Genomic DNA, 111,286 nt, shown 5'->3' with positions numbered 1-111,286 from the left:
TGTGAGGTGTGCACACTTGGAAAACGATAAAGGAACTCCTCGAGTGGAGTATCCCAAAGAGTAAGAGAACCGTTGCAGTTGGTTCTCACTGACATCTGTGGACCATTGGAGCCAATCTCTCTTGGAGGTAATAAATACTTTATTACCTTCATTGATGATTTCAGTAGAAAATTATGGGTGTATGTAATCAAAGAGAAGTCTTTTACTTTTATTATTTTTAAAAATTTTGAGGCCCTTGTTGAAAAAGAAAATGATCTTAAAATCAAAACCCTCTGATCCGACAAAGGTGGAAAGTACACCTCAAATGTTTTTCGAGAATATTGCAGAGAACATGACATTAAGCAATAACACACTGCAGCGTATATGCCACAACAAATTGGAATGCGGAACAGAAGAACCGCACCATCCTCGACATGACGAGGACCATGCTGAAGGAGAAAAGTCTGACAAAGAATTTCTGGGCAGAGGCAGTTGCATGTACTTCCTATCTACTCAATAGGTGTCCAACCAAGAATGTCAGATTCAAGACACCGTAGGAAGCATGGAGTGGATATAAGCCGAGCATAGCGCACCTTAAGATCTTTGGGTGTGTCGCCTATGCTTAAGTTCCAAAAGCGAGAAGGAAAAAAGCTTGATGATCATGGCGAGAAGTGCATCTTTATCGGCTACAGTGAAGAATCGAAGGCGTACAAGCTCTATAACCCACTAACCAATAAGGTGGTGGTAAGTAGAGATGTAGTGTTCTGCGAGGAGGAATCCTGGAAGTGGAACCAGGAAGATCTGGCCCAAGAAAATCAGGTCAAGGCCGAAGAATATGAAGAAGAAAGGCACGTGAATCAGAAGCAGACACCCACATCATCCCTTCGGATCACAGAAGTCTAGGAGTACATTCCATCTCCCGTGGAAGTACTTCACCAAATCAGAATTTAGCCAGCACATCTTCATCCAATTCTCCTTCACACTTAGCTCCCATCAAAATGAGAAACCTCGACGAGATCTACGTAGAAATTGAGGAAGTGAATTTGCTTTGCCTATATGCGGACCTTGAGCCTCTCACATTTGAGGAGGCCATGAATGAAGAATGTTGGAGAAAGGCTATGAAAGAAGAGATCCATGCTATTAAGAAGAATCACACATGGGAGCTGATCTCAGTCGATGAAGGGACCATTGGTCTCAAATTGGTGTATAAAATCAAGTAGAATGCCAATGGTAAGATTGAACGATATAAAGTAAGGCTCATAGCAAAGGTTACAAATAGAAATATGGGGTAGACTATGAAGAAGTTTTTGCCTAGTTGCTCGCCTTGACACTGTGAGGATGATTATCTCACTTGTAGCTCATCGCAATTGGATGATCTATCAATTGGATGTGAAATCTGCATTCTTAAATGGAGTACTCGAAGAATAAGTCTACGTTGACCAGCCTGAAGGCTTTGTTATGCAAGGGGAGGAACACAATGTGTATCGGTTGAAGAAAGCCCTGAATGGGTTAAAGCAAGCTCCTTGTGCTTGGAATGCACGGATTGATGAATATCTTCAAGAGAATGGTTTCGTCAAATGTCCGTATGAGCATGCTGTCTACATAAAGAAGGATGCCTATGGCGATATGTTTATAGCTTGTTTATATGTTGATGATTTGCACAGGAAATAGTTAGGCGATGTTTGAAGAATTTAAGCAAGATACGTTCAATGAGTTCCAGATGACTGATGATGGATTGATGTCCTTTTTCTTGGGCATCGAAGTGAAACGACAAGTCGGCAGCATTTATATATCCCAGAAGAAGTACACAAAGGAACTCCTTGAAAGGTTTCAGATGGTCGACTGTAAAGCGGTAAATACACCTATTACAACAGGCCTGAAGCTCACGAAAGATGGAGAAGGAAAAAACGTCGACTCAACCCTATTCAAGAGCCTAATCGGAAGTTTAAGGTACCTCACAATCACTAGGCCAGATATAGTCTACAGTGTTGGGCTTCTAAACCCGTATATGGAAGCCCCAAAAGAATCACACTGGCTAGCTGCAAAACGAGTACTGAGGTATATCAAAGGGACTATTGAGTTTGGTCTTTTTTATCCGTACAATGATGATGCGATGTTGTATGGATACTCTGATAGTGATTGGGGTGGTGATCAAGAAAAAAGAAAAAGCACCACAGCTATGTTTTCTATCTTGGGTCGAAAGCATTCACATGGAATTCGAAGAAGAAGAGTGTGGTCGCCCTGTCCACAAGTACATGGCGGCATGTCCACTGTCTGTGAAGGAATTTGGTTGAGAAACTGCTAAAGGAGTTCAAGCATCCGCAGGAAGAATCCGATCATATATGTGGATAACAAGTCGGCAATCGAGCTAGCTAAAAATCCGGTGCGGCATGGAAGAAGCAAACACATTGATACCCAATACCATTTTCCGAGAGATCATGTGAAGCAAAAAACGATGAAATTAGAGTATTGTCATACTACGGAACAGTGGCGGATATTTTCACAAAGGCATTGCCGATGATGCATTCAAACGACTAAGAACGATGCTCGAATGAAGCCGGTTTTGGTTTGAAGGGGAGTGTTGGAAGCGGTGATGGATTTGTGCAAATCCAAAAACCGTGTGAGCATCGTCTAAGCTAGCTTTGCTAGCTGTGAGATTGGATTTCCTTTCTAAAATTAGATTCCTAGCTGTGTGATCTTTCTAGCTGTTGAGATTTTTGGTTCTAAGTTTACTCTGCTAGCTAAGAGAAGATATACAGTAGATTTTTTCTAGATTTTTTTCTTTCTCTAGCTGCCCCTGGGATGTATCTGGACAGGGATAGATTAGTCTTTTCACGTAACAAGAAAAGCCTATAACAGCACCGTGTATTCATCTCCGCTGAACCTGACTGGTTCTTGAAATATTTGATATTTGAATTCAATTTTTTCATTATTTTTAATATTTGCAATAGCGAGGAAAGAAGACCCGGCTCTAAGTTGTCGAAGACCAGATAAGTCAAAAATTAAAAATGAAAGAATGAATTTGCTTTTAGGTATATTTTAAGAATAAGTTAGATTCAACCGGTTGCACTTTTTTTTTTTTTAATTAATTTATTTATAAATAGGGAAGAAAGGCTTATGACCTGAATTACAAGGACAGAGAACATTCCATATTTCGGGCTGGCGCAACCCTAGCACACGCTACTACTAATAACCTTTATTACGGACGGCTCTACTGTTATTGGGATGACTTACTTCCAATGTATAGTACCAGTGGGGATGGTTGGATGTTGCATGTAGGCTAATATTGTTTGATTTTTTTTTCTTTGACTAATTTATCAAATCACTAGAAAGACTTATTTTTTGTATATTATACGCATTCTAGAGGCTACGACGTGTCAACTAATTGTAAATTAAAAGGCTATAGATTTATTAGACATGAGTGACTGATGTGCCAATGTGCCCTGATGCTTGTCTATTCTCTTCCTCTTCATTAGTAGCGTGTTGTCACAGCCCACGTGCTTCCTCTAGTGTAGACTGTGTGACACTTGTCTGACATTCCTGTCATGAACAAACCATCTTTCCCCAAGTGAGAAGAACTAAAAACTAATAAGGAAGTGAGACCAAGTGTGCAGAAGGACACTTTGTATTTCACTAGAATGTAAGGGTTTTATAAGGCGAGCCTAATTGATCAATAATGTGGATGTACCTAAGGGTTGGATATTGTGATTGGGCATACCAGTGGCCCCTATTAGAGTTGTGATCAATGTTAAATTTGTGTTTACACGCGCCACTGCATCCTACCGAGAGTGCCAAAAAAGAGGTGTTGCTCTCAATTCAGCTACTTAGGGTCGCTCATGTGACCAAGGACCTAGATTGGAAGTACGTGTGCGTGTACGATTGCACAGACGTGCCAAAGTCTATTCGACTCAAGGATATCTACTAAATTGGTCGATACCCCTACACCGAGATGGTGACATTGGAGATTGGATCTGGACTTGAGAGTTTTCTCGACCATCGATTGATTGATTTAACGTGCGTCGTAATAAGGTGATTTGAGCAAGGGAGGGGATTATCCCTCACGAATGATCAATTCATTTTTCCTTGCACCAGTGATTACAGAATCGGTCGATTTAAGGACTTTCTATTTCACCAATGATTTAACGTGGTATTCCTCAATTAGAATAGAAGATTTGCACATAACGGAATAAAGATTAGCATAAACACAATCGATCTTTATTAATGTATTGGTCATTTTATAACCGTCATGCTTTACACTCTTATTAAAACAAGAAGTAAGATAAATATTTGATGTGCCTATCAAAACAAACGACCAAGGCAAATTGTCAGCAGGATATGACTGGGGTATGAACAACAGAATCGGAATTTAGATGGACATGGAGATTTGACAACTTAAGTTTAATGATATTTAATTTACTCCTAAGATAAACGTACTACAGTGGGAGCCGCTGGGCAGTAGTAAACTATGAGAGGAAAGGTAAAATATGTATGTGTAGATAGATGTGTTTGGTGTGGAGCCTCGAGCTCTTATTCGGGTGTTCCTTTTATAACTTTCTCGATACAATGAAAGCCTAGTTGGGCTTTTGGGTGATTCGGGATTCTTTATGCTGGTTTTCTGGATATGTCATCTCTTTCGTAGGAAATCAAGACTTGCCTTGGAAAAAAAGGACTCCAGACTCGCTAGCTTTTCAGGTCTTCTTTTTGTAGCTAATCCTTTGCGGAGATTTTCATGACTCACCGAAGATTGGGCTTAAGAACCCCTAGGGCTAGTCTGGACCAATCATGGCCGGTCAACATCTCTATTGATGGCCCACCTTGTTAATTTTGAGATGTTAGACAATCTGAATCAAACCCCATCTTATTGTTAACCACCCCTAAGGTGATGGTCTACAGTGAGATGAGATTTGACACTCAATACTGATCTGTTAGTATACTAAGTTGGATCTAGATCCCCCATTCTCTTAATCCCGAATGGGTCATGGTTGTAGACCTAACCCAGATAATATTTCCATTCATCCCGGTCGTTGCCTAATACTATGATGGATTCGTTAAGAGATTGATCTAATATGTGGATCTTCGGAATATTTTAGATTGTTGTTGATTCTCCAAAGGTCTTTGGGGAGATCTCTCATTTTGAAAGGACCGCAAGAGATGACCTCGTGGATGAGATCATATATAGTTGTGAGATAAAATATGCTCACCCGGTTAGTACCTAATCCACGTCATACCTCATCCCGACATGCGTCTCTTCCTCAGGAATGGATTAGGTGAGACTCGGACCCACCCAAGACGGTGAGGTGATTGCCGTGGGCCCACCTAGATGTATTTTATTATCCCAAAAAGAAGCAGATCCAATTAATGGGCCATACCATTGGAAACAGTGGTGATTACTTATTAATGGGCCAAAAGAGTTTTGGATCAAGCTGATATTTGTTTTTTCACTTCATCTCTAAGTTTATATGAACTTATCAATGGATTGGATGGCAAATAAACGATACGGAAACATTAAGGTGCGCTCTGAGAAGCTTTTAATGGCCAGGCCTTCAACCATCACTGTTTCCTAGAGTATGGTCCACCTAAGATTTAGATCTTCTTCACTTTTGGAATCATGCCCGTAAATAATATTTGGTAAAACGTATGGACAGCGTGGATACAAAATAGATAAATCAAGGTGGGCCCCACGGTAAGGGCCGTACCGTTTCGGGTGAGGCCAGTGTCTCACCTAATCCGCTCCCGTCCACCGTTGCTCCTTATTGCGCCACGTGTGACCCTTATCCTTCTAATCTAGGAAGCGAATTTCGTACAGAGTAACACTGTGGGGGCAGACCTTTAATGTATGTCTTATCCACACCGTTCATCCGTTTTCCCGGATCATTTTAGTACACGATCCCAAAATTGACGCATTTCCCAATATCAAGTGGACCACACACCAGGAAACATTGATAATAATGACATCCACCGTTGAAACCTTCCTATGCCCCACAGTGATGTTTATTTATCATCCAACCTCTTCATCAGGTCACAAAAACAAGTACGAAGGGAAAACACAAATATCAGCTTCATCCAAAACTTCTGTGAACCATAAGAGGTTTTCAACGATAGGCATTCAATTCACATTTTTTCCAGTAGTGTAGTCAGCTTAATTTTTAAATATATTTCAATTTTCCTATAATATCCCTAAATGATATGAAAAAACGGATGAACGGCGTGGATAAACACATACATCACGGTGGGCCCCACAGAGTTTACTCATTACGCAATCCGCTTCCCCTAGTCCCCTTCCCGCCTCGCAACTGCCCCTCCAATGAATTCCCATCCTCTTAAACCCAGCCCTATCCGTGTGTTTGAAGAAAACCGAAAACCCGAGCTCTCTCTCTCTCTCTCTCTCTCTCTCTCTTCAAATTTTTTTTTTTTTTTTCCTTTTCAAACTCAAATCTCACCCTTTCCTTCCTTCCCTCTCAACCCAAAACCCCAATTCAAATATCTTCTACCCACACCCAAAAAACCCAAGTCACATCTCTCCTTCCCACATCCAAACACCTCTTTAAAAAAAAAAAAATTTAAATGTCTGGCAACATGGGCCCCACTCGCAGCAACATCGTTCTTCCTTCGGAAGAAAAACACCACGACCCGAATCCAATCAATCCGCTCTCCTCACAAGACTACCACCGCCTCCGCCTCATCAGATTCCGCCAGCTCAACACCCTCGCCGTTCTCGCTCTCTTCTCCGCCACTGGAATGATTGCCATCGAAGAATACGCCTTCATAATATTCTCCGTCTTCTACATATACTTCCTATCAAAAGTCGCATTCCCCACTCTAACCCTACGACTCGAACCACCCGTCTTCAGCAAGAACCGCTTTCTAGCCATCTATGTCTGGATCTCAACCCTCATCAGCCTCTTCCTCCCAATCATATACATCTTCCAAGGAATCTACGAAGGAGATAAGGAAGGAATCAAAGCAGCCGCCCCACCTGTCGTTCTCCTCGCTGCCCAGATTTTCTTGGAAGGCATGACGTTCTCCCGCCGCTTCGCGTTGCCGGTTCGGGCATTAGTACCAGTCTTCTACAACACGAAGCGGCTCTTCATGATCGTGGAATGGTTGAAGATAGAGATTGGGAAGGTGGAAAAGGAGAATAGATGGGAGATTAGACTGCAGTTCGGACGGGGACTGGCAGTGGCAAATCTGATTTACTGGTCTTTCAATCTGTTCGGGCTCTTGTTGCCTTTCTACCTTCCAAGAGTTTTTAAGAGGTATTATTCTATGGTAAAACATTGAAATTTTGACTGGTCTGCGCTCTGTGGGGCCACCATGATGTATGTATTATATCCACGCTGTCCATCCACTTTTCCAGATCATTTTAGGGATTGGTTTCAAAAATTACGTAAATCCAAATTTCAGGTGGACCACACCACAGGAAAACAGTAGTGATTGAATTTCCACCATTAAAAACTTCCTAGGCCCACTGTAATTCTTATTTTAACATCCAACCCGTTGATTATGGGCATGTGCATGTGCATGGATGTGTGTGGGGGTGCATGGACAAAAAAGAAAATCCATATTACATGTGGCATGCATGGACACCTTGATGTATGTGTTGTACTATCTATCCATTTTGCCAACTTATTTTAGGGTATGAGCCAAAAAAATGAAGTAGGTATAAATTTTAAGTGCACTACTGCTTACCATTAAAAAGTTCTTAGGGTCCATCATCATCTTTATTTATCATTGATAAGATAAAATAAGATAAGATAGGCCTAGATGAAAGAAAAATAAAAATATAAGCTTAGATCTAAAACTTTTGTGGCTGTATAAGTTTTTAATTGTGGGTTTCCAATCACCACATCTTCTTATAATGTGGCTTACCTGAGATTTGGATTGGGATTGACTTAATTTTTGGGCGGCTTACCTGAGACTTGGATTTGGATCGACAGAGAGTTCCACAGCCATGGATTGCGATCCACAGAAGCTGGATTGCCAAAACTATAGTTAGATTCCAAACTCAAAGTGGGTCACACCCTTTTTGGGCTCGCATGATGTTTATATGCGATCGAGACCGTTGATAATCTGAGTTCCAGATGAAGGGAAAATCCAATATATCGGCATGATCCAAAACTTTAGTGTTTTAGTGGTGAGCTTCCCAAACCCAGTACTTCCTATGGTGTGGTCCACTTTCGAGTTTCAATCTGATAATTTTTGAGAAGCCATCTTAATATAAACAACCCATGGAACTAGGAAGAGATGCCACACAGAAATTGCAGTGGGTCCCATAGCTTTTTTCGCATGGCCTCTATCTCAGTAGTAGGAATTTACGAGAGCTGACTAGGTGTCACCTTAGCCTCAACCAAGATGGTGCAGCCCTTATTGTGGGTCTCACTTTGATGCATGTACTCTATACATAGGCTGTCCATTCATTTTGTCAGATCAGCCCAACAACAAAGGAGGTCCAATTCTCATGTGGTCCATGAAATAGTGATGATTTTAGGGCATGAGCCCAACAATGAAGGAGGTCAAATGCTCAAGTGGTCTATCCCATATCATGTTGGAATGTTTGGTCGAATCAAATAGACTATTAAAAATCGAGAACAAAAAAGAAAATAAAATTTGAGAAAGAAGACTTATTAAATTGAGCTGAGGCGTGACGTGAGTCACTCGGCTTGAAATCAAATTTGTTCCCCTTAGACAACATCCCAAATGCAATAGATTTTCAGATCAATTGACCTCCATGATACAACGACTATGATCTGGTCCCAATGGTGCACTCACTATACGCGGGCTCGAACCACTGGCAGTTTAACTCGAAAGTGCTAAGTTGATTTAACGACAAACTCAGCAACCAAAACTTGTAAATCAGAGACAGAGAGAGTTTTCACAATAAAAGAAAATATTTTTGGTATATTTGAAACTAGAATGAAAAAGGCGTAAGTGCGAGTACACTCTCGCAAATAAAGTCCCGCGAATACCTATACACACACGCTCGAGTACACTTGCCCGTCGCGGCACGTGCTCATGTGGTCAATGGCATAAATTAGAGCTATTGGCATAGCTCTCCTACATGACCAAATTTACATGCTCCCTGAATGGGGCTCAAGCCCTAAAGTAAAAAGCCTATCTTATATACAAGATGTTTTTCTTTATTAAATTCAATGTGTGACAAAACCCACAACTTAAAAGTACCGTAAATTTCAAATGCAGAGGAAAACCGCAATATTTAAAATTTCATTTTTAATATAAATTTTGAAACAAAATACAACATGCTAAATAATGGTGATTAAATATTAATGGGCCACAAAAGGTTTTAGGTTTTGGATCTAGCTGACTTAACTTTTTTATATTTTCCTTTTACCTAGTTCCATATGAACTTATGAACAGATTGGATGGCAAATAAATATTACATTGTCCCCAAGGAAGGTAATTCAATAGTGGGCTTCATTAATCCAGCTGCTTCCTGTTGTGTGGTCCACTTGATCCTTGGATCTGCCTCAGTTTCTGGGCTCAGAATCTGAAATGACATTGCAAAATGAATGGACGGTGTGGATAAAAGCCATACATCAAGGTGGCTTAAGAAGCCCAGCCAGTACCCAGCTCGGAACAGGCGAGGGGTAAGTATCCAATCCGCACTGAAGTGACGTCACCAAGTTCTGAAGGGACGTTACCAAGTTACGTGGGACCCACAATGATGTATGTGTTGTATCCACACCATCCATCCATTTGGAGAGATCATTTTAGGGAATGAGAAAAGAATGAATTAAATCTAAATCTTGAGTGGACCCCACCACAGAAAACAATGGGAAGAGTGACACCCACCATTGAAACCTTCCTAAGTTGCACTACGATGTTTATCTATGATCCAACGTGTTAATAAGTTAAGACAGACATTGAAGAAGGGAAAGCACAAATTTCAGGTTGATCGAAAACTTTCGTGGCCCTTATAAATTTTTAATGGTGGCTGTCACTCTCTCCACTGTTTTCTGTGGTGGGGTCCATTCGAGCTTTGGATCTGACTCATTCTTTGGCTCACATACTAAATTGGTATCTCCAAATGGATGGACGGTGTGGATACAACAAATACATCATGATGGGTCCTACAGAACTTGGTGACGTCACTTCAGTGGGAGTCTCGCTACTCAACGGTAATCCGCGTCCAAGTTAGACACGACTACCTCATCGGACACGGGTTCTACCCCATCTGATATCGGAACAGGTTGGGCCTCTCAAGGGCCCACCTTGACGTAGAGGTTTATCCACACCGTCCATCCAATTTTCCAATATCATTTTAGCATATGGGGCTAAAATTGAGTCAGATTCAAGGCTCAAATGGACCACACCATTAGAAGCTTGGATGCTAATAACACACCATTGAAACCTTCCAAGCACCTATCATGATTTTTATTTTCCATCATGTTCATAAGGACAGGTAAACCTAGATGAATGCAAAACAAAAATATCAGCATGATCCATCATTGTGTGGTCCACTTGAGCCCTGGATTGTCTCATTTCTTGAATTTTACTTTAAAATTATTAGAAAAACAAATGGACGGTATGGATGAACCCGTACATCATGATAGGTCCCCAGAGGTCCTAGCCTGTTCGAGCTCCAACCGGTTTGGGTGGTCGATGGATTCTACCTTTGGAGCCCACCATAATGTATGTTTTTTAATTCCGCACTGTGCATCCATTTTGAAAAGCTCATTTTAGGGCATGATCCCAAAAATAAAGTAGATCCAAATCATAATTGGACCACATTAAAGGAAACAGTCATGATTGAATCCCACCATTAAAAGCTCCACGGGTCCACTGGAATGTTTTTTTTTTTTGCCATCCAACCTGTTGATAAGGTCACAAAGACCTGGATGAAGAGACCATACAAATATCAGCTTGATCCAAAACTTTGGTATCCCACGAGAAGTGTTTAATGGTCGATTATCAATGTTTCCTGTATTATGGGCCCTTTTGGACTTGCTTCTTCTCAAAACAGATGAAGGGCACGGATATAAGGTACATACATGATAGTGGGCCCCATGGTATCCCTCTCATAAGCCACCCTCCTGTCTTCTTGATGTATGTATGTCTTTTATCCATACCGTTCATCCACGTTTCCCTATCATTGTAGATTATGAACCCAAAAATGAGTTAGATCAAGTGACCACAGCATAGCAACCAGAGGTATTAATGACATCCAACATGTTTATAAAATAACATAGGCATACATGAAGTGCAAACACACAAATATTAGCTTGATCCAAAACTTATATGGCTCGAAGAAGTTTTCAACAATAAGAGTTCAATTCCCTATTTTGTAGTTCATTTGAGCCCTGGATTATTGGGGGAAAAAAAATAACAAGTCCTTAAGTCAGCTTGAGGGTCAGAGGAGTCAGTGATGCAATGGCACGGACTCGTTGGACGTCAAATCCAGATAAAGCCCAAAGTCCACAAGAACGCTGGATGGAGAGACGTAGCTTGGATCATGAGGCATATGGCCCGGCCGTAGCCTGAGCGTCTTGAGCCATGAAGCGAAGCCTCTAAGGGAGGAAGTGCACCTCAAGGCTCAATTAAAAGACTCATAGAGGAAAGCCCTAGTCAATCTAAGATCAGTTGGCCCTAGAGCCGCCCGAGCTTTAGTCCGACTCAAAGATTGAGTCGACCAATAAAGTGTGTGGAGATTAGCTGTAAAACTTATCTCGGTGCGACCGTATATGAGTCGGCCGAGCTATATTGTTCTATATCTGGAAGTTACCTAGTAAAACTCTGGGTTTCTACTCGAGATTTTCGGGAGATAAGGCTATAAAATCTCCAAAAATCCAGGAATATCAGGGATTACGGATCCCAAGAGATTGAGATCAACTCTAATTACGGGAACCCAATGGGGCACGACACCATTATAACTACGGAGACCTTCATAGTAAAAGGTATGCAAAAACTCTCGCCCTAAAACCTTTACTCAAAAACCCAGGTTTTGACTTAAACATCGGAGGGTCCCCTGCTAAAGCTAGGGTCACCTTTTTCTTTCTACTGATGTAGGTCCTAGGGCCACAAAGGGGGTGAGCCGAAAACAGCATCACCAGTTTGGCGCCGTCTGTGGGAAACGATACGAAAAGTCGTTTTCTCTAAGCACTGAGCAGTCTCCGATGGCGAGAACTAGAAGAACCGTCCAAAATGAACCTAGTGAGGTCCCTGTCACCGGACCACCGGCGACAGAGGGCCCTCCTGATACGAATGGAGCCCAAGGGGCGCAGAATTAATCTGATAATTGACAAGGTTCAGTAGCCCATCAGACAACCTCCGTTTCGACCAGGTACACACAACGGAATCGAGGGAATGGACGTTTGGATAAGAAGGTTTAGAAACTCAGGACCGACATGAACTACATGAAGCAGATGCTGGAACAAATTCATTGTCAGCAGGTCCAGCTACCCCAGTAAGATGATGGTCATGCAAATGCCCCACGACAATTTATTGATCCTCAGCCCGTCGCTCCGTGAACTATTCCTCAGCAAAGCTAACACCAGGGTCCGGCTTATGAGCCTGCACCCTCCCATATCTTCGTGACCGCTCTACTGCCTGCCACTGATTTACGACACAAAATAGATCGGAGAAGGTGCAGCAGGCCCCCGGCTAAGGGTATAGCTAACAGCGACGAACCTTAGAAGGCTGAGCTCCAAGACATATGGAAGGAAATGCGGGAGGAGATCACAGATATGAAGAAAAATCGTCATGCCAGTCAGGCAAGGCCTGAGGCGAAGGCATCCCTGTTCACAGACGAGATCATACAAGCTTGGCTCTTGGAACGATTCTGCCTTCTTTAGATCACACCTTTCACTGGCAAAACCGATCCAACCGAGCACATTGAATCATTTCGGACTTACATGAAATTGCACGATGCCTTGGATATCGTGATGTGCCGGGTCTTCTCTCTCACTTTGGCCGATGTAGCTCAGCCCTTATTCAAATAATTGAAACCAAAATCCATCAGCTCGTTCACCGAGCTCAGCGATGCTTTCCTTGCCAATTTCATCAAAAGAAAGAAAAAGTTGAAGTCATCCACGCACCTGAACAATATAATCCAAAAATAGGGAGTGCTACTTAAGGATTATATCAAACGCTTCAATTTTGAATCGCTCAAAGTCCGGAAGCATTCGGACGAGATAGCTCTCAATTCTATTATGCAAGGCGTCAAAGACAGGTTGTATCTTGCATCCCTGGACAAGAACTCGCCCACTACTCTTACTGAATTCATGACCCGGTTGTAGAAATACGTAGATGCCGAGGAAACCTGAATCCTGCGCGAGGCCGCTCAAAACGCAAAAACCCTAGCCAAAGAGCTATCCACAAAAGAAGTTGACTCGGCCAGTGGTAAGAAGCAGAAGGATGACTGGTCCCACAACAAACGTAGGTCGGGTAAGCGGCTTGATCACAAGTTTTCGACATACACTCCTCTCAACAAGCTGCAAGAGCAGGTTCTGGAAATCAAGAGCAAAGGATTCGTCAACTAGTCAAACAAACTTCGGAGTAATCCGAACCGACGGAGTAAGAGTAAGTACTATCATTTCCATCGTGATCATGGACATAACACGAGTGACTGATATAATCTAAAGAAGGAGATTGAGAGGCTCATTCGAGAGGGTCTCCTCAGCGAACACATCAACCTAGGAGTCAGAACCATGGAAGAACACCCAAATGATAACCGACCCACTAAGGATATCCGAACTATTATCGGTGGTCATTTGGGTGGAGGCGACTCAAATAACGCTTGAAAAAATTATGCGAGGAATGTTGTTTAACCTGAGTCCGAGATTATGGTTCTAGCTCGACCCCCAAAGGAGTGAAAACTCGAAAAATACAGTATAGTATTTACCGAGGCAGACGCGAGGGGCATTCATCACCCTCACGACGACGCTCTGGTCATTACTTTCACTATCGCCAACCACCGAGTCTTCAAAGTCCTCGTCGACACACAGGCTCATCCGCGGACGTACTGTTTACACAAGCATTCGACAAGATGGGTGTCGAACGTTCGGATCTGAGGCCCGTGAGGACTCCATTGATCGGATTCTCGAACGGGCAGATTCTTCCCGAAGGACCAATTCAGCCCGCTCACTGTTAAGGATGCGCCAAATCAAGCTACTGTTATGGTCGACTTTCTAATAGTCAACCTCTGTCTTCGGTCTACAATGTAATCCTCGGTCGACCTTCCTTTTGTCTCCTCTCAGCCATCATCTCAGCCTATCACCTGTCTATGAAGTTTCCAACTGAGAGTATCATCGGGGTCGTAAAAGGAGATCAGCACAACGCTCGGCGATGCTACGCTACTGCACTGCGAGCACCTGCGGAAGTTACGATGATCGAGACCCTGGATCCGCACGACGAGGCACCCAGACGCGGCCAGCCCGTGGAGGACCTCGTCCAGGTGCCATTGAATGAGTCGGATGTCTCGAGGACCGTCAAGATTGGCTCGTCCCTAGCAACGCCATTAAAGGAGAAGCTGGTAGCCTTGCTCCGCCGATACGCCGACGTTTTTGCATGGACTCACGAAGACATGCCAGGCATTGACCCTTCAGTCATGACTCACCACCTTAATATTGACCCAGCTTACAAGCCAATCCGTTAGAAACGGTGTGCACTCGGCCCCGAGAGGTAGTCGTAATCGAGGAAGATGTTAGAAAACTCCTCAAAGCCAATTTCATTGAAGAAATATACTATTCTGAGTGGGTGGCCAACGTTGTGTTGGTTAAGAAGGCTAATAGGAAGTGGCAAGTCTATATAGATTATACTGACTTGAACAAAGCCTGCCCTAAAGATAGTTTTTCCCTTCCTTGGATCAATCAGCTGGTTGATAGTACCGCGAGGCATGAGTTACTTAACTTTATGGACACTTACTCTGCTTATAATGAAATTGTAATGCATCAGTCTGATAAATCAAAAACCACCTTTGTCACCGATAAAGGCCTTTATTGTTACCGAGTGATGTTATTCGGATTGAAAAATGTTGGAGCGACCTATCAAAGATTGGTTAACAAAATGTTCGCCAGACTGATAGGACGGACAATGGAGGTCTATATCGACGATATACTCGTCAATAGCATTAAAGTGACCGACCATAAAGCTGCCCTAGAGGAAATGTTCCTCATCCTATGAAAATATTAGATGAAGCTCAACCCAAGTAAGTGCGCGTTTGGCGTAGGCTCGGGCAAATTTCTCTGGTTCTTGGTCAGCCAACGGGGAATCGACGCTAATCCAGAGAAAATTAAGGCTTTGCTCGACATGAAATCTCCAAAGACGATCAAACATATTCAACGGTTGACTGAACAGGTAGCGACCCTAAATCGCTTCGTGTCCCAAGCTACCAACAGATGTCTCCCCTTCTTCAAACAGTTGAAGGGTCAACAGCTTGTTGATTGGACAAAGGAATGCGAAAACGCCCTCCATCAACTCAAAGAATATTTAGAATCGCCACCACTGCTTTCTAAGCCCGAGCCAGGTGAGCCTCTACTGATCTACCTGGCAGTATCCGACGCAGCCATAAGCTTGGCCCTGATCTGCGAGCAGAAGGCAAACAATTCTCCGTTTATTAGATTAGCAAGGTCCTCATCTCAGTAGAGACGACGTATCTGACCCTAGAAAAAGTAGCCTTAGTATTGGTTATATCATCCTGACGCCTACGGCCATACTTTTAGGCTCACTTGATCATTGTCATGACCGACCAGCCTCTACACCAGATACTACAAAGACCAGAAGCTTCAGGACGACTCACAAAATGGGCGATCGAACTCAGCGAATTCAACATTCATTATAAGCCCAGGGTAACAATTAAGGGACAAGCCGTAGCGGACTTCATTGTCGAAGTCACAGTGCAAACACAAATCTCTTCTACTGACCCAGAGGCATCGTCCAATTACACCCCTCCCCCTAACCCGTTTGATCTCTCTACGTAGATGGCTCATCCAACTCTAAGGCAAGCGGGGTAAGGGGTAGTCCCGGAGACTCCTGATCACACGGTTATTCAATATGCCTTGATACTTGGAATTCAAGCCTCCAATAATACAGCAGCATATGAAGCTCTGCGCCTAGGACTCCGACTAGCAGCTAGCTTAGGAGTCACTCATCTAAACGTGTACAACGACTCCTAACTAGTTGTCAACCAGATAACCGATATATATCAGGCTAGAAATGAGAGGTTAAAAGCCTATCTTACAAAACCCAGAGAGATGATTGCCGGATTCTACCAATATTCTGTTACCTAGATCCCAAGGGCCGAGAACGCCAAAGTCGATCTCCTAGCGAAGATGGCTTTAGTCGACGAAGACGACATCCCCAGATCTGTTCCTATTGAAGTCGTGGTCGAGCTAAGCGTCAGGGGAGCTGAACCCTAGGCCTTGCTCCCCATCGATCCTGAGCCATCTTGGGTCAATCCCATCATCAGATATCTTGAGATCGGTAGACTTCCCGAAGATCACGTCGAGGCTCGACGACTAAAGAACCGCGCTGTTCGTTACACCACGCTCAACGGAGTACTGTACAAGAAAGGATACTACGCACCCCTCCTGTAATGCCTAAGACCGAGTGAGGCTGACTATGCTCTACGTGAAATTCATAAAGGCATCTGCGATAATCACTCAGGCGGCCGATCCTTGCCTCACAAGGTTATTCGGCAAGGATACTATTGGCCAACCATTCAACAAAACGCTCGAAAACTCATTCAGGGTTGTGATAAATGTCAAAGGTTTGCCACCATCCTTCGACAGCCACCTAAAGAGGTGACGCCGATTGTCAGACCTTGGCCTTTTGCCCAATGGAGAATAGACATCATCGGACCATTCCCTTTAGGGAAGGGTCAGATTAAGTTCGACGTCGTCGCCGTCGATTATTTCACCGAGTGGGTCGAAGCTGAGCCCCTAGCCAAGATAACAGAGTAGAAGATCACAGACTTTGTTTGGAAAAATATCGTCTGTTGGTTTGGGATACATCGGACTATTATCTCCGACAATGAAAAACAGTTCGACAACAAGCAATACCGGGAAATGTGTCAAAACCACGGGATTATGAACGTTTACTTGTCCCCGCGTCATCTACAGTCGAACGGGCAAGTCGAAGCCGTTAACAAGGTTATAAAGTAGTACCTTCGGACTAAGCTAGACCGAGTCAAAGGAGCATGGGCTGAAGAACTTCCTAAAGTTCTCTGGGCATACCGAACTACGGTTCAAACCACGACAGGAGAAACTCCATTCTCACTAGTGTATGGCTCAGAAGCGATTATCTTGTGAAGATCGGCCTACCTACCACCCGAGTAAGTTTGTTCAGCGAGCAAGACAATGAGGAGCTGCTAACCCTCAACCTCGACCTCCTGGATGGAATCAGAGAGTTGGCTCAACTTCGGACAACCACCTATTAACGATTGGTATCTTAATCCTATAACGCCCGAGTCAAAGTCAGGTGATTCCAAGTGGGGGACTTAGTCCTCCGAAGAACTTTTTAGAATACCAAGGAAAGTAGTGCAGGGACGCTAGTGCCCAATTGGGAGGGCCCTTACATAATCGCAAATACTATCCGGCTAGGTACTTACCGATTAGAACACCTAACAGGGCAGCTCCTGCCTCATCCTTGGAATGCCAAGCATCTCAAGATATACTATCCTTAGCTCAGTCAAAGAGCAATCCACTCGACTACTTTAAACACTTAGAATCATGAAAAAATATAGAATGCACAATAAGTAGCAAAAAGCATATATTCATAAGTGTTACATTATCGGTTCATTGTTTACAATCGTATTGACAAAACAATAAATGCTCAACACTCGGATATCAGTAAAAGATGACGTTTGACGTTGTTCACTTGCTCGGCTCCGAAGCTTAGTGTGCTTGAAGTGCTTGAAGCAAATGTGGGGAGCAGAAAGGAATTTTGCTCCACCTCACTAACTTCAGGGCTCGACCTCCCCCGCCGCACCAGGAGCTAACCTAGAAGATGCTGATGGAGCTACATCAGGGGCCGATGTAGCCGCATCGGAGCAGTAGCAGAGGCATCATAAGTGTATGCCTCGAGGTCTACTGTCACCTCGCCACCAGACCTGGACTGGCCCTCATTGAAGCCGGACAGATCTAGATGGGGGAAAGCATCTTTCATTACCTTGATGCACTCTGCGTAGCCCTCTCGATAGACAAGGGTTTGCTCCTCCTCATAAGTCAAAGATGAAAGATACTGTTCCACCGCCTCAACCTTCGGAGCCGTGAGAGTGGCCTTAGTCCCCATCGCGAGCTCCTGAAGCTTCTTCAGAGCCGAGGCACGTTCTGTGGTAGCCTGCTCGAAGGCCAACTGGCCTCTTCCAATCACGAGGCCATGCGGTCTCTTTCCATCATGACCGACTCTAGAGCAGCCTTTGTCTTCTCGAGCTGGCCCTCCACAAAGACAACCCGAGACTCAGTGAACGATAGCCGAGCCTCTGCTTCCAATAGCCAAGCCTCAGCATCTGAAAGCCTAGCTTCTGCGTCCCTGACTCGCCTATCTAAGGTAGTTACCTCGGCACGGGCCTTCAACATGCAAGGGGCGAACTGCACAACGAAAGCCTTTTTTCAAAAAAAAAAAGGGAATTTTGAAACAAAAACAACTGAGAAAAGTGATGATGTTACCTCAAGCAACAGCTTCCCGATCCTATCGAGCGTGTTGTCCACGGAAGACGACTCTAGAAGGCCAAAGAATTCTCCTGCGAACATCTGCCGACTCGCTCACGAAAGGATCTCTTCAACCTTCTGGCGGAAGGTCATTTTCTCTTCTTCAACTGCTCTCACCTTGCGCGGCACCCTCTCCTCTGCCCCCTAAGCAACAGCTGCCTTAGCCGGCTCTAGATCGAGAGCCTCCCGAGGCTGCTCAGAGGTCGTCGCCACTGCCTCCGTCGCCTTCATACCTTCCTCGACTTCGATAATAACTAAGGGAATAGGAAGGGTGGTCCTCGACGGGCCTTTCGAAACCGTTTTATTCCTTTTTTAAGCTCGGGAGCCTGAGCGAGGTGGGGGTTGGACCTTAGATGGGGGACGAAGAGTGGGCCGAACCTCAGACATGTTTGCATTCGAAGAACAAGCGTTAGTACAGTCAGATGTAAAAAAAAAAAAATTAGGTTTCTCACTGGTCACAGCAGAGTCGAAGCCCCACTTGAAAAGAAGCTCCGGTTGGAGAAGCCTCTTACAAGATCTCCTTTCCAGACTCAAGGCTCGAAAATTCTGAATACGAGTCAATGAGCCCGAATCAAGCTTAGGAGGATGCTTCGGTATTACTGAAAGAAAGAAGTCGCATCAATGATTCAGCAAAGATGCGACTAAGTAAAAAGCAATAAATCACATCAACTCTACATGCCGCGAAAACAGCTCGAGGGATGAAAGGGCGGATAGGCCCTGTCTCAGCTGACTCCCATCTACCGAGGGCCCAAAACCACATATCCCTCTAATGTTTGTTCGATAAAGGAGAGTCGGTAATTAAAGGCCCGTTAGTATTCTGCCAAGAGCAGAAAAAGAGCCAGTCCGGATGCTGAGTGTGCGCCCGCACTTGGTTCAAGTGAAGAAACTCATTTACACTTAGCTCGGGCTGCTGCATCTTGGCCCAAAGCACCACACAACCGAACAAGTCTCTCCACCTGTTCGCCACAACTTGTCCCAGAGCTATGCCCAGACTGCCCAGTAGGTCCCAAGCAATCTTCTAAAGCGGTAACCGGAGACCGCATTGCAGCGCAACATGGAAAATCGCAACTGCCCCGGGGGAGGTTGGTCGGGTAACTCTCTTGGCCGAGGGAGAGTCAAAATGACCGAGTCCGGAATATGATATCCTGACCAGATTTTAAAAAGCTCCTCTTCTGTCATCACCGAAGGCACGGGCCCTTTAACCCGTTCTTCGATCTCAACTTCCTCCTCACCGCCCTCCTCAGGATCAAAATGACCAGAGGAGCCTCCAATGGCCATATGCTCAGAAGGTGAGTCCAATGCCTCCACTAACGCCACTGGCCTCTCTGCCTGAGGGTCCATTACCCTCTGCGAATGGCGGAATAGGATGTCTGCCTCTCCAGCAATCTCTGCCAATTGTGAGGGTGATTCTGAAGCCGCCCAAAAGCCGCTCGCTTCACCCTCACCACCGTATTCTCCCTACCTAGGGCTTGCGGGGCCTGACATTGCTAAAAGAAAAGAAAGGGAGGAAGAAGGAGCTCACCGGGAGAAGTCCGAGAGTGCCGAAAATAGGCGAAGCAAAGGATTACTACGCTGGGGTCCGCAAGAGGGAGCGAGGAGATGAACAAGAATTGCAAAGAGGCGCGAAATGGTGAAAGCGTGCTTAGGGCGACCCTTTTTATAAAACCGCCATGTGGCTCCAACATTAAATGAGGAGCCGAAGCGACATCTCCTCGGGCGCCCCAGCTTTACAAGTGGCAGCACCCCACGCGTTGCCACCAAATACTCTGCCACGTGTTCGATCTTCATACACCCTGGCGTCGAAGCAACAGTCACTCCACTCGTGCGGCCTCGAAAAATGAACCGATGCATGGTTAAGCGAGACGATATGTCTCGAAAGCCGTGCAAACCGTCCTGCAATCAATAAATGCTTCATCATGAACTCGGCTCAAATACAACCCGACTCAATTCAAAATTACTCCCTCGACCGCCTTGAGGCGATGCACGGAGTAGGGGGCTCACTGTTAGGGAAAAAAATATAACAAGTCCTTGAGTCAGCTTGAGGGTCAGAAGAGTTAGTGAAGTAATGGCTCGGACTCGTCAGACGTCGAATCCGGATAAAGCCCAAAGTCCACAAGAACGCTGGATGGAGAGACGTAGCTCGGATGGTGAGGCACCTGGCCCCGCCGTAGCCTAAGCGTCGTGAGTTATAAAGCGAAGCCTCTAAGGGAGGAAGTGCACCTCAAGGTTCAATTAAATGCCTCACAAAGGAAAGCCCTAGCCGATCTAAGATCAGTTGGCCCTAGAGCCGCCCGAGCTTTAGTCTGACTCAAAGATTGAGTCAGCCAATAAAGTGGGTGGAGATTAACTGTAAAACTTGTCTCGGCGCAACCGTATATGAGTCGGCTAAGCTATATTGTTCTATATTTGGAAGTTACCTAGTAAAACTCTAAGTTTCTACTCGATATTTTTGGGAGATAAGGCTATAAAATCTCTGAAAATCCAGGAATATCAGGGATTACAGATCCTAAGAGATTGAGATCAACTCTAATTACGGGAACCCTACGGGGCACGACACCATTATAAATACGGAGACCTTCATGGTAAAAGGTATGTAAAAACTCTCACCCCAAAACCTTTACTCAAAGACCCAGGTTCTGACTTAAGCATCGGAGGGTCCCCTGCTAAAGCTAGGGTCACCTTTTTCCTTTTACTTGTGCAGGTCACAGGGCCACAAAGGGGGCGAGCCGAAAACAGCATCAACATGGATATACCTAATTTTCAGGCTTATAACATAAAATGACATAAAACAATGGATGTACACTATGGATAAAGCCCATACATATCCCCAGCCTCTCCAGATATCGGAATAGGCTAGGATAGTACCCAAACGGCATCCCAACATACCTCATCCCAACATGTGTCTCCTCCGTTCCTTATTGCGGCACGTATGAGCTTTCTCCTTCTAATTGGATTAGCGTTATCGGGTAACGGTGTTACCCTTACCGTGTGGGGCCCTCCTTAATGAATGTGTTGTATATCTATGCCATCCATCCATTTTTCAGTTGATTTTAAGACATGCTCTCAAAACTTACGCATATCCAAATCTTAGGTGCACCATGCCACTGGAAATAGTGGTGAATGACAATTAAAAACTTTGTGTGGGTGAATCGATCCTAATCGAGTTGACTTCATCCAATCTGAGATCATTCGAGTATCATTTGAGTCACCCAGTAACTCGACCTAACTCAACTCAAAATTTGACTCGGATTTGACTTGACTCGATTTGAAAAACCGACGTTTTATACACACACACACACACATAGCATGCTCACCTACGCACATGCGCACCTTTGCACACGTGTCATGGGTGTCGAATCTGAACCGTCCATAAGATGTAAAATCCCATGAAACCTTAAGGGGTGAATTTTCACCCTGATCTAAGATTCTGGTGGGCCATAGCAAAGAGAAATTCAAATCAAGGGAAGAAACTGTTTGCATTTTTCATGGCCCACCAAAGTTTTGGATCAAAGTAAAATTTCGTACTAGGGGGTTTCATGAGATTTTGCTTCATGTGGACCGTTCAGATTTTCGAGACTCATCAGATATGATGAGTTCCCAAAAAAGTTCGTATGTAGTATGTACGAACTGGTTCGCAGGTGAGCGCTTCCGTGTGTGTGTGTGTGTATATAAACTCACCTTAGAGTCAATGAGAGCTTGCAATGGAGAGGTTGAAATTTGGGCAAGTGAAACTAGGTTTTGAGTTGTGATTTTAGCCCGTGGATACCCACTACACTCGACCTAATTTGGTGCATACTTGACCTGACTCAGTAATTGTGACTGAGTCGGACTCAGTCCGGATTAATCCAAGCTAGGCTCGGATTTGGACTGGGTCAGGCATGCTGGACTCAGGGTTGAGTTTGAGTCAAGCCTATTTCAAAACCGGATCAAGTGGGGTCAGCCCTAACTCGATCTAACGCAACTCGATGCCCGTCTCTACATCCAAGTTTTATTGACCTTATCAGCGGAATGGATGGAAAATAAACATTACCGTCGCGTAGAAAGCTTGTAATGGCAGGCGTTCAATTACCACTTTTTCCTTTGGTATGACCCACCTAAGATTTGGATTTGCTTGAATTTTCGTACCATATCCTGTAATGGTCTGGAAAGACGGATGGACGGAGTGGATAATCAAAGTAGGCCGACGGTAAGGTTGACAGCCACTAAGGTATTACCCGGGTAATTCCTGCCTCGCAACTACCCCTCCAACGAATTCCCCCCTCTTAAACCCAGCCTTCTCCTTCTCCGTTTTAAGAAAACCCACGTTCTCTCTCCGTCTCTCTCTCTCCCCTTCCAAGCATTCTCTCTAATCCAATCTTCCATTCTTCTAACTTCTCTTTTCTTTCCTTCTATAGCTATCCATTAAAAAGAAAAAGGAAGATAACCAAAAAAAAAAAAAAACCAACTCAAATCTCACCTCTCTTCCTTCCCTCCCAAACCCAAAACCCCAATTCAAATCTCTTCTACCCACACCCAAAAAACCCAATTCAAATCTCTCCTTCCCACATCCAAACACCTCTTTTTTTTAAAAAAAATGTCTGGCGGCATGGCCCCCACCTGCAGCGACATCCTTCCTCCAAAGGAAGAACAACACCACGAGCCCAATCCAATCGATCAAGACCGCCACCGCCTTCGTCTCATCACGTTCCGCCAGCTCAAAGCCCTCGCTCTTGTCACTGTCTTCTCCGCCACTGGAATGGTTGCCATCGAAGACTACGCCTTCGTAATCTTCTCCATCTTCTACATATACTTCCTCTCAAAAGTCGCATTCCCCACCCTCACTCCACAACTCGAACTGCCCGTCTTCAACAAGAGCCGTCTCCTAGGCCTCTACATCCCGATCTCAGCCCTGATCAGCCTCTTCTTCCCGATCGTCTACATCTTCCAAGGTATCTACAAAGGAGATAAGGAAGGAATCAAAGCGGCCGTCCCGTTCGTCTTCCTCCTCGCTGCCCAAATCTTCATGGAAGGCATGACGTTCTCCCGTCGCTTCTCGTTGCCAGTCCAGGCATTCGTTCCTGTCATATACAACACGAAGAGGCTCTTCACGATCATCGAATGGTTGAAGATAGAGATTAGGAAGGTAGAAGAACACGGATCGGAGATGAGATTGCACGTGGGGTGGGGACTGGCAGTCGCAAATCTGCTCTTCTGGTCTTTCAATCTGTTCGGGCTCTTGCTGCCTTTCTATCTCCCAAGAGTTTTTAAGAGGTATTATTCTTAAGGTAAAAGTTTGAAATCTTTTGTATTTTTGTTGTTCTGTATTATGATTTGGGTACTTAAATGTATTCATTGTTAGATCATAAGAACTGTACTTTTTCCTATTTTTACTAAATATATACTACAAGATTTATGATATATAGAAGATGAATCTGATAAATGGATTGGATGCCATACAACCACATCTATAAGTCTATCTGACACGCAAATGGTTCCTTTTCATTTCCAACCAGTGGTACAAAAGACATTCTCCAGTGTACATCAGTCGAACCAAGTCGAGCTTCACACAGCTCAGCTTGGCTCGACCAATAGCTAACCCTAGTTCGAACTCGGCTCAGCTCGCTCCTCGAGCTTGACTAGCCAGTTCAACTCAGTTTGATCAACAGCTTGGGCCAGTTGGAGCCGAGTTTGAGCCTGCACGACATTTTCTAAAAAACAGAGTATATCTTCAATTTCTCACATAATGCAAAACATTAATAGTACTTTATATATATATTTCATCAAACACCCAGCAAGCGGTATCAAAATCAAGAATGAGGGCAATCTTATAATGTAAATATTTTTTTTGTAGAGATTTGTTTCATATCCGTTCCTTACTCGCCACCGGCCGATCCCACGGATAATGTACGCACTCGAAACAACACTTCATTGACTCATTTCATCGAACGCTCGGCAAGCAGCATCAACATCAAAATAACCAAGTCACCGAGCGGATTTGACAGAGGTTTGATCGGACCGAGTCGAGCTCAGGCAAGCTCGAACTTAGCTCGAAATTTTTTTTGAGCTCAAAAAAATCAGCTCAACTCGGTCTGAATCCAATTTTGAGCCAAGTCGAATAAGCTGACCGAGCTAACTCGACTCCTGTACAGCTCTTCTCCATGATTGCTGCTCTTCTAATAAATGGTAAAAAAAAAAAAAAAAAACCCCTCAAATGGTCAGAGTGTTGGCGTGGCCTGCAAAGTAGAACTTGAGCCCAAGCTCAGCCCAATAGTCAAAACAAGCAGCCCAAGAACCAGCCCATGATGGTGTTATGCAAGAACCAAGCCCTAGCTCAGTGACTCACTTGTCTACAAGATGTAGGCTGTTCATTAAGCGTGCTCCATCATATATGATAAAAATGCCTTTTTGGTCATGGGTTCGGCGAACCTGATTGGTTCTTGAAATATTTGATATTTGAATTCAACTTTTTTTCATCATTTTGATATTTGTAATAACCAGGAAAGAAGACCCGGCTCCAGTTGTCGAAGACCAGATAAGTTAAAAATAAAAAATGAAAGAATGAATCTGCTTTGAGGTATATTTTAAGAATAGGTTAGATTCAACCGGCTGCACTTTCTTTTTATTAACTTATTTATAAATTGGGAAGAAAGGTTCATGACCTGAATTACAAAGACTAAGACCATTCCATATTTCGGGCTGGCCCAACCCTAGCACAAGCTACTACTAATAACCTTCATTACCGACGGCTCTACTGTCATTGGGATGACTTACTTCCAATGTATAGTACTAGTGGGGATGGTTGGATGTTGCATGTAGGCTAATATTATTTGAATTTTTTTTATATGACTAATTTATCAAATCACTAGAAAGACTTATTTTATATATATATGTCATCTAATTGTAAATGAAAAGGCTAGAGATTTATTAGACGAGTGATTGATGTGCGAATGTGCCCTCATGCTTGTCTATTCTCTTCCTCTTCATTAGTAGCGTGTTGTCACATCCCACGTGCTTCCTCAAGTGTAGAATGTGTGGCACTTGTCTCACATTCCTGTCATGAACAAACCATCTTTCCCCAAGTGAGAAGAACTAAAAACTCACAAGTGAGACAAGTGTGCACAAGGACACTTTGTATTTCACTAGAATGTAAGGGTTCTATAAGGCGAGCCTAATTGATCAATAATGTGGATGTACCTGAGGGTTGGATATTGTGATCGGGCATACTAGTAGCCCCTATTAGAATTGTGATCAATGTTAAATTTGGGTATACACGTACCACTGCGTCCTACCTAGAGTGCCAAAAAGGAGGTGTTGCTCTCAATTCAACTACTTAGGGTCGCTCATGTGACCAAGGACCTAGATCAGAAGTACATGTGCGTGTACGATTGCACAGGCGTGTCAAAGTCTATTCGACTCAAGGATATCGACTAAATTGGTCGATAACCCTACACCGAGATGGTGACATTGGAGACTAGATCTGGACCCAGAGTCCTCTCGATCATCGATTGATTGATTTAACGTGTGTCGTACTAAGGTGATTTGAGCAAGGGAAGGGGGTAGCCCTCGCAAATGATCAATTCATTTTTCCTTGCACCAGTGATTACATAATCAATCGATTTAAGGACTTTCTATTTCACCAACGATTTAACGTGGTATTCCTCAATAAGAATTGAAGATTTGTGCATAACAGAATAAAGATTAGCATAAATACAATCGATCTTTATTAATGTATTGGCCGTTTTATAACTGTCATGCTTTACACTCTTATTAAAACAAGAAGTAAGATAAATATTTGATGTGCCTATCAAAATAGGCGATCAAGGCAAATTGTCAGCAGGATATGACTGGGGTATGAACAATAGAATCGGAATTTACATGGACATGGAGATCTAACAACTTAAGGTTAATGATATTTAATTTACTCATAAGATAAATGTACTGCAGTGGGAGCCGTTGGGCAGTAGTAAACTATGAGAGGAAAGGTAAAATATGTATATGTGTATATAGATGTGTTTGGCGTGAGGCCTCGAGCTCTTGTTGGAGTGTTCCTTTTATAACTTGCTCGATACAATGAAAGCCTAATTGGGCTTTTGGGTCATTCGGGATTCTTCATGCTAGCTTTCTAGATACGTCATCTCTTCCATAAGAAACTAGGACTTACCTTGGAAAAAAAGGATTTTGAACTCGCTAGCTTTTCAGGTCTTCTTTTTTTAGCTAATCCTTTGCGGAGATTTTCATGACTCACTGAAGATTGGGCCTAGGAACCCCTAGGGCTAGTCTGGACTGATTGTGGCCGGTCAACATCTCTATTGATGGCCCACCTTGTTAATTTTGAGATGTTAGAAAGTCTTAATCAAACCCTATCTTACTTTTAACCACCCCTAAGATGATGGTCTGTGGTGAGATGAGATTTGACACTCAATACTGATTTTATAGTAGACTATAAGTTGGTTCTAGTTCCCCCATTCTCTTAATCCCGAATGGGTCATGGTTGTAGGCCTAACCCAGATAATGTTTCTATTCATCCCGATCGTTGCCTAATACTATGACGGATTCGTTAAGAGATTGATCTAATATGTGGATCTTCGGAATATTTTAAATCGTTGTTGATTCTCCGAACATTTATGGGGAGATCTCTCATTCTGAAAGGATTGCAAGAGATGATCTCGGGGATGAGATCAATATATATAGTTGTGAGATAAAATATACTCACCCGGTTAGTACCCAATCCACGTCATACCTCATCCCGACATGCATCTCCTCCTTAGCTAGGAATGGATTAGGTGAGACCCGGACCTGCCCAAGATGGTGAGGCGATTACCGTGGGCCCACCTTGATGTATCTATCCACGTCTATCCATTTATTATCCCAAAAAGAAGCAGATCCAATTAATGGGCGCCATATCATTGGAAATGGTGGTGATTACTTATTAACGGGCCAAAAGAGTTTTGGATCAAGCGGATATTTGTTTTTTTACTTCATCCAAGCTTATATGAACTTTTTTCTTTTTGTTAGCATGATACTGCGCCCACGGTCAGTTCACACTTCACTGTTAGCCACCCTCACCAGGGCATCGATGCCAAGACCTCGTTGTTGAAACGAGGTATCTTTTACTCAGTCTACCACTTGTGCTACGGATCTGGGTGTAAGTTTATTATGAACTTATCAACGGATTGGATGGCAAATAAACAATACGGGAACATTAAGGTGCGCTCTGAGAAGTTTTTAATGGCCAGGCCTTCAACCGTCACTGTTTCCTAGAGCATGGTCCACCTAAGATTTAGATCTTCTTAATTTTGGAATCATGCCCGAAAATAATATTTGGAAAAACGGATGGACAGCGTGGATACAAAATAGATAAATCAAGGTGGGCCCCACGGTAAGGGCCGTACCGTTTCGGGTGAGGGCAGTGTCTCACCTAATCCGCTCCCGTCCACCGTCGCTCCTTATTGCGCCACGTGTGACCGTTATCCTTCTAATCCAGGAAGCGAATTTCGTACTGAGTAACTCTTTGGGGGCAGACCTTTAATGCATGTCTTATCCACACCGTTCATCCGTTTTCCCGGATCATTTTAGTACATGACCCCAAAATTGATGCATTTCCTAATCTCAAGTGGACCACGCCCCAGGAAATATTAATAATAATGACATCCACCGTTGAAACCTTCCTATGCCCCACAATGATGTTTATTTATCATCCAACCTCTTTATCAGGTCACAAAAGTAAGTATGAAGGGAAAACACAAATATCAGCTTCATCCAAAACTTCCGTGAACCATAAGAGGTTTTCAACGATAGGCATTTAATTCATATTTTTTCCAGTAGTGTAGTCAGCTTGATTTTTAAATATATTTCGATTTTCCTATAATGTCCTAAAATGATATGAAAAAACGGATGAACGGCGTGGATAAAACACATACATCACGGTGGGCCCCACAGAGTTTACTCATTACGCAATCCGCTTCCCCTAGTCCCCTTCCCGCCTCGCAACTGCCCCTCCGGTGAATTCCCATCCTCTTAAACCCAGCCCTATCCGTGTGTTCGAAGAAAGCCCGAGCTCGCTCGCTCTCTCTCTCTCTCTCTTTCTCTCTTCAAATTTTTTTTTTTCCTTTTCAAACTCAAATCTCACCCTTTCCTTCCTTCCCTCTCAACCCAAAACCCTAATTCAAATATCTTCTACCCACACCCAAAAAACCCAATTCACATCTCTCCTTCCCACATCCAAACACCTCTTTTCAAAAAAAAAAATAATTAAAAATGTCTGGCAACATGGGCCCCACCCGCAGCAATATCGTTCTTCCTTCGGAAGAACAACACCACGACCCGAATCCAATCAATCCACTCTCCTCACAAGACCACCACCGCCTCCGCCTCATCAGATTCCGCCAGCTCAACACCCTCGCCGTTCTCGCTCTCTTCTCCGCCACTGGAATGATTGCCATCGAAGAATACGCCTTCATAATCTTCTCCGTCTTCTACATATACTTCCTATCAAAAGTCGCATTCCCCACTCTAACCCTACGACTCGAACCACCCGTCTTCAGCAGGAACCGCTTTCTAGCCATCTATGTCTGGATCTCAACCCTCATCAGCCTCTTCCTCCCAATCATATACATCTTCCAAGGAATCTACGAAGGAGATAAGGAAGGAATCAAAGCAGCCGCCCCACCTGTCGTTCTCCTCGCTGCCCAGATTTTCTTGGAAGGCATGACGTTCTCCCGCCGCTTCGCGTTGCCGGTTCGGGCATTAGTACCAGTCTTCTACAACACGAAGCGGCTCTTCATGATCGTGGAATGGTTGAAGATAGAGATTGGGAAGGTGGAAAAGGAGAATAGATGGGAGCTTAGATTGCAGTTCGGACGGGGACTGGCAGTGGCAAATCTGATTTACTGGTCTTTCAATCTGTTCGGGCTCTTGTTGCCTTTCTACCTTCCAAGAGTTTTTAAGAGGTATTATTCTATGGTAAAAGGTTGAGATTTTCGAAGGTGGATTGTCTGACAGTAGCAAGGTGGCTACTGGTATTTCCTCTGTAGGGCCCACCATGATGTATGTACTATATCCATGCTGTCTATCCATTTTTTCAGATCATTTTAGGGCTTGGTTCCAAAAATTAGGCAGATATAAGTCTCAGTTGGACCACACCATAGGAAAACAGTAGTGATTGAATTTCCACCATTAAAAATTTCCTAAGGCCCACTGTAATTCTTATTTTGACATTCAACCTGTTGATTAGGTCATATAGACCTGGATGAAGGGAAAAAATAAATATCAGCTTGATTCAAAACTTTCGTGGCCCCATTAAAATTTTAATGACGGTGTTCAATCAACACTGTTTTATGTGAAGTGGTCTACTTGAGATTTGGATACTTCATTCTTGGGCTCATGCCATGAAATGATATGAAATGGATGGACGGCTTGGATGAAACACACGCATCTTGGTGGAGCCTACAAACCGGGTCTGTATATTTTCTTTTTATGAATTTTTGTTGATCAGTTTTATAATTTGGGAACTTAAATGTATTTATTCTTATTAATAAAAATATATTTTGTTTTCTAGTTTTACTAAATGTATCTTGGTATTATCTTGGCCAAGTGATTGTGGGACCACCGTTGATTCCATAGCTAAAATATGTGATAAGGTAATAATTCACTCTTACCAGCGATAATTTTCCCTCTTACCACTTAAGTAATGGTCAATTTGAATTAAGAATTATTAAGAAATTATATTAATAATAAAGGAACTGAAATAAAATAACATAGGAAATCAGAAGGGACTGGAGGCACGTATTATATATGCTTATTTTAAAAGTGTTATTTGCCCCTATCATTGGTAGGGGATCGTTGTTAGGTTTCTAGCAAAATGCTTTCATGATATGACAAGCCTTGGTGGATTTGCATATAGCAATCATGAGGATTCCATAGCAAGAACTCAATATTACTATTCTGACAAATGGTATATTGTGAAAACAGGAATTCACTTTGCGTAGTTGCACAGAGAGAGAGAGAGAGAGAGAGAGAGAGAGAAGAAATGTGAAAAAAAGTGATACAACTGGTATAAGCTTTGAAAAATAAAATAAAATCTCTAATAGAAGATCCATTAGCTACATAGTTTTTTTTTGCTTGTTGCAGGTAGAGTTTTAAATTCATATTTTATCATCGAGAGTGTTATATATGTAGGTTTGTTTCTTAGAACTACAAAACATTGTTGCACCTCCGAGGGCGAATGCCCATCCTATAGTAGACTTATTGTCTCCCACACTAAATGTCCAACTCGCATGTGTTCTGAATAAAATAGTCTAAATCATTTGATTCTTTCCTTTAAGATAACCCAAAACGCTATTCCCAAATAGGTATGCATTCAATTTGGTTGTTAAATCCCCTATATGCAATGCATAATTTGATCATCTTCGATTCTGCAATTTAAAATTTACAGTTGGTCTCGGAGTGGTGTATACATCAGATATGGAGGATCGATATAGTCTGGTGAATCCATTTAAGGAATTACCACATTATCCTAACCTAGCATTCATGAAAGAATCAAAACTATATCTTAATTGTCAATTAATGGATCTTCACGGATCATATATGGGCCATCATCTGCATCGTTCACAGGCCCTGTGAAGCAATCAGATCACCAAGATGGGGTTTTAATTGCATATTGTGCTTCAAGATTGCTCTCTCTCTCTCTCTCTCTCTCTCTCTCTCTCTCTCTCTCTCTCTCTCTCTCTATATATATATATATATATATATATATATATATATATATTAGGGCTGTTCACAAGTCAAGCTAGCTCGAAAAGCTCGCTCGACTCGGCTCGAGTCAGCTCGGATTGACTCGGCTTGAATGGCCGATTCGAGCCGAGCCAAGCTAATTATTTGAAGCTCGAGTTGAGTTCAAGCCAAGTTTGACCAGGGGGCATTTCAACTTGACTCGACTCGAACTCGGCTCGGCTCGATTAATAAATATATTAAATATTATATTATATATATATAGCGGAACGCTCACCTGCAAACCAGTTCGTACGGACTACATACGAACTTTTTTGAGAACTCATCATATCTGATGAGTCTCGAAAATCTGAACGGTCCACATGAAGTAGAACCTCATGAAACCCCCTGGGACGAATATTTACTTTGAACCAAAACTTCGGTGGGCCATGAAAAATGCAAACATTTTCTTCCCTTGATTTGAATTTCCCTTTGCCATAGCCCACCAGAATCTTAGATCAGGGTGAAAATTCACCTCCTAAGGTTTCATGGGATTCCGCATCTTATAGACCGTTCGGATTCGACACCCATGACACGTGCACAAAGGTGCGCACGTGCGTAGGTGAGCATGCCTCTATATATATATAAACTTAAAAATAAAAAAATAAAAAACAAACCCTAGAGTCTCCACCTGACCGCACGCACCCCCTTCCCTTTCCCTTTCTTCTTTTTCTCTGCCCACTGCTAGCCGCACACCTGCCTCGACCACTACCACCAGTTTTCATTTCAGCTCCACAATAGTATGATTTTAATCTCTTGAGATCTACTTTTTAGGCGAGAAACCTAAGAAATTCGAGATGGGTTCTTCTCAGATTTGTTAGAGCTTCAAGGAAAACCAATGATCTGATTGGCTAGAGCTCTTTACTTGGATTTCTGATCTGTGTTTTGCTCTGTTTCTTTTCTAGTACTTGGATTTCTGCTGGTGGAAAAAGATCAAGAACAAATCAATTCTTACAGGTTTCATCATTCGATTCGAAGCTTTGTTTAGTTTTTTCATCAGGTTTTGCTTTGATTCTCTTAAGATTTTTGAATTTTCAATCAATGGAGGAGGATCAAGAACAGAATCCATTACTCTCTCACCCAACAAGCTCGAACTCGACTCAAGGTAAACTCGACTCGACTCGAACCACTAGCTTGACTCGAACTCGCTCGACAACTTTGGCAAACAAGCCAAGTTTCAATGTTGAGCTCGAGGCCAAGCTCGAACTCGAGTACATCATGGACAAGCCAAGCCAAGCTTTGCCCACCTCGACTCGACTCGACTCGATGCTCACCTCTAATATATATATATATATATATATATATATATATATATATAGGTAAAAGGTATTATGCGCTCGGCCTCACGATAAGCTCCCGTGAGGTCAAGCTGTGTGGGCCCCACCGTGATGCGTGTCGACCATCAATACCGTGAATTTGATGGGTCCCCTTTAAAGTATGGGATATCTTAAAAATCAACCGTATAAGGAACTCAAGTGGGCCATACCATCTAAAATCATGTGAAGACACCGTTAAAACATATAAAAGCACTTGGTGGGGCCCACCTAAAATTTGCATGCATCTGAAACTTGGTCTGAACCCTCATCCAAGTGGGACACACATAATGGAAGGGCTGGATTTGCAAACCACATCTCCGTGGGCCCAAAAAATGGTTATGAATGTTTTAATGGTGCACGACCCCTCTCCACCTCTGTATGTGGTGTGGCCCACACAAGTCACGAATTGACTTGATTTTTGAGACCTAGGCCCATGATGGAATGGTGCATCTGACTGATGGGGTAGATGTTCGAAACGCATCACGGTGGGGCCCACACAGCTCGACCTCATGGGACGGACTAGTGAGGTCGAGGGCATAGTACCTTTTCCCATATATATATATATATATATATATATATATATATATACGAAAACGCTCACCTGCGAACCAGTTCGTACGTACTACGTACGAACTTTTTTGAGAACCCATCATACGTGGTGTGGATCCAAAATATGAACCGTTCATGTGAAGCAGCACCTCATGAAACCCCGTGGACCCATGTTTTAATTTGATCTAAAACTTTGATGGGCCATGAAAAATGAAAACAGTTTCCTCCCTTGATTTGCATTTATCTTTGCTATGGCCCACCAGAATTTTAGATCAAGGTGAAAATTTGTCACATGGCGTTTCATGGGATTCCACATCACATGGACCGTTCAGATTAGACACCCATGGCACGTGTGCAAAGGTGCGCACGTGCGTAGGTGCGCAGGGGAGCATGACTCTCTCTCTCTCTCTCTCTCTCTCTCTCTCTCTCTCTCTCTCTCTCTCTCTCTCTCGCGCTATAGATAGAGATATATATATATATATATATATATATATATATATATATTGTAGGCTCACATAGGTTTGGGCCCTTTATTAAGCCATCCTTGTGGGCTCGCATTTGTTATAAGACCTATTGTGCCTTGTTAGTGGGCCATCACCAGTTTAATGTTTATTCTTAAGCCTCTTTCTTTCAGGCCTGCTTTTGTGCATCAAGGATCAGATCTGAACCATTTATTATGTATATAATGAGAATTCAATTTGGATCATTTGTTAGTTAGATAATTAAGCATTTAGATTTATCATCATGTGGATCGACCTTAAGTATCGTATCTGCATCGTCCATTCTATGGATCCTAATGTAAGATTTGATCATCCATCTAAATCAAATTAAAGATTTTATCTAGATCGTCCATCTTGTGAACACTATGCCCTGATTTGGAATGCTCATTGTTGATGTATAGACCATGTGTGTAAAATCCTGATTAGGCTCAGTATTGGGCCCGTTACCCATACTTTAGAAGTCGAAATGGACCATTGGTTTAAAGGAAAATGGGGAAATGAAATATAATTCTGTTTCATTTTTCTAAGATCTCTTGTTTTTCGACGATCAATGTTGGCTAACTATTTGGCCTAATTGAACTAGTTAATTATAATTCATTTAGAACGGGATTATGTTAGTAATCTTGAGTTTAAACACGTGGAATTGGATCTGATTGTGTTAACCACCACAGTGACCTCAATTGGCGAAGATTTCATAAATTCTGACTTACAACATTGGAATTCAGTAAAAGGATTAAATACAATTTACATTCAATGTGGACGGTGACAAAAATACAGAAGATCAACATTTGGCATGGACGTAAGTGGTATTGAGTAAATAGTGCCGGTAGTGCAAGGCTAAGAGACTCATCTCGAATTTACATGATTGCCATTATTTAGCTTAATATTCAGGAGAGTCACCTATATGTCAAGATTTCCTTTCATATAAATAGTGATGATGATGTGTCTGATTATCGTTAGGATTGATTAATTGGGCTTATCTTAGGAAATTTAATTGAAGGCCTCAATCAATTAAATGATTATCATAAATTTTGCCTGATATTTAATTTTAATTATTTTCATAAATTGTTTAAATTAAACATCTTTACTAATATGAATATATTTGGAAGCAGTAATTAACATTCCTACTCAATCCCATCATGTTCCTCTCTTAGCTAACTCCAATTATACCAAATGAAAAGAGTCTATAGAGACCTTGCCTTAGAAAATGAGGAATCTTATAAACCATCAGACAAAAATATTGAGTCAGAAGTTAATTGCTACGAGGTATGGTCCAAATCAAACTAAATGTATCTCAAAGTCATGAAACATGTTATTTCTGAGACAAAGGGCCATGCAATACTTGATATTGATAAAGCCAAGGTTTTCCTAACCGAAATAGGAAATTGAATGATTATCATGAATTTTGCCTAATATTTAGTTATATTCATGAATTGTTTAGATCAAACATTTTAGCTAACGTCAGTATATTTGTAAACAATTAACATCTCAACTCAATCACATCATGTTTATCTCTTAACTATGCTCAATTATATCAAACGAAAAGAGTCATAGAGATATCCGTGGGGTGCATGTAGCTGGACCTTGACTTGAAAAAGGAGGAATCTCCTAAATCACCTGACAATATGAGACATGGTCCAGATTAAATAAGATGTATCTCAAGATCATAACAAATATAATTTTTAAGATAAAAAGAAATGTCATACCTAATACTAATAAGGCCAAAATTTTCCTGCCCAATTTAAAAAACCAATTCAAGAAATTGGATAAGAATGAAGTGAGTTCATTGCTAAGCAAATTGACTTGCTTATCTTATGACAGCCAAGGAAGCATTCAAAAATACATCGTAGAATGGATTGAAGTGATTTCTAAAATACACTCATTAGGCTTCCAAATATAGATGACGAATTAGTTCACTAAATCATGAACTCTTTACTTCCGTAAAATAAGTTCAAATCTAAGAAACTTTTTATAATATCAAATTCCTTTATAATGAATCTTATTGTATAAATGATTTTGACTATTGAAACATGACTTTAAATCCAAAAACAATTTAAATCACTCACAAGTAATTCTAAATTGTACATTCTGTCATATAACAATTTCCCACTTGATGATTAAATGGAATCAATCAGTCAACACAGACCATTCACCATGACCTTAGCCCAAGACCGCACCGAGCACCGACCCTTCGATTTCAAGCCTACGCCTGGCCCTGGCCCTAAGTTAAATTTAGGGTGCCAAGCCCATTTTCACCCCCACCACGATGCTGCCTCAATTTGGATATAACCTAGGTCACCCCCTGCCACAAGCCAATGGCTGGTGGTCGGTGCTCTGTGGACCCCACTATGATGTATGTGTGTCATCCATGCCGTCCATCTAGTTTTTCAGATCATTTTATGCTATTAGACCAAAAATGAGGTATATCTCAATCTCAAGTGGACCACATTACAGGAAAGAGTGTTGAATGAGCATCGACCATTAAAAACCTTTTGGGCGCATAAAAGTTTCGGATCAAGCTGATCTTTGTTTTTTCCCTTCATCTGGGCCTGTATGGCCTAATCAACAGATTGGATGTCAAATAAACAGTACAGTGGGCCTCAGGAGGATTTTAATGGTGGATATCCAATCACTCTTGTTTTCCTGTGGTGTGGCCCATCTGAGTTTTATATCCTTCTCATTTTCGGGTTTTAGCCCTAAAATGATCTGTGAAATGGATGAGCGGAATGGATGAAACAAATACATCATGGTGGGGCCCACAGGGCACTGACCATCAGCCATTGGCTGGTGGCAGGGGGATCGTTTCGGTGAGTATCACATGGGTCTACCTATAAGGGGAAAAAAAAAAAAAAATTTGTTAAGCCCATGTGCGTGTACGGAGGAGCTCATTTACACGCCAATCCATGTGCAAACCTAGCACACTTGTGCGAGATCCTTGCCATCGAATCAAATGAGTTTCGTTATGTAGGTACATTTTCCAAAAAAAAAAAAAATGGGTCTGCCCATCTACAAAGTGAGCTACATTTTACGAAACGAATGAACGGATATAAATGCATAGGCAAGTTTCTAACAATGTGGCAATTCAATGAGCTGCCTGATTTTTTTGGCAATGGATCTATATGATGCGACCTACGTAATGGACGGCTTAGATCCTATAAACGTGCCATGATCCCACTTAGGTTGGCACATAGATGTGCTTCCTTGTGTAATTCTCTAGAATCACTTTCATTTGAGCGATCCTTGCCATCCAATCAATTCGAAGGAATGGACGGCCTATATCGTTTAGACTGAAAAAAGATTTGTGATTGAAATACTACCATACATCGCACCAGTATTTCTAAAAGATTTACACGTTCAATCAAAAGATGTTAGAGAAGCTTGTTCTGTACGCACAGGTATGTAAGAAATTCGATGCACACGCTAACAAATTTTCCTGCGTGGCAAGCAAGCACGAGATCCAAACCGTCCAGCATGTGGATCCAACCCCCTGACCCAGGAATCAAGCTGGATGATCGTAAATTGCACCACAATGTTTATAAAAGGCAAATGGCTCACCTTCCCCATAGTTTTTCAACCGTCCATCTATTTTGTAGTTTGTGGCCCATCTTACGAGCAGTTTCCCCAAGAGCATCAAAATGATGGGACCCATTGGAAGGGAATGGCTTGGATCTAAAGGAACTCGTTCGTGAAATTGAATTGATTTGCACTGTCCCTTTTTCTTGACCATCAAAATAATTCTAGAGAACGCCAGCAGTAAAAGAAGGCTAAAATGACGATTTGTCCACATCAGTGATTTTAACTTTCTATTAAAATAAATCTGAACCCTTCATTTTACAGGCCATTTTTAACAAAATCTGAATCTTCCAACTAAAAGTTTCAAAGAGAATTTGAGGTTCAAGTCCGCATGGATGAAAAGTCCAGATCAATAATCAACCTTTACAGTATAAACAACCTGGATTGTCTATTTCCCCGGCCATTTGATCAAATGGTTAAGATCATCCGATCAAAGTGGGGGATCACGTAATGGATGCGGTCCAAATCAATGACAGAACACCTCCGTTGTAATGGTTTATCAAATGGTTGAGATGATGTTGGGTTAGGTCATTGAATTTGCCTCTTCTACTGTGATTATCTAAACAAATGCAACACATGTATTTGATGTTATGCAAAGAGAAATGTGGGGTTGTTTTCAAATTTTATGGGAAATGGTCAGATAAAAGCCATTATACAGCAGCTGTATGCATTCATTCACATTCACCCAATCTTTCCCACAGACATGCTGGAGATGGCCAAGCACGTAAATCAAGCTGATCCACACACGGTGTGGATGGCAACAACAGAATCTATATGGACAACCAATGCAATGATCCTATATTCACTTGTGCGGTCCACCCAATGGATGGAACAGCCCAATCTTGAAGGTTAGTCCCAGCTTTTACATGGATCGAATATTTCCACAAACATGAGACGTTAGCGGGAAATACATGGGATGCATCACACATACAGCTGCCGTCTGTCTTTCTTCTATGATTCGTTCGCTGTTTCCTTCTTCCCATTGAGAGGGACCATCGTATGTGTTATGCGTTCGCCTGCAACAGCCAACCAAACGAGATTTTTGACCACCAACCAACATTCAGTGAAGAAAAGCACCGATCAGAGAGGGAGGATTGTAGTGGGTGAGCTTTTGGTCCTGGTCCATTCACAGTAAGGGCCCTTGTGTTTTTTTTTTTTTTTCTTTCTTTCTTTCTTTCTTTTGTTGAAAACCAAAATAAATAAAAATAAAAATAAAAATAAAAGATAAGGAAAGATAAGTTATTCTCTTTCATAATCGGGTAACCCATTCCATCATAATAGTTGATATACAACAAAAATGATTCGTCACAGCTGCAAAGGGAAGAAAAAGGTCATGGGTGCGTTTGGTTGCACCAAATATCACAAAATTGCATGATATCTTGCACAAAATTAGACTCTTTTTTTCTTTTTTCTTTTTTGGGAAAGGCAACACTACCAGGAATTGAACCCCGGATATCTCACTTACACATGCTATACTCTCTACCAGCTCATCCAGCGAGCAGGAGACCAAAATTACACATTAATATCATGAAACATCATGAAATTTTGTGCAACCAAATGCAATGCACCCTAAATAACTCTAGTTGCACAAGGAAAAGAAAAATACAGCCCTTGGGAAAATGGGAGGAGGCTGGTGGAAGGGGGCCAAAGCATGGCGGAATTGGCACATTTGGGCTCCAATGACTTGCATAAACACCTACATTTTTTTCTTCTCTTTTTTTGTCGAACATACAATGTCCCCTTGAATCAAAATTGCAATGTCATTACAGCAACGCACAAGAAAAAGAAAAAGAAGAAAGAAAGAAAGAAGGAAAGAAGCTTACATACGGATCTGTGCCGACGGTGCCATTATCTCTCTTGTTGCAGTCGCAGCAGCCAAAGCTGAAAACTGCTGTCCCAAGGCTCTGATAACCGTAGGTTGATTCATCTCTGATCCAGCCCTGCCCATTTCAAACAAGTTATATGAGTGCCAATTGCACTGGAAAGCCTTTGCTCTTTGACCCAAAAGGCACACTGATTGGCTGATCCTGTCCCAGTAGTGACCACCAAAGGACTATTTAAAACTAAATGGTTGGATATCCAAATTGATTAGATGAAATTGGATGGTTCTGATCAGTGTGATTCTCACAAGGTTTAAAGTTTGGGTGTATGGCATTGTTCACCACAATAAGGGGTTGTATCGGCCCATATTGGGCTGTTTCAGGCCAATACAGCCATATGGTTTCACAAGATGCTTTAAACCTTGGATTCTCAGGCTAATATACCCCTCCACAATGGCTTCCAAATATTGAATGGTTGGTTTGGAGTGTGTATATACCGCAGATGAGTTCCCACAATTTAGTTAATTGTGGCAACACACTTTAGAGTCTATCCAATGAGGAAAATTGATACGTTCAGGTCATTTGGCAGATTTGGGAGCAAAAAAGATAAATAAATAATTTCCAAGGCGACACAACTGATTACGCTCTCAAGTGGATGGAGGCCTCCGTGGGATCCAAATTTTTTATAAAAAAAATGTGCTGACTTGATTAGCAACCTGAGGTATTTTAGCATTGTTTTCGAGTTGCACAAGCCATCCCCTCCAGGGAAGGAAGTTCATGGGCTCAAGTCCCACCGTTGCTAGTTTCAGCCCAGTAGCAGGGAAGGAAACAGAATGCATGCTTCATATTAAATTATAATCAAAAGAGAGAAACACAAGTGTACCCAAGAACAACCCATTCATTCAAACATGCCAACAATCATCATCACCGAAAATCTCTAAGGTCACGGAAAATTTCGAACTCCTACATTCAGTAGGTGAAAAGACCCTCATATCCCTCCTCACTATCTCTATCCACCGTTTAGAGTCTCAATATCATTACATGTATTGATGACAAGGGATACACAAACATGTATCCATGGTGTGCCGTAAAGGTAGTTACAGGGCCGTAAATACATAAAGGTAACAGTGGCAACCATTACACGTTACGGGGTCGTACAGGCCATTACAGCCCCTGTAACGGCCGGTTACACCCCGTTTAAAGGCCTTAACAGGCCCATTACGGTCCATGATGGGGCCGATACATGTTTTACGGTGTTTTTTTCATGTTTTACGGTTTTTTTCAATTAGAGAGAGAGAGAGAGAGAGAGAGAGAGAGAGAGAGAGAGAGACTATAACGACCATTACAGGGGCCGTAACGACCGTTACAGCCCCTATCGTAAAGGTAACAATAGTGGCCATTATGGCCACCGTTACCGTTACAAAATACCTTGCATGTATCAGCATAGCCAATATTATCGCCGATAGTCAGAAAATTACGGTTGTCTGAGAGAAACATTTGGGAAACCTTGGGAAAAAGGTGGAATTATCCACTGAAACTTCAGGAAATGTTAAAAGACATGTTTACACATGCACATGTAAGAATCAAAATATTGCAAAAATCAACTGTACATAATAAGTGTCCATTTTATGGGGTCTAACCATGTGTTATCAAAAAAAAATCAGAACAAATAAATATATAGAATTTGTAGCTAATCAATAAATCAGCCAACACTCGTTAATATATACAGTTTCCACATAAAAAAAATCAGTACAAAATAAATATATAGAATTTGTAGCTAATCAATAAATCAGCCAACATTCATTAATATATAGAATTTCCACATTAATTTATAGTGGAAAACACATTTTTCCAATTTTTTTAAAGGTAAACACTACTAGGCACTGAACCCTGGATCACACACACACGCTACACCGTCTCTACCCGCTCACCTAATAGGTCATAGACATTTTTTCCAACATAACAATGAAAAAACAAAAAATCACAATCTCGATTTTCGTTTAAATATTTTTTCACCACAAATCCATGTCAAACGCATGAGAATCACGCATAGATATAGATATCCATGGCAATCCATGCTAACATTTGAAATAAAAAAAAGAGCATACAGATTATTTGTCACCTTTGAATTCTGGCCCATCCTCATTTCAAGTAGAGATTTCTCACCCGATGAAATAAATTCCAAAAAAAAAAAAAAAGAGGATATTTTTTGGGTCTTTGGAATTTTTCCTCATTTTTAATCAATTTTCGCTTATTTACGCATGTGTCCCTGGTGTTAGGTATATTACCACTGGTATCGGGGGTATTATCGATGGTATCACGGATAGCAGGGAACTTTTATAAGAGATTCTTCTCAAAATATTGCCGATATTATTAAATATATTGACGATATTTGAAAATTTTAAATTGCTAGCAGTTTCGTTATTGTTGACTTGCAGACACCAATAATATTAGCGATATTATAAACCATATTGAAGCATGCTTCAAAATCACTCCCTCCACTTCCTGGTCGTTTATACTTGATAAAATTTTGATGCGGACACTTCCCTACACCTGCACCCAAGTTTCTGCATTCACTTCACGACACTTCCCTACACACCTGCACCCAAGTAAGTTTCTGCATTCGCTTCATGCTTCGAAACTATAATTTCATGTATGAGAGGGGATCACATAAGACTCCACAGGCATCTGACTCTACTTCATCGTGCTTGTATTGGAGATACCCTTCTCGGTTTCTTTCTTTTTCTTTTTTCCTTTTTTTTAAAGGTAGCACAGATTTAAATATAGAAACCTAGAAGGCCAATACAAAAATCAGGGTTGTATGCATCAACCACAAGCCTAGCCAAAAGAGAGACATCAAGACCAACATCATCGCTAGCAATGAGAAATGAAATATTTAGCCTAGCATCAGCCGTCCCCCCAAAGATTAGCGTCTTTGGCTGGCGGGTAGGAAATAAGAAGATTCTGACGGTGGATAACTTGAGGAAAAGAGGGATGACCCTGACTAACATATGTTTGTGCTGCATGAGGAACGAAGAATCAATTAATCACCTCCTGATCCACTGCCCGTTCACCATATCCCCATGTGGGCTGAGTTTTGTTCCCGTTTCAGCATCAGTTGGTGTTTCTGGAGTCGGTTGATCTTCTTCTTCAGGCCTGGCATGGAGTTCGACTCAACAAGCCTAGAACTATATTGTGGCGTATGGTAATCCTCGCTGTTTGGTGGTCTGTATGGGAAGAGAGGAACAACAAATGTTTTCGAGATTCCGCTTCCCTTTCCCCCATTGTAGCCTCAAAGGCCAAATGCCGCATTGTTGAATGGGCGGCCCAGTCAAAAGTGTTAAAGGCCTATGACCTTCTTTTTCTTGGTGTCTAGTCCAGGTTGCCTTCTTGGCAGCCCCTCTAGCCCTCTTTTGTATATCTCTTCTGTTTTAATATAATTTTTATCTTTCAAAAAAAAAAAAAAAACTCGAGACACTAGCTACCATCGTTCTCTGAATACTGCTTGCATCTTCTGCTGTTGAAAAAGCTTTCCCAGTGATCAGCTGATTGATTCACCTCCAATGAATTCATGCCATTTGCTGTTGATTTCATCCACCGAGAACCTTGTAAAAACCTTATGAATCTCTGCCCATAGAGCAAAATTAGCCCATGCCCTCCCCAGGACCCACTGAATCGGTGACTCTGCATCCTTAAAGATCCTCCTATTTCTTTCCTTCCATAAATAACAACATATGGCACTCAATTTCCATAGGATTTTTCCTCTTTCATTAGGGGAGCATCTGCCCCACCCATGAAGAGGTCCCCAGATTGATGACCCAGTTCACCCCAAACAAACCTAAGAAACAGCACCAGACCTTTCTTGTCTCAAAGCAATGGATTAACATGTGGACTCTGCTTTCCTGCACATGAAATGTATAGTGTTTTTCTTCTTAAGATGTCACCACCAAAATTCTCCCCTTCACAACTGTCCACAAGAATGTCGCCAACTAAGACGCCGTAGCAAAGAACCAAACCAAATGCAGAAATGGGGGTCTTTATCTGTTTCTTACACACACACACACACACATACACACACACACACACACACACACACACACACACAGAGCAGGTCATGAAATCTCCCATATTTTCTCAATTCCAGACTTTACGATCTTCATGGGCAGTACTCTCCAGGACCTGGGCCAAGACTGCTAATAGAGCTACAATATCTCCAATCTCCCACTCCGTCAAATTTCTCCTGAACTGAACACCCCAAACTTATTTACCAGCCAAAAATGACCTACACTCTCTCATAAGGAGCACTCTCCAGAACAGTCTTGGGAATTTCTCTACTAAGGAGCACTCTCAATCCACACATCAAGCCAGAACCGAACTTTATTTCCACTGTTCACCTGAAGCTGTCTCCTCACCCAGAATTCTACCCCACCACTCCTTTTGTCATTTACCTTACATATGATCCTCCATATTATTGATTTAGCACAGGGATTTGAGCACTTTGGGTCCCATCCTCCCTCTTCTAACTGATATTTTTCCACCCCAATTCTTCCCTATAGTGCATCTTTTTTCCGACTGAAATCTCCCCACCATTTATATAAAATACTACTAATGCTTTTCTTTCATACTGCCTATCCCCAACCCTCCATCCTTTTTAACCCTTTGCACCTCCTCCCAGTAAACTAGATGGTATTTCTTCCTGTTCACTATTTGCCCATAGGAAGTCCCAATGGAATCTTTCTAATCTTTCCACCAGCAAGGCAGGCGCTCTACAAAGCGACATGAAGTAAATTGCGAAGTTGGCTAGGGTTGCTTTAATTAACATTATTTGGGCCCCAAAAGAATTTTAAAAACACTCCTCCACATTGCAAGCCTCTTCTCCACCTTTTCCAGGATAAGGCCCCAAGTCGCCCTTGAAGACACTTTTGCCCCCGAGGGGAAGACCTAGTTAAGACATTGGAAAGGACCCAGAATTGCATCACAGAAATACTGCTAGCTCTGCACCCGCTCCTTTAAAAGCCCAACACCAACCATAGTGCTCTTTTGGATATAGACTTCTAAGCCAGGCACTGTCTCGAAGCATCTTAATAACCCCTGTACATTTCGGACTTGATCCCCTGTGGGTTTGCATAGCATGAGGGTATCATCCGCAACTGAAGATGGGAATATCAAGATAGAAGAGCTAACCTAGAAGTCTTGGATCAGGTTCTAATCTTCCACCTTCTAAATAATCCTGCTCAAACCTTCAGCTACATGGTGGCTCCAACTGCCTTCAACACCTAGAGCTGGAGAACCACCTTGCTAGAGAGTCATTTATCAACATAGAGAAAGAAGTTGAAGAAACACACTATGCTATCCAGCTACACCATCTTGCACCATAGGTCCATAGCCCATCCCCCTTAACAAATAGAGCACAAATTGTGAGTCCACACGTTCATAGGCTTTCTCTTTGTCAATCTTGCACACCAACCCCTGTTTCTTCTCCATTTCTATAGAGTGGGTACACTCGCCACCATAGGTCCATAGCCCATCCCCCTTAACAAATAGAGCACAAATTGCGAGTCCACGCATTCGTAGGCTTTCTCTATGTCAATCCTGCACACCAACCCCAGTTTCTTCTCCATTTTTATAGAGTGGGTACACTCGCCACAAGAATACCATCTTAAGAAATGCTTATCCGAGACGAAAGCCCCCTAAAAAGGAGAGATCGACCCAGACATCCAGTTCTTCAACCTCTCCATTAACACTTAGGCTATGATTTTATTTATGCTCCACATTAGGCTTATTGGCCTAAAGTGAGAAATTTCCACTGCACCTCCTCCTTCAGGATTAAGAATATGAATAGGGCCCTGATACCTTTGTTCATCTTAGTCCTTTCATGGAAACTCCTTGAGCACTTCAACCAGGTGTTCTCTAATTATTTCCCAACGCTGATTGATCAACCCAGACATCCACTTCTTCAACCTCCATTAACACTTAGGCTATGATTTTATTTATGCTCCCCATTAGGCCCTGATGCCTTTGTTCATCTTTAGTCCTTTCATGGAACTCCTTGAGCACTTCAACCAGGTGTTCTCTAATTATTTCCCAACGCTAACGAACAAAACCCATTTTCAAACCATCCGGCCTGGGAGACTTACCTGGATCTGTGCTTTCAACCACATTAAGAATTTATTCCTTGCTTAAGAGTACCTCTATCTCCTCTGCACCCACTTTCAGGATCAACGAAAAAACAAAGACATCGAACGTAGGTTTGTCACTCTTCTCCCTCTGATACACCTTTCCTGGTTTCTCCATCATTTTAAATGACTGACCGACATAACCTAACATATCGCTTTGAGGCATCTCCTGATCACCATCAATTTTAACCAAACATTTAACATGTATGGCTGTTCTTACTAAAGTTGCATTCTAGATACTATCTTGATTTTGCAAATTTTTAGACCACTAGATTTTAAAACAAAATTTTGTTTTCAAATCTCCAATGTAGCATTACCCTTTCTCTAGTAGCATTGACCAGATCAATGTCATTGGCAAACAACATACACCATGGGAACTCATCCTGGATGATGGTAGTTAACTCATCTATAATAACTATAAAAGGCAAGGCTAATGGTACGCGTACAATTTCCAAGTGCCTACGTATCAAACATTGTACTAAGAAAGAGTATCAAATAACTATACTTCGTTAAAAACGAAGAGGTGCATCCCTTATGGCCACACACCCGCTCGTAAGGTATGGTGGTGTATTTGTGGGCCCAGAGGTGATGTTTGTGTGCAATGCAAACCATGAACGGATGATCCAAAACTCATGTGGGCCACACCATAGGAAAAATGTTGCCCAAACTTATAAATTCAATTGGTGTGGCTCGCTTGTGTTTTGGATCTGACTGATGTGGAGCTTCCCTTCATCCTGGTCAGGCATGCATTATGAACAGATTGGAATTTTTTATACACACAACAGTGAGCGCAACAAACAATATATTTCATTTCATATGGTGAGCGTTCTTTCCCATTCTTACCTATTTTGTGACCCAACTAAGTTATGGAGTAGCCTGATTTTGGAATGAAGGCCAAAAATAGTGTGGCAAACTTGATTATTGAGGTGGATTTTAAATATAGCCAACTGTCAGCCCCACTCAACTAGATTAAATTATCAACTGGGCCAGTCATGCAGGGGTGTCTATGTCCGACTTGTCCAATTCTGACCAAGTGAGACAACTTAGCAGTGATTCAGGGCAAGCTAGCACCTGATATCATGTATAGGTGGGATGAATCTTATCATTGGGTACGATACTTAAAACCTGTCTTCGTAAGTACTCTTTATCTTATGCTTTCTCCAAGTCAATAAGAACCATGTGTAACTTCTTCTCGTCTCTATGCTTTCCCACCAACTACCCAAGTACAAAAATGGCTTCAATCATCCATCTCCCTTACATGAAGCTAGAATGATTATTTGGGTTTCCACTTTTTAGTCTCCACTTCACTACCCTCTCTGAAAGCGCTCAAAATGCAAATTATAAATTTGATCCCCCGATAGTTGGTGCAAAACCACATCACCTTTGTTCTAATATGGAAGTATCATGATGCCTCTCCTCTATTCATATTGGCCCTTTCTTTGTTTGCAAAAAAAATCTCATAAAAGACTAGTTAACAAACTAATCTGATTTCACACAATAACTCCCCCTCTTCTATAAGTATATCACGTGTCCCAAAGGCCTTCATTCAACCTTGCAGCCGCTACATTTGCTTCCCTTAAAAACTGACTGATTGTGATGCGATAGTTGAATCCCAACTAATCGAGGAAAGGAAGGAGGTTTGAGTTCAATGTATGGCGCTATAGGCTGCCTTTTTATCTTTTTCTTCCTCTTCTTCTTCTTTTTCTTCTTCTTTTTGAAGAGGAAACAATGACATAATTAAATTAAAGTGAGGGAATGGAATTCCCAGTACAAAAAGCATCACGAGATACACCAAACTTAGCCAAAGAAGATACAGCAGGAATAACACTGTTCAAAGCCAGGGCAAACGAAATGTTTAGCCCGGTAGCCATGGTGTTAATAGCTTGGAAGTATATAACAGCAATTGAGGTGCAACGTTTGCTGAAGAGACCTGGCAAACTGCATCCACTGAAGTGTTATTCTTAGAAAACAGAAATACAGGATGGATTTCAAAATCTGGGTGTCCTTGACCACCATTCCGCAAGGCTACTTGATGCAGGACAATTAACCACTTGCTCTAAAAGCTCGAACTGTTAGAGCATGGCGAATCAATCCCTTTATCTCATAGCCCAGGCCCCACATCTCATGGGTTAGGACCTCGGCCGAACCCCCCTCGTGGGCCCCAAATCACATGGGTACCACCTCACACGAGTCACTCGCCTCACACGGGTGGGGCCCGCCTCACACGGGCCGCCCAACCCGAGTGTGCCCCTGGCCCTTGCATCCCACAGGCAACCCCACTCGAGCCCGGTGTGAAAATGCCCCTGCATTACTACTGATGTGAAATAGAAAAGCATCATAAGTTCCTGAGATCGTGCACCAGATAGCCAACCTTTTTTGCAGTTGGAAACTTTGGTGTCCCAGCCATTCTCAGAGGTGCCATGCCCAGCATACAAGATAGATTTCAAAATTGGTTCTTCTCCCTCCATTATCCTCCACCACCATTTTGCATGTCCGCATTTACATGTCGGATTTGTCTTATATCCAGATGACCAGACCTCCCACCTTTTTTTCCTTTTTTTTTTTTATATATATCCAGACCTCCCATTTTCACTGGCATACACACTATTCCCGAGGAATTTTCTGTGCATTGATTCAATCTTTTCTGCAGCTTTGACTAGGCACCTGAAGAGAGAAAGGAGATATAAGGGAATGTTGGCTAGAACAGCTTTGATAAGGGTTATTCTTCCTCCTAAAGACAGGTATCTATTTTCCATGTCACTAATTTTTTGTTGCATCTTTCCAGCATTGAATCCCAGGCTTCTGGCTTCAGTTTTCCCACCCCCAGCAGCATCCCCAAAAGTCCAAGGGGAAGAGCCACCCCCTCGCAACCAACAACCCCAACTAAAGCATAAACTTCACGAGGGTCCATATTCAGCCCACATATGTTATTCCTTGATAGGTTTATCCTCAGAAAAAATATTACATCAAAGCATGTTAAGATGTCTTTTATGTTTAAGACCTCGGCTGTTGAACCATCACCAAATATCAGTGTCATCTGCATATTGGATGTGGGTTATCAGACTGAACCATTTTCACACCATTAAACAACCCAACTTGCACAGCTTCTAATAATTTGCTCAAAGCCACAGCCATTCTGATGGATAGAAACAGCAACATCAGTTCCCTTTGTCAGATTCCCCTACTACTCTTGAAGAACCCTTTAAGAGTATCAATCATGATTGAGAACCATGCAGAAGACGTGCAGGCCCTTATCTGTCGCCACTCTCTACCAAATCCCATCAACATCATCAGATATTATAAGCAGCCTCAGTTAACACAAGCATACAAATTTTACATGACCACCTTCAGGAGCCAACCTCTTAGACCTCTTTTTGTGGTCATCTACCACCTCATGGGCAATAAAAGGCGCATTTGCTATGTTTTTCTCATCTGTGAGTGCACTTTGGAATGGTGCTAGTATAGTACCCAACAGCTTTCGCATTCTTGATGCTAGAAACCTTAGCAATAATTGTATACATACTTCCAACCAGATTATGGGTCTGAAGCCCCCGACCTCCTCTCAAGCCTGCAACTTAGGAATTATAACAACAAAGGACAAGTTATTCTCTTACTAGCTCTACCATAGAACTCTTGGAACATCTCCACGAAGTCGTCCTAAATAAAATCCCAACACTTCTGATGAAAGGCAATTGAGAATCCATTGGCTCCCAGCGCATGGTCCCCTTTGAGGTCGAACATAGCAGCATTCACTTATTCTCTAGAGAAGCTAACTTCTACGAAATCAACAGTCTCCTTGAATAACATTTGGGATCTCGACCATCTAGCCTTAGTCTAGAGTGGAACTTTTTCCTCAAACATCTTTTGGAATTGGTTGACAATGTGCTTGCAGAAAGCAATCTTTTCAATAATCATGACACTTCTGGCTCAGATGTTATGTGGTTACTTCGACAACACGTGCTGGCTATCATAAGAAAATAAGCAAGGTTTAAAGCAGGGCTGGCTATCGTCCGAAACTGGTATATATCACCCGATTCATACCAGTATCATACATGAACAATGCAGCTGTATCGGTTAATATCAGCTTGAAACAACCCAATACAAGGCGATAGGGGGCAATATCGGTCGCAAGGATAAGGTACATGATAACCCAATTTTAAACCTTGATACGAAGTGTTCTTATTCCCTTAATGCACTTCAAGTAGGATTTCTGATGCCAACTAATTTCACTTTTCTTAGAATGCTTCCAAGAACAAATTTTAGATCTGCTCTCTTATCTCTAGAATCAGAGGTAAGAATGCCATCCTCCTAACTCCACGATTTCCATCAACAGCTGGTTTTTGGCAGCACATAAGTTGCCAAAGGATTCTTTGTTCCATGTTTTTAGTTTTCCCTTCAGGAGCTTCAAGTTGAATCATTTACCAGCATTTCCTTCTATCAAAATGGAAGACCACCATCGTTTTGCCAGCTGAAGAAACATAAGATGCTCAAACTACATCTCTTCAAATCTGAAAGGGTGTGGCCCATAAGAATCCATCTTAGAAGACGAACAGATGGGCTTGTTTTCTGAGACTGATTTTGGAAGAGCCTTTTGGTTCACTTCCAGGAAAGCTTCTTCCCAGAGAGAGGATCTTGGTTGTTGAAACAGGTGACTTTGGCATTGAGAGTAACCCCAAACAGACCAGCTATCAGAGATGTTTAGAGATTCCTCCATATCATCTCCTATAACATCAAAAGATCCACTTTATTGTAATGCACCAAATCCTTGGATGATAGACACTTCTCACCACTCCCCAGTCCCCATACCTTTTATATTCCATCAAATCAGAATCATTTAAGAATTATTGCAAGATTCTTCCCATGTCTGAATCTCTAATGGTCCTTCAGTTATCATGGTTAACGTTCGAGAATATATTCTGGAGATGGCCCCTTTGCTGCTGCTGGGGAACATACCAATTCCTCCTCGACATTTTTCTTGACCCATGGCAAATCCTTGCTAGACACCAACGCAGCACAACTGGAGTTTCCACAAAAGCTACTAGTACCACCTCTGCTTCTGCATCATTCACCCACATCAGGGCATTGCAGACAGTCTGCACAGGCGAAATAGATCCTAATAAACCTCACCCTGCCTCCCAACTACTTTGCTGCATCTCCTAGCTGGGGATACTCACCTTATTTCCAGTTTGTAGATTCACCTGCTCAGAGTTGTCTCTTTTTGAAAGAATAAACAATTTCATTCAAGCAAAGCAAAAGAATGGCATGGTAGCATCCCAAATGCAAAGGAGAAAAGAAACCCCAAGAATCCCACAAGAAAGCCCCAATATCGTTCCCAAAGACCTTTGCGGACGAAGCCCAATCTACAACCAAATGTTTCGCTTTGAGGAAGACTGCTTTAGGAGGGCATGGGCAATCGTGAAAGGTAAAACTATTGCATTAATACCATACCACCCAAGACACTACAAGAACGGATAACTACGAGAAAGTCAATTTTCTCTTGCCCCCTTTCTGCCTCCATACCAAGCCCATCAAAGCTCCCCCACGGATTGTGGCATTATCCAAGCCATGTTGAGAAGGGACAGAAACTTCAACCATAATTACTTGTGTGAGAGGGTGATGAATGAACACATGATCAATCATCTCAGAATCCTTCAAAAACAAAGCAAAACCATTCATAGTAAACATCCTTCACTTCCTAAGATCATCCATCATATGGATCTTCTTTTTATGCATCAACCATGTAAACACAAGGACATGGGGGATCTTATATTTCCAAGCAATAGGAACAAGAGGCATACTACACAATGGCGGAGTAAAAAGATTTGACAGAGAACCAGCCCAAGCCATCAGCCCTCCAAATCAGAGGGCATGATCCTGTGATGGTGGATTAGGCTCATCAGATGGGAGAAATCTTCAATCTCTCTCTGTCAGGTTCCTGCGAAAAGTGAGGCCCACACCACATTGGCACCCATGGTAGACACGACATGAGGCATGGGACCATCTTTCTCAACCGCAAGACCGAACAAACATGAGAAAGCCAAAGAGAGTGGGCCTTCCCCACACCACAAATCCAAACAAAAACCGAATCCTAGAACCCTCCCCAAGCCTTAAGGGTAACTCTTCTTAAGGAGTTATCAATTTTCAACACTACTTTTCCCAAAAAGTTGTATAGTTGTACGGACCAAGAACCACAGAAACCAACCACCTCAATTCGTCTACCCCATATTCGCTACAATGACCCCATTCCATAGGCAATCCTCCTCTTCTCCAAACCTCCATAGCCATTTGCCAAGAAGAACAGCGCTCAAGGATTTGAGATCCCTAATGCCGAGGCTTCCATTTTCCATAGATTTTTATGCTACTTCCAAGCTAACCATGTGAAACTTGCTCTTGTTTTCAGCAGTGTTTTCGGTGGCGCTCGTAGCATAGTGTGGAGTGTACGCGACGTAGCATAGCATACCTAAAACACTACGTAGCATATGCAGGTAGCGTAGCTCCCTTGTAGCATAAGCTATAGAGCATTTGGCGTAACATAGCATGTAGCACAGGCAGCATACGCTACCTGAAATCTCCTTTTTTTTAGTGTTCATTCTATGTTAGTTCAACACCTATTTTAAATTGGTGGTGACTCTTCTCTATCACACGTGGCACTACACTAGATCAATTCGGACCATCCAAATTGTTGTCCATATCGTAAATTAGTAATGTTTGAATAAATAAAGAGGTCATGCTTAGAGATGTCTGAAGGCAAAGAGGCATAAAGATTTTGCATGGAAATACGTGGTTGCCGATCCAGATTCGCAATCAAGAACAAATAGGAATAATGCATTTCGTAAGTTTTATCATATTTTCTATTATTTTAATTAAAAATATTAACTATCGTGTAGTGCTATGTAGCTTACGCCTATTATTTTAATTAAAAATATTAAGTATCGTGTAGTGCTATGTAGCTTACGCAACATGCTATAGAGAGCCAAACGCTACGTTATATGCTACAAACTATATTAAAACACTGTTCCGAGCCTTCCCATAGAAAGTCCCTTTGGATCTTTTTCCAATTTGTGGATAACACTAGTTGGGCATTGGAAAAGACAGATCAGTAAATAGGCATGCTGGTGTTAGCGGATTTGATCAGCGTGATTCTTTCACCCGAAAAGAGGTGTTAGCTTGGTTGACTTCATGTTGCACAAGGGTAGGACAAAGTAAGAGGACGGAGGACTCCCCGACTTGCAACCAAAGGCACTAGCAAAAGAAGACACTTCCGTATGATCCATACCCCGGTAGTTCACTTTTCTGAATAATAATTCTTCGCCCAAACATTACCTCAAAACACAACAAAATCTTCCAAAGATTGTCAATTTGGCCCATATTGGCCTCATAAACCACAAGAGTATAATGGACAAACTGCAAATGAGAAAATATACAAATCTGCCTGCTCAACCTCAAAACCGCTTATAAGGCCATGATGACCACAATAATCTAGCATTTTGCCAAGAGCCTTTGACACAATCACGAACAAAAAAGGGAGTGAAAGATCACAGGCCTCAGCCCTCAGCCCTAAAGAGGCCATAAGGTGATCCACTCACCAAGACTAGAAAGTGGGCCGAACTAATGCACTCATATCCACCTAGTACACTCGGAATCAAAACCCATGTAGAACAGCATATACCAAAGGTCCAAGGCTCCAATCCATGTGGGCATACCTTCAGTTGCCTCAATCCACCTTTGGTTGAAGCCCACCCCTGCCTATATCAACCAAAGGCATCAAAATTTGCAAACACTTGCATATGACTCATCCTGGCAGTTGATTAGCAAACATCTCAGATCTAGCAAAGACAAGCCGTGGAAAGGCTTGCATCTGGATGCATCTTGACAGTCAATTAGCACGCTTCTCTGATCGAGCTAAGACTAACCGCCTGATACTGTTAATGGAGCTCTCACCAAAATAGAGCCACCGTTTCAGCGAGCATCCCCTATGCATCTATAGAAGTAGAACTATGTGTGAACTTCCGCCAAAATAGATCACCATCTCAACCAGGCGAGCATGCCCCATGCATCTTTTGAAGTACACAGTTACACACACACACAAAGTGAGAGAGAGAGAGAGAGAGAGAGAGAGAGAGAGAGAGAGAGAGAATTCAAATGCATAGTTGCCTTAGCGGTAAGCATGCACCTTTCCTTTGAATGGTGTTGTGTTCAAACCTTGGTTTAATGATTATACTTTTATAACCCATGCCCAAGGTATTCAATAACAGTAATGGTGATCGTAACAGCCACCGCCGTTATTGTTACACCGTAGGCCACAACAGCCAATACGGCCATTTTTATTGGGAAAAAAACTGTATCGGCCCCGCAACGGCTGATACGGGCCACTTCTTCCATAATGGCCGTATGCAATCGTTTTTTAAACATTGGTCATGCTAGCCCAAGCTTGAACTTTGTAGCTCTTGATGGATTAGACCTAAAAATATGATTCTGGAACACAGATTTGGGCTAGAGCTTGAATTCTAGGCCCATTAGCAAATAGGTCAAGCTCAATTTGGCCTTGCCATGATCTGAAACCAATCCATTGCCATCCTTACATCGAACCAAGAATTCATTGCCCAATGTGCACTAACCAAGAAATAATTTAAACCCAGACATCATCCATTGTGTCAAGGGATGGGTACACTATAGCAAGGAATAGAAAGGACTGAGAGGTTATTTATGTCAAAACCACCAAATAGGAATTTTGAAAGCTTTTTCCTTCTTTTTATTTTTATTTTTTTTGAAGTTAAATTTTGATGGAAGCTCTTTGGGAAATCCAAGTCCATCTAAATTTGATGATGCAAATAGAGAGGATGCATAGGCCCATGTATTCGTGGATCTTTAGTTGCATAGCAGCATGTGTGTATTTCAGGACCCCTAGTAGCATTGAAGATCACATGTTCTCGTCCGCATAAGGGCCATGGTTACATTTAATATTAGTAAAATAAGGAATTTAATTATCAAATGCTCCTTTTATCGTATTTTAAGCGGCAATGGCTGTGTCCATTGCCTACCTTAGGGTGTCGAAACCACCTATTTGTATTGGGGGTCCACCATGACTCCTGATGCAAGGACTTGGAAGCATTTTGTGCACGTTTATAGAATTGAATTTTTAAAAAAATAATAATAATAATTTTTTTATAAAAAAAAGGAAGGAAGGAAAGAAAGAATGAATGAATGAATGAAAAAGATATGTATGCATCCATTAATGTTTACTATATGCCTATAAAATTAGCACAATACATCAAGCAAGAAGATGTTTTCAATCTCGGGACTCGAACATATTTCAGAAATCCAGAAATGAAGCTCAAAATTGAGAGAAGTAGAAGCAGACATACTTGAATATCTCTGCAAGGAACCGTTGCCATTCATGGAAATTGGAACAGGCCTTCTTTCTTGACCTGAAAAAAGAAGTTCTTGCATTCTTTCTGGCCAGTCTGAATTCAAACGCCTCGCAAAATCCTCCACCTCCCTGCATTCCCCAATATCACAATAAACATGAACCAAGCTGGATGATGATATAGCAACCAAGGAACAGCAAGTTACCATTATTCAAACCAATGTTTTAAATATCAACAATATTGGCCAATATATCTTGTATCCCACCCGTGCGATACGAAACGCACTAGTACTACCAATATATCCCACATGTTTGATCAAGTGAGCATTTTCAATTTTTGATCCTTTTTTTTTTTTTTTGAAATTTTGTTAAATCAGTGTCAAATGGTCATAAATCCATTGGTTCTTCATGTTTTGCATGAAAAATCATAGAGTTTGAGCTATAATTTCGATGTCCATTGGTTCTTCATGTTCTCCATGTTTTTTTTCTAAGTTTTCCTTTAACCAACTGTCAATTGAGACTAATTTTGAAGCATTTAGGAGTATTTGATGAAATGATCATCACATACACTCTAATTTCGAAATTTGAGTGTAGGTGGTCTGATTTGGAGAACTTGTGAAAAAATCGAAATTTCCCCAATTTCTCCCAAATTGCTTGCAGTGTTGCACTCCAAACATGAAATCAAGCACGTATGAGGGTTGATCTACTGATTTGTTAAGTCCTTATCAATTTTCAGAAAATAAAAATCATTTTTTAATTAAAATTTAATAAAATATTAAACATTTTTTTTTTTAATTTCTTTTCAACCAGCTGTCAATTGAGACTAATATCTAAGTATTTATTAGTGTTTGGTGAAATGATTATCACATACACTCAAAATGTCATGCATTCAATTTGAATATAGCCGCATTAGTTTAGTCAGGCAGCGCATAGCTCAGGACCCTATACAAGGGACACCTATTACGTGCACTTCTTTTTTGAGATGTTATGATTTAAAAGTGTGTATTGAGGTCTTTTTTAACAATCCCTAAAGTTTCATTGAAAACTTCAACCATTTTCCCCATATTTCCCAAAAAGTGTGATAAATTACCCAATACAAACGATATATCCCGTGCGATAACCGATACGTATCTGTATCCTAAGGATGAGAATCATGCAATACGTAACATGATACCGATATTTGGAACGATGGTCCCACCCACTGTCAAGCCGGTAAGATCAATGGTTAAGTTCAACCAACCATGCCGTGCTTGTATGAACTAACTGAGAATACTAACATACCCCAGGATTATATAATTCCCCGAACATTGTACGAGGACTGTAGAAAAGATACATGGAACTGAAAGATCGAATCCAAAAATAAACACATCCAGCTCACCTGTCGAGTTCTTCCTTCATCGCAGGGTCTAGCTCATCATCAATATCGACATCCTCAAAGTCAGCCTTGGGTGCAAAAGCATCATCAGAAGACTCTTGTAGTTTTGATGTCCTACAAGAACCAGGAACAAAAGTACTGCCAACTTCTAGAGAACCTGACTCCTACAAGGTGAAACATAAGAAACAGGTCCCCAAGGCAACGATTTCAGCTAAAAGATGCATTTAACTAAATTGCTCTTTCAGAGAAACTGAAAAATGATATGAAGAACCTTCTTATGGTTTTCATTGTTTGAAGAAGGATCTTTTGGTTGATCTTTTCTTCTTCGATTCTTTTTTTTATGCTTAGCAGCTCTAGCCCCCTTTGAACCTGTGGAAAGACATGACAGAAACATAAGAAATGGATTTTCTCATCCTCAAATGAGGTCAGCAGATGAAAAGAACTCTCATAAGTTGGAAGTGTAGTATGCAGCCTGATGCAGCCAAATTTCTGCCCGCATGTAGGCATGATTGCACGTGCTCCAAGCAGTGTGCTAAAAAAACAGCATGTGTACAGCTATGCATGCAGCCACATACCACATGTAATATGCCTGGTATCTTGTAGCAATTAATCAAAGGGGTAGCAAGTTTTTCCTTACTTTAGTAGAGTTAAGATTCCTTAGTAGCAGTTCCCATGTGTGTATGTGTGTACAGCTATGCATGCAGCCACATACCACAAGCAGTAAACCTGGTATCGTATGGCAATTAATCAAAGGGGTAGCAAGTGTTTCCCTACTTTAGCAGAGTTAAGACTCCTTAGTAGCAGTTCCCCTCTGTGTTTTTGAAGTTTTTCGATCTTAGGCGTCTTTTATTAGCTGTTCTTTCCTAATTTATCTTTCTTTTGTGAATGTTCCTGTGGTAAATGTCTTCGATGATTTTTGGCTCTAAATCGGGTATCTGAATGTTAATATCTGCAACTGGTTTCTTCTTCATAGGATTATAGCTTGCATTACAGTCCCTCCAGATGCCAATGCATGTGCCAAAGTGGCAAACTTGAGAGACGCCGAGAGTCCATCAGGTAGGCTCCAACACGTAAGATGCTCTAGGCGAAAACTCACATGTAGTCCTCACTAACTGGGCCACAGTGCACGAAATAAATGGATGGTTAAAAAAAAATAACCTAGTTTTTTAAGCCATCCATTGATCTCAAAATACATGGCCCAACTGACAAGTGAATCAGACTGATTTTTGGGCTAGGCCATCTACGTAGATGAGTCAATTGGACTGATTTTTGGGCAAGGTCACTATGTGGATGAGTTGGATGTCTCAAGTGTGCCACATTGGGGCTGTGTTATATGTGTGAGGTACCATTAGCAAATCCCTGGCATAACTTTTGCAAATTCAAAACTAGACCAATTTTGAATTGAATAGAAGAAACGAGATCTGAACTGCACAAATTCTACATATTGGTCCGGCAGCAAGCATAGTTACTGAGAAATACTAGCAGTCATCATTGTTGTCATTGTCATCGCTGTAGCCTTCTCCTGGCAATTTAGAGCCAGAATTAGGAATCTTCATTCCCAAGAATATCCCAAGACCTTAGTGTTCAGTGAGTAAAAGAGCCTTCACATTCCTTCCCACCACCTCCCCAATGCCTTTCAATCTTCCTCTCATCCTCCTCCCAGGCCCTTCAACCCTAATCAACATTACCCTCATCACATGCACCCTCATGGGTTCTCCTAGCACATGGTTGAACTGTCCTAATCAGTCAATCTTTCACGACCTCAGCCACAGTATCCAAAGACACCAATGCCAATGGGTTTGGGGAATCATACAAAACTTTCCTATACTAGGGAAATAGGTAAACAAGTGGGATGGGATGGATGATCTATTAACTGCCTTCCACATTCCACCTCCTAACGGACCATGCACAGGTTTGCTAATCGATGCCCCCAATTCCTTGTATGAATGCATGTTGGAATCTTGTTCGTAGTCCAACTTCAAGCTCCCAATCAAAGTAGAAACATGGTTTGGTTCCCCTTATCATTTAAATGGAGCACCAAAATCGGATCCCAAGCCCACACAAGTTCTAGGAAGATCATCAACATCAGAGCCTTGCCCAGTTATTTGGCTCAGCTTCATAAATCCTATTTCGCTAATTTTGAAACAAGAATTCTCAAAATTGTTAGGCTAAAGTTTGGTGACCTGCTGAACACCTGATATCAACTCCGTATTCTCACAATTCACCGTTAAACAAAACTCTCTCCCAGGTTTTTAGAGGCAAATGTTTCTCATTGCTGACGTGATTTCTTCTCTATTTTTCTTTTCTTTTCTTTTCTTTTCTTTTTTTCCTTTTCTTGATGAATCATTGCTGAGGTGATCTCTATAGCAACACTATGCACCGGCATCAGCTTCCCCTTGACATAAACTGTTGGTTTCTCTTCTATCAGTAAATTGTTCATCACTAATTGTTTAAAACCTACTTAACAACGTTATCACTCTACCATCAAGTGCAAACTGAAAAGGTACCATATTTTATATTTGAAATGACAAATTAGACAAAATAATATATTACCGCTTCACATACATACTTCGCTCTAAGGTCTAAGCTTATGATTTAGCATAATATACAACACAGCTCCAAATCATGTTACCAACATATAGTTACAATTTTAAACACATTACCAGGATGCATATAGGAGTCAACAGTTTCTTTGATCCAGCATCTTTCTAGTTTCTACTACGCAGTGTGCACGGTTAACCCAATTGTCACTTCTACCCAGTGTTTTAAATATCGACGATATCAGTCGATATATCTTGTATCCCACCTGTGCGATACGAAACGCACAGGTAGTGCCGATATATCCCACCTATTCGATCAAATGAGCATTTCCATCAATGTTTTTGTTGTAAATCGTGTTAAACCAAATGTCAAATTGTTACAAATCTATGATTCTTCATGTTTTCCATGAAAAATCATGGATTTGGAACTTCGATTCCGAGATTTGGGGGAGATGGGTCAAGTTGTGGAAAATTAAGAAAAATCAAAATTCCTCAATTTCTCGCAAATCAGTTGCAATCTTTGTATCCAAACACAAAATTAAACATGTAACCTGATCTAGTGATTCTTCTTTTGCTTTTGAATGTATTGCTTGTGTTTCCATACATGTCTTCTTACGTTTATAAATTATCTGAATAGACTTTGAATATACTCGCATCAGTTCAGTTGGAAAGTGCATATATTAGGACCCCATACAAAGGAAACCCCTATTATGTGCACTTTTTTTGTAATGTTTTGATTTCTAAGTGTGTATTGATGTCTTTTTCAACAATCCTTGAAGTTTCATTTAAAAATTTGACCAATTTCCCAATGTTCCCACGTTTCCCAACAACATCGATACATTACGCGATACAACCTATATATCCCATGCGATAACTGATATGTATCAGTATCCCAAGGGTACGATACATTAAGCGATAATGATATTTAAAACATTGCTTCTACCTCTTTTTTTTTGGATTAGCAAATACTTACTTGGTTAACCCTACAAGAATCGTGTTGGGTTGGCTAACATAAAGAGATAAATCAAACCAGAAGTAGATCAGGACTGAATTGAAAAGAAATCAACAAGCCTCTTGGATTAATGAGGGTGTCGATAAATAATCCATGTTTGGGAAGCTTAGATAACTATAAAACCAGCTAGAAGCACAAACAAGGAAGAAATCCGAGTGTTAGAATTCAGAAGATTACTCAAATTAAAGGTACTGCAAGCTTCTAAACTCAGTTTCAGAGTTCAACTTGCTAAGGACCAAAATAGTTATGGTTCATCCAGTTTCAGGGACAACCAACAAGCTTTCTCCCCAACTTGTATGGATCATACATGTTTCAGGTTCGGTGAAATGGTTCTTTCTCCATCACAAGCGTGTTTGGAATTGGGCAAAATAAATTAAACAAAGGGAAAGAAAAGTATAGTGATTATTTATTTAAAATGTTAAGTATAATGATTATGTAATGATGGATTCCTTAGGATTCCATGGCATCATTGAAACATGGGTTCCGTTTTTGGGTATCTTGTTTGGATAGCAAGTGAAAATCACATTTTTATGAGACAATGCTTGTCTCATTTCTTGTGCTTGGAAAATTAACCATAGAGAAGTGTAATGATGGCTATGCAGAATCCACTACTATTTCTTATCCAAATATAGTGAAATGTTCCATCATGGGAAAATGTTTCCTTTTCCTTTATTCCGTTTTATTTGTCCCTCAACCCAAACAGGCTCTAATAAAACATAGGTCAACTAGACTTGGTGAGTTTTAAAACCTTGATGATATGATAGGAAAAGTTAATCAAAAATACCTCCATCCCCATTAATAAAAGATAGAAGGTCGTCAACTGAGCGATCGTCCACTCGCTCCTCTTCAACTTCAATATTCTGAACAGAAGGAACAGTCATTTCGGTAAGTCTCCAATACAGGCAACACACATAAATCGGTGCGTGTGCATGACAAGTAAAAGATGACCACAAATCTGAATCCCATATACATGCTTTAGATGCACACAATTAAATTCAATTGCAATAATTAGTTTGATAGAGTGGAAATGATCAAATTGTAGTTTCCCACCCTAATAGTCACAATGTGGACGTAGCTAAACGGTAGACAATGTGAGTTTTAACGTTGAGGTCTTCGGACATCTTTGCCTCGCAATTAGTCTTCACAACATTGGTCAAGAGAGTGTAAATTCATCATACAAATCTAGGTGCTTGGCAGGGAACGGTTGAGATTTTACTGGAAAATGAGTAGTATCTATGTATTGTGAAAATGATGTCAAGTCTGTAGACAGCGATAATCACCTTCAGTTTCTCTTTTTCTTTTAATTCCTTCCTCTTCCTCGCATAGAGTCGATTCAATAGCCGGATCCGGGGATCATCTGCTGTGTTTCTCAAAGGTTCCAATTTCTCCTCCTGAAACCAACCCAATCTTCACAATAAATAACAGAAGACACAATATAACAAGAAAGTGCAGAACATACACTCCCGAGCAACAAGCACCTCTGTGAGATCATCGGGTAAATGAAATGTCTCACGTATCTCCTCAGGAGTTTTCCCTTCTATCATTCGAGCAAGTGCACGACTAGTGAGATCAACCAGAGGCTTTAGTTGGAGGCTGTCAGCTGCAGAGGTCAATTCGCATAACCGTTTTGTATCTATGCGAATGAACTTCTCGTCAAAAGATTTCCGTTCCTGGGCAAATTTGGTAAAGACTTCACAAAATCCATATAAAAATGTTTATCATAGAGGCCAAAAAGAAAAGAAATATGCTGTATGCAACTAAATGTACTGTACTTTTTTAACACATATCAACATTTCCGCAACTACTTGTTAGGAGGTCATTGCCCTCTCAGCTGTTGATTATTTTGCAGACTACAATGGTTGGAAGTTGGAACGTCCTTCAAATACGGACGGACCACTCGGAATGAGAATGGACGATAACAGGTCCAATCTGAAGGGGAGTGCTTAGAGCATCTGCCATTTGCATTTTGCAGGATAGGCCATATCGCTATGCCTACGCACCAGGGTTGGGAGTCATTCCACAAATTATCATTCTGGGTTACATCTAAACATGCTGTGAAAAACAAAACCGATGGGTCATGAATAGCGTATTACATTCTTTTATGAGAGTTTTGCCAAGCCCAATGCACCTCCCACATCCACCTCAAACATGCACCAATCTAACGCTTGTGTTGGACATCCTAGCCATTATATAAGACCAGTCATCTTGCCAGGTGGATTCGTGTGCATACACGATCAATTCAGGCCGAGTTGTGTATATATACATACTGCCCACCTTATATATATATATATATATATATATATGTACGACAGTTCGAAAATATGCCAACGGTTCACATTGAACATCCCATACTGCCCACCTTATGGGTGAGCACTGAGCAGACATTTTTAAGCCACCTGATACAGATGGTAGGCCCACCAAATGCATGGCTCAGATCTCCCACACAAGTAGCTGTTTGTACAGGTGCATGCCGACCTGGCAAAACTCCTTTTCTAATTCACTGAATCTCTCAGATAATGCCAATGGAAGCTACAGTAGAATACAACAAAAAATCATAGAAACTGTAACAAAGTGTGTGGAGAGGGTTGGAATTTCAAACCTTGTTAGAGCGACCAGGTACTTGATGAAACCGGCAATAGTCAAGTATCAAACTTAAGATTGCTGGATTAACTCGTTGTGGGAGAGGAATCGCAAAGTTCTTAGAGGACCCCATGCCTGTTTGAAGTATGTCCCGACATATCATTGGACAAAACATAGCAACCTCTTCTTCAACTTGCTGGATAGACCCATCAGCCGTTTGAAGCCAGATATAAGATTTCATAACCTACAGAAGTACATCAAGACATTTATCTTTGGAAGCATTACTCAAACACGAACAAGAGCACACACATCTGGCAGAAAAGTCCCTTTCTAACAATTTCCACCTTCAAAGCAAAATTCAAAAGACATGTAAAAGACTTGTAAATATGCATTCCCAAAGTACAACACAGAAGAAAATGGAAGGGAGTTGTTCTAGTACTGTAAAATAAAAGTGGGAAGAGTGGGTGTATTTGTTAGACAGAGTGGGGTAAATAGTGGCTTTCTAATGGAAAACCTCAAAGACAAATGTGCAACGCACCTCTGGTTTGATGATCGCCATGTCGCTTTCTGACATTTAGCAATAGCCTCCGAGTGGATTAAAATACAAATTACACTAATACAAAATCCCAATTGCACCGCCAAATTCAAAAAGCGAAAAGTGGTAAAGATACAGGAAGCTTTTTCGTCATCAAAAAATCATGACTACAAAGCAGGTACATGCCCTTCACCAACACTGCCCGAAGTAATAGATTTCTCAATCCCATGGACATGAAAAACATCACCTTCTCTTCTCAGCTTTCTTTAATCCCCACCCATCAGGGTCTTCTCTTCTCGGCTTCTTCAATCCCCACCCAGTGCACTAGTAGGTTCAAGTGATGAGCACAATTTGATGTGACAAGGTATCAGTTTCAAGTAACAAAGCAAACAACATATAAGACTTCAGAATTGTTAACTATACATTGCCTGCAGAAGAAAAGGTAAAACAAATAGATGTGAGATGGTTAAAAAAAAAAAAACTGATATTCCTCATGTGCAAATCAATAACAAGCTCCAAACTCCAAAAAGCTGGGTAAACAATACCAAACATAGAGAAACCATAGCAGCACTAGCAATAATACCTTAGCATACAAATAAAAAAATTAAAATTAAAATTAAAAAATAAAGTAGTATTAATAACCTAGCATACAAAGCAACAACGGAAAAAAATTGACCTTCCAAGCTTACTAACCATGAATACAAACAACAGAACATCGATATGAAAATGTATTTGAAGAATATATAAAGAAAAAGTTTTAAAAAAAAATCAACCAGAGTTCCAAGAGCAGAGCAGGTCAAATCATAGGAAGGAACTTCTTGGGATCTTTTCCAGCAAAGGAACCTTTTTCTTTCTTTCTTTCTTTCTTTCTTTCTGTTTTTCCTTTTGGGCATAGGGGATTGGACAGTGAGACATGAATAATTCTTTATCATAAAGCATTTGGAAAGAACGAAACAACAGCATTTTAATAGTTAGTGTGTCGAGTTTTAAAGTTGGCAAAAGAGACACCCAACCAAATTGTGCAAAAGAATCTAGAAGTGTAAATTTTCCCAATATCTACTCAGATACAAAATCAAGAGTGGAGAATAGAATTAGATTTATGCGAATGTGTGGTGGGGTGTGCAAGATGTTGTTCCTTAAACCTGAAACCTTACAGGATAGTGCCTAGCAGGGAGGGTAGTGGTAGGTGACTGCTTCGAAAGAGTGGAATGTCCAATTTTTAAGTGTCTTTATCTTTAGACAATTTACAATAGGACAAAATAGGTAGTTTACTTCAGTTTTTGGATTTTCACAATTTTTTTTCTGTAAATCATTCTTTGGGCTCTCCTTTACACTGACAACCTTGCTCTGACGTTGCCAGGTTGTCAGTGTAAATCATTCTTTGGGTCTCTCCTTTACGCTGACAACCTTGCTCTGACGTTGCCAGGTGGAGTAGGGACTCAACTGTTTGTTGGACTGCATCTGCAGATTGAATACTCAAATTGTCAACACAAAAAATAGGAAATAGGAAGATGTGGGTTGTGATTATGTGCTTTACATGTAGATGTAGTAACAAAGGGTTAACGACCTTTCCTTTTTTTCTTTTTTCCAGTTTATTATTTTTTTAATGGCATAACCACATTTTCATCCATCATGAAATGGCTTCACTGGTCAAGGTATATCCTAAAGCTCATTGGGGTTGGTTGGTACTTATGACCAATTATCCAAATTCCACTGGCAGCAGGGGCAAACAACATTGTCATTGCCGTCATTTACATAGCCTTGTCCTAGCCATTTGGGATCACCATTATGAATCCATTTTCAGCAATCATTCCTATCTAAAGCCCTATCCTCGGAAAGTGAACTGCAAATTGTGGAATAACACTTCCGGGGGAAGCCCCAGCCTGGTCAAGATTCAAAAAAGGAATTCTTGTGGTTTTCTTGGCAAGGTTTGATCAGCAGCTGCCCACCTGAGACTGAGTTGAATCTCAATGCCAGGCGGAATTCTACAAGTGACTCAAATTTTTTCTCCAAATCTTCTTATTTCTTATATGGGTGGTATTCTTGTCATTTAACTCGCAATCATATACAAGTCAATAAAAATGGGATGCCACAACTTATACTAATCATTCGCTCAAGTTATTCAAAAACAGTTGTGAAACGGCCATTACAGCCGTTTTGGGAAAAAATGGCCCATGATGGCCATGGGAGTTTTTCCAGGAAAAAAAAAAAGAAGAAGACCATAACGGCTCATATCGTAACGATAAAAGCAGTGACTATTATGACCACCATTACCATTATTGAATATCTTATTGAGAACTTCTGTCTTTGTATTACATCTTCTCATATATCATAAGTTATTGATTTTTCACCACTTACATAATACATACAGTACAGTAACTACAATCTACCAAATAATAGCACTCCCAAAGGAATGAAAATAGAATAAAATCAACTTCCATGGTCAAATATAGCACGCAGTTTTATAGTCACCTAGTTGTGGTAGATGCAGAAGCTAACACAACATTTGTCATCTGCAACTTGAATAACTATTTGGAGAATGACTGCACAATTTATGAGGTGTGAAAGGGAAAAATTAGTAGAATCGTTAGGGATTAAGTGGCGTCTTTGTTGAAATCCAATCTTATGAGTCGTACTGGCTTCAGTTCCCAGGAGTAATTGCTTTCATTTTATCAATCACAAGGGACTTTATTAAAAAGGACCAAAGGGAAAGCAAATACAAAGATCCATTAAGGAAGTGGATAGGAGTCACCAAAGAGAGAACCTCATGACCCCTTCCTTGGCGAGGCAATCAGCAACAAAAATTGCCTCTTCAGAATTTGGTGAAAAGAGATACAGAGATCTAGAAAGAAGCCTTAGGGCCTATTTGTTGTTGCTTATAGCAACTGCAGAATTGATTCTCAAGAAAGAATTCTCTGGAATTGTTTCTTGAGAATTGCTTATGTGAAAAAGTGCATGTTTACATGTTTGGTAAACATGCACAAGAAAAACAATTTCCCCACGAAGGTTTCAATGGTGAGCATTGAATCCCCACTGTTTCCTTTGATGTGGCCCACTTGAGTCTTGGAGCTACCTCATTTTGGAATCATTCCCTAACAGGATATGGCATAACAAATGGACAGAGTGGATGTTGCACCGTCATCACAGTCGGCCCAACAGCGCTATAGGCAGAATTATAGGAAAGTCGCGTCCGTTCAGCTTCTACAAAGATGAGATTTGATAAGCCCATGCACGTGTGCAATACAACTCGTACATGCCACACGTTTGCCATCATGGCATCCAATGTTCATAGTATGGATATCAATACATGTATCGCTAGCCGAGGATACAGAAACGTGCATTGATATCAGCAATATTATCGTTGCCAGGAATGTATCGCAGACAGGGGAAAACATTGGGGAAACATGTAAAAATGGTGGAACTTCTCAATGAAACTTCAGAAGATGCTAAAATACACATATTTGCATATTTGGGAATCAAATAATTGCAAAAAAGAAGCATACAGAATAAGTGTTCCTTTAATAGGGCCTAAAAGCATGTAACGCTGACTCGGGGAAACATGGGGAAAATGGAGAAATTTCTCAATGATACTTCAACAAATGCTAAAATACATATATTTGCATGTTTAATAATCTAATAATAGCAAAAAAGATGTATACATGCTAAGCTTCCCTTTAATGGGGGCCCAAAAGCATGTATCGTTGGCTCAAGAAAACATTGGGGAACATGGAGAAAATGGTGGATCCATCCATTCATCCAACCATCCATGCATGCATCCACATACATACATACAAACACATGCATGATCCATCCATCCAATCATCCATGCATGCATGCATACAACAATGATGCATACATATATACAGATATGCATGATCCATCCATCCATGCATACATACATCCATCCATGCATGCATAAATATACACACATACATGCATTTCATTATACAACCATGCAGCCCATAAAAAAATAGTACTGGAATTTTTTTTAACAAATAATTTTTTGGCGATATCAATGCATCAGCGATATTATCAATAATATCAACGATATATTGACGATACAAGCGACACCTCGAATTTACATGGTCGAAAATACCGGCGATATTGATACATTGGCGATACCAGTGTTTTAAATATCAACGATATCAGTTTATATATCCCATGATATTTCTTGTATCCCACCTGTGCGATACGAAACGCACAGGTAGTACCAATATATCCCACCTATTCGATCCAATGAGCATTTTCAATTTTCGATCCATGCTTTGGTTGTGAATCATGTTAAACCAGTGTCAAATGGTTACAAATCATCATGGATTTGAAACTTCGATTTCGAGATTTGGGGAAAATGGGTCAAGTTGCGGAAAATTAAGAAAAATCAAAATTCAACATCGATACATTACGCAATACAACCTATATATCCCACATGTGGTGGACTGTGTGGAGATTAGCCCTTATGGCAATTTGGTGGACTGTGTGGGAAGAGAGAAATGGAAGATGCTTCAGAGATGAGTCTAATTCAGCGGAGTCCCGCGTGTGCAAAGTCAAGCAGCTTATTGTGGAATGGGCCGTTAACGTAGACAATCTCAATGGCTGTAATCTTATTTTCCTAGGAGCGTAATCGATCCACTTCCTCAGCAGATCCTCTCCTCTCCCTCTTGTTTCCTTTTTCCTTTAATACAAATTTCGGGACTTTTCAAAAAAAAAAAAAAACCTATATATCCCATGCGATAATCAATATGTATCTGTATCCCAAGGGTGCGAAACATTATGCGATAACGATATTTAAAACATCGGGCGATACTTTGTAATGCATCACCGATCCTTGGAATTTTTGGTACTAACAATGTTATCAATATCGCTACCAGTGTTATCGTTATCGCCGAGCTGGAGATACGGATAATATCAAGGATATTATGATAATGTCAGGAATACTTCGAGCATAGTGATACATCACCAATACCTGGAATTTATGATACTATTAGTGTTATCGGTATCGCCGAGCTGGAGATACAAATAATATCAAGGATATTTCGATGATGTCGGGGATACCTTGAACATTGTCGGTGATATGTCGTCGATATATCGTAAAGTATCACCTATGCATCGAGATATTTTGGATTGTATAAATTCCAAGTGTCACTTGTATTGCCAATGCATCACCAATATTTTCAATTGTGTAAACTCCAAGTGTCACTTGTATCGCCGAAGTATCTGCGATATTTCGATAATATTGCCAATGTATTGATATCAAAAAATATATATATTTTTGTTTATTAAAAAAAAAATAATTTTAATTTTTTTTTATGGGTGCATGGTTATATGCAATGTTCAATTTGTTGTATTAATGTTATCGCAACATCTGTGATATGGAGGCCACAATCTTTTGTTTCATTTCCAGTTGTCGACAATTGCTTGGCGAAATATCGTGTTGTCGATATTCTAAAATATCAATGGACATTTAATGGAAGGTTGGATGGGTGGTTGGATGGATGAATAGATGGGATGGTTGGACTAATTTCCTACGACAACACATGCTTTAGGCCCCATTAAATGAAAATTTATTATGTATGCATTCTTTTTGCATTTTTTATTCTTATATTTGCAAATACACGTATTTTAGCATTTTTTTGAAATTTTATTGAAAATTCCACTGGTTTCCCCATGTTTCCCCACATTTCTGGTTAGTCTACGATATTATTGGTGATATCAATATTGTTTCCAGATCCCCGACCAACGAAACTTGTAGCAATATCGATATTTTGAACATTGATCACCAATACTTGGAATTTCTAATACTACCAATGATATCAGTATCGCCAAGCCAATAATATCCACGATATTATCAATAATATCGCCAATACTCGGAACAATGATGACACATAAATCTAAGATCCAATCCATTTGTTGGAAAGGCACCACTATATTGATGCCCTAGCCCAAGAATTAGGTTGATCCACTAGTCAGGTGGGCCGCGGGTCACAATTTGCAAAACAAATGTATGGCTCCAAAACACTTAGCTAAAGTTTTTCTAACCCATCCACCTGTTTCTAATAGTGAGTCCCAGCTTTTGAATGGACTAGATTAATTTTAGTGAAAACATGGTCGGACCAACTGATGGATGAATTTGATCACGGACTAATGTGCCATGACGGCACACGTGTGGAGGTGTACAGCTCTACACTTGTGTGCAATTAACAAGCCTCCCAACAAGGGATTTTTGTTAGTTCTTTTTGCAAATTAGTATAAGCAGAAGAGACTATAGAAAACAAGAGGACAAGCAATGAAAAAAGAGAGAGAGAGAGAGAGAGAGAGAGAGTGCAAATTTGGATAATTGTTTTCAAATTTTGATTAATTAAGTGGCTAACCAAACACACTTAAAAGCATTAAAAAAAATGTTGTTTTCATAACCAAAATCACAAAAAAAAAAAAGAAAAAAAAAAAAAGAAAAAAGAGAACTTTTTAGCAAATCCAAATAGGCACTTTTGTTATTGACAATAAATAAAGGTTCCCAAGGGGATTACAACTCCCTAAAGGACAAGCAATTGTATCACATGAGTCATGAGTCTCCCTCCAACGTGACTGATCCCCCAATGCAATTGGCAAAGATTTCTACCCCAATTTTATTTTTTTTATTTAAGGAGTGAGTTGGTACAAGTTGAAGGCTCTAAAAGGGCAAGGGGAAGGAACAAAAGGACATGGATGGAGGTAGAAAGAAAATAATTAATGACATATTGTCTAATTGAAGGTCTAGCCCTTAATAGAGTTGAATGCCGAAATAGAATTCATGTAGCCGACCCTAATTAATTGGCATGAAGTGTAGATGAAGGTGGCGGTGGTGAACTATTTATTTAAAAAATCTCTACCTTACTTTTGATGGCTAGCAAGTCCATCATATTCAAGTTCTCAAAGCTTGTCATACCAGAAAATGAGAAGTTAGTTACACAATTCTCATCCCTTAAGACCTCGCCTATCATGAATCCCCAAGATTACTGATAGTACTTACATTGACATTAGCTTCCATCTTATCGAAGAGGGATCCCCCAAACCATGATAGGAGGCAGCTTCTAGACATCTTTTTTTAAGGTAATATGGGCTTGAACCCATGACCTCAATGTTGAAACACACACTATCTCTCACAGAGCCATGAAAGGAGGCAGCATCTAGATGTCATCAACCACTCTCCTCCAATTTAAAAGAAAAATGGATTTAGCAACTCCTTTGAATTTTGTAACCCCAAATCTAGCCACTTAACTCTATCCAAAACTTGAGTTGTACTTAGGTGCTTGGATTCAAAAAATTTAAAATTTCTATCGTTCCAAATGCTCCACAAGATAGAACGCGATAGCATGCAACAAATGATTTCACCTTTGGGATTGAAAGGCCCATTGTCCCACCTGTTCATGAGATCACTGATCGAGCCCAAAGGGACCTAATCAATTTCAAAGAGCCCAACGAAAAAGGAACAAGTAGAGGACAGCTTCACACGAAAGATAGAGATGATCCATTGAATCTCATCCTTTCTGTAAACTGATATTTAAAACCAGATATTCCATCCCTCTCAAATACAATAACTCAATACAAATAGATGAAATGAGAGAACCCCACAAAATTAGATTGCACCCTATTAAAAAGAAAATCGAAAGGTATTAAGATTTCACATTGTTTAATGAAACATCACTATAGACCAAGGTATTCCGTAACTATAATGGTGGCCATAACAGCCACCGCCATTACCTTTACAATACGGGGTGTAATGGCCGTTACGGGGGCTGCAACGGTTGTTATAGGTTCTTCTTTTTAATTGAAAAACAAAAACAAAAAAACCTATATTGGCCCCGTAATGGACTGTTACAGGGTCATTACGGCCGTTAGGAGGTTATAACGGCCTTTATAGATCATTTTTTCTATAACAGCTGTTACGGCATTTATGACCCCGTAACATGTAACGGTTGCCACCGTTACCTTTACGTAATGGGCCCGTGACAGCCTTTACGGTACACTATGCTATAGACTGACAGAAATCAAAAGATTGAAGAATGAAATAGATCAACTTCAGAAGCAAAAGGAAAATAGAAATCATTTCTATTGAAACCCATGTCAAGAAACATCAAAGGTAATGCTATTTTGTGTTTTTTTTCATGAGACACCAGAGAATATTCATGGACGACACGCATATATATATATACAGACAAAGTTGATGGCTCAATTGAAAAAAATGAAAATCTAAAGACAAATGAATCTAATGCAAAAAGAATTAAATAAAATGGAACTAATTACAAACTGAAATTTACCTGCCAAATTAAAGCTCAAAATATTCACATGCACAGATAGATAGATAGAAAAAAGAAAGACTAAGAGCAAAATTCAACAGTCCTCTAGTCCACACGAACCCTCTCCACTCTTCTATTGTAAGAAAAACATACGGCAATTCTTATTAAAATAATAATAATAATAATATAAAATACTAATAAAGTTCTCCATAAATATGTTTTTTTTTTTTAAGGCAACAAACTGAAATGCATTAAACTAAAAGGAAAAGGGATACAAAGAAAGCTAGTATTTCTCAGTAACTACACTTGCTGCCGGACCAATATGTAGAATTTGTGCAGTTCAGATCTAGTTTCTTCTCCATAAATATGTTCACAAGAGCCTATTTATAAGTCCCTACTAAGTACTGTTATTCCTAATCTACTACCACAATTAGGCTTTCTAGAAGTAAAAAAGAAACTAAGAAAGCTTAAATGAAAGACGAAACTACAATAAATAAGAGACTCCATCGACACGTGCTTAAACAGGGCTCCCATCTAGGCGCACACATGGCATATTGGATGTGACACATGGGCGGCAATTCATCTAGAATTGAATCATGAAATTCAGACAGAATGTCTTGAAATTCAGGTGGTAGGCTTGGAAACTTCTAATTGGCTCTAGTTCACTCTCACACCACTAAGAGCCTAAGGCATGCATTACTCCTTGTTCCTGACTTTCCTGCACGAACCACACACAATCAGCCCAAAACTATCAACTCAATCTTTTTATCCTGGGTTTGTCATCTCTCGGAGGATTCAATGTAAGTGGCCTACCCTTGTGAATGAAGGTATACATGTTTTTTTGGCCCGAAGGGTCCACCCTCCTATCATATAGCCATGGCCGCCCAGCAGAATGTGCAACTTTCATCGAAATAATGTCACACCATAAGGATTCTTTATAACAGTCCAATGAAAAGTTCACAAGACATCTCTTCGTAACAAGCATGGACGTATCATTCAACCACGCAGTGTTGTTGGCTAAGGGTGCTAGTGGACCTTCAGTTTAGCTTGTCAACTATGTCTGTCTTGTAAAGCCACATTCATGCTATTGCCCATCGATAATGACTTTGATGGCTTTCCCTCCGCAGCTCACTTGCATATGAAATACATTGGTGCATAAACAGGCTTCATTAGCTTCTTCCTCAGGCCATCAACTCCTGAGTTAATGTCGCCAGTTTGCTCCTCATCTTGCTCATCCTCTACATCTAGGACATTGTCTTCATTATATCAATCACCTCCCCATTCTTCACAAAACTGAAAACTTTGTGAAGGACAGGCTGACACAGAATAACCTATTCCACCACACTTGAAGAAAATGTTGGTGATTCTGCACAATTGCCTTGCCCTTAAAATCATAGTTTCCTTGGGGTTGTGTGAGTCATTGATTGCCATTATTATTACTTGCAAAAGTACCATGGAGGATCCCATTATCACGTTCGCTAGTACTCTGCATGGCTTTAGGGCAACATGTTGAGGGACGTGAAGCTGGCCTACTTGATGCAAAGTTGAAAGTACAATGAGAATTACCCCCAGCTTGCAAATTATCACACCTTGATGTCATCCACATGCGTTCTTGTACCCACAATGTAATCTGATAAGCCTGATCTATGGTTTTTGGCTGGAGTTCAACCATCTCATTCTTTGCATGTTCCTTTTGCGCCCTCTACAACAATGAGCTACCTGTTGTACTTCTAATTCAGCTAAATCACACCTCAAAACTGTATCATGGGACTTGTAAATGTACTTGTCAAGGGTTAGATTATCCTACCACAAATCAAATTGATCTCTAAACATTTTGGCTTCACACCCTGGCTGCAAAAACCTCTGCTACATCTTAGCCTTCTCTCTTCCCAATTTAAGATAGGTTGAGGGCCACTGCGTCGCAAGTCTCTCACCACTGAGTTCCACCACTTTAAGGCTTTGTAACTTGTTTTAGCTAGTTGAACGCTCAATATAAATATATATATACCAAATCCAGCCAGTCGTGGAGAACATTAGGGCTTAAACTACCACAACAATTTGCAATCTCCACCTCCACACACCTGATCTGATCTTCTGCACAGAGAGGTTGGGTGGCCTCAACATAATCCAAATACTCAGAGGCATGACATGGGGCTCTAAGAGGCCAGGGCCCCTTCCAAGAATATTGGAGCTGCTTATACCCCTTGTGGGTCTCATGCTCATATCCGTAATTTGTGCAATCTCTGCCTGACAAGTGACATCTGAAACCCGAGTTGTCTAAGGGACGAGATTCCCGTATTCCATAAATTCTTCCAAATTAGTATAAACCTGTGGTTCAGTAGTATTCTTCCTGTTGTTTTCTTCCAACATAGACATATGGCTATTTAAATCCTAATCTGATCCAACAATTATTGGATAGTTTTCAACACTTTACTTTGATTCTCACCTGCCATCTTGAGAGTAAGAAACTCCACTTCTTGTGGGCATAAACTATTAGCATCATTCAGGGTCGGTGGGATAGCTGATAGTCTGAGCATGCTTATGATTATGTGATAATGGGTGTAGGGCAAACTAAGGCTAAAAGCGGTGGTTTTGGGTTCATTATGGGAGGAAAATTGAAGGGTGGACTGGTTATGAGCTGAATGTGTTGACGGGTGTATGGGACTGAAGAGTGAAGAGAGTGCAGATGGGGCTGTGATGGGACTGTTAGCGGGAAAGCTTTGAGGACAGTTAATCGACAGATTGTGGGTGGATTTGTAGTGAATTAAGGGACTGCTTATGCGGTTGTAGGGAGACAGATCTGAGGCCTAGCTATGGGTGGGAAGTGGTCAGTTTGTATTAGGTGCGGAACTTGAGGCCTGGAATTGGACAGGTCATGGACCGTTTTAGAATCTTTTCTTCAGGGCTATGTTTGGCATTGAGAAAAGACCAAGTTATGAAGAATAAGAATGTGGGAAGGATATAAAAGAAGAGAGAATTCCACGCAAGCACAGAACTTGCTCTGATGCCAAATAATGCAAATAGAATCAAATAAATTAAAGCTAGTTACAACTGAAATTTTGATGCAGGCCCACGATCCACTATGAGGCTCAACATGTGCTGATTTTAGACAGTTTATTTATAAATTCGGCACCTAAATATCAAGAATTACAATTTATTATCTGTGAAAAATATAGGGGCTGATTTAAAGATGTGATTGAAGATATTAGAGCTAATTTGAAGATGTGGTCAAATTTTTGGAGAGATATTCCCTAGATTTGCTTTTACTATTATTAGGCTTTTACCATCATAGGCAGATTAGATTGATTTGAAATCAATTATGATTATCAATCTCTTAGTTAGGGAATTCTCACTGAAGTTTCATTTAGAGCATTGCGAGGGAGGGGGTTGTTGTGGGAGGTAGGCATTCCAAAATTTTCCAAGTGTGAGTTTCTTACGTTTTGTAAGAGGAAAGTCTGATATTGATAAATTTATTTCTTCCTATCTAATCCATTATTATTGTGGGTGTACTCTAGTCCATTTCTTTGCGATCAGGTTGTTGAGATCTCCTTGACTCGATAATCAGATTAAACCAAATTTACATACCAGACTAAAGCTCAAAACGTTCACACACACATATAGAAGGAAGAAGAAAGATTGAGAGCAAAGCCAACAGTCCTCAGATTGAGAGCAAAGCCAACAGTCCTCTAGCATTTATGCCAGAGATCACAAACCCTCCCCACTCTTCTACTGTAAGAAAAACCTCTCACAATTGTTATTGAGGAAAAATAAAACTCAAAGTTCTCCATACGTGGCCATAAGAGCCTATTTTTGTCCTTATTAATATTGCTATCCTAACCTACTACAACTACACTTTCTAAAAATAAAAAAGAACCACCTAAGAAAACATAAGCAAAAGAGGAAACTACAACAAATAGGAGACTCCATTCGTGAATGCTTAAGCGGGTTCCCATATGGCCCTCTTCATGTATACACGTGTGGAGAGTGCGAGTGTGACAAGTTACAATGACATGAATACCAAACACATTCCAAACAAGGACAAGTATCACCTAGATTTCACATTCTTCCATCAAATATTTGAGAAGATAATCGTAGAAACAGCTTTGCCAAATACAACAAAAACCAAAAAATAATAAGAAGAAAAAGAATAAACTGCAGGCCATTTTTTATGACAACTCATACTGAGAAACATCAAAAAGATTTAAATTCCAAACTTCTCTACATAAAGCAGCGATGGGGACATGTAGAAACAGATAGGTAGCTGGGATGTGAAGGCTCGTTCTTAAAAGACAAGACATCTATGAATGATTTAGAGAAAAGCCCATATCAATAAACATCAATATTCACTAAGATGTCGTACTTTCCGATGAAATCCAAGAGCAAGTGAGATAAACCCATGTTAGATGTCTCGTGGATTGCACTTTGCACCACAAATGCAACAGGTCAAGTCCGAAAAACCAAAATGACAAACCTACACCTGATTTGAATCAAAATATAATTTTGAAGGACCTCCAGACCTTGTCAGGATTTGTCATGTTTGTCACAGAAGACAGCATATGAATAGATAGATTAATAAAGGCGAAATCTCAAATCCAAGAGATAAGAAATATACAGAAGATTTGGAGAAAAACCCATGTCAAAAAACATCAGGACACATCAGTTTTTTCATGGAAATCGATTATACGTATGAATGAAACAACACAAATCCCAAAAAAATGACAATTTTACATGGGATTTAGTTAAAAACCATTAGACAATTATCGAAATTTTCTCACATTTTCAGACAGAAGAGAATTGCAACAGCTCACATCCAAATACAATGAACAATCTACAAGCGGTTTGGAGAAAACCCCCATGTAGAAAAATTCCAAAAAAAAAATAAAATCACATGGATTTCTCATTTCCCATCCTCATTTTAAGTCGAGGAATAATAGAAGAAATGGAGAGATATGAAGAGCGAAAGGGGCTTAAATACCTGAAATAGAAAATGAAAATGGCGCGAATCGAAGATAGAGAGAGATATTGAAGACATTTGAATTCGGAGCTAGAAATTCCGCGGTTGTCGATTGGAGGAGGAGGAGAACAGAGAGAGAGAGAGAGAGGAGAGAGAAAACAGATAACGAAACGAGAGAGCGGAAACGGGGTTCTAGGGTTTTTAACTCTCCCTCTCTCTCTCTAGGATTTGGGGCTTTCTGTCCAAGAGAGTGATCTCATACAGCGGCGCTGTATGTAAATTTTTACATACAGCCATTTTTTCCAGATAATTCCTAGGATTTATATAATATCCTATCCGTTGAAAAAACAGATCATAATAACATTATGACCTGGTATGAAAATTAAACATATAAACCTTTTGGATTAAAAACTTCAGTTCACTGAATCATGCTACCGGCTGTAGAATGATTTTCATGTTGTCCCGCTGGATTAATGATCGGTCTGATTTTCATGCGATGTTATCATCATGCTGTGGTCCACTTTTTTAACGTGCGGATGTTATACACGCATAACACGTTGGCGGGGAAGAAATGACTGTACTGAGAGTCGACGTGTAGCCGCTGTATGGGATCGTTTCTCTGCGTCGCGTGTGTCCGTGTTGGGTCGCTATCTTGCGCACGTGCTGAACTCTGATAGGGTGAGGGGAGAAATGATCACGCGCCTGTATGGGAACTTTCACGTACAGCAGTTAATTTTCTAATTTTTGTGAAATATATAGCAGATCCGATCCGTTAGAAAGGTGGGACACTCCTTTTTAATCATATAAAGGGAAAATCAGTTGATATTTCTATTAAGAGCAATAAAAGACAATGGAAACAAATTAAAATGCTCATATTACTCATATGGCCCACCAAATGAGTGTATTATCATCGTTTTCTGCAATAAAATCATTATTATGCTGTGACCCACATTATTCACGGATCGGATATCTTAAAAATGATGCTTTTTATGGTAGAGTAGGGGGTTGGACAGTGAAGTTCACGAGAGGATATGTGAGTGTTCATTTCTTTGGGAGAAACGAGCGAGGTGAACCGGTGTAGCCGGAAGAATCGGTTTATGCATCGCCATCCATCCAAAATACACTTGGCAGGGTCATCCTTCTATCAGAGCCGTCCATCCAGGAATTTTTATTAGAGATTTTTATACAGAACCGTACCCTTTGCTGGGCACAAGAATCAGCCTCATTTGTTATTCGGTTGGACCACGTGATTGGAAATAGTGCAAGGCAAGCCTCAGTCTCCAAACCATAGCACCTAGTGTGGTCCACCTGCACGACAGATGAGCCAGACATATAGGCTCTAGGGCTATATTTTAGGTGGTATATATAGTGGTTGGAATGAATTTCACATACACATCAAGGTGGGTCCCATCGAAAAATTAAAATTTTCTTTTTATCGCTGTGACATAAGTGCCAAAATGGTGGGCTGCTGAAAGAGTCTGTGGACTTGACTATGATGTGTGTTTTATCCACATCATCCATGTAATTTTTCCAGCTCATTTCAATGAATATGAAGCCAAAATTGAGGTAGATCTAAATCTAAAGTGCACCATGGCAAGAGAAATAGTGGGTGATGGAACGCGGGTCATTAAAAAACTTTTTAGGACCTACTATAATGTTTATTTGCCAGGCCACCCTTCTGATTAGGTCACACAGGCCTAGATAAAAGGAAAACATAAACGTTAGATTAATCCAGAACTTGTGTAGCCCCTGAGAAGTTTTTAATGGTGGGTGTTCGATCACCACTTGTATGGTTCACCTGAGATTTGGATCTGCCTTGTTTATGGCCCCATGCCCTAAAATGAGTTGAAAAATGGATGGATGGTATGGATAGAACACATACATTAAGGTGGGACTTACAGAGATTTTCAATAATTTATGATGTTCATATTTTGTTTAAAAGCCTAATCCCAAGTCCTAAAATTTTAAAATTTATGGATGTTTTCAATTGGCCTATATTGATGTGTACCTGATATCCATTTCGGCCATTAGATTCCACCCCTAAAATATTGGCTTGGAGCCCAATGTCAAGCCCATATATGATTAGGTGGGCCACATTAAGGGTTACATTTTGGATGGTAAGACCTACCCCATGCACTCTTTTCAACCATGGGGTCTACTTAAATCACGGGTGGGGCCGATTTTAAGGCTTTGGGCTTAACATGGGGTGACACACTTGTTGGACTAGGCCTACCTAAGTAGCGGAGCTTTTTTCCTTATATTCATTTTTTAATTACCTTCCATTTCATATCACTAACAACATTTTTTATTCACCACGTACCAAAGTAGTTTTTCCATCCAAGCAGTTGGACTTTAGAGTTTCTCTTTGGAGTATACCTCGTACCTTTTACTCTATGTGAGTAAACCAACCTTCATGTTTTGCTAAATGTGGACAAATATGCCATTTAAAAAATATAATGAAAAAGACAAGAGATGCTTTAATAAAAGGTAGTAAATGTCATCCTAAGCAACTACTAACAACTAAGAGTAGATATAATTGTCCAATGTCATTTCTCTCTCTCTCTCTCTCTCTCTCTCTCTCTCTCTCTCTCTCCTTTGGGTGCCACCAGTGTCATTGCACTAAATATCAATGCCACTAACAACAATGCTTAGCAATGAATTGAAGTCTCTCAAGATAGTTCTTTTTTGTTTCTTAAAAAAAATTAAAGTTCTATTTTGATTTTTTGTTATTTATGCATGTTAGAGTAGATCGGGGTAATATTACTATATTAGGATATTACATTTTTACATTAAGACGTGTATCTACTAAGGTCCATCCAATTTCTCATAGATCTCTCATCTCATTTATTTGTTTTTGTTATTATCAAAATAATAATAAGTTATAGTTTTCACCGTGCCATCGCTCGTGGTTCAACATGGTATTCAATATAGGTTTCCACATCACTGTTATACCTGAAATCTATCGCATCTTATTGAAAATCAATCATCAACATCCATCGGCATACTCATTACATTGGTTGAAAACCTACTCATTATGAACCATTGTCATATCTCAGAACCATTGTTATCATAGTCTACTGCGTCACCGACCCTTCGACATCATCATCCTTACAAGTCGAAACATGCAACCATCACCACCACTTAAAATCATCTCTTAATAAACTCATTGCATGCTAAAAGGGCTTAATATCCCTACCACATGATTCCATTTTTCATATGCATCTCATCGTCATGTAGCCTTTGTTATAACCTATAACACCATTACAACAATTGGTACTGTTTTCGACATCATCCTCATTGCTGCGCTACCCCGTCACTGTTCCTAGTAGTCATCACCCATCTCCACTGCCAATCTATGTTGAATCCATTCAGTTTTATACTCGTGTGTCAACCTATTTTCTCCCTTTTTATTTCCTCTTCTTCCTTTATTGTCATAACCTGATATAAGATATAAAAACTCATTGATTAATGTCATTGTTTCTAACAATTTGATGAGACGTGCTCTCATTGATCCATGCCACAATCGCCTACCATCTGATTGAGCTCTCTCTCTCTCTCTCTCCCTCATGTCCCCATACAAGCCTCCAAGCTTGGGACCTAAAAATAGTGACACGTTCAGATGGCAATAGGTTTTTAGTAATGAGGTATTTTGAAAATGATTTATTTGATATGACAACTATGGATTTGTTTAGGGGTGATTCTATGTTATTATTAAGATTGGCTATTTGAGCGGTGAGGATTAGTCAGTTAGAGTTGGTGTTGATCGAGTGCCTTTAATCCTAGTGTAGAGAAGGCCTTTGTCGGTTCAACTGGTGTCCCATCAGTATGACCAAAATTGTAGGTGCATTCTCATATTGCACGTTGTGGCCTTTTGCAAATTTTTTGTTCGACTAATAGATGTGAAGTCCCATCAATTTAACTAACGGAATGCATGGGCTTCAGTAAGTGGGGGGGATTTGTTTCCTAATATTGTACGAGAGTATATAAATACCCTCCTATTTACGATTAGGGTTAAGTTTGGAGCTTAGCATGAATATCTGAGGGTTTTGAGGGGAAAGCTAGGAGTTATACTCTAAGTTATTCTATCTCTTGTAGCATTATTTTTATTATAATGGATTGATTGTTGCTCTGTGCTGTGTTTTTTATTTATTTTTTTCTAAAAAGATTTTCCACACAAAAACTCATGTGTTCTTTGTGTTTGATTGGATTTTTTATTCTCCATTGCTTGTTCGACTAAGATCTAAGGTTGCTTCCACTCCCAATAAGTAGTATTAGAGTTTAAAGTTTGGGTATTAGCTTAAATATGGAAACATAACATCGAAGGGGATCGAATGTAAAATTCGAGACAGAGAAGTTCATAGGAAAGAACAACTTTAAGCTATGAAGGTTGAAGATGAAAGCCCTTTTAGTTTAGTAAGAATTGTAGCATACACTTATTGGGAAAGCTCATCATCCGGAATCTATGAAGGAAGATAATTAGAATGAACTTGATCAGAGGATGATTAGCACAATCCAATTGTGCTTAAGTGATGAAGTCCTTTACAATGTCGTAAATTAGACGATTACTATAGACTTATGGGAGAAGTTGGAGATCATATATACGACGAAGTTGCTCGCCAATTGTTTATATATTAAAAAACAGTTTTACACTCTGAAGATGGTGAAATGGTCGGATTTCTCTTAGCACATTAACGTTTTCAACAAGCTGGTTTGCGAGTTAATAAGTGTGGAGGTAAAGATCGATGATGAAGACATAGCTCTTATTTTGTTGACATCTATCTCGGAGTCATACGAGTATCTTGTTAATACTCTCTGCTATGATAGGGATACATTGGACGTCGAAACCGTTATCTCAACCCTTCAGTCGAACCATTTGAGAAAGGAGCGCGGAATTGAAAGTACTTATAGGGAAGACTGTCTAAGTGAGAAAATGAGAAGTCATGATCTATATCCAAGTCGAAAGGTAAAAGCAAGTTGAAGTACATAAATTATCAAATAATTGGACATATGAAGAATGTCGTTAATATCTTAAAACTCGAAAGGAGGATATATCAGATGATTGGCCAAATGAGGCCAATTCTGTAGATTTTGGTGAAGGATCAAATGGTTATGAGGTGTTGTCAGTGTCTAAGGTCGGTTACTTCTATTATGAGTAAATTTTGGATACAGGGGTATTGTGGCATGTGTCCTCATTAAAATTGGTTCACCATATATAACGAATATGATTGTGGCTAGGGCTACACTAGCTCGGTTAGCTCGCTCTATTCGACTCGAAAAAGCTCGATTCGACTTTATTCAAAATTGAGTTCGAGCCAAGTCGAGCTAATTTTCTTGAAAAATTTTTGAACCGAGTTCGAGCTTGCCCGAGCTCAACTTGACTTGAACCCAACTCGAATCGAACTTGGATCGAACCAGTTCGGTGACTCGGTTACTTTAATATTGATGTTGGTCACCAAGTTTTTGATGAAATGACTCAACGAAGTGTGGATGGTGGTAAGGAAGGTATGTATATGAAACAAATACCCTTTTTTTCTTGATTTTTATGTTGCTTATAAGGTGTTTGATGAAATACCTGTAAAACCACTACTACTGTTTTACATACAGTGAGATTTTGAAGGTGCAGTCCATGTGTTTGTGAAAATGCTACACAGGCGAACTCAGATCGAACTAGCCCAAGTTGCTGACCAAACCGAGCCTAGCTGGCCAGTTAGGCTCGAGGACCGAGCTGAGCCGAGTTCGAGCTGGGGTTAGGAGGTGGCCGAGCCGAGTTGAGTTGTGCCAAGCTCGACTCGGTTCAGCTCGTGTACACCTCTAATTGTGGCATGGTTCTTATGGGGAATGATCTTGCTTGTAAGATAGTTAAAATTAATTTGGTTCACATCGGGATGTTTGATGGGTGGAGTCTACTATAATTGATGCGAGGCACATTCCGAATTCTGAAAACCGGGGCGTTACACTTTGGGATCTATATATGCACTTGGGTGTAAGTTCACCGATTATGAAGGTATTTTGAAGGTTTTAAAAAGAGCGCTCACAGCTATGAAAAGCACATAAGAGCGAAAATCTTTACAAGTTGATCGAGAATACTATATCGGGTGGAGCCACAATGTCTGTAGTGGAGTCTATATTGGCACGTTTGTGACATGCATGCTTAGGCTACATAAGCGAGCAATGTATGAAGGTACTTCTCGATTGTCATTTGATTCATAGTTTTAACTATTTTGATATATATATATATATATATATATATATATATATATATATATATATGAGAAACAATTAAGGTTACGATTTAAAACCGGGAAGCATGCTAACAAAAGGTCAATTGGACTATGTGCATTCTGATGTGTGGGGGTCATCACTTATTGTTTCTAAATGAGGGTCGTCATACTTTGTTACATTCATTGACGATTTCTCTAAGAATGTTTGAATTTGTATTCTGAAGCATAAATATGATGTTTTTTTCACTTTTAAGACTTGAAAGGCAATGGTTGAAAATTAGACAGTGCAGAAAGTGAAAATTTCGAGGGCGAATAACGTCAGTGAATTTACTTAAAGGAATTTTTATCAATATTGTAAGAGTAAGGGTGTAGCACCTCGAAATTCGAGGATCGAGTAGCAACTCGGCTCCCGAATTCCAAAGTGCCACGTGTGCATAAATGAGTCACAAATGCATACAATTATCAGGTATTATAAATAATAAAGAATTAAACTAAGCATAATTAATATTAGATCATTTAAAAAGGATTCAAGTAACACTAAGTTAAATAAACATCTCAACATAAATTCATAACTATCCATGAACAAATAAATCTGATAATCTAGAATGTCATCACCTAGAGACCATGTCCCTTCTACATGTCAATCAAAATGATTTGGGCTCTGGCCTAATCCCGCAACCATCCATCGCGTTAATAAGGTCCGCCAAATGCTTTGAAATATGTTTGTTCCTCGTTGTCGTCGGCACTGATATCGTCCAATGCGTCCCGCTCCAGGGTACCTGCATCTATATCGGATTCTGGTTGGTGTTTTAGAACATCGTCCCAGAATGGGAGTGAGTAGCTAACTCAGTGGTACCATTAGCAATAGGCCACACAAATCGCCATACATAGAATACATTTAATGAATAACAAACATCATATAATCTTAAATACTGTTGTTAATGCAAATGCATGGTTCAATGATATGATGCATGCCTCTCACTACCAACTCTCCCTCAAGCGACGACATCTGACGTTCGTAATGACCAACACTCCCTCAAATTGCGACCTCGACTGCCTAATTGCCACAATAATAATGCAAATATCATGAAATATGTTAGCTCGTTTGATTAATTAGGTTTATTCGTCCAGCAAATTGGGGAAACCGGAATGCCCTTGGTGAAGTTATTGCCCTAACCCGATCGCGCGACTCAAGGGCCATGGTCATACGACTCTCGCGATCCTTAGCTCTATATGAGGTTGTCAATCCCGGAAGCCATAATCTCATATGAAATACAATTGAGACTTAAATGTCCTACTCGCGGTCACTATGGGGAGGTCGTCACCCCAGCACAGGCCGACAGCACGGGCACTGTCCCATACCACCATTCCCGACTCACGAGTCTAAGTGCTCACTGGACACTGCGGGGAGGCTCGTCACCCCAGCATAGGCTCACAGCACGGGCATAGTGTCTCATACCACCATTCCCGGCTCATAAGTCATTGTGAGCTGTAAATTATAGCTAATAGTGGGCGCAATGATCTTAGGGCACTTTGGGTTCATACAAATGTGATCAGACATGGTTAACGTACAAGGATGGTCGACTTAAGAGTCAATATGCCCCGACGGGCTGAACCATAACTAATCGGCCCGAGAACACTGTCTCGTGCAGTCCAACTATGGCCAATAACCTATAGTTCAATTATTCGGGCCAGATTACTCGCGGGCAGGTCGAACGAAAGGGGTCGCACAAGTAATTCTAGGTAATCGGCCCATCTATAAAGGTTTATACAATAATACACAACATGTATTGTCAAATTCAGAAATAGTTCACCAATGGCAGGCATAAATCAACAATTTAAGTACATGGACAACAATATATCAAGTTCCGCTAACACATACGGGCCATGTTCATCATGTTCCAACATAAACAACCATAAGGGTAGCCATGCACCAATATACAATAACTAGTCTTCCATGAGTTAACATAAATCACATAATTCAGATATAAATTAAGGAAATCAAGCAAGTAGTTCAACAAATCAGCAATGTGACAACATTCCACGCCCTTACTCCTAGCATAATTGACATGTAGCAACAATTCAACCAACAATCAGTAATTTACAGCAATTCATGTTATTGTTTAAGCATAGTTAGCACCAAATCAGGAAATCAATAATCAACTAGAATAAATCTGGGGAACGTTAGATATTTGCAACCTACATGAGCATGCAAATGCACAAGTCACAGATTTTGGGTATTAGGGTCAATCCCCTTCCATAATTTCAGCAATTTCTAGTCCATTATCCTAATTATGGAGCCCAAATGAAAATTCAGTAATATGCACTAACAATGCACCATATACATTCACTAAACTTATGTTAGGCACGATAATTGGCCACTTAAAGGTAATGGTCCACACCTATTGTTGACCGAAAGTTTTTGAGATCGTCCTGATGGCGCTGGGTCTGCAAGCTCGACGGGCTGGGACCCTGCATGGCATGGAGTGGCGGTAAGTTACATGCATGTAGCCAGAATTTAGGAAGAAATGGTCTGGAGCTCAATCTTACCTTAGATTGAAAGGGGTTTCGCTCTAACAGGAATTGGGTCGGCGCTTTCTGACAATTGGAAGGTGTAGGTGCGGGGATTCCCAAATCCCAAGCACCACCCAATCTCCTCACTCCCCCCCCCTCCTCTCTCTCTCTCTCTCAAAATTTCTATTACTGAAATTTCAGCAAATGAGGGAGAGGGCTAGACTTTTATATGTCCAGAATTATATCAGTCGACCCTGTTGTTTGGTAATTTCCTCCAATGGCCCTTGGGGCCCATTTTTTACCATTGGGGATGTCCTGATGCCCCCCCTGGCCCATCTGATTCATGGAACACGTGCCCCACAGCCCGATGAAGGGTTGGGGAAAGTTTGATCGCAAACGGATGTGCGGTTTTGCCGCAGCAGCCCGATTCGCTATTAACGGTTACCGTTCCATGATCAATGGTCATATTTTGTGGGTAAGGGTAATGAATTATTTCTGACTTTCGGAGTGAATTTAGAAGAAATCTGACGACTGAAATGCCTATATTTGCTGACTCAAGAAACAGGGCCAATTGATTTAAATTTTAGAAATTTCTCCTTTGGACCTGGTGACTCGCTAGTTTCAAGTGCTAGTTGTACGGCACAGTTCTCCCATTTATGGGCATCATCTGAGCCTAACATCCGCATGAGATCACAAGCCCAGTGAGGCCCTTGGGCTGGAAAAGTGTTGAAGTTTCTGGTCCTTCCTCGAGCAATACACGGCCCATACGGACAGTCACTAAGTGTAGCTTGGGCATCTGGCTCTACGGCCCGTGCTTGGCCCGGCCACGATTTGATTTAATCACGTTAATGGCTAAATTTGGATTAATTTATCAGTAATAAACCCACACATGCGGTCGAATCATTCGGTTCTACATTGGTTCGCACGTGAGCACCTTAGGACACTGTTCCTTTTTTGACAGGGAGTTACAAAGGGGATAGTGATGCATAACATAGTTATGTATGCACCATAGCAAAATAGTGTGTTTGGATGTTATGTTGAATAATTTTATGTTGGGTAAGGAGATATGGGCTACAGCTGTCTCTACGACTTGCTATTTGTTAAATCGATCTCCCTCTATAGCTACTGATTGCAAAATTCAAGAAGTATGAAGTGATCGGGTACTTAATTACTTAGGGCTGTAGATATTTGGTCGTGATGCTTACGCTCGTGTACCGTCAGTTGAAAGAGATACAGTAGACCAAAGACTAAGAAGTGGATTTTTGTCGACCACCGTGATGGGGTGGAAGATTACAAATTATATGATCGGGTTTCACGGTAAATCATATTTAACTAGACGTTAAGCTTTATAAAAGTTCTTTGTTTCAAAATGATGAGCACAATGAAGCGAAAAAAATCAATTATTAATGTTGAAATATATAATGGTGAAATACTTGAACTTGAATGACAAGTAGAGGTATAAGAAGAGTTGGAGCAACAACCTGTAAAGAAAAATCCACCAAGGGATCGCAGGTTATCGTCGAGATACGGGGATGACTAAAATATCACATATATTCTTTTTACAAATAAGGGAGATCCATCTGCTTTTCAAGAAGCACTAGAAGATAGAGATACAAATAATTAGATGGCAGTGATGCATGATGAGATTGACTCTTTATATAAAAAAATGCAATGTGAGAGATGCTCATTGGACGGAAAGCGATTGGTTACAAGTGGATTTACCAAAAGAAACTGTATAGGTACAAGAGTAGATTGGCAGAGAATAATTATGCTCAGAAGGAGAGTGTTGACTTTAGTGAAATATTCACACTAGTGGCAAAGCAAATATCTATTAGATTTGTATTGACCTTGGTTACCCAATACAATATGAAACAAAAAAAGTTAGATATGAAGACAGTGTTTCTACATGGGGAACTAGAAGTACAGATTTACATGAAATAATCGTAAGGGATCGAGGTGCAAGAAAATGAGAATTTAGTTTGTATGTTGAAGAGGTCATTGTATGACATAAAAAAGAGAGTCACATAAGCAGTTGTACAATAAATTTAATTCTTTCATGTTGAGTCAACGGTTTATCAGAAGTAAATTTAATCATCGCGTATACTTTAGAGCACTGAGTGATAGAAAATTCATTATTATGGTGTTGTATGTTGATGATACACTTATCGTCAATCATAACATGTCTAAAATCAACAAATTGAATTATCAATTATCTATGACATTTGAGATGAAAGATTCGGAGGTTGCAATGAATATTCTCAACATTGATATACATCGAGCCAGGGAATAGAGCATGATATGGTTGTCTCATGAAGAATATCTTTAGAAGGTCTTAGTTAAGTTTGAACTAGAAAAAGGCAAAATTGGTTAGCACTCCCCACACTGCTCACTTTCGACTTTCTTCGAAGTTATGTCTTATGTCGGATGAAGAAAAGTATCATATGTCTCATGTGCCCTACTCGAGTGTGGTTGACAGTTTTATGTATGCCATGATCTATATTGTATTGGATATTTCATATGTGATTAGCGTTGTGAGCAGATATATGTTAAACCTTGACAAACAACATTGGGAGGCAGTAAAATAGTTACTTCAGTATATACGAGGTATTATAAACTGCGTCTTGGTTTTCAAAAATTATGAGGAGAAACTCATAGGTTGTGGACACCGATTATATAGGGAATGTAGATAATAGAATATTAATTTCCAATTACTTATTTATGTTAGCAGATGGAGCTATTAGTTGGATGTCGAAGCATAAGTCTATGGTTGTACTTTCTATAGCCAAAGGTGAATACATGGTAGTAATAGAAGCATTCAATGAAGTTGTTTAATTGAAATGGATGATGAATGAGTTAGGGCTTCAACAAGAAGTCATGTATGTGCATTGTGACAATGAAAGCACAATCAAATTGGCGAAGAACTCAGTATATCACTCCTAGACTAAACACATTAATGCTCGTCATCACTTTATCCGACAGATGCTAGACGAATGAAATATCACTCCTTAGAAGATTCACACCAGTAAGAATCTAATGAACATACTTACGAAGGTTGTTCATATAGAAAAGTTTAATTTTGCTAGACCCCTCTGGGCTTGGCAAAGAATAAATAAAGACAGCGCGCACGAAGCGATGATGATGTTATTTTGAGGATGATTATAGATGGTGGTAACAATTTGGAGCAGTGGAGTTCGAGGATTAAAGCCACAATAAATATTGTTGATTGAGTACCTTTAGTACTAGTGCAGATAAGACATTTGTCAGTTTCTTACCAATTCAACCGAAATTTGTGGGTCCATTATCAAATTGCTTATTGTGATCTTCTATATAATTTCAATTCGACCAATGGATGTCAGTTGGTTCATGTCGGTCCGATTGAAGGTCCCATCGGTTCTACCGACAGAACACATAAGTTTGAGTTAGTATGGGTTTTTATTTCATAATATCGTACGAGAGTGTATAAATACAATCTTAATTATGATTATCGCTAAGTTTGGAACTTGGCCTAAATAATCAAGGGTTTTGAGGGAAAAACTAATATTTATACTATAAGTTGTTCCATCTTTCGTAACATTCTTTTTCTTATAGTGAATCAATCATCACTTTGTGCCATGGTTTTTTCCTGAAAGGATTCTCAACTGTGTTTCTTTAGATTTTTCGTTCTTGATTGCTTGTTTGATTCAGATATTAGGTTGTTTCTATTCCTGACAGTTGGCTAACCAGACATCAATGGACATGTATTCATTAGATGGGCATAGATTTCAAAAATGGTTCTTTAAGTTCACGTGGAGCATTTATTTCTTCCACTTTAAAATGAAAATGGGCAATGACCTTACAATCTTGTCCGTCGCCATTTGACCATTCATTGGGCCATAATGAGGATCATTTTAAATGAAATTATGATGATATTCACTCTTCAGATGAATGATTTGACCTAACTACAAGTGTAGCCACCTAATATTCAAAATAGCCCAATTTTTAGGAACGTATATTGAGGTTCCCATAGTGAAAAGGCTTTGTGGGGCCATTGCGATGTTTGTGAGAAATCCACTAGTCTATTCATTTTGCCGGTAACATGAGCTGGCAAAATAGATGGACGTCATGGATATAAAATACACACATCACAATGCCCCACAGCACCCAACACTTGAACACATTACCGATGGGAGTATAGGCAAATCCATTTTATCTACGTCCAATTTTTCCATGGGCACATTCCATCCATCAGAGATTCCATTAGTTTGGGCCCCATCAACACATTACTCGTGCAAGAAATCATTACGATTAAAATGATGGGCCCCATGATAAAGGTTACCCTTCAATAAAATCAATTTGATCCGCTCACTATGTGGACCACACCTACATGTTGAATCAGACGTTCGACTGTGAATTCAAATGGTATGGCCCACCTGATGACTGGATTTGATTGATGTTTGTGCCAGGTAATCTTCACAATGGGCCCTTTTGTTTCCACAGTGTGGATAGTGTTCTATTACAAGGAAAGATGGAACTGTACTACGAATTGTGGTAACTTGAACCTTGAAAGTAGGGCCTTATTTTCACTGTGGTGGGCCACACACGAAGAAAATCAATGGGCCCATGTTATGATTGGAATGAGAATTAATCACCAACATCCTGCCGATGCACTACTTCTTTAGGAGATTCAAGCCTTATAAAACTCCGGCCCCGCCAAGAATATTACCTGTTGGAAATATCATAGTGGTCCGCTTTTATGGATGGCTACACCATTGAAATAAGTGGACAACCAACAATGTGTCTTGACCTAAACGTGTGGTCCGTTTAATGAATGGATTGATATGATTTTCGAGAAAGGGAGCTTTCTTCATAGGGACTAACTTTTCCATGGGTTATATGTCTCATAGACATGATCGCTGGCATACAACTAGTTGTAGGTGATCAGTTTTCAAATGGATTAGTTATCTGGTGGGGGTCCACCAGTAGCTTGGATTTTGTACAAATGCCTGGGCAAGTAGCTTTAACGGTGTCAATGCCTTGGGTCGAGTCAGAAGCTAGTAGCCTCTCGAGCTGGCTTGGGTTTAGACTCTTAGGCCCAGTTGTTGGGTGGGTCTAAAAGTTCAGCCCATTTGAAAGGAGTTATTTCACCTTACTTAAAAGAGGTAGTTGTGGCTCAGATTGGCTACATTGTGATGTTTATGTGAAATCTACACTTACCACTAGGAGTGTAGCCCCCCACATTAGGCCTATGGCCCAAAAATCAATCCCATCTGTGATTCATGTGGACCGCACGATTGAAATTAATGTACAGGACGCTCACCTTCCAAACTTTTTCCCTCTGTGTGGCCTCACCTGAATCATGGATTGACTTGGTTTTTGGGTCCCAGGCCTAATTTTTAATGTGACATCTAATGGTTGGCATGGATTTTATATAATTATCATTGTGGGCCTTAAAAAAAAATTAAGGGTGGACATCTCTCTCAATTATTTCCCATGGTGTTGCCCACCTGAATCACGAGTCACCTTGATTTTTCTTGGCGATGGACCAAGTGTGGGATTACACATCGAATGATCGGAGTGGATCTCACACATACATCATGGTGGACCCATAAAATTCAAGGGTGCACATGATGTCAATTATTTATTTATTTTTTAATATATATAGCAGCAAAAATCTTTGTTTTTAGAATTGTTGGAGAGGGAAGCCCCTTTTATTTATTAGAAGCCCAAGAAGATGTGTATGTGAAATCCATTGTGACCATTCAATAAGTAATAACATGTTAGGCCGAAGGCCAAAAAATAAGGCTAGCCTTTTATTCAGGTGGGCCACGTCAAACGACATTGGTGGAAGAAATACACGACCATAATTTTATAGGGCGCACAGTGATGATTATATGAAATCTACTCCAACTATTAAATGGCATACCAAAACTTAGGCCCGAGGCTAAAAAAATTAGGCCCAATCATAATTTAGGTAGGCTACACTAAGGGAAATAGTTTAGAGGGTGAGCATTGCGCCATGGGCCATTTCTAATTGTGTGGTCCACCTAAATCACAGGTATGGGCCTAAACATAGTGTGACACACTTGGTCATGGTGGACTTTACATAAACACTAAGGTGGGGCCCCCTTGAGCCACAAATTGCCTTTTTTCAAAAGTCATGTAAAATAACTTTGTTCTCCCTTATATTTATTAGCCCAACAAGTTGGACTATACCTCATCCAACCAGCATAGAAACTCATGATTAATTGTTGTTAATTAATATGGATCAAGAGAAGGAAAATGAGTCCTAATTTGGGTGGACTCTGCCATGGTGTTTACATGCAATCCACCCTAACCACCATGTGCTTCACTTCGTGTTAGGCCGAGGACCCAAAAATCAGCCTCATCTTTGATTGAGGTATATCATACAACTAGAAAGAGTCTACTGGTCAAAGTTCACCCTCTGAATTATTTCCCTTGGTGCGACCTACCTAAATGACTAATGTGCTTAATTTTTAGGCCCCAAAATTATGTTTTATCGTGGCATCCAATAGTTGAAATGGATTCAATATTATAATCACGATGAGCCCCAAAAAAATCAAGGGTGAATGTCCTCTCTTAACCATTACCATTGTTGTGGTCCACTTGAATCACGGGTCAGCTTTATTTTTTCATCTGGGCATAAAATGAGAATTACATATATAATGATTATTATGGATCTCACATATACATCATATTAGACCCCATAAAAAAATCAAGAGAGGGCATCCATAAAACTCATTGAAAAATGAGGTCTAAAGTCCAATTTGTTGGAGTATAGATTAAGGTTCAACTAGAGAGCTTCCAACCTTTCATGTATACGCAACATCCAACTCATGTAATAGGTTGAGCCCATCATGATCATCACCTTTTGAAAAACTCAGTAACAAACTTTTGTTTCCCTATTTACCAATGTTTGAACATTATTTTATATGGTGTGGCCCAGTTGATGTGTAGATGGAACTAAACATTGCGCTAGCGACCCTCATGGTGGGGCCAACTTATTGGAAGGGTCGGACGTCATATGCAATTTTGAAGTTATCATATAGGTGCACTATATAGCTTATGGCCCACCAGGTTGGACTAAAGAACTACTTTTTGTGGAGTAATTGTTATAAGTATTGTCTGTGCGCCAAGAGTGAGGGGTTTCGATGCTTACCTCTTATACGTACGTTGGCAGCCATTAATGCCAAAGATATGAGCACCTTCGAAACTGTATAAATGTGGGAATCTTCCTTCTCTGACCCCGTCTTTGTAATGAGAAACAAGATCTAAATTGAGGTGGAGTTCGAGACCAGACATGCTTAAAGGTCAAAAACTACGGATCAAAATTCGTAGCTAAAGACAAATTGATACGAATATAGTCCGTAGCACGTCCATCCTATTGGTGGGTTGGTAAGTTAAGAACCAATGGCTACGGATTTCATTCGTGGCAGACGAGCTATATAGCTACGAGTGAAAGCCGTAGCTAAAAATAGCTACCGTTATTATCCGTAGCAATTGGTGCTGGAGCTATAAGTCTTAAAGCTATAGCTACGGTTTTAATTCGTAGCTATAGAGGTACGAATCTAATCCATAGTCATATTCTTTGTAGCGAAAAAGTACTTAACGGATAATACCGTAGCAAAAGGCAGAATAGCTAAAAGTATTATGAAATCCGTAGCAAAAGGCAGAAGTTGGTAACCGCTGGTTTATAGATCAAAGGCTACGAATAATATCCGTAGCTAGGTCCTTTTTTAACATACAAAAATCTAATGATGGTGTAATACAAAACAAAATTACCAAAATTCAGATACCATCATAAGAAAATAATAAAATTACAAAACCTAAAAAGGCAGGAATTCATCTACAGATAAGAAAATAAACTTTATAAAAAAAAAAAAAAAAAAAAAAACAGTTTTAGATCTGTTGTAATAACATGAAAAGAAATATCCAAATCCAAAAGCAGATGTCATCCTTCTTCATACCAAATTTATTACATGAATTCAACGGATTACATGTCTCCAAATATGTTAAACATGACAAATGACTACAAAAAGTAAAAATAAAACAACCAAACTAGCAACAGATGCTGAAATTCTTCTAAAAAATCACATATATTTGCTGAAAACCCATAGTAGATTCAAGATCAGATGCAACAATAAAAAAAAACTAGAAAATCTGTATTTTTCATGAAGTCAAACATAAAATGAGAAGATCTTGATAAGAATTTTCCTTCTAAAGGATGCTCAAATCCAGAACCAACTACAATGACTCGAAGAAGCTCCAGCTTTAGAATGAAATCTCTGAATCATGAACTGTGAATTCCAACATAGCCCCTACATAACGGAGGAAACAAAGAATAAAGACATGAAGGATGCAATCAATAGCAAGTAAGCATCTAACTTCGCATAAAACTTGAAATTCTGGTGCAGGCAAAAAAAAAATCTGATGACTCAATATCTGAAAACAGGGTAGCATAAAACCTACACCAAACTGAGTCTCTCTCTCTCTCTCTCTCTCTCTCCAAAATCTCATCGGGTTAACTGAGTCAGCTCGCTGACTTGATGAACCCAAAGACCTACACCAAAGGAATTACAGCAATTGATAGTTTGTAAATTGTACAAAATATACAAAGGAAGAGAATAAAAAATAAGAAAAAATATACAAAATACACAATACAAAATGCAGAAGCCCAAACTGAGCATGTTGTTGTATACTTGCTTCCCAATTATGGTGTAGTGAACTCACACAATATTTGTCAAAATGATTAAAAGGATTGGAACCTTCACTAATGACCTCCCCCTGCTCCTTATATAACTGAAGAACTTCCACATCTCCATCGTCATATAGCATCTTTGAAGCAAATATCATTCAACAAGTCTTCAAGAAAGGGGACAGTTTGGACAGGTATAATTAAGAGAAGTACACAAGTCTCATAGTTTACCACATGTTTCTTCTTTCCTGGGTTATAAGGTTGCACAACACCTTCATAAAACCTGCAGGTAAGAATGGTAGAGTTTACAGATTCAATCGTCTTCACTGGTTCAAGATTAGTGATAAAAAAATACTTGCAAGACATTCACACAATGGTCCTCATCATCAATTGAATTTTTATTTTTTATTTTTTACTAAAATAAGCAATGATACTAATTTTATGAAATCAATAGAAAACAGAACAGGAGTATTGGCCAGCTTGAAATGCATTTCTGTCTAGACATGTTTCTTCTTTGTTATCCAATTCTAATTGGATCTGAAAATCGAACCATTGTGCTTGCATACCTAAATCCTGTGCACTTATACCTTATGCACATGAAGTAGTTGGTAATTACCAGCTGCAAACCTGTTTCTATTTTGGCATGTTGTCAATTCAATTGCTGGTCATTGCATCTGAATTTGTGTAAGAGCAACCTAAATAACCAAATAAATGATGAGGAGCAGCCAAGGAAACTTTTCTCCAATTAACCTAAAATTCAAAAGGCAAAGTTGCTTATTCATTACTTCAGCATAAAGTTCCTATGGCAACCATATATCTAGAAAATAAAAAGATAAAACATTGCACTCTTTCACCAAAAGAATCCTGCAAACAAACCAGGTCTCTTTTCTAAAGATACTAAGCTATTGCAATAGGCAAGCATATAAACATATCAACTGCACGTGGCATTGAATAAAATACCACATGAATAATTTATAACCTGCCACATAAGAGTCTAATCTGTAGAAATTAAATGTTGCGTGCAAACATAGAGGGCAATTGGTTCAATCTGGTTTTAAGGATTTCATAAAAGAAATCCAAAGTGCTTTCAAAAGCTTTCCTGATCTTCAAATTTTTCTTCATCAAGATTTGCAGTCTGTAACCCAAGAATAAGACTTACTATCAGTTACATCATAAATCAAGAGCCCCAATTATATTCTTACTGGCAAGTATTTTTCTATTATGAAACGGTAAATAGATTTTGCAAGGAATTCTAAAAGTGAGAGAAAGATGAAACAAAACCTTAATGTAACAGACACCATCTAGATTGGAACTAGCAAGGAACAAGAACTGCTAGAAAAAAACATCCTGCTTAATCTGCATCAAATGTGATGTCAAAAACCACCATAAGAGCCCTATAGATAATATGCAGGGTAAAGTTCCACAAATCCATTTAAGAGTCAGTTGGCAACATGAAAGTGCAAACTGGATGCAATTCATTTTTTAAATCAGATCACGGGATCCAATCACTACTAGGAACAGACTTACGACTTGTATTGGTATACCCAAAATTGCCAGCTAGCAGAATTGTGTTCACGAACTACATCAAGCTGGAGCTACCTAGAAACAACAGTCGACTGGCAATTAGCCTGAAGCTCAGGCGCAGGGGCCGTTGCCTTCAGGTAACAGGGAGAGGAATAACCCTAGCTTCTGGGCCATTCTCATATTTGAAGGCGTACAGATATATGCATATCAATTTGTGGAAAAAAAAAACATATAAATGCTCTGCCTGGATAACACAATTTTGTAGCAACGTAATTAACTGGAAGAGAATAAAAGAGCTGATACCTCTAGGACTCTAAAATAAACCAACTTTGGCAAAAAGAAATATACAACAAAATTTCTTACCACAAGCAACAAATGGGTTAAGAATTTTCCATAAATAACAAATTAACAGTAAATTTCACCAAAATCAACAAGCTTTTAAGGTTGATTTTTTTAAATATAAAATCCATCATGATAATCTTTGGGAAAAAATCTAAAAAAAAAAAAAAAGAATCTCCAAAAATTTCAACCTTGGACAATTAACCCACAAAAAATTATAATAAATCAGACAACTAAAACATTCAAATGTTCTAATATCATACACCATAACCTTGTTCATTTTGAGTGGCATGCATGCAGGCTTCCAAGGAGAGCTTCTGGTAGTCCATCAGACAAGATTTGAATTGCTCCCAAAGGTTCTAATATCAATTCAATAGCAAAAACCGTAGAAGTCCTGTAATAAACAGCCTAAAATATCATACACCATAACCTAAAAGTTCCAACAAAATAATCCTTAATTCAAATAGATCCTTGACCATCAGTCTCTAAGAATTTTCCAACACAAGGAACCCACTAGCCACTATAAATCAAGCAATAACATAAAACAGGAACTTGCCAAATTACTACACCATCTGACAATATAATGACTTTGAAAGTCAAATCAAAAGGAGACTTTTTAATGCAATGCTATTGGCCAAGTAAGACAATTGATCCTACAACTTGGTCCACTAATTGCCTCATTTTTTGGGACATCACCTAAATTCATTTGTCAAAAAGGATAGACTAGGTGGATAAAACACATACATTTGGAACAGTCAAATATATAGGAAACATCATGGCATGATGATTAATAGAGATTAATTAGAGTGCTATTAATTAATTGTGATCGGCTGTTGCATGTGTTTAAGGAGAACAGAAAGTGTAAACCATTTATTCCTCAATTGCTGATGCATCTCCAATCTCCAACATTTGGTGGTGGTTTAACATATATGACATCATTTGCTGCAAAAACAAAAATGAAGTGTTGGACCTGTCATGAGCTGATATAAAGACCATCACAGCCATTGTATTAGTCAAGCTATCATATATTTGATATATTAAAATAAAAAAGGCATCACTGTCGTGATGTTCTTTAGGAAAAAAAAAAACCGGCCAACTTTTCAAAACCTTAATAGTGCATAAGTTCATAGACATCCAATAGAATCATCAAACAAAAACTCATGAAAACAACAATAGTGATTTGGGAAGAAGAAATTGAACTTCTTAGTGAGATACAAACACGAATTTCATCATCATAGCCTTGTCCATTCTTATATGGAAGTATCTTTACTATTACAAAATGCAAAGTAGAGATGAAAAGAGAATTCTTATCAATTGCCTCACCAGAATAATGGAGTGCCTTTGTTGTGCAAGCCATTGGAAATCCCATTGATTCGAGTTCGCCAGTCTTATCAACTTCCGAAACAGCCATCTCTGAAATTAAAAAGAAGAGATGATAAAGGACTAGAGCTCTATCTCTAATTCATTCAAATTCAGAAACTTCGAACAAAGTACTAAGGTTGCATTTGGAGATGTGCAATGAGGTGGAATCACACCAAGATGACTGACTCGAAATGTTTTAGACAAACATCTTTTCCTCAAGGTGGCTAGAGTTGGACCATCATTATCACTTCTAGACACAAAGTCAATTAGATACGGTGAGCTTGAAGCATCATGCATCTACATATTTTTCTTTTTTTCTTTTTTCTTTTTTTGGAATTTCTTATACACAAACTATATAGAATAACTGAATAAAAGAATACTTATTCCATACACAAACTATGGAATTACTTCTACCCAAACAAGATTTCTCCGGGGCATTTCATCAAATATTTAACAAGCATCATCCAAACAACCAAACTTGACAAGCCCATTTCATCAAATATCTGATGAGCATCATGTAATAGTACATGCCTTTCTTAAAACAACAACTTAATCTAAATCCTTCATTCTTGGTGACACAAACCATACTACATAAGGCCATAAACAAAAATTAATGCCTTCCGAAAAATCAAAGCCAATAGTAAAAAAAACAACATTCGATGTAATAAAAAATCAAAGGAATTGTGGCCTGCAAGATGAATAAACTAGATCTATGAAGACCATACCTGTACAAATGCTAGCTTGAATAAAAACCTAGAGCATGAATTTTTTTTATGAGGCTGGCATTTTGATCCAAAATTAGAATAGATTTCCACTTCATTAACATCGATTTCAAGAATCATGTGCTCAAATCAAAACCCTAACCCTTATCTCAACCCCGTTTGTCAATGCACTCAATGGATTCAAACCCCCTGTATGCGGAGATGGGTTACCGAGTTGCTGCAGTTGAGCGTAGCTAGCAGTCCGATCGAGAGGAAGAGAGATCGACGGGAAGAGAGAGAGAGAGAGAGAGAGAGAGAGAGAGAGAGAGAGAGAGAGAGAGAGATACCTTTTAGGGTTGTGAACTTGTTGCTGCCCGCGAGAATGGCAGCGAGATTTAGAGGAAGAGAGAGAGGGCGGGGGAGTGAGAAAGGGAGAGGGCAAGGGCGAGCGAGAGAGGGAGAATGAGAGGGAGATAGAAAGTGAGGGCGGGAGCGAGGGATTTTCGGGGTCTTTTACCCAAAAACAATACCGGTCAATGCGTGGGCGGTCCTGTCATGGGCTCGTGGGGCCCATCGTGAAGTATGTGTCTTATCTAATCCGTCCATTCATTTTAACTTCAAATAATAAGTCATATTTAACAAATGAGGAATATCGAAGGCCCAACTGGACCACACCAAATATAAACGATAGGAACTTGATATCCACTGTTTCCTACGGTGTGGTCCAGTTGAGCTTCGATCTACCTCATGTTTTGGGCTTATGTAATAAAATTATCTTAAAAAATAGATGGACGGATTAGATAAAACACATACATTTCGGTGGGCCCGTTGGAGGGTTTTAGGGGACCTTCCAACTCTATATGTGGATAAAATATGTAGTATAAAATTCTCCAATAGTCGTAGTTATTCTACTTAAACCCATCGCTATTGACCTACGGCTTTAAACCGTAGCTAAAATCCACCATAGTCTGTATCTTTTACCTATTTTTTGGTAGCACTATTGAAATTAATGTACAGGACGCTCACCTTCCAAACTTTTTCCCTCTGTGTGGCCCCACCTGAATCATGGATTGACTTGGTTTTTGGGTCCCAGGCCTAATTTTTTGTGTGACATCTAATGGTTGGCATGGATTTTATATAATTATCATTGTGAGCCTTAAAAAAAAAAAATCAAGGGCGGACATCTCTCTCAATTATTTCCCATGGTGTTGCTCACCTGAATCACGAGTCACCTTGATTTTTTTGGCGATGGACCAAGTGTGGGATTACACATCGAATGATCGGAGTGGATCTCACACATACATCATGGTGGACCCATAAAATTCAAGGGTGCACATCCCGTCAATTTTTTATTTTTTTAATATAGTAGCAAAAATCTTTGTTTTTAGAATTGTTGGAGAGGGAAGCCCCTTTATTTATTAGGAGCCCAAGAAGATGTGTATGTGAAATCCATTGTGACCATTTAATAAGTAATAACATGTTAGGCCGAAGGCCAAAAAATAAGGCTGGCCTTTTATTAAGGTGGGCCACGTCAAACGACATTGGTGGAAGAAATACACGACCATAATTTTATAGGGCGCACAGTGATGATTATATGAAATCTACTCCAACTATTAAATGGCATACCAAAACTTAGACCCGAGGCTAAAAAATTAGGCCCAATCATAATTTAGGTAGGCTACACCAAGGGAAATAGTTTAGAGGGTAAGCATTGCACCATGCACCATTTTTACTTGTGTGGTCCACCTAAATCACAGGTATGGATGATTTTTGGGCATGGGCCTAACATAGTGTGACACACCTGGTCATGGTGGCCTTTACAGAAACACTAAGGTGGGGCCCCCTTGAGCCGCAAATTACCTTTTTTCAAAAGTCATGTAAAATAACTTTTTTCTCCCTTATATTTATTAGTCCAACAAGTTGGACTATACCTCATCCAACCAGCATAGAAAGTCGTGATTAATTGTTGTTAATTAGTATGGATCAAGAGAAGGAAAATGAGTCCTAATTTGGGTGGACTTCGCCATGGTGTTTACGTGTAATCCACCCTAACCACCATGTGCTTCAATTTGTGTTAGGTCGAGGACCTAAAAATCAGCATCATCTTTGATTGAGGTATATCATACAACTAGAAAGAGTCTGCAGGTCAAAGTTCACCCTCTGAATTATTTCCCTTGGTGCGACCTACCCAAATGACTAATGAGCTTAATTTTTAGGCCCTAAAATTTTGTTTTATTATGGCATCCAATAGTTGAAATGGATTCAATATTATAATCAAGATGAGCCCTGTAAAAATCAAGGGTGAATGTCCTCTCTTAACTATTACCATTGTTGTGGTCCACTTGAATCACGGGTGAGCTTGATTTTTTTATCTGGGCATAAAATGAGAATTACACATATAATGGTTAATTATTATGGATCTCACATATACATCATAGTAGACCCCATAAAAAAATCAAGAGAGGGCATCCATAAAACTCATTGAAAAATGAGGTCTAAAGTCCAATTTGTTGGAGTATAGATTAAGGTTCAACTAGAGAGCTTCCAACCTTTCATGTATACGCAACATCCAACTCATGTAATAGGTTGAGCCCATCATGATCATCACCTTTTGAAAAACTCAGTAACAAACTTTTGCTTCCCCATTTACCAATGTTTGAACATTATTTTATATGGTGTGGCCCAGTTGATGTGTAGATGGAACTAAACATTGCGCCAGCTATCCTCATGGTAGGGCTAACTTATTGGAAGGGTCAAACGTCATATGCAATTTTGAAGTTATCATATAGGTGCACTATATAGCTTATGGCCCACCAGGCTGGACTAAAGAACTACTTTTTGTGGAGTAAATAATTGTCCCTTAGGAACATGTTGTTATAAGTATTGTCTGTGCGCCAAGAGTGGGGGGTTTCGATGCTTACCTCTTATATGTACGTTGGCAGCCATTAATGCCAAAGATATGAGCACCTTCTTGTCGTCGTTTCTAACAGCTCCATGCCTCTCTTCCACCCTTGATTTTTATAAGGCCCATCGTAAATATCATATTGAATCCATTCCAACTATTGGATGTCATACTAAAACATAGTTTTGGAGCGTGAGCTTAGACATGTACACTATTTCTAAGTGTGTGGTTCACCTTAATCACCTATGAGACCGATTTTTGGATCATGTGCCTAACATGAAGTTGTAACGCCCTGAAAATCGGGGGTCGCGCATCCGCTCAACTCCCGAGTTCCCGGGAGTCACTATTATCAGGTTTTCATTAATGTGCATTAAATCTATTTGAGTAGCGCAGCAGGAAACTCCCTGAACATGAAACATGAACACGCAAGACTGCTGAAATGAAAGAGGGTTGTCATAAACATACATACAAGTCCAAACATAAATGGGTCGCACAAGGCGTTGCCCAATCCAACTACAAAAGAATACTATGATCCAAAAGAATGAGGCCAAGCCCAACGCCCGGCCATCCCAATCCCACCGATCAAGCAGGCGGAGAACCCTCCATCAGCTGGAAGTACGATAGCTCGTCCTCCTCGTCCAAGCTCGCCTCGCCAGGCTCCTCCAGTCCCGGGTCACCTGCATCTATGAGAGGGTCTGGTTGGTGTTTTAAAACACCGTCCCAGAGTGGGAGTGAGTGATCAACTCAGTGGGGGCTATTAATCTCAAGTTATCATATGCATCAATTTTAATATGGTCTTAATGAAAAGCATACAATCACATACATCTAAGTAATCTTATTAATGCGCATGTATGCAGCATGATATGATGCATGCCCTCACAGCAACGCTCCCTCGTGCGACAACATCTAACGATCGCCAATGCCAACACTCCCTCAATGCGACCTCGACTGCCGAGTCGCTACCCTAACTAGTGCGATGCGATGCGATTGTGTTAGCCAAGTTATTAGTTAAGTGTCCATTCATCCAGCAGGTTTGAAAATCTGTCACACCCCACATATCATATGCCCTGAACTAGTTGCGAGGCCAAGGCCCCCCAATGCGTGAGGTCGAGACCCCGCGGTCCTTGACCCCGTCGGGTTTTCCCCATCCCCGACTTCAAGCACATGGGGGTGCTGAATGTGGGGTCGCTCGCGGTCACTACGGGGAGGCGCATCACCCCAGCGTAGGCCCACAGCTCGAACACAGTGTCCCATTCCACCATGCCCGGCTCACGAGGCTGTGGACCATTTCTCAGTGGATTATTGATGGGCTACCTCGGTTGTAGGGTGTCACAGGTTCCATATAGATATGAGTAAACAGGGTTAACAATCATGGTTGGTCAAACAGTAGGCTAGACCGCACGAGTCCAGGTGAGTGCATGGCGGTACGACATCGGGTGCAAGCAACCCATGTAGTCCAACTACTGTCGCCCACACGCGCTCACCCAAATCCGCGGGTTTAGCCTCAAGGCGGTCCTACCAACAGGATCGCCTCAACTCTCCTTGCTTTCTTGACCAACCCTAGGGTTTGGATGGTGGTCCACAACAAGTCAACGGACAGGGTTATCAACTAGCAAAATCATCATCACATTCTCACACACCCACATACAATTCAAATTTATCTACTAAGCAGACTATCATGATTTATGAGTAATGGTGCATGTATGTTGTGTGTGTTAGTGAGGAAGTTGCTCACTTCCCACAACTCATGGAAAACAAATTTGCACAGGAAATAATTAAGGCATGCATGCTATAGGGCAACATCATAAGAGCAATCCAACAAGACATCAACAAGTAATCAATAAATTTACACCAAGTCATGTAAGAAGCGAGAACAAACATCATGTGAGGAAATCAAATAAAACATATAATTCCACACCACTCCAATAAGCATAAAATCCTAGGTTTTTCTCTATATTCTCTATAAACATCAACCAAGCAATCAAAATCATTAATCTCATAATGAAATTGGTGCTAGACCACCTAGGAGTAATAGTCCGCACCTATGGTTCGTTGGAGATTCGGAAACGCCCTAAGAAGGAGGGCTTTCGGGTCGATCGGTCGGAATCCCTAAACCAAGCTATTGCATGTTAGAATTCCAAACCAAACCCACCTTACTACATGGATTTCAAGAAGGATGGGTGAAAACCTCACCTAGGCAACCCACGGACGGTTGTTGAAGCTAAGGAGAGGAGTTTTCTCCTTGCAAGAGAGGCAAAGAGTTGGAAGGGTTGGCTTTCTTGGGGCCCACCTTGATCTAGGGTCCACCTTGGATCTCCTCCTTCTCTCTTTCCTCCTCTTCACTCTCCTTTACTCTCTTTCTCCCTTGGTGGTTGTAGGAATTGGGAGAGAGTTATGGGAGCTAGGGTTTATTCTCTAGACTTGGGCCCCTTGGCCCCAAGTTTCCTCAAATTCCCAAATTAGCCTACTAGGGATCATTTTTGGGGTTGGTGTGGCCCTAATGCTCCTCTGGCCTCCAAATTTGGTGGGTAGGTGCCCTATGGCCCGATTAGGGCCCGTGTAAAATTTGGGAATAAATAGATAGACGATTGTGGGGTTTGAGTCAAAGGTCCTGATCTTTAAACGGCCCTGAGGGGTCCATTCTGGTGATTGGAGTGATTCTGGTGGTCCTCTGGCCATGAAATTTCTAAGTTGGATGCTTCATGGCCCGATGAAGGGCCATGCAAAATTTGGGGACGATCGGACCTGGGGTTTGGTCGTACGGGTCCGATTTGTGATCGACGGTCACCGACCCACGATCGGGTCCCAGAGTTGGTGGACGGGTGTAGGAAAATTCATTAGACCTCCACCATAAATATGGAAGAGATTCGATGGTTGGATAGCATAGAATCTCGATTTCATTCGCAAGCACCAGATTTTGGTCCTGGCGAGGGTGGGGTGCATTAAGTCAGTGCCAGATCCCACTTCTGAGTGTCTGTTGGGTCCGCGGTCTGCGATGGTCCACAAGCCAGTGAGTCCTATGATGCCCTAAATTTTTAGATTTTTTTGACCTTCCGGCGTCGCGGTACAGCCCGCACGGGCTGTAGCTCAGTGTAAATGGTCATCCGGCTTGGCGGCCTGCACTTGGTCTTGCCATGGCCTATCTGGTATATTCACATGGGCTAATCCTAGGTTAATTAGCTCATGACACCCCCACCACGAATGTTTTAAACGCTCGGTCCTGCGAAAAATCCTACGTGGACGCCCTAGGACATTGTACCGATTGGACGAGTTGTTACAATGATACACATGGTTGTCCTGGTCGATTGTACACAAACACCACAATGGCGTCCACCCAAGCCAGGACCCCTTTTCCTTCTCTTCCTTATATTTATTAACAAAAATTAATCATGAGTTTTTATGATAGTTGGACTTGAGGTACAGTCCAACCTAAATGGATGTAGCTGATTTTTGCACAAGGTGATCCTCATCATGAGGGAAAACCTATTACATACATGGAAGGTTGGAACTTATATGCTGGCCAAATTGTAACTTGTAGTCGAAGTGGGTTACATGAGAAGAAGACATGTTAGAGTGAGCAACTATTATTCCGAAATTTAAAAGACATTACTAAAAGGACATGCATACTAATAAAATGCTTGTTGATGCTTATCTCTAACTAATTGCAGGGGTGAAGGCAAACACTACTTGCGTTATATGTATAGTATGTATATAGGGAGATCTAATACAAGTGGAAATGGTTTGTTGTTGGGATCTACCAACATGTGTTGATATCCACTCCAACTGTCAGACATGCCCTCCCTCGTTTGGATATTTGCCTAAAAATTAAGCCAATCCATGATTCAAGTGGGCCACTCCAACAAAACAGTTGAGAGTGGATGAATGCCCACCATGTTGTGTACATGCCATCCAATCCATTGATAAGAAACACCATCACGAGATGATGCCACACCTGAAAAATGAAGGCATTTATAAACTTGAATGGGCCCAACGAGAATCAAGGTTAGGAGTCCCTTACAAATCGTTTCCGCTCGTGTGGTCCATATGAGTCATGATGGATTGGCTGGATTTTTTAGCCACGTCTAATGTAACGTCCTAGATTTTTGCCAACTAGATTCTAAAAATTTTAATTTTTTTATTAAAATTTTTTAATTTTATCACCTCGTGGTCTTTAGTGCTCAATCCTAACAAATACACTAGTAATACCATCAAAAGAACCATACAAATTCAACCAGACAGCCTTAGGAAGCTATCGAATATGCCCGATTACTAAAATTATGGGCCTAACCCTATGATCTATCCATAGAGGCTCCAAATCTAGATGACCCACTGCTAATTAATTAAGATAATCGTCACTTAACAAAGATCTTCCTAAAGCTAAGATAATTAATGAATTAGATATTGTTCGTCCCATATATATATATATATATATATATATATATATATATATATATATATATATATATAAATTGAATTGATCTAATTACCACGTCGCATTCCGATCAATGATTTAGGATGATTAGGGATGAATCACTATTTTCACAAAATTGTAAATAGGTCACATTATGAACTTAGCTAATACAAACCCTACATGTCTCATACGAGAAATTTCACTACCTAATCTATTCAAGAAATGCATAAATTAACCAAACAAGCTCTAGACAGCTTGTTAGGGGATTGCTGAACCCGAAACTATAGAAAGACGTTCGTCTTAGCGTGCTTGACATCCATTGCAAGACATTGAGCCGAGATCATGCCTCGAATCATTCAACTTAGGCTCGCAAGGTGAGTGCATAGATGTATGGATGTCTTTAAAAGTAGAAACTTAAGTTAATTGTCCATGTTCGATCTTTGCTGAAGTTGTGGCTTTCGGACTGTCATATTATGATCAAATTAAAGACACTAATCTAAGTTAATATCTTATACATGTCCATATAACCGTAGGCACAGTAGATGATCGGTGACCGTTGGATTGACTTTTAATCATATTCGTTGATCGTCATGTTCGAATGGTGATGTGATCAAAGTGTTATATAGATCATCATTAAGGGCAATTATCTTACGACATAGATTGACTCGTACACCTCCAAGTGGGACCAAAAAGCTAGAATCAACCTCGCGTAGGGTTACCTTATCAAAAACCTTGCCATTAGGGTTTTTTGACACCTTTTTGATAGTATAAACATTCCTCTCTTACACCCCCATCTCTATACGAATTTTTTCTAACTTGCAAGAGAGAGAGAGAGATGCCCATTCTTATCGATTTTCTTTAATTGAACCCCAACCGCTACCAAATTCCCCATTAGTTTCGCCTTTGCTTGCAATTAGATGTAAGAATTACACTATACCTTTCGATTTGTGCCTATTGAAGATGTATTTCATTAATCTTATATAGTTTGTGGTGTTTACTTAAGAATCGTTATTTTCCCCTAAACCCTAATCTCAGGATGTCGAATATTGAGAAATCTCTTCATAAGGTGCGGACCATTCTTTTAGGTTTTCCTTTTATCAACCCATGGTAGTGTTAGATAATAGATTTTAGTTGATGTTAGAGTTTCATATGCTATTTGTTCTTAAATTGCTTTATTATTGCATCCATAATGTTACTTAAGGTTGGTAGCCAACATGTTTGATGAAATGCTTAATCAATGTGAAATTCCTATTAGTGGAACTTTTTTATGCTAATTGATAAGTGATGTTGATATGAGTTGGGTTGTATTGATGTACGCTTGATTGTACTAATTCGTACATGTGTTTTATTGATATAACTCGGTGTGGTATAAATTGGTGTTATTGATATACATTGAATTGTATTGATATACATTGGATTATAGTGGTTCGTACATGTGTTCGAATGTTATACCCTGATGTGGTACTAACCTTTATTATTGGTATGTGTGGGATTGTGTTGACACATTTTGGATTATGCAGATTCGTATACACACAGATTTGATATACCATGTTATGGTATTAAGTCATTTTGTTACTACTATTATGTATTTGATAATTTGAATTGTTGTTGTGGTTGGTTGAGTCTTGCAAATTGCATAAGTAAGTGCATAGCCCGCTTTGGGTTGACTATCCCAAACTTATATGGTCGATCGAGATTGAATACAGACGACCGATAGTAGTTGGAACTATATGGGATGCTTTGCACTCAACGTCTCGGGGTTTTCCGTAGTCAATCGGATTAGTCTAATATAGATCTAATCATTTTCATACTTGATTATTGTATAACATTCGAAGGAATCTAGGATACCGCTATTACCAGTGATTTAATTTTATTCATAATCGTTAGTCATTACAATCTTACAAAGACTCGTGAGCAGGACATGGTGGTATGAGACATCGTGTTCGAGCTATCGTCCTACCCAAGGGTGATGCTTCCCCGTAGTGAGCATTGAGCACTAATGAAGGTGACGTGCCTACCATATTGGTGACAAAATTGGGTGACGAGCCCTCACCACATTTGATGCTTGGCTGACGAGCTATTACCTCTTTGAAATTATCCTTTGGTGAATGTGAAGAACCCTTGTCATTGGAACGATCATATACTTTAAACATTAGGGTGACAGACCCTAAATTGAATTTAAGGGACAATGGTGATGAGGGCCTACGTGCCGCAACTACCCACATGATTTGAATTACCGGCTCGTGATATAATTACAGTATCTCAGCTTCACCAATTTACTGTTCGAATTTGGATTAATAAAGAATTGGCTAATCATGCACATCATAGCATTTATTGGTAGTGGTGGTCATCGGCCATATTATAATAGGAAAAATATTTTGTAAATGATTGTTGGTGCATGGTTGCCCAAGGGTTGCATTGGCGCTACCATTCAAACCCCTTATAGATACTTGAATGGAATTAAGTGCCCATTAGCCTAAGGGTTGCACCAGTGTTACTGTCTTATGGATGTTTGGATGAAATTGGGTGCTTGGTTGCCCGTGGATTACGCTAGTGCTACCATTTGAGCTCCTCATGTTATTTCCGGGACATGTTTTGCATTTCATGACATACATGCATATAATCAACTAGTTTAGAAAATTGATCATTTTGTTACATTATCATTACCTACCCTTGATTGTATTGATAACATGTGTAATTTAAAAAAATGGTGCCATTGAGTTAGCTACTTACTTCCCCCTAGGATGGTGTTTTAAAACACCAGCCAGACGATATTGTTAATACAGGTACCATCAAGGTTTTAGATGGACATGCATAGATCGACATGTTTCATCGTCGTGATAATTTGGAGTGTTAGGCGGAGACTTTACACATTATTCATTTTGGACTTGTATATTTGACTTCCTAGCTGAGTAAACTCCATTGATTGGATGCATGTATGTATATTTTGGATTATTGACTCGACTACACTTGTTTTTGAACTTTTATATACCGTTTAGTTTAACTCTTATGATTATTTTAATGCTAATATAACTTTATGGAGCAATTAAGCTTCTGTAAAACAAAAGTTCACACCCATAATATCAGGTATCGAGTGTTAGAGGTGTACATGAGTCGAACTGAGTCGAGCTTGGCACAACTCAACTAAGCTCGACCACTAGCTGAACCTAGCTCGAACTCGGCTCGACTCGATCCTCGAGCCTGCCTGGCCAGCTCGGCTCGGTTCGGTCAGCAACTCGGGCCAGTTTGAGCGGAGTTCGAGCCAAGATTGAGCTTGTATGACATTTTCACAAACACATGGAGTGCATTTTCAATTTTTTACTATATGTAAAATAACAACAACAATTATTTACAGGTATTTCATCAAACACTTTGTAAGCAACATCAAAATCAAGAAAAAAAGGGTATTTTTTTCACATACATACTTCCTTGCCACCAGTCGACACTTTGTTGAGTCATTTCATTTAACACTTGATGAGCAACATCAATATCAAAGTAATTGAGTCACCGAACTGGTTCGATCCGAGTTTGATTCGAGTTGGGGTTCGATCCGAGTCTAGTCGAGCTTGGGCAAGCTTGAACTCAATTCAAAATATTTTTGAGCTCAAAAAATCAGCTCGACCCAGCTCGAACTTAGTTTCGAATCGAGTCGAATCAAGCTTTTTCAAGTCAAGCGAGATAACCGAGCTAACTCGATCCTTAAAATTTGGAGCATAACAGCTAAACAAAGGAATGGTTGCATGATTGTTAGAGTAGAAGTCATCAACATTTCACTATGGGGCCCACGATAGTCATTTGCCTCATAACAGACGTCTGCAATAAAATAGTTTTCCATGATTATGTACATATATATGATCAACTGTAAACATTTTTTTTACCACGATTGTAGTGCAAATGACCTCTATAGGCCCTACCATGATATATTAATGACATACACTTTAACCATCATGCATGCGCTCCCACTTTGGGCCATGGGCTAAAAAAATCATGTCAATCCATGACTCAGCCTGTGGGCACATGAGTAATGGATTAGCATGATTTTTAAGGCCAAACAAGGGATTATACACAAGATAGACAGAGTAGATGTGATGAATACAACACGGCAGGGCAACATAATTCTTTGCATTATGATTATAACCCATTATGTTAATGATTGCCCTCAATAAAAGGGGCACGGAGTCTTAAGTGATGGCTTTGTGGGTGAGTAGCTGATTGTGGGCCCACCTCCATGTAAGTGTTGTATAGTTACTTAGTGAGTTGCTTTTACAACTTATTTTTGATTATGTGTTGTATATTTACTTAGCGAGTTGTTTTTACAACTTATTTTAGAGCATGGTTTCAAAAAAATGAAGTAGATTCAAATCTCGAGTGGATCACACCAAAGAAAACCGTAGCGATTGACCATTAAAAACTTGTGGGGGTGACAAAAGTTTTGGATCAAGTTGATATTTTTGTTTCCCTTTGGATGACAAATAAACACCACGGTGGGCCCTAGGAATATTTTAATGGTCAGCGTTATGACTATTTCCTGTGTGTAGCCCACCTGAGATTTGGATCTACTTCATTTTTAGGCTCATGCCGTAAAATGAGCTTAAAAACTGATGGACATAGTGGACATATAACACATGTGGGCCCCACATTAGGGACTCACCAACAAAGATGTTAAGGGTGAGTTCCCAATGTGACCAGGACTCTATATCATAGCAATTCAACTCTATTGTTGTCTTTGCACTACGATTCCTATTTTGATCCTCAACATCACATAACATCCGATACAAAACTATCATTCCACTTAAACCATCCATTTGAATCAATTAAGCCATCCAAGGACTGTATGATTGCCACCCTCAAATGCTACTTCTATGAGCGACTAAGATAAGATATAACCATCAATTTCTCTAATTTTAGTGTACTACAATTTTAAAAAGCAGCCCTTACATCTCCAAACATGAAATTAATGGTGTAATAGATATTGCAGTTTTGAAAAGCAGCCCTTACATCTCCAAACATGAAATTAATGGTGTAATAGATATTGCAATTTTGGAATGCAGCCCTTACATCTCCAAACATATATATGCTTTCATATCAACCACGTCATAAAGTACTCGATCCTTATAATTCCTACCAATTTAAAATGAAATAGTGCATTGTTCAGTTACCTTGGTCTCATTCACCTTTTTTATCTAGTCAATCGAGTAAGGGGAATGATGCTTTATCGTAGGTAGCCGCGACTAATCTACCATCACATTTGAGACGATGATCTCGCTACTACTACTTTATATGATTACATCACAGACCTTGTCGTTGATAATACACCATGTGTGAAATATTTTGTGTCGCTGCAAGTTCACTTCCTTCCTTAGAGTGTACAATAACTGCCTCACAACCAAGGATTCGCCATCATCCTCGGCCAACCATTCATCGTCACAAGCTTCTTCTTCAACGACTTGTTCATTCTCATCAAATCCAATGCCTTATTCCACTTCTTCACCTTCCATACTCCATTCGTTAATGGCCAACTGGGCAGTGGAGCGTTAAGGGCAGGTGTTTGATAAGTGGATCGGTTGGCCACAATGGTAACAATTGTTCAGCCTTGGTCGAGTATAATGATTTGGAATCCTTTTGGGACCCGCTATTGTGGGCATTGTATGTTAAGGCCTAGATATACCACTACACGTGTCACAGTTTGCAGTTGTAGAAGGTTGAGGACGCCCTCCTATTGGTTAGACAATTCTGTGTGGGAGTCGCTATGGGGGGCCAAGTCAAAGGATAAAGCCGAGTAGAGACTCTTACAACTTGCATTTTTCCTCTATTTGCTAATAGAATTGCTTCATCCACAGTTTCGACCGGGTGCATCTGGCCTCGGTTTTGAATTGTCGGTTATGACCTGCTTATGAACCATGCTACCTTCTAGGATTCGGTCTCCGACAAATCTTTTCGCATTGCTAATCGCTAAAATTCTTTAGTGTAATCTGTGACGGTCTATTTTTCCTACCTGTAATTTTGGTATTGTTGGAACAATATTTGCTCGTAATTACTAGAGAGGAATTGTGATTGAAGAAGACATCTCATCCACGACTATGACTAGATGGGCACCTTGTTCTGTCAGACACATGAGAGCTATAATTTCTCCCACCACGCAGAAGCACTAGATTTCAATTTATACGTAATTAACTTCACTTTCTTTTCTTCCGATACGTCCATATAATCAAATACCACTCTACTTCAGCTAAACAATCGAGAGTCTTCTATACATAATAAGCCATTAAAACTGGGAAATTCGGCCTTACCTCGATAGGTTCTTTCAGTATGATCTATTCGATCGTCTGCACGAATCAGATATTAGGCAATGACGCCATCTATGTCCTTGTCGCTAGAGCTTGACTCATCTGTGGGATAGCCCTACGATTTACTTCCGAAAGCACTCTATGAAAATTGAGGTTACTTCATACAACGGTTTTGGGAGGCTGAGCATCGCCTTGGACTCGGGGGAGAGGGATTAATGTATCCGCAATATGGTCGAGAGTTATCGACAGTCCTTGCATGGTCAACTAACTATTCTGGTGGATAGTTTCCATTCTTTCTGATAGATAACGAATCCTTGGATCACCATACACAAGATTTTGATAATCTTAAATCCATAAGGAGAAAGAAGAAAA

General features: G+C 40.3%; 3 protein-coding genes across 8 annotated transcripts; 2 read left to right on the top strand and 1 right to left on the bottom strand.

Annotated features, from left to right (window-relative positions):
• Positions 1-23,229: 23,229 nt before the first annotated feature.
• LOC131230595 (uncharacterized) lies at positions 23,230-23,907 on the top strand. The gene has a single exon (XM_058226496.1). The coding sequence runs from the start codon at positions 23,230-23,232 to the stop codon at positions 23,905-23,907; it is 678 nt and encodes a 225-aa protein (XP_058082479.1).
• A 4,973-nt stretch (positions 23,908-28,880) lies between these two features.
• Positions 28,881-29,597, top strand: LOC131230594 (uncharacterized). The gene has a single exon (XM_058226495.1). It carries the CDS (start codon positions 28,881-28,883, stop codon positions 29,595-29,597), a length of 717 nt encoding a protein of 238 aa, XP_058082478.1.
• Positions 29,598-38,554: 8,957 nt separating this feature from the next.
• On the bottom strand, positions 38,555-76,184 carry LOC131230211 (SKP1-like protein 21). 6 transcript variants are annotated; one of them, XR_009163904.1, is made up of 11 exons: positions 75,983-76,184; positions 62,738-63,162; positions 62,219-62,443; positions 61,098-61,289; positions 60,900-61,010; positions 60,404-60,479; positions 56,339-56,436; positions 56,071-56,231; positions 54,691-54,860; positions 39,153-39,356; positions 39,014-39,069 (listed from the first exon to the last, which is right to left on the bottom strand). XR_009163904.1 is itself a non-coding variant. In XM_058226026.1 (10 exons), the coding sequence occupies exons 2-10, from the start codon at positions 62,771-62,773 to the stop codon at positions 38,865-38,867; spliced, it is 1,221 nt and encodes a 406-aa protein (XP_058082009.1). In that variant the 5' UTR covers positions 62,774-63,162; positions 75,983-76,184; the 3' UTR covers positions 38,555-38,864. The 6 variants fall into 6 exon arrangements, 4 of the variants coding, with proteins under 4 accessions (XP_058082009.1, XP_058082010.1, XP_058082013.1 ...); XR_009163906.1 differs by having other exon boundaries at positions 39,153-39,269; positions 75,983-76,182; XM_058226026.1 differs by lacking the exon at positions 54,691-54,860 and having other exon boundaries at positions 38,555-39,069; positions 39,153-39,269.
• Between the last annotated feature and the right edge of the window lie 35,102 nt (positions 76,185-111,286).

This window comes from Magnolia sinica, chromosome 17, assembly GCF_029962835.1.
Source record: "Magnolia sinica isolate HGM2019 chromosome 17, MsV1, whole genome shotgun sequence".
Taxonomy (NCBI): Eukaryota; Viridiplantae; Streptophyta; class Magnoliopsida; order Magnoliales; family Magnoliaceae; genus Magnolia; species Magnolia sinica.
Note: the sequence above shows the minus strand (reverse complement) of the source record. Positions and strands in the feature narration are given on the sequence as shown.

Bases quoted from the DNA above. Each gene is read 5' to 3' on its own strand.
- LOC131230595 (XM_058226496.1), top strand. From the start codon at position 23,230: ATGGCCCCCACCTGCAGCGACATCCTTCCTCCAAAGGAAGAACAACAC.
- LOC131230594 (XM_058226495.1), top strand. From the start codon at position 28,881: ATGTCTGGCAACATGGGCCCCACCCGCAGCAATATCGTTCTTCCTTCG.
- LOC131230211 (XM_058226026.1), bottom strand. From the start codon at position 62,773: ATGTCAGAAAGCGACATGGCGATCATCAAACCAGAG. The intron at 56,437-60,403 runs GTATTTTTGATT...GTCTTTCCACAG, and splicing joins TTTTATTAATGGGGATGGAG to GTTCAAAGGGGGCTAGAGCT. The intron at 39,070-39,152 runs GTAAGCTTCTTT...TTTTGATTCAAG, and splicing joins CCGTCGGCACAGATCCGTAT to GGGACATTGTATGTTCGACA.